Source organism: Ictidomys tridecemlineatus, chromosome 3 (genome assembly GCF_052094955.1).
Source record: "Ictidomys tridecemlineatus isolate mIctTri1 chromosome 3, mIctTri1.hap1, whole genome shotgun sequence".
Classification (NCBI taxonomy): Eukaryota; Metazoa; Chordata; class Mammalia; order Rodentia; family Sciuridae; genus Ictidomys; species Ictidomys tridecemlineatus.
In genome coordinates, this window is record NC_135479.1 from 157,896,731 (window position 1) to 158,040,909 (window position 144,179).

At 36.1% G+C, this 144,179-nt stretch overlaps 1 protein-coding gene across 5 annotated transcripts; it reads left to right on the plus strand.

Annotated features, from left to right (window-relative positions):
- The first annotated feature begins 3,290 nt into the window (after positions 1-3,290).
- Positions 3,291-86,226, plus strand: Myh15 (myosin heavy chain 15). 5 transcript variants are annotated; one of them, XR_013436896.1, is made up of 7 exons: positions 3,293-3,451; positions 9,880-9,998; positions 26,184-26,317; positions 38,186-40,059; positions 41,198-41,725; positions 52,198-53,671; positions 84,352-86,226. XR_013436896.1 is itself a non-coding variant. In XM_078044276.1 (7 exons), the coding sequence occupies exons 3-5, from the start codon at positions 26,192-26,194 to the stop codon at positions 39,961-39,963; spliced, it is 411 nt and encodes a 136-aa protein (XP_077900402.1). In that variant the 5' UTR covers positions 3,294-3,451; positions 9,880-9,998; positions 26,184-26,191; the 3' UTR covers positions 39,964-40,059; positions 41,198-41,725; positions 52,198-62,133. The 5 variants fall into 5 exon arrangements, 1 of the variants encoding a protein (XP_077900402.1); XR_013436897.1 differs by lacking the exon at positions 84,352-86,226 and adding an exon at positions 59,264-62,133; XR_013436898.1 differs by lacking the exon at positions 84,352-86,226 and having other exon boundaries at positions 38,186-38,292; positions 39,850-40,059; positions 52,198-62,133.
- The last annotated feature ends 57,953 nt before the right edge of the window (positions 86,227-144,179 follow it).

Sequence of the window (144,179 nt, forward strand, 5' to 3'; positions counted from 1 at the left end):
TATTTATATGAGAAACCATTACCAAAATCAAAATAATTCACATATCGATAGAAAAGTTTCTTCAGGATCTTTTACAATCCCTCCCTTTTGTCCCTCCTCACTTATTGGAGCTCTCCCCTCCATTCCCAATCCCTAGGCAACTACTGTTATGCTTTTTGTCATTACAGACTAGAGTGTACATTCTAGAATTTTATAATGCAGAATTATATAGTATATACTCTTTTTATCTGGTTGATTTCTACCAGCATAATTATTTTGACATTCTTCCATGTTGCAGCAATTTTTTTTGTTTGTTTGCTGAATAACAATCCGATGTGTGGATATTACAGCAGTTGTTAATTCATTCAGCTGCTATAGATATTTGGCTTGTTTCCAAATAGCATTCCTGTAGCCTGATTTCTTGTTTCTGAGATTGAGGTTCAGGATAACAGATCTTCACTTCAGTGAGTGATAAATAGGAAAATATGACCAGCTCAAAAAAACTTCCTCAGGAGCAAGTGTTTCTTGGTGAGGCTGGAGTGATTCTGCCAAGTCACTGACAGCCTGCCTTGGCTTTGACCTGTATCATGTTTCCTGATGAAGTGAATCACATCTGGAGTCAGGCATGTCAGTGTTAAACACAGTAGCTGATTTATGGATCCCTTGAAAGTCAGACTTAGCCTCCTAAGAGTGAGAATGTGATGTGACAGGCTACACTGCTGATGATCCTTGGGTGCTGACCCCAGGGTCTGGCTGCTTCCTAGCCTTTGAAGCTCAGGTCTGTTCTACTTATAATTTTACAAAACTTTTTTTTGTTGTTGTTCTCTGGCCCTCAGCCATGATTTTAGCTCAAATTCCTGTTTTTACCTGCTTCCCCCCCCCCCAATACCAATTCAAGCTGCTGTTGCAATTGAATTTTTGGATTTGGCTAGCCTTGTCTTCTGTTGGGAAGCATTAACACATGACTGACGAGAGACAAAAATTGATTAAAGAGAACATGTATTTTATATGGCTTATTTAGAAGCATGCTATAAGCTATAAGAATAAGCTGTGAATATTGTTCAACAATTTTCTCAGGCCTTCTGGATTTCTCTAAAATGGGTTTCCCTACTATAGTCATATTACTGCTGTCTGCAAATCCCTCTGACTTTCATATTTGTTCCTGTGCAGTAGTTGCCCGAATGGAGAGCCCGAATGGTGCTGAAGACTTGCTGGCCACAGAAGTAAGGTTTGTTAATTGTCAAAGCACACTCTGTTGATGACAATGAGGAATGATAGAAAGCAGCTTAGTGCTCCATTCTTCTTAAAGGACTTGCCGAAGTGGCCTTGGTGGGAGAGGGCTGCTTCTGTCCAAAGCTTACTGATTAAAAGTGCACATTGTCAGTGAAGTAACTTTGGAACTATGGAAAAAGATTTCAACTGAATGGCAAGTACCTCTTTCATTTGGTGTATATCTTTATACTATTTATTCTAATTTGGGTTACTTTTGTGTGGTCATTATGGTTTTTTTTTTTGTTTGCTTTTCAACAGAAGTTTATCATCACACTGCCTATATATTATTTGGTTTATAGAGTTTGTCTTTTTAATTTCATCTTATAAGCATTCCAAATGTTGTTATAAATTATTTAGAAACATTTAAATTAATATCAATATTTTATCAGAGATTTGTTCTATTGTTTATTGTGATGGTCTCCTGTTGATGGACTCAAGTCTTTTTTGCCCCATACCCTACTTTGGTGAGTCTTTGTAGGTAAATGCTTTTTCTGCATATCATATTCATCTTATGCTAGACTTCTAGATGTGAAATTACTAGGCAAGGAATATGAATTTTTTTATAGTCTCATGATGCATATTCTAAATTAACCATTAAAAAGATTTTAGTAAACTTCTCCCTCCTGGAGTATATAAGAATGCACATCATATTGTCTGTTGCAGCCCACATAGCAAGTAAACAGTTAACTAAATGCAGACTGTGAGCCGACTTGAGAAAATAAAAGTCAAAAATAATTATATTAAGAACTAAAGACGAAGGATATGAAAATCCAGTGGGTGATCCAAGCTCTGATAGAGACTAGATCTAACAATGGAACAAAAGCCTGAGCATTTATTATATAGGTATGAGCATTAAAGAGTTTCAGTGTAAAAAACTTCTTGAGGTAAACAGGGTGAAGTTTTTAATGCCCACAAGTTTTTAAAGTCCCCACCAAGTTGGGGAAGACAACTTGGTGGGGGCTTAGCAGTTACATCCATCTCTTCTACCTCTGGGTAGCTGGGATTTGACATCAATGTTTTTGAACTAGGGAATTCCATGACAAGCATGGAATAATTTTCCTTATCCACAGGGGTCACCTTCAAATGGGTGTTCCCCTAGCACTCTTAACACCACAGCATTCCCAGAAGCAGTGTCTTACTGTCCGGGGTTTACATAGTGCAAAGTAATGATTTATATACTGCTCATGACATCATATGATATACAGTGTCTTCTTAGGATACAATTCTGTGATGATGTGGCTTTTCTTAAACACTTCCTTTTGCCAGTCCTTGAAATGAGTTCTGCTCTGGAAGAATATATGGGATCAAAGAATGAGCAACCCAATAGATATATAGCGCTTGCTGCCATAATTGTGAAAGGCAAAATAATTAATTTTATATAGCAAGTTAGTGATTTATTGCTAGAAGGAAGAGGAGAGGAACATGGTACTGATGGGTTATTTTTGTATCAGAGATTGAACCCAGGGGTGCTTAACCACTGAGCCACATTTTTCACCTTTTTTAGTTTGAGATAGGGTCTTGCTAAGTTACCTAAGGCCTTGCTAAATTGCTGAGGATGGCTTTGAATTTGTGATTCTTCTGCCTCAGCCTCCTGAGTCACTGAGATTACAGGCATGTACCATTGCACCTGGCTCTCATGGAAAAATTCTAAAATTACTGAAAATGAAATAAGCCAAGTCTTGTGCCTTCCTAAGTCTCTTTTAAAGGGGTTGAGAAGCCAGGCATAAAGGATCACAAGGTTAAGGCCAGCCTTTCCAATGTAGGAAGACTCTCGGCAACCAAGCAATATTTTGCCTCAAAAGTAAATAATAAGAAGGACTGAGATGTAGCTCCTTGGCAAAGTACCAAGTCAAAAAAAAAAGGGATGAGGAGATTGCTGGTAATCAATTGTCAACAGGGCCTATTTGCATTTCTTTGAACATAGCTTTCAATCCTGGGGTCTGTGGTGTCTCATTCCTGCCATTTTATATCCTAGTAGGGGAGGTGAGACACACCGTAGGGTAGGTGCTTACTGCAGCCATTAGGAAAAAGAAGATGGATCATCTGTTTCTCTTTTTACAGCAAGGCATGGACATCTTGTGCTTTCTTCCACATGAGAAGTATGGATGCTACAGACTCCCGGGAGCCATCATGCATTTTGGAAACATGAAATATAAACAGAAACCCAGAAAGAAGCAACTGGAAGCAGATGGCACAGAAAGTAAGAATTACTTTGGCTTAACCTCTATTCAAATTCCTGACTCTAAGCCCACTCCTTTTTATCTGTAGTTAAGCTCACTTGTTTTCTGGAAAAAGTTGAAGATAACCAATACTATCATCCTCAATTTTGTTCCTAAAATTTATTCTTTTAATCACTATTCTGATGGAGTATCTGCCTATTGAAGAATAAGAAGCGTTCCTCAATTAATAATTGATGATACCCATGAATTTCCTATACCTATGTGAAATAGGATTGATTTAGACTCTGCCTTTAGCATATAAACTGTGGGAAATCAGAGAAGGGAGCAAATTACCATAAAATACTTTAAATGACTTGGAGAGGTGAACAAAGACTGTTGGAATTCTAAAGACAAAATAACTAATTCAAAAGGGTAAAAACATAAGATATCATTTTCTGTTTTCACATTTTAACAATCTATACTCTTGCCTGCTTACCAAAAAGATTTGAGGCATATTCAGTGATCTGTATTGAATGATAATTAAACTAGAAAAACCGGTTATTAGAAGGAAGTGTATCTACTGCAATTATTACATTTAATATTAAAATTCTTTTGCATTCATTCATATTTTGCAACAAATAGTTGTTTTATGTTTTTAATTGTGGCAAAATATGCATAACAAAATTTATCATTTTAGCCATTTAAAAATATATAGCTCAGTGGCATTAACTACATTTACATTGTTATATAACCATTATCAATGTTCATTTCCAATATTCTTTCATCATCCCAAATTGAAAGAGCTCTTTCCCACTTCCCCCAGCCTCAGGAAAGCACTGTTTTACTTTTTCATTTTATGAGAGAAGGCTTTTCTTATGAGATAACTCAAGAAGTCACCTTCATAAAGTGAGAAGTAAGCCATGAAAATACCTAGGAAAATCGTTCCAGACAGAGAGAGGATTAGAGAAAAAATTCCTGCAAAGAAATGTTCTCTTTCTCAAAAAAGAGCCAAGTAGCCATGGGCCTAAGTGGAGAGGAGTGAGAGAATAGGGAATGGCAGTAAATGAGATTAGAGAGAGATTTGGAAAGGTATTAAGAGGACAAGGAGGCTATTACAGGGCTTGGGTTGTATTTAGAGTAAGGTGGGAGACACTGTTAGGTATAGAGGAGAGACATGTGGTCTGATTTATACTGTGAAAAAACTGGCACTGGCTTCTATGTGCACAAGAACCTACCATAGATGAGAGTAGAGGCAGGGAGACCAATAATGAGACTATTGCAATAATTTGTCAAGAAATTGTGTCTCAGGCTAGGTGGTGGAAATAGACATGGTCATGGGGAGAAACTATAAGCCCTGGATATATGGCCTTCTCTGACCAACCTACTACCTCCCCAATATCATCCCTTTTCCTTGAATTCTTTTATTTGTGATTCCTACAGCCATATATGTATATATATATATATATATTTTTTTTTAAATTACCTGTCCTACCTAACCTCTACCTACATCAATTCCCACCAGATGTAAGCTCCATAAGAGCATGGATCTAATCAATATGTTCACTGCTATATTCCAGGGTTTAAAATATTCCTGGCACATAGTGGTAGATAATTGTTTAATGAATCCTATCTGCTCAAAAACAATCATTTAATGCCATATGACCTCTTTCATCTTTTTCTGGTTGAACATAATGCATGTAGACTCTTTTAAATAAAAATATTCAACCATAATCTTAATGTTGTTTTATATTTATCTTTTCATTATGTTTCAACTTCATCTTTCCTGCATTATCATTTATGTGGCTAAAATATTTCAGTTTTATGTAACAAAATAATTTAAATATCTCATTGAATATTTATTTACATTATTAAAAATTTTTGGTGAAAATCCTTATAGATTTTAAGATATATATATATATATATATATATATATATATATATATATATAAATTTCTTAGAATAAGTATCCAAAAGTAAGTTTCTTTCTCAAATTGCTCTGTTTTATCATATTCCTATCAGCAGCATGAGAGTAATTCTTTTATTATCTTCACTATTACTCATACTTTTTTTTTCTATTTTTAGTTGATAGGTTGTATTTTAATTTACATTTCAATCTTTTTTATATTGTCATCATTTTGTACTGTTTCTTCATGAATTTTTGTTTGTAACCCATTTTAGAAATTAAGGTGCTGAGTTTTTTTTTAAATTGATGTCTCAGGGCTTTCAATTTATTAAGCTTTTGTGATTTTTCTTTTAGAATTAATCATTTAGGATAAAATTGAAGGAGCTGGACAGATGGTGTTATGGTTTGGATATGAATTATCCCCCCAAAGCTTCTGTTTAATGCAGGAATGCTCAGATAAAAATGACTAGATTATGAGAGTTGTAACCTAATCAATGATTTAATCCATTTGTTGGATTAATAATTTGAATGGACTAACTGGGTGGTAACTATGGGCAGGTGGGATGGCTGGAGGAAGTAAGTCACTGGGAGTGTGTGCTTAGGGTTTATATTTAGTACCCTGATGTTTTCTCCTCCTCTCTTTCTGCTTTTGGGCTTTTGAGCAGCTTCCCTCCACCATACTCTTCTCTTAGGATGTTCTTTTGGACTGGAGCAGTGGAGTTGGCTCACCTTGGACTGAGCCTATGAAACAATGAGCCAAAACAAACTTTTCTTCCTCTAGATTATTCTTGTCAGGTATTTTGTTCATAAACATGAAAAGTTGACTAAAACCAATAAAGAAGTAAGTGGAAAGGGGAGGGCACTCAAACCTAAAAGGGCATCCTAGCCTTTACCTCTTTCTTGACTTCCTACTCCACATAAACTTTCTACTGTATATTATCTGGTATCCTAAATTCTCCATGGCTAAAATTTAGGGCATCATATTCTCCCCAACTGTTATCTTCCTATTGGCTTCTATTTATATTCATGATACTGCTCTTCTCTGTACTTCACAGACTGGAAATATGTTAGCTATGTTTCTAGATCTCTTATTCCTGTTCCTATTACTTGTTTAGACCTTCCCATCTTGCACTTGGGCATCTTGCACTGTCTCTGTACTTTCAGACTCTTCCCATTCTGATCTACCTTGCACACTTCCATAAAATTAATTGTCCCATAGTGTAATGTGAAGTATGCCATTTTTCTGCTCAAAGTTCCTTTAACATTTTCTCCATTGTTTGATTAATACTTGAAAATGGCATCAGATGTCTTAAATAAACCACAAATCACTGACTTCTCAGTTTATCACGGTCTAGTTTGTCTGCACTAAATACTAAGACCATAATTTGAACTTGTTCACCTATGTTGTTTTAAGTTGTATTATTCTATGTCTCAAAATTTATTACTTTCTGGCTCATTCTCACATCAAATATTGTTTATTTTTTGAACTTCCATCTTCATAGAGTTATTTGTCTATTGCTGATTTTCATGATGCTTAATTTCTGTGTTTCTTATGTAGTTATTTTACTTACAGGCAACTTATAACTGTGTTTTATTTACTCTTATGACTGATAAACTCTTTGATGCCAGGGAATTTTGTCTGGCTTATCTATCTTTTACTACAGCATTTAGTAGCAAGGTTTGCACATTGTAAGTAGCCAGTAAAATTTTGTTCAATAAAATAATAAGATGCAAACAGTTTAGAAATCACTAATCCTTCATGAAAGACTTAATTTAATGTCATTGCCATAACCCCTCCTCAAATTTGTCATATTTTATATTGACAAAAGTCATTTTTGTTTCTTTCTTTTATATCTGGTTATTACAGATGGGACTGCACTGGTATAGAATTGTAAAGTTGAAAATTTCAGACTTCTCTACTTCATTATCTGATTTTAGGTAAAGTTGTACTTTTTTAGTCAGCTTTGCATCAAAGGTGAGAAAAAATTTATTTTTGGCTTAAGATTTCAGAGATTCTGCTGTCCTTCCTTTTCCCCCTTCAGGAAGGACAGCAGAATAAAATAGACATTATTATTGCTGTGTGTATATAAGTGACTGCATGACCAATGTGATTCTGCAGCCTGTACACTCAGAAAAATGAGAAATTATATCCAATCTGATTCAAATGTATGATATGTCAAGATTATTGTACTGTCATGTGTAACTAATTAAAACAAATAAAAAATTATAGAAAAAAGATTTCAGAGATTCAGTCCATGTCTGGCTGACTCCATAACTCTGAGCCTGAGGTGAGATAGAAATTCATGTTGGAATAGCATGGCAGATGAAATCTGTTCATCTCACGACAGCCTGGAATTAGAGAGAGAAAGAGAGACTGAGGTACCAGGGACAAAATATAAACCCCAAAGTCATGTCCCCAAGACCTACTTCCTACAGCTATACCCTTCTTGCCTAGAGTTACCAGTTAATTCATTCAAGTGCAAATTAATCCACTGATTAGTTTACAGCTCTTCCATTGTATCGTTTTACCTCTGAATATTCTTGTACTGTCTCACACAGGAGCTTTTGGCAGACAACTCATATCCAAACCATAACATGTATTTATTCTCTCCATCTTCTTGACTTAATAAATGTGCTTACTAAATCTTTCTACCATTTTCTAGATGTTGCTTTGCAAACTTAGTGGTGTACCAGAATCCACCTGAAGGATTTTTAAATTCCTGAAGTAAGAGTCTTGCCCAGATGAAAGAAAACAGATCTTTGGGAGTGGGATGAAGTATTTGTTTTTACCGTTGCAGGTTATCCCAGTCTGCTGGCAAGGTTGAAAACCACTTTAATAAAGACTTTTTCTTTGGAAATTTCCGAGTATCAGAATGACCTAAGTAACATGATAAACTTAGAGTGGCTTAGACCCTAAACCATTTCAATATACCTAGTCCTTAGGTCCTTTATTAGGTTTTCAGGCTCTTCTGATGATGCAGAAAAACTGGTATATCTCAGGACTCATTTAAAATTGAAGGCATAGCAGGAAGAATTTTCAGATGAGTAGAATATTTTTTTCAGTAACTGAAATAATCAACAATTTGAAATGTGTTTATAACTTTTTGCCTGGGGTATTCTTTTTTTTTATTACTGTCATATCTTAACCCTTAATAGAATAAAGGCTTATTTATATTTTCTTCTGGCAGCACTTATTCTTCTCTACTTCTTTCTTCAGAAAATTAAAGTTCTGTTTTATAAAACTAGTTTTGTGGGGTGTATATATTCCTGTTGGGCATTAGAGGGCACTATGGAGTAAACAAATTTCTCAGGAAAAGGAAAAGTTTCTGATAGATACTGGAAAGGTATCCAGACTTGTGTCAATCGGTGATTGCCTTGATGATCAAATTCCATAGCCAACTGAAAAAAATCTACAAGCATATGTCTTCATAGAAGGGGGAAATAAGGGACTGTGGTTGTGGCTCAGTGGTAGAGTGCTCTCCTAGCATGCACGAGGCACTGGGTTTGATCCTCTGCACCACATAAATGTAAATTAAAGACATTATGTCCACCTAAAACTTAAAAATAAACATTTTAAAAATAAGAATTGGGAAATAAATGACTATTTTCATAGAAGGAGAATGTAAATAATAAAGGTGAGATTCTCCATGTCCTATACACGGTTCTTTTTAAAAGAGGACAATAAAGAAATAGATTCTTTTAAAAATTGAAATATAATTCACATACCACAACATTTACCCATTTAAAGTATATAGTTCAATATATTCACAGTATTATACAATCTTTACCACTAAGTGAATTCAAAATATTCCATCTTCCCCAAAGAAACCCTGTACCAATTAGTAATTATTCCCTATTCTCTCCTCTCTCCAGCCCTTTACTGGTGGGATTGGTTCATTCTGGACAGTTTATATAATATGTGGTCTTTTGTTTCTTCTTTCATTTAGTGTAATGTTTTCAAATTGCAGCCACATCATAACATACATGATTTACTTTTTCCTGTTTATAGAAAAGTAATATTCCATTGTATGAATATACCACATATTGTTTATTCACCAGCTGATTTGCATTTTTCCACTTTTTGGTTGTTATAAATAATGTGCTAGGAATACTATGTATAATTTTTTTGTCTGTAAATATGTTTTCATTTTTCCAGGGTACATGCCTAAGAATGAAATTGTTAGGTCCTATAGTAACTCTATGCTTAACTACTGAGTAATGATCAAACTATTGTGGCCACAGCACACAAGAGGGTTCTAAATTTCTTCATCCTCACCAACACTTCTTACTGTCTATGGCTTTTTAAATTATAGCCACTCTTTGTTGTTGTTCTTTTTAGATATTATAGCCATTCTAAGTTTTTCAGTGCAGCTTTGATTTGCATCCTCAAAACAATAGCTTCTTTTATACTTTCAAACTTAGTCATTTATTTCAAAGATGTAATCTATATTGACACATATATCTATCCTTCAGTTCTTTGGGTAGTGTGCTGGCTATACTGTAATGAAGTTTTACACTGTTTTCCTCCTCCTCACTCATATTCTTTTCTTCCTTTCTGGTGACCAGGTGCTGACAAAACTGCATTCCTCATGGGCACTGATTCTTTGGAGTTCGTGAAGGGCTCTGTCCATCCTAAAATCAAAGTTGGTAATGGATATATTTCCAGAAGTCAAAATATAGAACAGGTAGGATGATATTTCAAGGGCATTATAATTACATCATCTTGTTATAATTGTATACACATTGTACTTGCATATTTTGCAACTACTGGGAATGACTGCAGTAAGGGCTTCTATAAAAAGAACAAAAGAACTACTTTGATGAGTATTCCAAATATTTTTATGTATAATGAAAATCATATAAAAAAACTCTTCAATTAAGAGCCTTTCTATTCTGCAATATGTTTTGACAGTTTTCCCTTATGTAACAAGTTTCTTTGTAGATGCAGACAAACCCATCATGTATTGCAATCAACATCTTAGTTGTCCAGTTAAGAATCTTTCATAAGTATCGATTTCTGACATGAATTAAATTGATAAATTGGCATCCCTTAACTATTTGGCATATTGATTTATTTAGAGTAACAGACACATGGTGGCACATTAGTTGAGAAAAGGTTTCAGTACATATGTTGAAGTTAGTATTTGAAGGGACAGGGAATTGAACAGATAGGAGAGGTGGAAGGTAATGTAAGTTTTACTTAGGGAAAGAATAACAAATAGTTTGAGGACTGTTGAACTTGGGCCTTGTTTATGCAATAAATATTCCCAAGGGTGTTGGATAATATGATCAATTATATATACTGAAATATTTCAAAATAATAATTTACATCTGCTATATGTATTAGTCAGTATAATATAAGCCACACTGCAGTTAATATACACTAAAATCTCAATGACAACAAAAGATTTATTTTTACTCAACCAAGTCCAATATATATTGCAAAGCTTTCATCCATTCTGTACTTATGCCAACTGGTACATATGGTCTCCAAAGTTGCTGCACAAGGGGGAAAGATAACCTGTGGAGGAAGCATAGCCATCTCAACTGTGTCAGGGTAGAGGGAATATCGCTTTCATTAAAATGCCAATGGTAAGAATTGGTCAACTTATCTTCTGAAAGAGAGAATGGTACAGTGAAGTAGCAATTGCTTTTGAAATCTGTAACATGTATAAAGCATTCACAGGTATGTTTATTCTTCTATTCTTACAACACTCAGAAGTAAGTAGAGCAGGAATACTATATTTTTCCAGTTGAGGAGACTGAAGCTAAGGAAATATAGTTAATATTCCAAAGAAAGCTCAGCTAGTTGTCATGTTGAAGCCAGATTTAAAGTTAGGTAGTCAGTGTAGTTAGGTCGGGTCTAATATCGAGTGAAATCTAAAATGGAGGCCATGCTGGGAATGACTCAGGGAAAACAGGACAACTCATGGAATGTTAATGAAGTCCGAAAAGGCCCTAGGCCAAAGTCCACCTCAAAGAAGTGTTAACCAACAGCCCCAACAGATTTGGAGATAGCCCATCCCAGAGAAGTGATAATCCCATCCCAAAAGGTGATAATTAGGTCCACCTGTGTCCTAACCCTTCCCCCTTGCATTCCATCACCAAAACTATAAAAAGGGGAAACAACCGCACTTCCACGGATTCCACCTCTTGGGTCCCCTTCTTCCTCAGGGAGAAGCCTTTTCTGCTGTCCTTTAATAAACTTCTAATTTCTACTCTGACCTTGCCTCGGTGTGCTTCTTTGGTGTTATTCTTCAACATCGGGGAAGCAAGAACTCGTCACCGGTCAACAGCGGTAACAATGTGACACTCAAAATTGTATTACATTTTAAATCTGAAAAGGAGATTGACAAATGATGAAGTTTGGAATAGAAGACAATTATTTTGACTTCATTGAACTGTTTCCCTTGTTATATTGAGGTATCTAATTTGTCTGTTATTTAAAACATTAAGACAACTAAACAAAATCAGTTTTATAGCTTAGCTTACTTTATAAACCAGTAATTCAACCTCTATTGTAATATTAATTATACTCCTTATAATTTTGTCCTTCCTGGTGACCTAAGCACTTTGAGGCCATAGACTGTGTCTGATTCATCCTAGTATCCCAGCATCTAGCATAGTTCCCTGAAACTCGTAATTGCTCCCCAAATGTTAAAATACACTGAATTGAGTGGAAATTGAATCATGTTCAGCAGGACAATAATTGAGCTATTTTTTTTCCTTTGGGGTTAGAGGAGTTTGGCAGTTTCATGCTTTCTTAGACATTCACTGCAACATGCATATGTATGACATTCAGGATTATAGAACAGGGCCTTTCTCTTTATAAAACTAATGAGCCCATAAGAGGTCTAAAATCAAACCTTTGCCCCTTTAGTATTGTGTTCTAGGGGAGTGAGTTACCACTCCAGTCTCTACTATCACACTAAGTAATTTAATAAATTATTACTCAACATAGAATGTGAACTTCATTTTCTTTCTCTTTCCTGGAGACAGAGTAAGAAAGAATACTAAAAGGATTTTTAGAAAGTTTGCTGACTTTATAGAGATAATTACCACTGCTAAGAATAGAAACGTGTATGCTTTGTTAATGGCATTTGCAAAAGATGGGGAAAATTTCTGCAGCATTAATAATCTATACAAAGTTTAGCTCTAACTTTAATACTACTTCACTTTAATATCTTCATTTCTCTGAGCTCTGCAGTGAAGAGGTTGAATGATTTTTTTGTTTCTCAATGGAGAGGTATTTGGCATCTAATAAGATGGGACGATTTTTATGGATTACAGTGTCCTATACTTTGTAAATGTTTTGACCCCCATATACTAAATATCAGAAGCATTTTTAGTCACTATGACAGCCAAAAGATGCCCCCCATCTTCCAAATGCATTTCTCCCAAGTTGAAAACCTCTATACCTAATTACCAAGAACTAAGGTCTACAGGTCTAATATTTTATGATTCCATGAATTATAACTCTATTAGAAATAAGTAAATATAATTTTAAAAAGATTAATAACGATGGCAAAACAATAACAATTATCAATAAGCACTGACTACTTACTATAAATGCTGGCTAAAGGATTTGTATGAAGTACCTAATTCAATCTAATAATAAGCCAGAAAAGTAGCCCTAATAAATATTTCCAATGTATAAAGATAGTGACTCTTAGAAATATTGACTACTCAAGGTGACACAGCTAGTAAATACTTAGGTGAGCATGAAGAAGGGATAATGAATGATAAAGGGATGGAAAGGGGAAACTAATATTTATTGGAAACTAACTCCAAGTGTTATGCTAAAGAAATTTACATTCTCTCATTCATTAGATCTTTCACAACACCCTTGAGAAATGTATATTTTTGTTGTTTTCTTACAGATGAAAGTTAATATCAAAATGGTTGAATTTTGACTATTTAATTCCATTTCATTTTTATATGTTTTTTGTTTTCTATCATGCATTAGTGCCCTACAATAATCAAAGTCTTCTATGAAGTTTTGTTTAAAAGAGCTAAGTAAGCCTGGCATGGTGACATGTATCCATTTACTCCTGAAATGTAGAAGTATATTTTTAGCTCCTTTTTTCCTTCTTCATTGGACAGAAAATGATGAAAATTATTAGAATTATAACTTATCCAGCAGTATATTGGTCTATAAGTTTCATTAATTAACTCAGTAGACATCATTCTGAATCTCTGGGCTAGTTTTTCATTGCTGTGATCAAAATACCTTACCAGAATAACTTAGAGGAGGGAAAGTATATTTTGGCCCACAGTTTTAGAGGTTTGCAGTCCATACTTGGTCAGCATCATTGGTCTAGGACTAGGATAAAATAGAACATCATGTTGGAGGGATAACTGCAGAAGAAATCTGTTCACTTCTGTTTTCTAAGAGAGAAAGGGGCTCAGGGAAGATACACCTTTCTAGTCACATTACCAGTGACCGGTCTCCTTCAGCTATACCCCACCTGCCTACAGGTTCCAGCCAATCATCCAAACTAGGATGGACAGATTAGGTTATACCACTCATGAGATAATGATTTCACTTCTGAATATTCCTGCATTAACACAGGAGCTTTGGAGGAGACTTCATATTCAAATCATAACAGTCTCTTTCTGCTTACCTCTCCAGACTTTCTTCCTGTGTTTCTCTACTACTCCCCACTCCTGTCCAAACCACTTCTTGACTATTTAGAGAATAAAAAGGGATAAGTAAGTTAGTCCTTTTTTTTTTTTTTAAAGTTTGAAACTGACCACTGCAGACAGGGTAATTTCCTTGATGTTAACAGAAGATAAAAATCTTCCTGATATTTTCTTTGTATACTGGGCTCTTAACTCTCATAATTAAGAACTGATGTCATCCAACTTATGGATTCCTGTGACAATGACTCAAGATAACTGATTAGAGAGGTGACTTACAACTAAATCACCACCAGACACTAACTGACCTTGCTGTGTGTTTTCTCCTGGGCAGAAGGAGGCATGTGATAGACCTGTTTTGCAAGTTACACTTTGGGGACACATTTTGTTTCCTGGTTTGGAGAGTGTGCAGATAAAAGCCACTCCTATTTGGATTCTGTCAGAAACCTGCTATTACAATAGCACTTTTTCATTGTGGAAGCAGGATCTGTATTTCTATGGCATCATCCAGGCACAGAGATTGGATCTGTCCCCTGTAGGTTGCATGAAAGCCTTTGCTACAGCCCTCCAGGGAAGGGATATGCAGCCTCACTTTGACAGTAAGAGAATCTGAGCCAGAATGATGCTAAAAATTGTCATTCTCCATTTAGGGAGATGAGGTTCACACTGGGAACTAATATAATGAAGATTTGGAAGCAAGGACCAGAAAAGAACCTTCAACTCCATCATTTGCAAGACGGTGCTGCATTCTAGAGAGAGTCAGTCACTTGCCAAAAGTTATACAAATTGTAAGCGGCAGCAACAGTAGCAACAGAACAAAGTTTAGGGGTTACAGATTTCTAATTAACTATAAAAATACTTTTCAAATCTAATTGTGTATAGTGTTAAAAAAGGTAAGGAAAATTTCATTAAGGACTTGCAATAAGGGCGAGACATTGAACCTAACTCCAAATACAACCAGGCCAAATGAGGATTTGTGGGCAAATAACAGTGGGAAGAGGTCAGTGCATAGAAAATTACTAAAGGAGACCTCAAGGATAGGAGTATTCTCGATGATCTGACCTAACAGGTTTATTGCTGAAGACAGGCTAAGACTTTGCACATAAAATTTGGACTTTGAGGAACATGATATCAAGGTTGGGGAAAATTTCCCTAAAGTGATTCTTGCTGCAACTTGGCTAGACAGACTAAAGACAGAGCAAGTAAGATAAGGTTGCCTAACTAAAGTTGGCTAAGGAGAGCATAGGCATTATCTAGGAATAGTATTAGAGTTCTGAATCTGATTCATTATGTCTGGGATTGGGACTAAGAGTTTACATCTTGCACAAGCTCCCAAATAATGTGATGTTTCTGGTCTTTGGATCACACTGAATAGGAAGGCTTTAAGAGCACATTGTCACACCCTATCCCCAGTAGTTAGTTCTTTATTAATAGAAATCTGATTTCTCTGGTCTGTGCTTTTGGTAGGAAGCTAGCTCACTATTTTCTTCTGCCCTTATTTCCTCCTTTTTCCTCTTCTCCCTCCTTTCTTGTTCTTTTCTTTGTTCTTATTGTATTCCACAGAAAGGTAAAACCACAGGTCAATAAATAAATCATGATTTGACTAGATGGTATTTCCTGAGAGCTACCCGGGATTAAAATGAACACTGTTGTGAGATAAAGTGAAAACACTTTCAATATCACTTATAGGTAACCTGTGTTGTTGGTTCCTTGTCCAAGTCAATATGTGAAAGGATGCTTAAGTGGCTGGTGACGTGTATTGACAGGTCCTGGATGCTAAACTGTCAAAGCAGTTCTTCATTAGCATGCTTGACATTACTGGTTTTGAAATCCTTGATGGCAGTATATATACTAAGAATTAAATCAATGAATATTTAATATAGATTAGAAAATGTCACTTGAACATGGGAAAATATGGCCAAAGCATGATAAGAATTATTATGTACAAACCTTAAAGGCTCTATTGCATGGAAAAGAGCTACAATCAATATTAATAATAATTAATATTACTAGAATTAGTGCAAGAATTTAATGTCTTATTTAAGCCTTACATAAAGGTAAACAGAAGTGAAAAAATCTTCTGTGATTTTAAATTACAATTATATTATATATTATTTTATTGTAATAATCTTTAGTTTGTAGATATATTTGAAAAGGGAAGACTTTATTTTAGCATTTTTTGCTGTCTAGGTCTATTTGCCATCATATGATAGTGGGTATGATTTTCTCTTTAATGTGTATTCTTATAATTAGAACTCTATATTATTTTTATCTCTTCTTACCTATTCATATCTTTGAAGTATAATAGCCTTGAGCAACTTTGCATTAATTTTACCAGGGAAAAATGACAACAGTTCTTCAATCAGCATACGTTTATTTTGATGCAAGAAGAATACAGGAAAGAGAGCATTGACTGGGTATTCATTGACTTTGTTCTGGTTTTACAAGTATGCATAGATCTCATTGAGAAGGGAATATATATATTTTTCCCCATCCATTTTCATTTAAGAATTGTCTCTGCTTGACATGTTGATCCATGCCAGGCATAAGCCTCTGCCAGAGAATAGGAAATAGGGCCAGAAAGTACTGCACATTTTCTTTAATGATCCTTGTGTGCAGCACTCATGGCATTCTAACTAAACTCTCACAGCAGTTCCTCTTACTCCATCATTTCTAATGCAGACTATGGCTATATATTTGCAGCTTGTGCATTACTTTTACCATTAATATGTGAGGAGATTTGTTGAGATTAAAAATGGCCACATTCTTGATTGGGAAAAAAAAATAAAAACAGAGCTATGAGCACTGTAGAGTGTGGCTGATTAACATAAAGTGAATGTGTAGACTCAAAGATGCTTAACAAACTTTGGCAAATTAACATGCAAACAAATAACTGCCATAAATCTCAAGGCTACTACCTTGCAGAATGTAGTTTGTTCATTTAATTGGACAAGTACCAGTTAGTTTAAGTAATTTATGACAGTACTTCATCATTTATTAGTAAATTAGCTGCAGTGTATGGTTTCTGAATTTAGTTTGTCCCTGGACTCTAAAAATTTCCCCGTGCTCTGGAAAAGATTAAGGAGATTTGTTACTGGAGTTCTGATGGTCTTTTCTGTGACTTTATCCACATGAACAAGCACAGTGGCATACTTGCAGCTACATGCCCCTTGTTTCCTGCTGTAATCAAGAACTGCAATGAATTTTGGAGACAGACCTGGGCAGTCCAAAGCCTTTGACCTTCTGAAAGTTCTCTAGCTATGTTGTTATATTTAGTTCTCAATGACCCTGTCAAGAAAGATCTGGGATGACTGACCTCTCATTTTCCTTTTTAGATCTCAGATTTTATCAATCAGTACCCTATCAGTTTTATTTATTATGCTTTAGAGAAGATTAAATCGTCCTTTAAAATAATATATTCCTAACAGAGGTGGACACACATTGATTTTGTTTATTTTCTAATGAGTAAATTTAGTGGGGGGGAGGACAGGCACAATTGAAAAACAAATGATAATGGATTTACTATACGCTCATTAAAAATAGTAGTGAACCGACCAATATCTGGTAGATGTTTTGTGGCATTATAAAACTGTAGTTTTCTGACTAGCAATTAAACAAAAAAACTGGAGGTCCTCAGAGGGACAGATTTAATTTCTGGAAATTTAATTGCTACCAGTGACATCTGCTTACTTTCATTATGACAAGACACTATTTTCAAGCAGAAAGATGGGATATAGTGTTTGTTCAGATTGTGATATGTCTGAGAATGTTATTTACTTTTAGTTGACCTGAAGGTTTTTGACTCATTTTTGCTAGCCAATATGGATGTAATTTCCTGTTGTATTTTCTACTGATATGATAAAATGAAGAAAAAAAAATACTGAACAGATAGTAGAAAGCAAAGATAAGTCTTTGGTTTTCTATGAACAATTTCAAAGAATTCAGTTTAGGTCAGGAATATTAATAGCAAAACCTATCTTGCAAAGATCCTATAATTTGAAAAGATTCATTATGCTGATTAGAGGTCTATGAAGAAAGCTTGTAGCTAATATTAATGGTCTAGATACTTAGTTCTTGCAAAAGAATAAATAATGGGGAGTTTTAAAATACAAAATAACTAAAATACATACATAAGTCCAAAGTGTCTTATAGCATGTCTATTCTGTGTATAAGGAAAAGAAATTTTCAAACATAAAAGTTTATATTTTTAAGTTTACAAAAATGTTTATCTTATACAGAATTAAAATATATTTTAACACCAATTTTAATTTTTAATCTGGTCTTCAAGCTTATAGTGACCTCCTTTCATATATAAGTAAATATATATTTATTTTGTTACTTTAAATATTCTAGTTTGTTTAGAACTTTTGTCAATGATTTACATATTAACGTGATTACATATTTACATTTATATATGATTATCCCTATTATTTCTTAACAAATACAACAAAAATTATACATTTAAAATCTTATTATTCTTGTAGTATAGCAACTTTGAAAGAATATATCCTTCTTCCAATAATTCAACTTTTTGGGAAATACTCTTATAGGATTGAGTTTAAGAGTTTAGAATTATACAATACTTAAAAGAAAATTCATTTCAGTATTTATCATCTTACTAGTTTTTGAGTCCATACTATCTTATTTGCCTTTTTTGACTAATTTGGCCTGAAAACTTTTGATAATTTTTATACAGTGATATGCAATCAGGCAGCAGGAATTTTCCATGTCAGTAGTCAATGGTGTAAACTATTACAAATCAAGTTCTAAAATACTTAAACCCTGGTAGCATCTTGGAATTATATAAATGTTGTCTCCCAAAAGGAGATCTTTGGATGTGCTAATTTTGATACACACACACACACACACACACACACACACACACACACACACATATACTTTGTTGTTGTTGTTTGTTTGTTTGTTTTGTGGTACTGAGGATTGAACGTAGAGGCTCTCTATTACCCACCTATGTCCCAGCCCTTTTTATTTATTTATTTTTAGGTTGCAACAAGGTCTCATTAAGTTGCTAAAGCGAGCCTTGAACTTCTGACTATCCTCCTGCCTCAGCCTCCCTGGTCAGTGGGATAACAGGCACGTGCTATTGTTCCTATCTGAGCATGTTTCCGTGTTTACCTGTCAATCAATCCCTCAGGTGAAATTTGCTGAAGCGCTCCAATTTAGTCACTTCAGTACCTACTGTGCTAAAGGTTTGGAGGAATGCAAACCCAGAAGGCATCATCCTGGCACTCAAGGAACTGCTGATATAATTGGAAAGATGTCTAAAAACCAAGACATTTATGATTTGTTTGTTTTCATTGAAAGAATAAGTAAATTTGTTTAGCAACAAACAGTTACCTGCTTCCTCCTCACTCCACTTGGCTTAGGGTTATGGGGATGCCTGAACATATGACATCCAACACTGGATGGATGATATCAGCATCTTATTAGTCACAAATGTTCACATCCCCAGAGAGGTAGATATCCCACACCAGGGCCATACAAGTGTTATATTCAGAATAGTGAATGAGCAGGGACTCTGGGAGGTTGGCTTTATAGCAATCATATGGTGAGTGAGACGCTATGTTCAAACAAAAGAATGGGTTGCTTGCTTGCATAATTCCACAGGCTGAGAAGGAATCAAAACCTGTTTCTCAGGGATAAGGAGAAAATACTGTTCCTAGAAATCTGTCATAAGTAGGACTGTTTGCTGGGGGACCTAACCTGGGGACCATGATGGGAAAGAAACTTGTGATTAGGTCACTTGAGCTACTTTTAATTTTCCCCAAATGTCAAGGCAAACATAATATTGGGCCTTAATTATAGCACACTACTCTGTAAAAGACTTTGAATTAAATGCTATAGAAATGTAACATTTGTTATAAGCAGTGCTTGCCTGTCGCGACCCCTTGCCCGCAAGGAAGACGCAACTTGGGAATCTTCTTTCAGCAGTTTATTCAGGCCCTTGATATTTCTTCTACTAATCCCTCGGATGCCCCTCCCAGCCTTAATAAAGCATCTCAAGCCCCAATGCGAAGCTGCCACGTGGAACTTTCTCATAGGGTGCTGAAAAACCATGCACCAACTCTCCCAAATAAGGAGTTGTTTGTCACATACCACAGCGGAGCCAGCGCCATCTTGTAATGGCGACCATAATCTGCATAAGCGGCAGAGGCGGCTCACCACACTTGCCTTTAGGAAATATGCAATCAAGTAAGTCTAATAAATGAAGAAATGCATTTAAAATTGTTAAATGTAATATAAATACAATAAAAGGCATAGACAAAGAAAGGACTAGAGATGAGCAGGCATCCTCATAACCCTAAGCCAAGAATCATTCTACCAGTGGGGTGAGGAGGAAGCAGGTAACTGTTTGTTGCTAAACAAATTTACTTATTCCTTCAATGAAAACAAATTCCTGCTTATAGGAATCTAGAGAGGCCTGGTAGAGAGAAGTGCTAAATTTAGGTTAGATATTAAAGAATGATATAATTTTAGCAGGTAAAGATAGGAAGATGGTATGAAGGTTGGGGGCAAGTCAGAGCAAAGGCATAGAGACAGGAAAGCAAAGAATATGTTCTGAAATGTTAGGTAATCTAGTTGGAGCACAGTACATGCAGAAGGAAGTACCTATAAGAAAAATGGAAGGTCAGATTCTAAAGGAATTTTAATTAACTTATACCCGATTTTAAGGCAATGGGAGTCAAAGAGGGGTCTGAGCTAGGTAATGGAGAAGTCAGAGTTGCTTGTGTTTAATCTGGTACGTTTGTACATGATGTCTGGGATGGGAAGACAGGATTATCATAAGCAGGTAGGAAGCTGGTATAGTAGTATGGGTAAGAAATCAAGAGTTGTCTTGACCCAGGACAGCAGAAGTGCAAGTTGTGAGAAAGTGACAAAGATAAAGACAGTAAGAAAGAAAATTGATAATATTTGAAGAGGGAGAGGACATAGGCAACTGACTGAAATAATTTACTGTATAATATAGGACAATTGATGCTATGGGGCAGAAAATAATTACTTTTTTGCCAATGTATTTGGAAATGAATTTGCTGGGAAGCCCCATATTTATTAGAAGCTACACCTGTGTCAGCTTGAGAAATAGATAAGAACTTGAAGAAGTTGTTTTTGTCTTTTCAATGTTGCTATTATTGTTACATTTTAAAATATGAAATACGCTTGCTTCATAAAAAACCTCCATCCATCCCAAAATTGTCTTGACTGAGGGCCAGGAAAACAGAAATTCCCATGTGTGTGAAATGACTTTGCTTGAGATGGGAATGGTTGCTTCTTGTGAGGTTTTGCCACAACCCTTTTGTTAACAGGAACATTCCTAGACGCTTAAATTTTAAAATTATTCATTCTACCTTATGCTGGAGGATGCAGATCTGTAGCAAAATACATGGTGTCAGATGGACTCCAAACCTCTAAAAGCATTTTTTTCAAAGAATATTAAACAATATTCTAGCAATAGTGGTTGAAGAGTTCTGAGCACCATACTTCCTGCCAAGCATCCAAGTGGGGAATGATGAAGAAAGCAAGTAGGTGAACCATTGTAAATGAAGACAGAGTACTCTAAACGAAATCAACATTATCCTGATCCTGACAACACTGACCTTGTGAGTTTTTGGCAAAAAAGAAGAGAGAATGGAAGGAGAAGGAAGAACAGGAAAAAGAGGAGAGGAGAAGGGAAATAAGGACTCCCATAAATTAAACAGCTGATGCACTGGTGTGAGCTCTTAGAAGCTAGGAGTCCATATTGTACCATATATTTTGTCTACAAGAAAATACAAAAGCAGTAGAAAGCCATGGTACATACACATATTAGAGTGATAGACTCAGGTGGATAGAAAACATGATTTTGAAATATTTGATGAACCACCACATAGAAGAATTAGACCCATTTATATATATAGTGGAATAATTTAGATAAAAGAATTTTAACCTCTAAACAAATTTTGTTTTATTATATCACCCATTCAGGGCCTTGATTCTGAGTCAGTGTGTTTCTTTCCAGGAAGATATTCAAGCATATGCTAACCAGTCTTTTGGAAGGGAATTGAAGGGAATTCAAGGCTCTATTAGGAAAATTCAATCACACCTTTAGTGTCTCTTCTGAACCTGGCTGTCTTTGGTTCTTAAGTACAAAGAGTTGGTAGAAAATCATGAAATATATGTTATGGAGTAAGGGGTCATGTTCTGTCTTGCTTGTTATACCTTGAAATGCTTATGACATTTTATCTGTACCTCTGTTTTGTTTGTTTTGCTGTCTTACTTATCTTCTTAGCTAGATGCTCTGGAACCAAAACCCATATGTGATTCATTCTGATATAAACTAAAGTATTCAGTACAGTGATTTGGTTATAAAAAGGCACTTCCAAATATTTGTGGAGTAGATAAGTGAATCTATAGATATAAAAATTCATGCACAACTATAAGATTCCTTGATACTTCCTTGTCCCCAAAGCCTGTTTTCTGCATGTGTCTCCTTTTGTATTTGTATGTATATATTGGTTAATGGAAGTATTCATTATCCAATTGTTCAGGCCAAGAACTTCTTTTTATTACACTTAACATTCTATCCATCAGGAAGTTGTGAAAGCTCTACCTTCAACATACATCACATTTCTGATGAGTTCTAACACTTTGACTAGTCTAGGTTAGGAGTCAGCAAACTATAACTTTGTGGGTCAAATATAGCCTGCTATCTGTTTTGGTAAATACAGTTTTATTGGAACATTGTCACTCATTTATTTTACATGTTAACTGCTGCTTTCAGTGCCACAATTACTGAGTGGATGTAATGGTATGAAAGAGAATCAGTGACCCTTTAGAGAAGAATTTGCTTAAGACAGTCATAGGGTTTTCTGTCAACATTCTTTTTTGTTTTTACAATCCTTTAAAAATATAAAAAATCAATGTTAGCTCATGATTTCCCCATCGACTTCGCCCATTCCTGTTCTAAATCAATGGTTCTTTTCGAGGATAAATCAAATCATGTCACTTCATGTTAAAAGTCTCCAAAGGCTTCTCATTACATGTAAAGTCCAAATGTCTTACCATAGTTTATAAATTCTTTGGGATCCAGCTGCACTTAACTCTACCTTGCTAGCCGTTTTCTGTCCCTATTTGGGACACTTGTCAAGTGTGTTTCTGCCTTAGGGCCTTTGTGCTCTTCATTTTTCTTCCAGGAATACCTGTGCCCAGATTTTTTCAAGTTATTTTTTTCACTCAAGTCAGAGAGGTCTTCTCTGATCACTCCCATCTAAAGTAGATTTTCCTCAGCCTGCTCCCTTCTGTATTGTCTCCCTTTACTTTGCATCTTCAGGGCAGTTATATGAGACTAAGTTATTTATTTTTTCTTGTTATATCTTTGTTTACTTGACTGTGATCTGTCTGTGCCACCAGAATGTAAGCATCCTGAGGAGAGTCTGTGGTCACTGCAGCATCAGCAGCTGCTGCAGGTATCACTATTGAATTGTAAGTATTTAATTTTTGTTGAAAGGATGATTGGCTAGTTACATGCAGTGAATATTCTCTTCTTTTTCATTATTAGGGAATGGATGCATACTGATCCCATTGGATACACTGTTCCTAGAGTTTTAAAAAATGTGCTGTCTTTGTATATGTCCAACAGCCCATGGGCCTCCTCTCCATCCTCAAAGAAGAATGCATGTTTTCAAAGGCTACAGACACGGCTTTCAAGAACAAACTATTTGATGACTATTTTGGAGAGTTTTTTTTTTATTGTTGGTTGTTCAAAACATTACATAGTTCTTGATATATCATATTTCACATTTTGATTCAAGTGGGTTATGAACTCCCATTTTACCCCATATACAGCTTGCAGAATCACATCAGTTACACTTCCATTGATTTACATATTGATATACTCATGTCTGTTGTATTCTGCTGCCTTTCCTATCCTCTACTATCCCCCCTCCCCTCCCCTCCTCTCCCCTCTTCTCTCTCTACCCCCACTACTGTAATTCATTCCTCCCCCTTGTATTATTTTTCCCTTTCCCCTCACTTCCTCTTGTATGTAATTTTGTATAACCCTGAGTGAGAGTCTCCTTCCATTTCCATGCAATTTCCCTTCTCTCTCCCTTTCCCTCCCACCTCTCCTCCTTGTTTAATGATGGTCTTCTTCTCGTGCCCTTCTTCCCTAGTCTGTTCTTAGTTACTCTCCTTATATCAAAGAAGACATTTGGCATTTGTTTTTTAGGGCTTGGCTAGCTTCGCTTAGCATAATCTGCTCTAATGCCATCCATTTCCCTCCAAATTCTATGATTTTGTCATTTCTTAATGCAGAGTAATACTCCATTGTGTATAAATGCCACATTTGTTTTATCCATTTGTCTATTGAAGGGCATCTAGGTTGGTTCCACAGTCTTGCTATTGTGAATTGTGCTGCTATGAACATCGATGTAGCAGTGTCCCTGTAGCATGCTCTTTTTAGGTCTTTAGGGAATCTCTCTTTTGACAATGTAAATGATAAAGCTTGAAAATCTCTGAGCTGCACAATGGACTTACGGAGAATTATTCAGTACTGTTAAATATTATTACATCACTCTGATTTAAAATTGAAGCACCCACACAACTTCGGATTACCTTCAAGTCATGTGCAATTTCCTATGTTAATTTATACACTTCCTCCTTTTTTGTTGAAATGTATGTCTTTCCAAAACTGCCTTTTCAGTGGTTGGCTTGAAAAGAACAAAGACCTTGATAATGCACTCAGCCAAAATCTTCAGCTGATATTTAAAATTTAGGTTGAATTTAAAGAAAAATAAAGTATATTTCAGTTCCACAGGAAAGGTAGTATAGACTTTTAGCACTTAAGAAATGAAATAGCCTTCCTACAAGAGCCTCCCATGTGCACAGAGATCAAAGATCTCAAAATGGACTCTGTTACCCCAACTCAAAACAAGACTGCAACAGAAAGGCATGGATTTTTTTCCCCCTTATTTGTGCTTTGTTAAAGTCAACATTGTGTGAATGAGTGATTTAAATTGATCTTTTTAACAAATGCCAAATGTCTTCTTTGATATAATGAGAGCAACTAAGAACAGAGCAGGGAGGAAGAGCAGGAGGAAAAGATTAACATTCAACAGAGACATGAGGTGGGAGGGAAAGGGAGAGAAAAGGGAAATTGCATGGAAATAGAAGGAGACCGTCATTGTTATACAAAATTACATATAAGAGGTTGTGAGGGGAATGGGGAAAAAAAAAACAAGGAGAGAAATGAATTGCAGTAGATGGGATACAGAGAGAAGATGGGAGGGGAGGGGAGGGGGGATAATAGAGGATAGGAAAGGTAGCAGAATACAACAGTTACTAATATGGCATTTTGTAAAAATGTAGATGTATAACCGATGTGATTCTGCAATCTGTATTTGGGGTAAAAATGGGAGTTCATAACCCACTTGAATCTAATGTATGAAATATGATATGTCAAGAGCTTTGTAATGTTTTGTACAACCAATAAAAATAAATAAATAAATAAATAAAAATGAAAAAAAATTGATCTTTTTATTGAAGAGTTTTTTTTTTTTTCCCATAAAGAAATAGTCAGTATGAAGTAGTTATCTCCAAACTATGGCCAACAAAGGTTTCCAATGACCCTCACTGCCTCTTCTCATTTTTCCACTAATATGAAACCCCATTTTTCTACTTCTGGCCAGTGATTCTTGGTGAAACAGAAAGAGAACTGATTAAGAATAAAATAATGCTTCGAACTAAAAATGGCCTGCAAACTGTCCTAGATGTGCTCATAGTTCTCCTCATTGATATCCTGAAATATTAATTGTGACGACATTTACAGTAAAATGCCATTATAATTGCTAATTTATCTGAGTAATCACTATATATCAAGGATGGTTGGATCATTTAGTCTTTCTATGAAGGACTGATGATGTGAATTGTTTATGGTGGAAATAACATTTAATTCTTCCCTCTCTGTCCTTTTCCTTCTCTTTTCTACCTTGTCCCCCTCTCTCTCTCTCCCATTACTTATCCTCTGTTTCCTCTCTTTTTCTTTTTGTTTCTTTTTGTTTAACAATGTAAATGGTAAAGACTGAAAATCTTTAGGTATCCCATGGAATTCTGGGGCATTATTCAGTACTGTTATATCAAACTAATTTAAAATTAAAGTATAAAATTGGTGATTTTTAAAAAAAAATTAATGTATAATTTCCCAAGTTAATTCATGCATTTTCCCCTTTTGTTAGTGAAATACATGCTTTCCAGAGGTGGTTGGCTTAAAAAGGACAAAGACCTTCTTCATGAAATGGTGTACTATTTCAGAAGTCTTCCAATAGACTCCTGGCAAGCCTTTTTGAAAATGGCATCAGTGCCGAGAATGGTGAGTCAATCTCTCTTGTGTTTTCAGTGTCAGGGTAGAACTCAAATGTGCCTCAACTTTCACAAAAAAATTCATCTACTTGTTAGAAAAGTGGGTTGCAGTCTTTATATATCAAATAAATTATAGTTCACAACTATGGAGAAATCTTTAAACCAAACTTAAGATGTATGGAACAGTCAAATTATATATGTATTTGTATATGTTCCTCAAGAACCTTGTAATTCTTTTCACAGAACTCTGTACACTTGAGGTTATTGTAAGCTCAGGGACTATGTTTTATTTGTTCAACTGTAGCCTCTAGCATGTAGCAAATGCCTTTTTAGGAGGCATTCCATAAACATTTATTGACCACTGACAACTAATCTTGTTTAGTAGTTTGTCATTCACAATATACGTTCAGATACATTATCTTATTTGTTGAATGGACCTTTTCAGATATATACAGAGAAGACTCTCCCCTAGTCTTACAGGAACAAGGACTGAAGAGATGAGTAGCATCTTCAATTTTATGAGTCTACTAAATGGCAAAGTCTAAGTAGAAAGCAAGACTTCTGTTTCTTAATCTGTGTCTATTCCATTCTCACTGTTGTTACTGGGTTGCAACAGTACATGTGGGGATGGGGTGGGAAGGAAGAGGCTAGGTTGTAACATTCATTGCTTCAGAAATATTCATAGTAAAAATGGTAAAAAAATGTTTTATTCAAAGTCGGTTTTTAAGGAAGGTAGTGGGAACTTGTTGATTTGAATATCACGTCTTTGAAATCCCAGAGGGTGAGCAGAACTTTTTTTTTAATACCTTTATTTTATTTATTTTTATGTGGTGCTGAGGATCAAACCCAGTGCCTCATATGAGCTAGGCAAGTGCTTTACCACTGAGCTATGACCCCAGCCCTTAAGCAGAACTTTTAAAGGAGAAGTAGGGGAGAAGAGACACAGGCAGGAAATGCACATATGCAAATTTAATTGGCTTGTGCTACACAGGCCTGTGGAGGGGGCATTCTCTGCTGCCAGCTTCTTGACATCCTTGGGGCCTTGGAGGGATAGCACTTCAGTTTCTATTCTCAGTAGGATGTTGCTCCAAGTTCAGGGGAAGTATCTCAAATTTTGGCTGCTTCTCTGTGTCCCAGAAACAAAGAGAACAGAGAGATGAACAGGTCACAAGCGTTTATGATTCAAGGAACATGTCTGCATAATTATACAATGGATTTGAAATACTGAGCCCAAATTAACCTTGCAGCTGGACTATCACTAACTACAGAAGGAAGCTCTACAAAGGTCACAGATTGATAGCTTCTGAGCAGAACCTGTCCTTCCAGCATGTTTTGTTTGACCCACACAGCTTAAAAACTCAAAAGATTTGACATGTACCTGTGGATTCCCCTTCCCTGTTTTTAAAATGGAAATTCTGGGATAATAGAACTTCTGGCTAGCCTGGTTTCAGATTCCCTCATGGCAGTGGGGCAGGGTGCACCAGCTATTCTTTAAATGGGGCTCATACTCTCACTTCCTAATGTCCTCAGTCTCCTATTATCATACACCCAGCTTCCTGTGAACTCCTGGTCTCTATAAGGCTGATTTGGGACTCTTGACTGCCGGTGGTCAGGGAAAGGAGAAAGGAGTTAGAGCACATGACGACACAATTCAGGAGCATGCTTAAACTCCTCTGGGCCTGCTTCAGGAGGTGTTTGAAAAATGGAAGCTCTTGTGTTTGGATTCTGCTAGTCATCAGGCAGTAGAACATTTGCCGGATTCTAATAGCTTCTCAAGTACCCCTGAGAAGTCTGTTAGGTAGAGGCCACATAAGCTTATGGCTTCCAGTTGAGTAGTTTTCTGATCATAAGAGGTCAGAGAATGGTTGGACTCGGTGGCACATACCTGTAATCCCAGAGGCTTGGGACGCTAAACCCAGGAGGATCGCGAGTTCAAAGCCAGCCTCAACATTGGTGAGGCATGTGCTGTGTTCTATTAAACTAGAAGAGAAGATATTCTCCAGAATATCCTTTTTCTTTTATGTTATTCTTTAAGCAATATAAATATTTACCTTTGAGTTTCTAACTCAGTCACACATTTAATTGCTCACATAACCATGTTTTCTCCTGAAGAATCCAAGTACTTTAAATTAAATTTATAGTTTTTTTAAACTTTAATGGAAAGTGATATTATTATTTGTTTGTAGATGGAGAAACTATAGTACAAAGAGGTTAAGCGATTGATTTAGAAGACTTGGGACCTCTACAAAGGAAATTAGCAATTATATGTACTTCAGAATATATCTCATGCTCAGAGAATAATTTTTTAGTTTTTCATGTTCATAGCAGGCCCATTTTCTCCAGGTTACCTATGGATCTATCATTACTGTTGTTATACATATTAGTGAGTTAGTAGTACACAAATGTTTGTAGGACAGTTTGGCATACAATAGTTTTTTTTGTTTCAAAACAAAAATAAAAATAAACTTATTTATTAATAATTCATGCAAGTAATTCATAGATATTACCAAAAACATAGATGATATAAAAAACTAAAAAGAAGAACACAAGTATTACCTATAATTTCACATAGGTAGTACTGTTAACATTTTGGTAAATAGGTCTCCCTATTTAGATTTTTTTTAATGTTTGCTCACGTAATCATATTTTCTCCTGAATAATCCAAGTAATTTAAACTAAATTTATAGTTTTTTTAAACTTCAATGGAAAGTGATATTATTATTTGTTTGCAGATGGAGAAACTACAGTTCAAAGAGGTTAAGCAATTGACTTAGAAGACCACTCATGATACAACTATGCTTAAAAACACATATATATCCTCACAAAAATAATGTATAAAATGCAGGTTTTGTAACCTACTTTTTCTCTTAAGTCCTGAAATTCTTTTTATATTAATTATATGAAACCACATCATAATTTTAAAAGTTAGAGTGTATCATTGTATGCACATTCTTAAAATTTTAACTAGCCAAACTTCTACTGATGAACACTTGTTTATTAATTTTTGCTTCATTTTTTGTTGTTGCAGTGACTAAATAGTGATTCAGTGAGTATCTTTGCACAGTTATGTGTTTAAGGAACAATGCCATAGATAGACATTTTGTTTTGAAACAAATATTTTTGAAGATTATACTGCCATTAATTTCTAGAACTTTGATCAATTTGTTTCCATCAACAAGGTCTGACACTGTGAAAATAAAAGAGTTTTTAAAAAAATGTTTTCTTCAATTTTTTTTAAGCTATAGAATTTGGGGAAAAGAAACACAAGAAAGGAGCTTCATTCCAATTGATTAAACCTCTGCATAAAATAAATTTTAATTGTATCTACTTATATATTAACTGCTTCACAATCTGTGTATGTTATTACTCATTTGAAATTTCACAACTGTGATTAGGATAAAGTATCTGAATTTGACCAAGTTTGAAAACCTGAAGATTTATTAGTATTATTAAAGGCTTTAGAAGAACGCTGTTGGTGCCCTATCTTGGTCACCTTTATCAGCCAGTACCCATCTTCCAGCTGATATTAATATTGGCTCATAATATATCTGAATTGCCAGGATTGCCCTTGGCCAAATGGGAAGCTAAGCTGTATTCTTGCCCTGTGACAGACTTTGGCCTCTGCCTCACCTCAAAAATGAACCATTTGAGTGCAATTGGTGCATTTGTACTCACGGGTCCTGCAGGGATAAGCCTAAAGCTGAGTCCGTACCATTGCCTTTTCAGTTACCCTGCTGTACCCTGCATCCCTCACTCTCCAAATAAATCTCTCAAATCAGAATCCTGAGATTCTGCTTCTAAGTTGTAAAAGTTTTCTAAACATAGAAAACTTGAGAAGTGCATTTTTCCAAGCCATTTTGTTGTTCTGTCATAAATTATTGCCATCAACTTCTTCCCAGTACTAATATCTTCTCTTTCCCTAATAATATCTATTTCTTTAGTTACGAACTTTTGAGCTATAGTTACTTTTTGATGAATTAGTTGTGGTAGGATAATGAAGTAATAGGTAATTGATGGTGGATATATGTTTTTTAATTTTCAAAACAAAAAGTTTTTACTGACAGTAACTACATGGATCACTTACTTACATCGGATTTGAAGATTCTCAGCCTTCTCTTTGGAAGTTTAGTTCTCTGTGGCTTATCTGATAAACACTTATGTCTTCAGAGCACTAACCACCCCTGGAATGAGTGGCCAGATGTTGATTCTGGTTTCTGAGGTTCCATGGTATATTTTAACAATATTTACATATTTTAACAAATGCAAACCTTCATGTTCACTCATGGTTGTATGTTTTTTGCCCTATTGTTTCTTACCTGTTGTATTCTAGGTTTTTTTGTTTTGTTTGTTTTTGCATGCATGACCTCAGGTATACTAGATAAGTACTCTACCAGTGAGTTATACCCCCAGCCTGCACCTAAATTTCTGAGTGAATCTAGGGATGCACTCCTTCCATCTAGTAATAAATTTAATTTGCTACCTCAATTTTGGAGCAATTCTATTAACTACTGCCTTCTATAAGTTGGCTCTGATTTCAACCGGTTTTTATGAAAAGCTTCTTGATTTAACAAAACACTTGTTTATATGTACTTAAAGGGGATGGATGTGTTTGATCTTAAGGAACCTTACCCACTTGTTATAGATCAACTGTTTCTGTCTATGAAAGGGATTAGGGTACAGGTGTACAGTGTACAGCTTACGTTTACTATAATCCTAGTCACAGGCATCACAGCAGGCCTTTGTGTCAGGAGTGTTCTTTGTCCTATCCCCAAGACTTGATAAAAGGTTTTTCAAAGGATTCTATCAGAGATTGCAGGGATGGCTCTAATAGGTTGTGTGTGTGTGTGTTTTTTTTTTTTTTTTTTTTGGTAGATGGACACAACACAATGCTCTTAATTTTATGTGGTGCTGAAAATCGAACCCAGGTCCATGCCTGTCCTAGGCAAGCGCTCTACCGCTGAGCCACAATAGCCCAAATAGGGCTTCTTTTAATGAGAAAGAGGTGATAAGAGGATGCTTCAACTTTAGAATAAAACTTAGGCACTGTCAACATAATAAAGGGACAATGAAGACCAGGATGTGTCCAAGTTCTTTCTCGGAGAAATTGTAAACAGAATTCTAAGGTTTTACCCATATTCTCCTTTTTTCCATCTCCCCCTTTTGTAGCCACCTTCCCCTCCTACTTGGAAGCTTTCCTTTTTGTTCCTATTGCCCTCTCTAACTCATTTTTGGTTGGCAAATGGATAATGAAAGCAAATGAAAGAGAATACAAAGATAAAAAGAAAGGGAGGCAGACCTCAACAGATCAGCAATGCTTTACTAAGTAAAGAAGGGGCACATTTTCAAGGAGAAAATTGCAGTGGGCTACAATAAGGATGTGAGTTTTTTTTAAATATTTATTCTTAAGTTTTAAGTGGACACAATATTTTTATTTTACATTTATGTGAGCTAAGGATCAAACCCAGTGCCTGGTGCATGCTAGGTGAGTACTCTACCACTGAGCCACAGCCCCAACCCCAGGGTCTGAGTTTTATAAGGTGTAGCAGGGACAAAGAAAGGGAGGAAGTTTGTTGGTCACTGATGGTGGACTCTTTTAAGGCAGGACAGGAAGGCAGGTAGGGGAGCAGTTGTAGATAACGGAAGTTCTCTGTGGCCTATTGTTCTCCCTTTCTCCGTGGGGGTTGTTATTTTCTATATCCTTCAGATAAGATACTAGCTTTTTACATCATAGCAGAAAACATATCTTTTCCCATCATGTAGGAGTATTTGCTAATAAAATCTTATCTAACTCTGAAGTCAAGGATTTGTTCCATGTTATAGGAATTTTAGGTAAATCATATTTAGACTTCTAGATATTAGGATGGGTAGTGTGAGCACCATCAGGCTGTAAGTGATCTCCTATGACCTATCACGTAGAGCATATCAAATTCATATACTCTTTAACCCAAGACAAAATTAGGACAAAATCGGGGTAACAATTTTGAGGAATTTACCCAATTTGACCCTTTTTTTCCAGGTGTAATCAACTCTTTCTTGATTCTACAGCACCTGTACTACAATGGTGTCTTGCAAGGGATTAAGATGTGCTGTGTGGGCTCAGTTGTGGCTCAGTGGTAGAGCACTTGCCTAGCATGTGTGCGTGCGGCAGGGTTCAATTCTCAGCACTGCATATAAATAAAATAAAGGTTCACCAACAATTAAAAATAAATAACAATAATAAAAAGATGTGTTGTGAAAGTTTTCCAAACCAGACTGTTACCTGGTTATTTTAAAGAAAAGTATAAATATATTCTACAATATCCAAGAAGCCTGAGGCATCCATTCTGTTTTCCACATGTTTAGGCACTATTGTTTGTTTGATGGCCTCCAGACTAGAGATAGATATTTGAATGGTGGTAAGATATATCATGACAAAGTTCCATTATTATTTCTCCTTAAATCTGATGTCCATGTAGCTGTAACATTCTCAAAATGTTATTAATGGATAATGTTCCCACACTGAGAAGCAATATATGTAGAAGAAAGATACAGAGCCTGAATTTAATCTCTGAATGTTATTCAGATTTAATGGTAGCCACTATCTAAGCAGACCATTGCAGGAGAGCATCTTTCCTTTCTATTTGCTGAATTCTGAAAGTGTAAATTATAGTTCATCAACCCAATTTGAGAAAAGTATGGTAGATAAAGTATCTATCTAGGAAATAAAAGGCATTTTTCTTCTTCTCTACCAACTCATCACAGGGTAAGGAAATTTTGGAAAAGACACTTAGTGTCTCTGCTTTTAAGTTTCCTTATCCATATGATAGAGACATTTATGTTTGCTTCCCTCTCTCTTTCCTTTCAATCCTTTTCTTCTTAATCAGCATACAATCAGATGATGTTGAACTCAAAGCACTATGAAAAATATAAACCATTTTCTCAAGGGAAGGGGATCATTGCTTGAACCTTCATTTTTTGTTACCATGAGTTTATGAAAATTGAACATATTGGTAGTAGACATAGACATCTATATCTCCTTTCTTCTCACTTGACCAGATGAATTTTCATTTGAATAATACAATCCCCTGATCTTGTTTCCAATTAAATACTGCATTCTGAATTCAAGGACCTTTTCAATGAGAAAGTTTCTGAAGAGCAGAAAAGCAACCAAAGAACTTCTTGGCTCCTTGTAGACCACACCCAGTACCAACTTGGAATCACTAAGGTCACTAGAAAATTGCAAAGAATGCATTTGAAAAAGAGTAGGAGGGGGAAAATGTGCATCTTAAAATATCTTTGAATATTCAGTTATAAGGCATTTTTAGCCTATTATAATACTATAAAATATAAGGTACTCAATTATAATATAAGGCATTCTGTAATAGAAGTAGAGCACAGTTCAAAGCTTCAGTGCTATTTAAGACAGAAAATTCAATGCTTCTTAAACCTCAGTCTTGACAACATTTTTTTTCATAATTTGCTATTTAAGCAATTTGTGCCAAGTTATGATATTGAATCAACCTTACAGTGGTAGAAAGTATGTGTACAAATCAAAGCAAGAGAAAGGTGAGCCAGATTTCTAGAGTTAATTGCTTGTCTCTATGAACTGATTCATCTACTATATTCCTTTAGGGAATACATTTTTGAATACTGTCTGAATAATTTAACAACTTTAATGTCAACCCCACTATTTAAAAATAAAGTTGACCTAAACCAACTTCCTTAAATATGCTGCTCTAAAATCTACTTCATTTAAGAGAACTACATATTTGGGAAACCTTTGACTAATAGATTCAGTCTTATCTTGTAGTCAATATCAAGTTACTCCTAATGACAACCATATAAGGAATAAATTGTTTGAAGGAGAATAGTAGGTTCCAGGTTGAAGTACTCCCAGAAAAAGAATACTGTAGGATATATTTAAAAACTGTTATTTTACTCTTAACATTGGGAACCAACGGTTGGGAATTGGGGATATGGCTCAGTGGTAAAGCATCTGTGGGTTCAATCCTTGGTGAAAGAAAAAAAAAGACAGAATTTTTATAGAATGGGAGAAAATACTTTTAAATTCTAGAAATTCTTCACCCAACTAGGGATTCATATTCACAATATAAAAGGAACTAAAAAAATTGAACACACACACACACACACACACACACACACAAACATTTTGAAAATGGGCTGAAGAAGTAAATATACACTCTTCAAATAAAGACATTCAAATGGTCAACAAGTATATGAAAAAAGTGCTCAATTTCACTAATCATCAGAGAAATGCAAATAAAAATCACAATAAGTTATCTTACTCCAGTTAGAATAGCTATCACCAAAGGACAAATAATAGCAAGTGTTGGTGAGAAGGGAAATCTTACACACTGTTGATGAGAATGTAAATTAGTACAACCATTATGGAAAACAGTATGGAGATTCCTCAAAAAACTCTAAAAGTAAAAAGAACTACCAGATGACCTAACAATTCTACTCCTGCATACATATTCAAAGGAAATGAAATCATTGTACCAAAAATATTTGAACTCCCATGATTATTGTAGCACTGTTCACAATAACCAAAACATAAATTAACTCAGATGCCCTTCGGTAGCTAAATGGATTAAAAAACTGGCATATTTAGGCATATTTATGCAATGGAATATTATTCAGCCATGAAAAGAATGAAATTTTGTTATTTACAACAACATGAATGGAAATGAGGTCATTATGTTAAGTGAAATATATGCCAGAAAGAAGATAAATTCCTCATGTTCCCATTCATTTGTGGATACTAATAAATCAATCTTGTAGGAGAATGGAATGGAAGTGTTCACTAGAGGCTGGGAAGGGAAGGTGCAAAGGAGTAAGGGAGGAGAGGCAAAAGTAAATTCAATAAGGGATACCAAAACACACAGTGGAGAAATTATTTCTTGTTCTTCTTTAGCTCAGTAGGGTAACTATTGCTTAAATAAATCTTTGTATTTTAATTTCATTTTTACTTTCCTCACTTTAACTCAGCTATCATCATTTTTAATTTGTTTTAATCTCTGTCTCTGTTTTTTGTTTTGAGGTCAGTAGAATAGGGGAAGGAGAAAGGATGGGAAAAGGGAGGAACTACAGAATAAAAATAGCCACGTTGCCAGTAATCCCAGTGGCTCAAGTGGTGAGAGAGGAGGATCGCCAGTTCAAAGCCAGCCTCAGAAATGGTGAGGTTCTCAGCAACTCAGTAAGAACCTGTCTCTAAGTAAAATACAAAAAAAAAAAAACAAAACAAAAAAACAAAACAAAACAGGCTAAGTATGTGGTTCAGTGGTTGAGTGCCTCTGAGTTTAATCCCTGGTACCCAGTAAATAAATAAAGAAATAGTATATCTGTGTTGAATTACCATATGTCTCCATAAAGGTGCACTAATATTATGTCTCAATAAAGACAAAACAGTAATAGCAGCAAAATGGAATTTCTCTTCTTATCCCTTTTGTCTTCCTCTGTTTTTTGTCTTTCTCTGACTTTTTATTGTAACCTTTAAGATTTTGTAACTTGTTTAGAGTTGACCAAATAAGAGGGACAGTGAAGTCTAAATGTGAGATAAGTTCAGGTTAAAGCTGGAAGTATATTGAATGTTGGACTCACAAAAAAAAAAAAAAGAGTGTTGAATGAATAGCTTTGGGTTTCTGGCTTTTGTTTGAGTACATGGGTTGTCACTATACATATTCTTGATAGGTGTTTGGAAAAGATGAAATAGGTGACCTAATTAATGTAATGGAACAGTGTAAGATGAAATGGTAATGAGTTCCCTTAGCATTCAATTTTGAAGATTGTGTTTCAGCTCAACAAAGTGAAAAATGATACTCTAGGTCACAGTTCAAAGAATTTCAGCATTTTAAAAATGTGTATTTTCATGAAGTGGTAACTTTATTGTAAAATATTTTCTTTAAATGGATCTATGTATATTTGAAACTTCACATATGATAAAGGTGGCATTTCAGATTAGTGGTGATGGGATAGAATCGTCAATAAATGGTGTTGGGATTCATTTCTTGAGGTAAAAATTAAATTCTCACTTCACACTATTTATGCATACAAAATCCAGTTGTAATAAAGAATTTAATGTAAAACCAAAACCATACCACCATTAGAAAACATAACATTATTTATTATCAACACCCAAGATATGGAAATAACCTAAGTGTCCATTGGTGCATGAAAGCACAAAGAAGGTGTGTTATATACATAAAATGGAATATTACTGTCCTTAAAAAAGAAATGCTGCCATACATGACAACATGAATCAACCTAGATGACATTATGCTAAGTGAAATAGCCAGTCACACAATGATAATACTACATGATTATATTAATATGAGGTATTTGAAATGACCAGACTCATAGAATGGTGGTTTCCAGAGGCTGGGAGGAGGGGGAAATAGGGGCTGTGGTTCAATAGATATAAAGCTATAGTTATGAAGTTTAATTTCTAGAGCTCTTTTGAACAATATTGTACCTATAGTTAACAATACTGTATTTTGAACTTAAAAAAATTGTTAAGGATACATCTCATATTTATTGTTTTTATTACAGTTAAATAATAGAGAAAATATAGGTGATAAGTCTAAGGAAATTGAGAGTTGATCAGTTCTCCTCAAAGCCCAAAGAAACTGGTTGTTAAATTTGAATACATCAAATTTTTAAACATTTATGTGGCAAAAGCCAACATAAATAAATCAGGGACAAATTATAAAATGAGGAAACTATTTGCAGCAAATTATCAAAAACAAATATTATGAATATTAAAAGAACTGGGCTTGGCGGTTCATTCCTCTCATTCCAGTGACTTGAGAAACTGAGGCAGGAGGATTGAAAGTTTGGGCCAGCCTCAGCAACTTAGTAAGGCCCTCAGCAACTTAAAGAGACCTTGTTTCAAAATAAAAATTAAAAAGACTGGGGATGTAGCTCAGTGGTCAAAAGTGCCCTTAGGTTTAATCACCAGTGCTCAATAGCAGCAACAACAACAACAAATCAATTAACAGTTTGTCTGTAGTTGAGTAACTAGCTGAACAATCTGGTAGAATAAATGGGCAAAGTATAAACAGGCAGTTTCTTTGGTTTCTTGGCCTTTTGAAAAGACTAATAGTTGAAAAGATGCCTTCATCACCTGTTAGTGAAGATATTCAGAATAAAGCAATAAAATATTAATCTATTCTCTAATAAAAATTAGAAATATGCTAATATTTAGAGAAAATGGAGAGAAGTAATAACCTTACATTGCTATTAGAGATCAAAGGGCAAGGTTACTATATGTTTTTAAGCATGTACCTATACACAACCCAGCAATTCTCTGCCTGGTATCTACTCCAGAGAAACATTCTCAAGGGAGCATGTATACGAGCAGTGTTAATTCTCAAAGCAAAATAATGGGAAAAGCCTAAGTACTTTTAATAGGGAAGTTCACAAAATCAACTACAGGATGTAATGAAATACTATGTTATGGTTAATTGTTACATGAAGTAGCTTTGTAGGAACCTGTATAGAAACAACCCCAATACACTACTGTGCTAAGTACAAGTTACAGATCTGTACAAATGTATGAAACATTAAAACTTTCACAATAAAGAAAATGAAACTATTTCTACAAGTACATATACATGCATAAACACAAACATATGTTGGTAGTTAGAAAAATGTCTGAAAAGATTCACATCAAATGAATAATAGTTTTTCCCTCTTGGAATAATAGTTTTTCCCTATTACACAATGATTGGGTGTAATAGCCAAGAGAGCATCAGATGTAGATTTTATGTTGAATTTTTACAAAAGATCAAATTATGGATTGTTTTTTATACATTAAGAAATACTTAAACAAAATGTTTTTCATCCTGAATAATTCTAATTAGTATCTTTTTCCGAATAGCAAAGTGAAATGGGTCAGATGAATTCAGAGGTGGAGAATGAGAAAAGCCTGATGACTCAGCTTTGGAAGATGGTTAAAGAGCTTCAGATGATCATTTATCAAATACCGTGTGTACCTGAATTTAAACCCTTGGATGATGATAGGTATTTCAATGACAAATTATCTGCCAAGGTATCCATACCCTTAGCCAATTATAGACAGAAAATACCAATGATTAAGAAAGTAAATTGCATTCCACAGTTGTGTGACCTTAGAGAAAATTACTTTTTAAGCTTAAATTTCATTATTATGAAGACAATAGGAATAAGTAACTTCTTTGTTCAATGTTTGCTGTGAACAAGGCATTGTGCTAAAATTCTGGACATGTGTTTTTTTCTCATTAATCCTGAAAACTTTTGAATTAATATTATAAAACACAAGAGTTCTTTTAAGTGGTAAGCACATTGCATGACTGACAGTTTGCATTCATTGTTAGCAGTATAATTTTTATGATTATTCTTTGTGATTAGAAGGCAGTTATGCTGAAAATCAGTGTTTTTTTTAGCTACAGTGGACTGAAAACACTATTTGAAAATGGATAGCTATTTATAAGTTTTAGGCCATGTGGCTATTTTATATTACATCACATGTTATACAATAATTAAAGATATGTAAAGTAATTGCACACATACACACACATGCACATATTTATCCAGATGAGTGGTTTTCCTTTGGAACTTATTTATACCTTAGTAATGTAGACATTACTCAAAATAGTTTTGGAAACCTTTTTAATATTTCTGAAACATTTTGAGCCAAATGAGAAAACCAGTCTCATTGTTGTCACACGTGATCTAGAGAATTGATAGTATACTTAGTTGGTGTGATCTAGATATTATCTTTCTTTAAGTCATAATATTATTATTTAATAGAACATTATAAACTAGACTATCCTTTTTTTCCCTATTGTAACCTAGCCTAATTACTTAAGGTAATGTCAATAAACATCAGTGGCTTCACTGTACTATAATACAATGATGTTATCAAGATTTGTAGAGCTGTTTGCTCCTACATTAAAATAATTAGGGGCTCTTATCTCTAGTTTTATTTTTCCCTAATCATCCTAATTCTAGTAGTATCAGACATCTATTCATTTTAGTATTCATGATTCCTCCATCAATTCTAATTTTTCACTGCAAATCTCTCACTACTTGAAATCTCTTGTAGACTGGGAAACCAAGTAACCAAACTTGTTAGAAGTGTGAGTAAAATTAAACCCATGCTGTTTCATAAGAATAAGTTACTTGAACTTGATGTTCATTCTGTTGATCAAATTTTTGTAGAGCTCCTGATAATTGAGATTGTCAGGTAAGTGAATTCCAGATGAGTATGATTTTATTTGTAAAATTCATCATTTTTTTAAAAAGTAAATTGTCTTTAAAATTTTTTTCTAGTTATATGAAAGATAGTTTATATTCCTTTGGAACATAATCTTTACCAAGGTTTTTTTTTTATCCACATATATAATTTAATGATGTTGCCTATCATTATGGGCTAAGAGACCTGGAAGAACTACAAGTTCTAATTGTAAGGACAAAGGAAAATAAATATTTTAAAGCTCTTGAATATAGATATAGAATGTACCAAAAGAATCTGCTATAAGCCCAAATTATTTATTGCTCCAGAGTCATATACAGGATTTGAAAGAGGAACTGGAAGATGAGAACTCAAGTCAAGGTGCAAAGAGAGAGAGTGAGCTGACTTCACCTAAGACCTGGAAGACCTACATGAGAATCTAGAGGAGTAAGGAGAGGTTCCTTTGACTTAGTTGGACATGACCAAGAGACAGGAAACAAGGTTTCTTTCTGAAGGAGGAGGCCACACTGCATTATGAGGTAACTTCTGCTTTGGAAAATGAGATATGCATATAGCTGGCTGAGCTCTGAAGCCAGACAGAAAACCTACAGAATATCAAACAGAAACAAGAGTGATTTGCAACTAGAAGTGAATGACCTCCTGGCCCGTGTTGAGTCGATGGCTAGAGCTAAATTAGACTTAAATTCTCTTGTGGATTTTGGAACATAGAAATAGGTAGGAGAAGTGAAGGAAAAGAAAGTCAGAATGATGACTAGAGGTATTGGATAATGAATGCTATAGTTCTTGAGACTGACTAGATCAGGCCTAACCTTATTGGTCATTGTTAATATCAAACAGGATCACCTGAATGTGACCTGAAATGGTATCTGATGTTATAGGGATTCTAGTACATGCTTTTTATGGATCCTTCTGGTGATGGTATAAATAAATTTGATAGAAAAGCGAAGGCACTCTGTATCTTTCTTGAAGAATGACTTTGTGTTGAGAGCACTTCTTACAGGTGACCCAGATAATTCCAGAGCTTTTCTGAAGGAATGATAGATACAAACATCTTACTGAAAGGAGGAATTTTTTTTTTATGTCCTCTGGCATCTCTTTAATCAACTAGAACTAGAAGAAAGTTTTGTCACATGTTCTTTCTTAGCTGAGTCTATACGATGTAAGCTTCCATTTTAAATGGGTACTAACATCACAGATAATGCAATCCTAACTTCCTGCATTTGAAAGGAGCTTTGCTTTGTGTTAAGCAAAACAAAAAGCTTGTTGCTACAACTTCTACTGCTTGTGAACCAGATTTATAAAGTTATCTGAAAAAGACATTACATAATAAGAAAAAGCTTGATCTCCATGGACTGTGGTCAGAAAAGATGTAGACTAGCTTCAGAGATATATAAAGGTTTCTAAAAGATTCAATATTAATTTCTTTTAAAGTCCTTATTGAGTAGAAAGAAATCATCACACATACTAATCATGATTTGGAAAAAAATTACTTAACTTTTATATATTCTATTTTTTAAAATTATAAACTGGAAACCAAACATGTCATGTTAGCTTTTTGAATTGTAAGGACAAAGAAAACCATAAATATTATAAATCTTTTTAATATAGAGTATACTACAAGAATCTGTTATAAGCCCTAATTATTTATTGTTCCAGAGTCATATACAGAATTTGAAAGAGGAACTGGAAGATGAGAACTCAAGTCAAGATGGAAAGAGAGAGAGCACCAAAATTCAACATATGAATTTTGTGGGAACACTTTGAGATCATACCATTTTACCCCTGATACTATCAAAATTCATGTTCTCATAAGCCAGACTTATTCATTCCATCCAAACAGCCCTAAAAGTTTTATTTTATTATAGTCTTAATTCCAGCCTTAAGCACAGAGTCTCATTTAAATAATATTTGAGATCAGATATGAACTGTATACTCAAACTACAGTTCTTCCTGAAGCAAGTTTTCTTTCTAGCTGTGAGCCTGTGAAATCACAAAAGTTATGTCCTTCCCAAATGCAATGGTGAGACAGGCATAGAACAAACATTTCCATTTGAAAGGAAGAAATAGGAAAGATGAAAGGTGTGATAGTCAAAAATAAATCCCAAACTTAAAACAAACAACATTAAATCTTGAAAATTGGAAATTATCTTTCAATTCCATGTTCTGCCTTCTGGACACACTAAGGTGAGTATTGGAAGCAGTTCTCAAAATCTGGTTTTGCTGAGTACAACCCATGCAGTCGCTCTCAGGGATGGGAGTTGGTTGGCTGTGGCTCTTCCAGTCTGGCATTGAATACTGATGGTTCAACAGGTCTAGGGTTGTGGGTGGGTCCTGCTTATTGCCCTAATGGGAATTCTCTGAGGCAGCCCAGCTCCTGTGGTCTGAGGGGATCTCATGTCTCTCCTAGGCATCCTTTGAAATCTAAGTGGTTATAACTATGCCTCTACAGCTCTTGTACTCCATGCATCTACAGAGTTACCACCATGTGGATGCTATCAAGGTTTACAACTGCTTTCTAGAGTAGCTTTGTAAGCCACAGCTGGGATGGCTAGGGCGTGCCGCACTGGGTGCCTAGAGGGAGCAGAAACTTGAGATATCCCTGGAAAGGGAAGTACCAAAACTTTGAAGTACCAGGAGCAATCTGGGCCTTTTAAAATTGTTTTGCCCTCCAGGCCCTGGCATTCTGGATCTGTGTTAGGGCAGCTACAAATATCTCAGAAATGAATTTGGGGATTATTTGTCCATTGTCTTATTAAATAGCATCTAGCTTCTTTGTATTCATACTAATATTATTGAATGCTTGCTTGGTCATATCATTGATGTTTTTCACAGTATAATTACCATTTATAATCTGTCCAGACTGAGAATTCTTTTTTCAATCTGTAAATTCTCCTCCTCCTCCTCCTCCTCCTCCTCCTCCTCCTCCTCCTCCTCCTCCTCCTTTCCTTCTCCTTCTCCTTCTTCTTCTCCCAGACTGCTTAACTCTTCAACTAAACCCCTAGCCCTTTTAAAATTTTATTTTGAAACAGGGTCTTGCTAAGTTGCCCTGCCTGGCCTTGAACTGGCATCATCATTCCTCATCTTCCTGAGTGACTGGGATTGCAAATTTGCTTCCCTTTGGACTATAAATATTGTCTTTAATTCATTTCTCTTCTCACGTTTAACAATAAGATGTACGGAGAAACCAGGCAGCACCCTTAATACTTTGCTTGAAGATATCTTAGTTCATTGCTCTTAGGTTCTGCCTTACACAAGTATTAGGACAGGGATATATTTGGCCAAAATCTTTGCCCTTTTATAACAAGGATGGTCTTCAGTTTACTAAAAGGTGTGCCTTAATTCCATTTAGACATCACTGAAGTGGCCTTTACTCTTCTTATTTTTACCGGCATTCCGGTCATGTCCACATAAGTAATCTGTAAGATTAATTCTCTCTCTGCCGTCCTTCTCTTTTATGAACCTTCACCAGAATCACCATTCATAGCAATATAGGCTTTTTCTAGTATGTACTTCTAAACTTTTATTCAGCCTTTGCCCATTACCCTGTTTCTAAGCCACTTTCACATTCGTAGGTGTTTGTTCATGAGAACCCCACTGTGGTATCAATTTGTACCTTAGTCTGATTGTGTTGCTAAAACAAAATACCTAAGACTGAGTCATTATAAACAAGAAAAAGTTCTTTCTGATAGTTCTGGATTCTGGGAAGTCCAGGATCAGATCATGGCAGCTCTGGTGTCTAGAGAGGGATCCCTGCTTTAAAGATGATGCTTCTTACTGTATGTATTATTGCATGGCAAAAGGGCAAAATGTGAAAATGAATAAATGCTCTTTTGTGTCCCTTTTATAAGGTCACTAATCCCATTCATGAGAGCTTCCCATTCATGACTGAGTCATATCCTAAAGGTCCATCTCTTTTTTTTTGTTGTCATTAGCTCTTTCCATATTGACTAGTTTTCTTGAATAATAAAAGTCATGATGGTGAAAACAGGGAACACAGGAAATTATCTTAAAGTCCACTCTTAATATCACATTGTCAATTAAGTCTCAACAAATAAATTTTGGGGAAACATTCAGAACACAACACCCTATCAATTAGTTTAATTAGAATATAAATCTAGTGAGAATGGAGACCTTTCTTTATACTGTATCTTCTATATTCTGTATTTCCTAAGGATTCTGTCTTTCTCTGGGCACTGAAAATTTTTTTGCTCCTCTAGGCTTCATGTGTATCATATCTCACCCCAAGTAAAGCCCGAGAAGTCTCCACTCTCGCCAAACTCTACCTGCTTCTCATTCATCCTTAAGGACTTTTCTGTTCTGCAAATATTAGTAGGAAGTAATAAAATTCCCAAACTGTTGATAGCTCCTTTATACATTCAACCAATCATGTATGAATTCCAACATCCTCTAGACTTTTCTTGCTGCTCAAAAAATTCTTTATTCTTCCAATTTACTTCATCTTTTATTTTATACAATATCTGCCATAGTTTGAGCATGGATAGTATCCTGTAAAGGTCCCTGTGTTAAAGGCTTAGTTCCCAGGTTGACACTACTGGGATGCTATGGACCCTTAGGAGATAGGGAAGTCCTGTTGGCATGCCCTTGAAAGGGGATTATGGAGAGCCTACTTGACCTCTCTCTCTCCCTGATTCTTGGTTTGTGATATGTCCACATGTGCTCCCTGTCATTGCCATTTAGCCCCATCTCTATCAGAAACCCAAAGAGGGGCTGGGGCTGGGGCTCAGCGGTAGTGCACTTGCCTGGCATGTGTGAGGCACTGGGTTTGATTCTCAGCACCACATATAAATAAATAAATAAAATAAAGATCTATCAACAAGTTAAAAAAATTAAAAAAAAGAAACCCAAAGAAATGAAACTTCCTATTATTGGATCGGAACTTTTAGAAGTATGAACTAAAGGAAACTTTCCTCTTTATTAAATTGCCTTGATATTTCATTATAATAATGTGAAGCCACATTATTATACTTCCTCTTATTCTAACCTTGTTTTTCTCAATCCTTTTGTTTCATAAAAAACAAAAACAACAAAAAACCTTGTAAAACATCAAAACCATTCAGTATAATTTCTCTTTACCTTATACATTTTCTTATCCCTTCATTTTTTTATCTCATAGAATAAAATATTCTTATATATAATCATTATTCACCAATCCTAATAAACAGTATCAAAACAAAGGCATATCCTTAGAAACTGGTGTCTTGAGAGCAAAGCAAAATCTACAGTGTTCCATTTATCTCTTTCTGTATAAAAAAATCATCTAAGAACCTTGTCACTTAAAATAAAAATGTACTAAAATCCCTCTTGACTTTGAGGGTTAATAGAATCAGTGTGTATGGTTGCAATTAGATGTCAGTTGAGACTGGAGTTATTTGAAAGTTTCTCCATGTATGGCTCCTGGGCTGGGTAGATAGGTTACAGCATAACAGCCAGTGGGGAGCTGGATTCCTTAAATGGAAGTTCCGGGCAAGTATTCCAAAGACCTTGGCAGAAGTTGCAAAACTTTTTGTGACTTAGGCAATGATATAGAATGACTATGTTATTTCTGCTATTTATATATGACAGAGAGAGGGGTCTACCAAGAATATGAATATCAGAAGGTGTGGCTTATTGGGGGACTATTTTTGGAGGTTTTTTTTTACTACAAATAGGTTTATAGACCACCATCTGCTTACTCTTTAATCCCTATAATGTCCTTATTTCTTCCACTGTTTTTGAAATTGTCCTCTTAAATTGTTCTCTCAAAGATCAGTAATACTTTATTTCCCCAAATCAGCATATATAAAACCAAATCAACTGCCTTCTCCTGAAGCTGACATTTCCTGAATGTATCTGTCAATGGTACTGGTTATTCCCCTCACCCTGGCTCCAAGCCTCAGTTACTTGTTTCCTCTCTCATTCTTTGCAGTAGGCCAATTCTTCACTGTCTCTCAACTCCCATTCCCCTGAAGGTTTTAGCTAGACTGTAACAGTGGTTTACTAAATTATCTCTTTTTGCTTACTTTGTTCCAATCCATCCTATATAGTATCTGGATTGATTTTCCAAAAGCATAGCTTTATTGAATTATGTTCCTGCTTAAAAATGAAGTCTGAACTTCAGCTTTAAACATATCCTATGGCTGTGATCAGGCTCAACCTGCCTTGTCAGTTTTAGATTTCGTACTTTGATGCATGGACCTTCATTTCATCTAAGCTAAAATGCTTGCCTTCGACTGAATATTCATTTTTCATCAATGTGTCCTTTCCAAATTAATTCTCTACTCTTGAATGCTCATATTAAAATTTTACCTATTCCTGATTTCTTCTAGCACTTTGGAGTCCCTCTTGCACTGTTGCATTGTAGCCTTTAAGCATTAGTTAAATTGATAGCATTTCTATGGCAGAAACTAGGTGTCATTTATTCATGCTGACAGTGCTTTGTACATTTTGTGCACTCAATTATATGCAAAAGCATTAACTTTTACATATACCTCTTAGAGCTCATGTGTTCAATCACTTGTCCAAGGTCACATAATTATATGAAAGAGATGGTCCTCAAATTCAAATTCTGTGTGTTTCTTTTTGTGCCTATATTCTGCTGCTGTCTTACATATTTTTGGTGGAGAAATTAATTCTGTTCACTCTCATAAGCATATACACTGTTTTCTTCTGTTTAAATTATTTACTTTATCTTTTTCCAAATTATAATAGCAAGAATGCCAATACTCAGTGGTATAGTGGAAACTAAAGCATTTTCAAGAACATGTTATGCTGAAGAGAGACCCAGGGCAATTTAGAAGTGATAGGAAATCTCATAGTTAGTTTGATTATTTTGAATTCCCATTAGTTCCTGCATTTCTGGGAGGCAGCATTTTTATGCATCATTTTAAGAAGAATCTTTAAGATAAATATATATTATTCCATTATGTTGCTCTTCTTTGGTGTCAAATTTACTGTTTTTGTATGCTTAGGTTTGAAATTCTTTTGCATGCTATAGGCCACCTTAAGATACATATCTGCATTATCTTTTGTAAATCCTGCTTATTAAAATTATTTATAAATTGAAAAAACAAAACTGCATTAGTGGTTAGCATTACCTGTGAATACCCACCATGTGAAGGTATATCTAAGGCTAGTCCCACCCCTCCTTTGCAGAGTCATGCCTCAGGGCAAATGCCTTTTCTGCCTTCAGAGGTGAGCTGACCACTCATAGATATGCAGAGCCCAGTGGGCCATCACAACTGCAAACTCTCCCCCAAAATGGGGACTCTTATTCCTTTTCTTGCCATTTACACACACCATTGACCATGTTGCTCTATGCCTTTTGATCTTTATAAACAGGTACATAGCACAGCATATTCAGGGTTTTAAACAGAAGTCCCATTTTCACACCTAGATATACTTCTCTTGGCTCCATTAAAGAGTCACTTATTATTGGTGACTTAAAATAAAGATGATTCACATAGTCATATTTTTATTTAATAACTCAAATTTGTGACAATTTGAGTCAATGGATACATCAGATCTTTCACATTTTCTTTGTTATCGCTATTTCATATGATACTTAAGAATCTAATATTTGCTTCTTTAAGATTTATTTCCTTTCCTTTAAAAATATTGCATCTTCATAGTTTTAGCTCAAATCCCAATTCTGACACTTACTAGCTTTCTGAATTTGGGCAATAGTCTTTGATGCTGTTTTCTCATAAAATAAAGTTAATCATAACTTTTGAGGGATATTGTGGGGGAAAAATAGGTGTGCAAACTTCGATTGCCAAAATCACTTTCAGAAGTGTGAGCAAATATGGTTAACGTTCAAAATATAATTAGAAACTGCCAACAACCTAAAAACTATTACATTTATCACTACTATAGCTTTCTTCTAGTTTTGTGTATAAGTTGTGGCCCACTGAGAATTCCTGGCATTTAACATTAATACTCTTTAACTTTCTTTTTTTTTTTTTTTTAAATTTTTAATGTTTAATTCTCGGCAGACACAACATCTTTGTTGGTATGTGGTGCTGAGGATCGAACCCGGGCCGCACGCATGTCAGGCGAGTGCACTACCGCTTGAGCCACATCCCCAGCCCTCATGGTGGCAAAAGTTTTATACGAGAACTTGGTCATTGACTCTTTATCATTTCTTCGTTCACAACCACCAGCAAGCCTATGTGCACTACAGAACATCTGCAACCTGAAACTACATAGTTTCCTTCTCAGCCTCCAGTGTGCACTTGCCTGAATGGATCTTTATTATTTTTTAATCAGTGGGTATCCTGACTAAGTTATAAAACAAATTTGGGTACTGCAGTTTCTGAGGAAAGTTTGAACACAACCTCAGTAAACCTGTCAGCTTAGTGAAGACATGTTTGTCAACATCTCATGAAGTGAATAACTTGATTGTCCTATATGCCTATTATATGTCAAGCACTATATTAGAGATATAGGAAAATGTAAGGCAGTAGTCTTTTTGTAGGGCATTTAGAGCACTCACTAGTATAAGCTTAAAGAGGACAGTCTTCAGTGCCACATGGGCTTCAACTAGAGATGGCTAAGATCTTTGCTGACTTAGAAATTTCTCTGAATACTAAATTTAGCATCACCTGTATTTAGATTGTTACTTTGTGGCAAGTAGGTTAACAGCTAGGCTCAATACCAGCTTTCACCCTTTCACCACATTTCACTATTTTCTCAAGTTGCTACTGTTGTATTACTTTCTTTTTAGCCTTATTCTTTTATTTCCGTAGCAATTTTCCCTTCTAGAGACAAAGACTTCATAGAACTGTTGTATGAATTGAGATTTAACACATATAAAGATCCTAGAAGGGTGCTGAGTATGTAATAAACCCCTAATAAATGTTAAGCACTATTATCATCATGGGGCAGATGAGACATTCAGAGATAATTTATAGATGAGTTCTACAAAAACTCCTGTATAAAATCAGTTGAACCATGGAAATCCATCAATGTCATTTTGCCATTTTTTTTTTTTGGTACTGTGAATTGAGCCCAAGTGTACTTAACCACTGAGCCATATGCTCAGCCCTTTTATTTTTTATTTTGAGGCAGCATCTCACTAAGTTGTATAAGGCCTCTCTAAGTTTCTGAAACTGACCTCAAACTTGTAATCCTCCTGTCTCAGGTTCCCAAGCTGCTGGGATGACAAGCATGAGCCACTGTATCTGAGCATATAAATAATAATACCAACTATAGCTAATTTCTAGGTAAATGGGGACCTGACCATCTTGCATTTATCAGTTGTTAGTCATGTCTAAGGACCTCAATCTCAAAATCACTTGCATGAGTTTCCAGAATATGACAAAGATCTAGTCATTTGGTTAACTTAATCAGGCAAGTAAACGGCGTATCCTTTTTCTTCAAGCATGAAACAACAGTTCTGAGAAGTTGAAATTTGAGATCCAAGTGTTGGTATAAGAGGGATATCTTGAGATGTCAGCTTAATTGATCAAATGGGTGCTATTGCTTTGATAGCTCAAATTTCTATTAGGGTATTGCTGTTTAGATCCTTCTGCTTTCTCCTCTCCTGCTTGGCCAACTCTTTAGGTTTCCTTACTTCTTCTTCCTTTCCCTCCCTATGTACCTCCCTGCTTATTCATTGAGCTTCTATTATAATGTAGAAACTGTTCTAGGCACTGAGGATCTGTAATCAAGCAGAATTTCTACCCCCATGAAGTTTATATTCTAATGGGAGAGAAAAAGACAGTTAAATATACAATATAATGTCAAGAAATCATCATTAGTGTTTGATGTGTTTCCTTCTCCAGAAGAGCAGAGAATTCTATAGAGGTTCCTAATACCCAGGGAATTGGATTTTTTTTTCCACTGAAATCTATAGTTTGAGAAGTTTATGTCTCTTAAGGGTACAGACCTTAGTTTATTTACTTGCTTACATTATAAGATGTGATTCTTTACAACTTCTACATTGAATGTGCACTGTTGCTAATTTTTAGTAAAGAACCTACATTATTTTTACACTCGATGAAAATCAGAATCTGTACAATAGCCTACATAGGCATACATGACTAGACTCCCGTTATCTCTCTGGCCTCTACTACTGCCTGCAGCTTCTCTAATTCTGCCTTAGCCACACTGATCTCTTTGCTATGCCTTGAACACACCAGGCTCACTCCCACCCTGAAATCTGGGTCTAGCAGTTTCTTGAGTCTGTTTAGTCTAGGTGTTTAGTCTGTCTGGCATGCCTTATTAATTATGGAAAGGCTTGGAGCTGAGGGTTAATCAAGTGGATATTTGGGGAACATCAGAATAGACTTTTTGAGAAGTGGCATTTGAGCCTTGTCAACCCATTTTCAGGATGTACTTATGTGTTTTCTTTCATATTTATTATCCTTCACACAAAATTCCTACTTAATAAATATGTTTGTCTCCATCTATCAGAATATAAGTTCCATGATGGCAGGAAGTTTTGTTTTGTTCACTGATACATTGCAATCATCTAGTATTTTACCTGGTACTTATTGGTACTCTACAAACATTTGACAAATAAATTAAAAATACAAAAATACTTTGCATACATTGCTATTGATTTAAAACAAAATTTGCAACCTTTTATATTGTAGTAGTCTATTTGAGGTTTTTCTTTTTTTAATTTATCATAAACTTTTTTGGTATCTTGCATACTTAAGTAATTTATAATGACTGCTCCTAATCCATCAGTAAATGAACTGTACTTTACTTAAGCCCTGCTTTATAACTTGACCTCTCTCTGTGATTAGCATGTGGGTGTATGTTTGTCTATAATTAGTATTTCAGTGATATATTTCCATAGATAGAATTCTGTTTACTGAAGTTTGAGGGTCAATTGTGGATCATTTGTTTGCTTCTTGGTTCTTAGGTGTAAAGTCTAATATTAGGACAGTTACCCTGATGGTACAGAAACAGAGGTACAGCAAGGCAGCAGGGGTAATTAGAGCAGGTTTATTACAAGGTGAGGGGAAGGCAAGAGAAAATGAGATATACCCAGAGAGGGGTGGGCAGATTGGCCAAAGACCTGAATGGCCAGAAATGTTTAGGCTTTTGTTAGGATATGGGTAGGAACTTGCTACTGAGCTATGCTCCCTTCCCATGTATCTTGTGGTTAATTACATGCCTACACATGGATATCTGCCACATGCTATTAAAAAGCTAGATAGTGTTTCATAATAAGGATGACTAACACTTATTTAATTAGACCCTATTCATTTTAGATCTGATTATTCATAGTTATAAATAATTCTGTATTATACATTTATATTCATATATTTGTGCACATGTAAAAATATTCAGTAGGATAGATCCCTAGAAAAAAAATTGCTGAGTTGAAGGAATAAGTTTTAAAATTTTGATATACTGCCAAGCAGCAATTCAAAGAGGCTGTCAACTTACTCAAGCACCAACAGTGATGTACATGACAACCTTGAGATGCTCTGGAAGCAAGTTCATTACCATTGGAATCATAAATAAAACTTGCGCTCTCTATTGACCTCCACAGTCCATGATCAGGTCACTGACTAGGCATGTGAGGGGTGCTAAAACAGTGGATAGAAAACTTTAGCTACATTCAAACTTGAACGGTTTGTTGAAAAAGATGGCTGGGAACCCCCTCAGAGTTTCTGATTCAATAGGTCTGGAGTGGGAACTGTTAATTTGCATTCTAACAAGTTCCTTGGTGAGGTCTATGCCAGCTGGTCTGGGAACCACACTTGGTTTGGGTGGTACTTGAGGTTTGGAATTTTCTGAAAAGTCATGCAGGTGATTCTACAATGTAGTCAGAGTTAGGAAAACTTCTTTGAGTTTTCTCTAGAGAACCCCTCTTTGGGAAGTGTCTATTTAAGAAGGATTATAATTCACAAGATAATTCTCACTTAATATGTCTGTATAATTGTTTAAAATTCTTAAAAATTATGGTCCTGGATCTCAGAAGCACAGGAACAGGTAAGCTGTGAGTTTCTTCCACTGCCTCTAGACTGAGTAGTCTCTTGCCTCGATACCATACCTCTTAAGTATGTATAAAGAGGCCGAGCCAACAATGAAAATACAGTATCAGATGGCAGAGGTTTTGTGACTTCCGGAAGCTTCTGTCACAGGCTATGTTTATAAAAGGATAGTCAAAACTGTCAGGTGCTTGAGTTGAAGTCGCTGTGTTCCCTGAGCTTCTTGTGTACATCTAGCCTATCGGAGGCCATTCTTTGGCTGCTGGCAGATAGTGACCTACCTTATGCTTTAAGGTCTTGTCCTAGTGTTAAGTGGTGACTTACACTATGTTGACATCTAAGCACTTCCTACTAGAAGTGTGGGATTCCAGGTCTGTGTCTGAGAGTACTTCCAGGTAGACTATGAAATGGCTCTAACAAGCAGAACCACCATGTAGGGTGCATAGGTTGTCCAATGTGCAAAACTCTAAGATATATCATCTTCCCCAGTTGTTGACAGCTTCCTGGAAGACTGCAAAAGAATATGTAGACAAAGGGATGCCTTTTTCTAATTGTAACAGAGATCCCCTGTGACTTAATGGTGGCTCTGCTATCAGTTTCCAAAGGACTGCATGAACATGGTCCTAGCAGGCCTCTAGGATTATTCTGATGTGCTTGATATCATGACTGAGCCTTCTCACTAGCTTTGCTATTCTTTCTTCTCTCCAGAATAGATTTCTAGACTGACAGACAATCCAGCACAGAAAAAGGACTTTAACCAAAATGGAAAAGGCCAAGAAACTGATTAGATAAGAGAAGACTGAAGCCCAGGTGACACTGGAAGAAACAGAGATATGATCTCCAGGAAAAGGAGGTTTTCCCCATTGGGTGAAGGAGAAAATCTGCAACCATATCCTGAAACTGGCTTAACTGATTACTACATGCTGGACACCATGCTAAATGCTTAATATGCATGATTTTAGATAATCACTCCTGAAAATTGTTGTCCCCATTTTATAAAGGAGGAAATTGAGGCCCAGAGATCAGGATGAACAGTAGTAAACACAAATCTCCTGATTCTAATGACTAGAGCAACTGTTGCTATCTTGTTCAACAGTTTATCCCCAGTGCCCATACCCTCACTACTCAGAATGTGGCCTATGAACTACCTGCATGGGCACCATCCAAGAGCTTGTTGGAAATTCAGAATCTCAGGCTTCTCCCCAATTCAACTGAATCAGAATCTGCATTTTAACTAGATCCTTGATGTTTTCTATGCAGGTTAACATTGGGGAAGCACTGGCCTGGAACCCTGCTGGCCTATAGGAAGAGCCCAACAAGTATTTATCCAAAATTGAAAGAATAAATATCCTCATAGCTATACCCTCTTTAGAGTAAGCCAAAAACACTGTTTTTCCCAAATAGTAATAGGTAGTTTTTCAAATGAAATTCCAAGTGATGTGCTTCTGAGAGCTCATCTATACACAGATTGTTTGACAGGAATAATTTTAATGTTATGGACTCAAAGTTCAGCAGAAGTCTCTGGCTTTATCCCTAAGGACCACTAAGAAGATCTTTTGCCAAGAAAGAGTGAACCAAAAAAGATGTCCTGTCACAGTCATTAGGTGGTGATAAAGTCCTACAGAGCTTCTTTTTGTTCTTAGCTGAGTTTCATCAGTTTGACTCAACTTTTGAATAAGTGCGGAAAGTCATTCAAATATAGCTTGCACCTATGCACTTGCCAATAGAAAAATTTTTGGAGGGTGTGGCAGTCAGTTTTATACAGGGAACTTTTGGAAGGTTTGGTAATGGAAAATTGCTAACAGCCACAGACAAGTAATATGATGCATGGCATTTTTGATTGAAAGGTGACGCCACCTAGCCATTGAGATGATATGATTATGTTAAAATTTGCATTCATATGGATATTGGACTCATGCTGTTCACCTCGGCCTGCTATAGGACTCCTGGAGAGTTCCCATTAGTTGGGGAAGTGCAATAGGAGGGAATTCCTGGGGAGGAACTTCCTCTGGGATTCCCAGAGAACGCTGCGTGTGTGGATCGGCAATCTTCCCAGGCGCGTATGGGGCATTGGCGGCAGTTTCAAAAATAACGTTTGTTCCTGCTTGAGTGGCTCGTGATTTTGTGCCCAGCCAGACTACGGCAATTGGCGGCCCGTACGGGGAACGCCTGAAGCTTGGAGGTGAGTAAAATTGCTCGCCCCTGAGGGAAGGCAAAAGAATGGGTGACCATTTAAAAAAAAAATGTGTTCTTGTTTTGATTTATTTTGTTTTTGTTTCAAGCTGCCTGTCCCTAGAATTTTCTCAGGCAAACTGGGAAAAATGGTTGGCTCAAGGTTTGAAGATTTTTGGCCCTGAGAAAGAGAAAATTGATACAACTATTTTTTGTTCCATTTTTGTTTCATTCTGTTTCGGTTTTGTTTTATGCTATCTTATTGGGTTGAGTTACCTTTATAGTAGATTAAAAACTAGTAACTAGTAAAAAACAAACCGAAAGACTGTTAAGTAAATTGTTAGAGGTCCAAACTATGGTAGAAAACATGTTAGGTCAAACAAAAGAGAAGGTCTCTCAAGCTAGTCAGACAGAGGAAAATTTGAAGAAAGAAAGCTTAGAGGAAAAACAACCATCAGGTGGGGAATTACAACAGAAGGCTGCCACTAACTCCGTTCTATCACCAGAGGGCATAATTCAACCAACAGCTCCATCTACAGCTGAGCGGCCCTTAACTCCCATAGTTGATGGATGGAATCCTGAGGCAGGACCCCAAAGATTAGCATACCCTGTACTTGAGCAGGCAGGAGGGCAATGAATTCACCATGCTTTAGATTTCAAAACAGTGAAGCAATTAAAGGAGGCTGTAACAACCTATGGGCTGCAAGCACCCTTCACTGTGAGCAGGGTCGAATCCATTACCAACTTAGACATGACGCCAGCAGATTGGGCTAACATGTGTCGATCTGTGCTAAATGGAGGACAATATTTGTTATGAAAGGTTGCCAATGAGGAATTTTGCATGGAGACAGTTAGGCAAAATGCTGCAGCCGGTTACCCTCAAAGAAATCTAGATATGTTATTAGGAAAAGGACCTTATGAGGGTCAATGTCAACAAATTGAATATGATCCTGGCGTATATGCACAAATTGTTGTAGATGCGGTTAGGGCATGGAGATTTACAAGGACAATTATCTAAGGTAGTACAAGAAACTAATGAACCTTACGCTGAATTTGTAGATAGGCTTATTCAAACAGCTTCTAGAATATTTGGAGATACAAAACAGGCAATGCCATTTATAAAACAACTGGCTTATGACCAAGCAAATCGTTGCTGCAGAGAGGTTATTAGACCATGGAGACATGAAGATTTAAACATATATATTAAATTATGTAGAGACATTAATGAACAAGGGCAAGTCTTGGCAGCGGTACAACAGGCTTTAGATGCCAGGCCTAAAACATGCTATAATTGTGATCAAACAGGACATTTTAAAAGGAGTTGCCCCATAGGAGGAGGGTTTAACAAAGCTAGGTATCAAAGGAATAGAATTCCAGGTATTTGCCCACGATGCCGTAGAGGGAGACATTGGGCTAATGAATGCCATTCTCAAACCACCATAGAGGGTATTCCATTATCAAAAAACGGACAAGGACCAAGTGTTTACCCACGATATTGTGGAGAAAGGCATCAGGCTCCATTGCCAAAAAACGGACTGGAGGGCCCAATGCTCTGGGGCCCAAAACTATAAATATATGGGGCAATGGAGGAACCCAGCAGCACCATCAAGGTAGTGCCCAGGACACATTATCCATTAAATCCCCCATCAGACAAACTAGAGGGAGTGCAGAGTTAGACATCTGCGCCTCCGCCAGAGCAGTACTAACTTCAGAGATGGGAGTTCAAATCATTCCCACAGGAGTAAAAGGACCTCTTCCCCAAGGAACTGTAGGCTTATTATTGGGATGCAGTTCTTCTACACTAAAAGGACTTATGATAAGTCCTAGGGTAATTGATCCTGATTATTAAGGTGAAATAAAAATTATAGCTAGTTCTCCAAGAGGTATATCAGTAATTTCACCAGGAGGTAGAATAGCAGGGTTAATAATAATAACCAGCCTACATGATAAATTTTCCAGTCGTACTGTAGAAAGAGGTTCCAGGGGATTAGGCTCCACAGGTGTAGATTGGGCTATGCTGTCTTTAAGTTTAGATTCTCGCCCCATGCTAAAACTAAATATTCAAGGACATGAATTTAATGGGCTACTGGACACAGGTGCTGAACTTAGCATCATATCTCGTCAAGAATGGCCAAAACATTGGCCATTACAACAAGCCACTCAAACGCTTCGAGGCCTAAGAGTGGCAACTAATCCTCATAGAAGTACAATGGTATTAGATTGGAAGGATCCTGAAAGATGTGAAGGAACTATACAGCCCTATGTATTGGATCATCTTCCTATAAATTTATGGGGACGAGATGTCCTAGATCAATTAGGTTTGACATTAACAAATAACATCAATCCTAATGCGCCCACTACTAGGGCTAGACAAGGCTTTAGTAAAGAAAAAAGATTAAGAAAACAAGAACAAGGTATAGCAGCACCAATTAAAATAGATCAAGGAATAAATAGACATGGATTGGATTTTCAGAAAGGGCCACTGAGACAATCAAAATTACTTGGAAATCAGAAAGACCAGTGTGGGTTCCTCAGTGGCCCCTAACTAAAGAAAAGATACAAGTAGCCCATGACCTGGTCAAACAATAATTAGCAGAGGGACATATACAACCTTCTGTATCTCCCCATAATACTCCCATTTTTGTCATTAAAAAGAAATCTGGTAAATGGAGATTATTGCAAGATTTCAGAGCCATTAATAATGAGATGGTTATTATGGGACCTGCTCGATCAGGGATTCCCCAATTGTCTGCTTTACCAAAAACCTGGTATGTTTTAGCTATAGATATTAAAGATTGTTTTTTTTTTCAATTCCAATTCATCCTGAGGATAGTCCACATTTTGCATTTACTATCCCTGCACTAAATCATGAAGGTCCCGATGAATGGAAAGTACTCCCTCAAGGGATGGCTAACAGCCCAACTATGTGTCAAATTTATGTTAACAAAGCAATCCAGCCACTTAGAAATCAAAATCCTGAACTACAAATATTTCACTATATGGATGATGTGTTATTGGCACATAAAGATAAAAACACATTGCTAGAATGTTATGCCACACTTACAAATTTATTAAAAAATTATAATCTAGAGATAGCAATAGATAAAGTACAATTAAATCTTCCAATTAATTATTTAGGAGTTCTGTTATCCTCAACCATGGTCCGTCCACCAAAAATTCAAATACGAGTAGATCAACTCAAATCACTTAATGACTTTCAAAAGTTATTGGGAGACATAAATTGGATAAGGCCTTATCTAGGCATACCAACAGGAGAGCTAGGATCTTTATTTGATATCCTAAAAGGTCCATCAGATCCAAATTCACCCCACATGTTAATGCCTGAAGCAAGAAAGGCATTAAAAATCATTGAAACATATATGTAAAATACACATTTGGATAGAATTGATATAAGTTTGCCTTTATTATTTATTGTACTACCAACAAAAAATATTCCTACAGGAGTATTTTGGCAAGAAGGTCCATTATTGTGGATACATTTATCTTATTCTCCTAACACTATTCTTACTAGATATCCTGAGGCTATAGGACAATTAATACTCAAAGGAATAAAAGAAGCAAAGGCAGTGTTTGGAATTTCTCCCAATAAAATTATTACTCCATATACTATGGACCAAATTGATGAGTTAGCTAATAAGTTAAATACTTGGGCAATAATCATGTGTAAATCTAATGTTTCATTTGATAATCGCTTACCATCTAATCCTTTGTTGTCTTTTTGGTCTAAGCATCCTGTAGTTTTTCCAAAAATGACAAGAAAAACACCTATCATGAATGCTCCAAATATATTCACTGATGGATCAAATAATGGTACAGCAGCAGTAGTTACCCCTGATCAAACTTTTACATTTTTAGTACCCAAACAATCAGCTCAAAAGGTAGAGCTTAATGTAGTATTACAAGCTTTTATGATGTTTAAAGATTCTGTATTTAATTTATTTTCTGATAGTCAGTACGTAGTTAATGCTATAGTATCCCTTGAAGATGCTGGTAGGATTTCCCCTTCTTCTACTGTTTTCTCTTTGTTTTCCACTATACAAAGTCTTATCTGGGACAGAAAAGAGATCCATTCTTTATAGGACATATCAGGGCACATACAGGATTGCCTGGAGCCCTTAGTTTGGGCAATAAATTAGCAGATAAATCTACACATGACATACATATTTTCTCCACAATAGAAGAACCTATAAATTTTCATAAAAGGTTCTATGTCAATGCTAATACTTTACAAAAGCGTTTTAAAATAACTAAAAAACAAGCCAGACATATAATAAAACAATGTCAAAATTGTGTGATAGTTTTACCACAAGCTAATCTTGGAGTCAATCCTAGAGGACTAATACCTAACCATATTTGGCAGATGGATGTCACACACTTGCCAGAATTTGGAAAATTAAAATATTTGCATGTTATACTTGATACTTCTTCCGGATTTTTGATGGGTCCCTTCATTCTGGAGAAAAAACTAAAGATGTTATAGCTCATTGCTTACAATATTTTGCCACTGTGGGAGTTCCAAAACAGTTAAAAACAGATAATGGTCCTGGTTATGCTTCTACCTCTTTTAAACAATTTTGCTCATCATTTGGCATTACTCACATAAGAGAAATTCCATACAATCCACAGGGACAAGGCATAGTTGAAAGAGCTCATCAAACTATTAAAATGTATTTATTAAAACAAAAGGAGGGAATTGGAAAAGGGTATATATCCCCCAAAGATAAACTTAAAATAACCCTTTTTACTCTAAACTTTTTAAATTTGGATTCATCAGGGCTTAGTGCTGCGGAAAGACATTTGTATCCAAAAAATGTAAATAAGCCCAAGGTACTTTGGAAGGATATTCTAACAGGACAATGCAAAGGTCCTGACCCAGTGATTATCTGGAGTCGGGGCTCTGTTTGTGTTTTTCCACAGGGAGAACAGCAGCCGATTTGGATTCCATAGAGATTAACCAAAACAATTTCTACAGACCAAAAAGAAGTTGATTTGACTCAAATCCATAACAGCTAATATCCAGAACTCCAGCTTGGCTATTCTTACATCTGCAACAGTGATTAACCAGGATGCTTTTTTTCAATATCTATTTTATTATTGCTTTTTCCCACATCATAAATTTCTATTTTATTTTTGAGCTCATACAGACCTAGGTTAATGTTTTTCTGATCAGTTTTATTTTTTGACTATGGAGTTTTTAAACAGTGAAATGGAGATTTCACCTAGGTAAAGCTACAAGGCCTTTACTATTGTCTTATGTGTTGTATGTTACGTGTGCACACTTCTGTTTTGTATTGTATGTCTGTATGTGCATATGTCCATACATCATATATGAGGAGCGCTCATGAAGAAATATATCCGAATTTTTTTTATTATTCACGTGATTTTAATGGTTTAATTTAAATTGGGTAAACAGCTGTTGAGGATTTTTTTAATATGTGTACAAATAAGCAGGTTAACAGATCTGTTTGTTTACTTTCACCTTTTCTTTTCATTATATTTAATAATTCTGTTCAGGATAATGTAAATTGTTCAAAAAATTGTTTTCTTAGTGCCTGTTGAAATGTTACATAATTTTTTTTAGCATCATTGTCAGAATTCCTATCTTCATCCCAGTGCCGGTGAAGACAAGATGAAACCAAACTACAGTTTCTTCGATAGTTTTCACAACAAACTGTATAAACTGATGCATCAATGAATAATAGCTCAACAAGTAATGCTCAATCACTGAGTCGATTTATTTTGGGAGGAAATAGACATATTGATAGATTCCTCCGCTTTGAACTGCTTACAAAACTTGCCTGGAATATGTATCACTTGTATGCATTGTGCTCTATCTGTTGATGCAGCGAATTATGGTAGTGCTGGCATATCTTTGCTGATGTGTCACCAATGATGCAATTTTTCCTAAAGAGCCATCAATTGACTTGGTGTTGTGGCATTTCTGTATCCTCCTCCCTTCTACTAGTGATGGTCTAATTTTGGGGGCCAAGAGAGGTGAGGCAAAGAACCTCACCCCCCCACTGGTGCATAGGCCTATCCACAAGTATGGTTATATACTGGACCGGTAGTCAGTTTCGAGTATGATCCAATTTAAGTGGTATCAACTTAAGACAGGAGGCTGATGTCTAGAGGTCAGTTTTCCGATGACGGGTAAGAACCATATGTTGAATTGGACAAATCTAACAGGCATGGTCCCTAGCCACATTGCTTGTTGCTTAATTAAACAGAAGGGGGGAGATGCTAAGAGCCACAGCAAAGTAATATGATGCATGGCATTTTTGGTTGAAAGGTGAGGCCAGCTAGCCATTGAGGTGATATGTTTATGTTAAGATTTGCATTCATATGGATATTGGACTCCTGCTGTTCACCTCGGTCTACTACAGGACTCCTGGAGAGTTCTCATTAGTTGGGGAAGTGCAATAGGAGGGAATTCCGGAGGAGGAACTTCCTCTGGGGTTCCTGGAGAACGCCGCATGTGTGGATCAGCAATCTTCCCAGGCGCGTACGGGTCATTGGCGGCAGTTTCAAAAATAACGTTTGTTCCTGCTTGAGTGGCTCGTGATTTTGTGCCCAGCCAGACTACGGCAGAAAATTAGACATTAATAACTGCTCTGGACAAATGTAGTCTAAATCCACCTCACTATTACAACTCTATGAGAAAGCTACAAAGCAGAAGATAAGTTGATATTAATCTTTATGAAGAGTTTTCAAGAGCATGGTTCTTGACATAGCTCTTGCTATTTTATGCATAAATGTTTCCCGCAGTCCTCTAAATTTTATATAGAATCCATTTAAGTGGCTGGGTAGTATTTGATAGCAAGTCTGTTTCTTATACAGTTTATGCATTTACTTTCATTTAGTTGTTGCCTTTGGCTCTCTGGTCATCCTGGCTAGGGACTTTTTAAACATATCGTCTTAACTTAAAAAGTAACTTTTGTGGTATAAATTTAAACAATTTTAGCAATACAATGAGAAATATTATTGGAAGGGGTAATTTTGGTCCTATATAATGTATAGGCATCATTGTATGTTGAATCAACCAACGCTGAAAAATCAATATTGACCATAGCATTCATACCATTTAGTACCACTAGATGGCAATATGTGCTATCAGACTTTTCTCAAGGTGTTTATGTATTCAGCCACCTCATAAATTTTTCATTAACTTAGACATGCATTTGTGGATTTGGATTATTTCTTTTCCTAGTTGAACCTTTTGAGAAATTATCATTAAAAATCTATGAAACTCAAACTCTCCCAGGTCACCTCTGAAGATTTAATTTTTTAAGTGCATTCCAGTGGATTAGAGGTGAATGTTTCCCTGGCAGTAAATACATACACTATTCCCTTTGAGGAAATTGTTCTCAAAGTATTTATTTTGGTTTATTTTATATTGATGGTAGTGTTAAAAGAACAGAACAACAATGGAGATCTTATTAAAATTTCCAATATCTTATTTTTATTTAAAATTATAAGTTTTATTTTTGACTTTTGCTGGTATTTATTATGTGTTCCTTATAAGAGGCTATAAAAAATTACCCCTGCCCTCAGAACTTTCTAGTTAACTGACCATTAGATTACATCACACTTATGCCCTTGTATCATCAATATCCTCCAAGTGTTCTTTTAGAATTTTCTATTTTATTTTTATTTTTGGAATAGGCTTTTTATCTTTGGGATAGGCTTTAAAGATTTCATTAAACTTACACTTTGTAATATTCATGGCAGTAATTTCCTGGCCCATATTTAAATACCCAGAAGCTCAAGAGATCTCTCTACCTGTCAAAGCAATCCATTTGTAGTAATAGTACTATTTAAGCTAATACTGCCTCACACTTAGTGTTATGTAGCAAGTACTTATAAATTCTTTATTTGTTCTTCTTATGAAAATATTTGGGCACTATCCTGTTGCTTGCTCTCTAAATGCATTCAGCTTTTCTTCTTTCCTTTTGTGACGTCCAGAATTAAATAAAAGATTCCAAGTAGGAGTTATACCTTCCTTGTTCTAGCTTTGATATTTTTATTAATTCATCTCCCCAAATGAAATATCTTAGGAAGTCAAGAATAATAAATATGAAGTTTTAAATATAATCACAGACAAGATTGATATGTTCTGTTCTAAAAATGCCTTAGAATTCTGTTTCTTGAGCTACAAAGACTGTTGAAGCTGTAGGTGAAAAGACAAATGTAAGCACTCATCTTTCATTCTGTTCAAATTTTAGAGAACTTAGTTGAACCTAGATTTCTTCCAGAAACTCGAAGAAGAGCTACATCAGTTATATATATTTTGAGGAGAAAAATGTAAATCTTTCTTGTATAAAAGGGAACTTCAGTTAGTGTTTTTATTTATTCCAGGGAGATCTTTTTGACTTGAACTCTTGGACGCTAAAGCAAAACTTGAAAGAAAACTTTCAGAGAAAGATAAATAAACAGAAAACTTTAGGATTTTAAGATTATTTTGATGAGCAACAGTTATTTATTTCAGAATCCTTGACTGAAAGGAATCTGTGTGTTTAGTTGCTTTCATGTCATCTGTTAGAATATTGCCAAAGAAAATTAGTCTAACTCTAGACTAGAATTTTCTATTAAGTGTACCACTATTACTATAAAGGGATACCTATACCAAATTACTGCCAGTTTTTATGATTTTCTTATAATTAAACATCTTCTACTTTCTTTTTTTTTAAGAGAGAGTGAGAGAGAGAGAGAAAGAGAATTTTTTAATATTCGTTTTTTAGTTTTCGGTGGGCACAACATCTTTGTTTGTATTTTCGGTGGGCACAACATTTTTGTATGTGGTGCTGAGGATCGAACCCGGGCCGCACGCATGCCAGGCTAGCGCGCTACCACTTGAGCCACATCCCCAGCCCAAACATCTTCTACTTTCATATGTAATTCAAAAAATTATGTGTATAAGGACCAGAAGGACCATGTATACTATCTGAGTCCCCTGGGTCAAGTCTCTTCCTTGGGCACTCAAGAAACTGACTGAAAATGCTGAACCATGGAGGAAAGGACTAAAAAGTCAGGTGCTGTATGTTAAGTAACATCAGAGCAGAGTGAGGTTTTCCCATACCCCTGCCTATACACTTAGCCATTGTTTGGTGAGGACAGAGGCTAGAGCTAAGAAGCTTATTGAATCTCCATTGAAACATCTGAATCTTATTGGAAACTGAATTAGATGGGACGATGGCTTTGCTGGATCTTTCCTTAACTTCTTCAAAACAACTGATGACTTTAGCCATTTCTTAGCTTCTTGTGGAAGTTAAGGAATAAAGAAGACCCCACACAATCCACAAGGTGGTAAGGAAGATCAGCAACCTGGTATGGCAAAGCATTTCATACATTACGATCAAAATCACAATTATATACACATAGAATTAATGATGATCATATTATCTATCTGATTGTTCCTTAAGTCAAAGTCATATGTCAGCAAAGAAAATTATTAGAGTCAGAAGTTCACATGACAATTTTCTTTCAATATATTTGCTAAATAATTAAAAAACAAAAACAAAACCTGTTAACATATCCAGTTGAAGTGTTCTCTTTCCCACAGCCTGTTTTCAGCCAAAAACTCCCATGGGGTCCATAGTTAAGGAGGATGTCAGGCCAAATTGGGCCCTTTGTAATATTTGATTTATCTTTTCTCCATTCACTGGCATTCTTCTTTATGGAACTGTGGTGAGGAATTCTCTACTACTTTAGAGGCTCTGAGTTGGTGTCTAAAAGTATTTCTTTTTTAGATGAAGGCAAAATCATTGAGCCTTTATGTTTGTCCTACTTTCTTCCACAAGGAGCAAAAATGAATGTGTCCTTGTGCAGTTAAAAACAAATATACAGAACACCTGATTTCAGGTAACATCAAATCTGTGACTATAAATAAACTCAGCTGAGGAAGAAATAAGTCCTCAGAGAGTTTGTGTCTCATCAAGCACATCTGAATGCCAGAGAGCAGTTCACCAATTATAATAATTTTAGTGCATTGGAAGCTACAGATCCACAGAGCTAACATTAAGAAAAGAAAGAACTGAAGAGGGCATGAACGGTGAAGGGGCTGGAAAGAGGTGGCCAGCTGGAGGCATGAGCTCTTCATAAGTTTTAGTTAATGATTCATAGTAAATGTGATAAGTACATCTAGCATTCAGAAAGGAAAGATAAACATATTTTTTTACCATCCATACCATTTCTGCTCTGTGTGAGTTCAGATTCTATCAAAATGCCTTGCTTTAATCTGACATCAGGGCTAGGAGGAATCTGAGTAGACTTCCAGGGCTAAATATGCACAAGCATCAACTTCCAAGCAATCAAAGATAAGCTGGTAAGTTATAGAATGCAAGGAAAAACTTTCCTGAGGGAAGAAGAGGTTCAAGGTCCTATATCCACATAAACCATCAGCCTCCAACTGAGCAATCTATTAAGACAGGACCCAGGGAGTTGAAGGGACCAGGAAAGCAGAGGAGAGACCCACAGAAAAAGGCCAGACCCTGGCGGCGCAGCTGACTGTGAGGCCCTCAGCTCTGCTGCTGCTGAGCTGCTCTTAGTCCGGTGAGGACTAATCCTGAGTGAGCCATCCCGGAGGCCTGCTGGTGGTGTGTGTGTGATATAGGTCACTTATTTGCAAATATTGGAGCTCTGAATGTTGGCAGGATACTGGGCTTAATATTCTATTCAGCACTTCTTACACTTTTATGGATGATACAGCTATTTCATGTTTTATTTCTATAAATATTACTATTGGCATAGCTAGAGGGAGGGAGGTGACAGTGCAGTCATTGATGGAAGAACTTGGAGCTTTGGTGACTTTGATCCTCCATCCTAGACATAAGGGAGGAGGCCAGCTTAAAGGCCAGCTGGTGTCCATCATTGCTGTGTAGGTCAACCCCAACCATTACAACTAGGCTGTGAACAGGGTGGTCAAGTATATTCTGAATATTCAGAGTCCAACTATAGTCCTGTCCCAACGTTTCCCTGAAATGCTGAAATGGGTGAGAGTCATCCCACTGGCCCAGAATTATGACACCTGGTCCACATTCTACTCTCCACAGTACACCCAGGGAGGTTCTTTGGGGAATGAGACACTGAAAATTCTTATTTCATCAAAATACATTTATTTTTATACACTCACCTATAAAAGAGTAAGGCAAACTTTTTCTATAATGGGTCAAATAGTAAATATTTTTGACTCTATGGGCCATTTAGTTTCTGCCAATCGCTCAACTTTGAAGTTGTAGTTGAAAGACAGTGGAACGAATCTGAAACAATTTTCTTATGTACATACATGAATATACCATAGTGAATCCCACACCATAGTGACTCCCACCATCATGTACATCCGTAAAAATGGGGTCCTAACTAGAATAAGATATATTCCATGCTTGTACAATTTTATCAAAATTAATTCTATTGTCATGTATAAGAACCAAAAAAAAAAAAAAAAAAGGACAAAAGCAGTCCTTGGCAATAGGAAATCAAATTAGCACCATAGGATTTCCTTACAGTCCATGATTCTTCCAACTTAGTTTAGGTATCTAGTGGTGCTCCAGCCTCATTTCCTTCTGATATATGTACCATCTGATTTTTTTTTCTGAGTCTCTGTCAGAAGAATATGTTTAAATTTCTTCCAATTTCTAAGTAAAATACTTTTTTATGCCTTTGGAAAGTAGGGTCTCAAACTCTGACATGATATTTAGTTTTCAAAAATACCTTATTTATCATTTAACACTGTATTAGGATTAAGGAAAATCTCATATTTTTGGAATATAAATGAGCAATATTGAAAACTTTTCCAAGTATTATTTTTATCCTGATTTTTTAAAATCTGATTTTCTTTTCTCAACTTGTATTTCTTATTTCAGAGAGGGAAAGAGAGAAACAAAATTAGAACTTCTTACTATTTTACCCTTGGTAATGCTTAAATTTTCTTTTAAAAAAATGTACTTAAGGGAGTTTTCATTTTAAAGATTTCTTTGCCCTGTGTGAAATGTGTTAATTGTTTAGCAGTCATTCTCGAGACCTGAATATATTTCCATTCTTCTTAAACTATAGGACTTTTTACTTATCCATAGCACTCATGAAATTTCATAGAAGATTGAGGAAAAACTAGTTTTTAAAGCATTGTTTGTATACTACAGAATATATTTCTGTACAGATGATTTTGACACAAGGCCAGGGATGTTTTTTGCTGTGTAGAGATATCAGCTCTGGCAAAAATCAGAGTTTTGCAATGCAAGTCAGAAATATGTCTTAAAGCTCATAGAGATGTTTAGCGTGAGTGTCCCTATATTAGTTTCCTAGGGCTATATCACAAAATATGTAGATCACATGGCTTATACAACACAAATCTATTTTCTTACAGTTTTGGAGACTGAATCTGAGATCAAGGTGGTGGCAAGTTTGGTTTTTCCTGAGATTTCTGTCCTTGACCTACAGGCAGATGATTACCTTCTTGCTATGTCCATATATGATATTTTCTATATGTACATCATCTCTTAAGTCTTTTCCTCTTCCTATAAGGACAACAGTCCTATTGGATTAAAACCACAACCTATTGGTCTCATTTAATCTTAATTACCTCTTTAAATTCCCTGTCTCCAGATTCAGTCATATTCTGAGGTACTTGGGTTTAGAACTTCAACGTATGATTTTTGAGGAGACACAGTTGAGCCTATAACAGCCTATAACTTACATATGTCAACTCTTTAAGATTCCGACTGAGGGACTGAATAAAAGCTCAGGACCCATGGAGAGGCATGAAGAATTGACTTTGGCTTGTGGTAGCCAGAGAGATGGGACTAGCAGAGGAATGATGCTAACTCTGGGCAATAAAGCCAGAAAGAGTCATTTCCCATGTACTTGTACATAAGAGAATGGTGGTCATTAAAATTGGGACTCTCATCTTTTATTCAATTGCAAACACTGACCATTTTTTAACTTCCTTACCAGCTGTATGCCTTCCTGATCAGCCTCAGAGGTCAGGAAACAAGCTCTCTGACCATTCAACATGGAATTTAATTCTGACCCCAGATGAATACACTTTTTATGTTTGTTCTAAATGATTCTATGAGAAAGAAAGATAGAAGGGCTCTTCCTCTCTCTCTTCCATCTTTCTGTCCAGCACTAGGGCCCTATTTCAAAGTTTAAACTTAACAAAACTTGTGTTAGTGATAGCAGTTAAACGGTCCTCATCAACAACCACCAAATCTTGTTGTCTTTAAACAATAGAAATTTAGTTTTGCCCACAACGGAGTCCAGGGCAGGGCAGGATACTTTTCAGTCGTTCCAGAAGCCAGGTACCTTCCATCTTGTGATGCCTCAGATGGGGAAGAGTGATTTGCCAGCTCACACAAGTAAACATTTTTATGGTTAAGATTTTTAGTGGTACACTTCATTATGGCCCTAGCCCATTAGTTAGAATTTAGTCGTATGATACTCAACTATCTCCTGGAGTTGAAAATTAAAAACTCCATGGGTTCCCTTACTTTTTTCATTGCCTTCTTGAACACATAGCTGTTTTTGTCAGATTCTGTCACTTTGAACATATGGTTTCCCATAGGATTTTTGTTGTTATGAAGGAATATTAAAGTCATTTAGTGTCACATTGCAATTGTTTTTCTTAGAAAATCTTCATTCTCTCAACATCCTAGAGAGATAGAACCACACTATTGTAGGAGAGTTGTTGTTTATAGGACATTGGAGGAATATTGGTGGACTCTGGAATTATTTTAACCTTAGTAGCTCTTTCTTGCCCTGTTCAGATATTTTTTTTTTATCATTGAAAGTAGTTAAAATATTATCGCTATCTATAATAGCAACCCTAGGAAAGACTTAGAGTAGGTCTTTCTATAGAGAATCCCAGATAAGGCTAATATAGCCCAATGGAACCTTGAAAAGATTCTGGTACTTCCTTGATTATTTGCATAAATCGGGCTGGAAACCTTACTTAGTTTATTAGGATGGACATAGACTCACTAACCTAATCCCTGACCTTCTCCATTTATAAAATAAAAACCCTTTACACTTACTTTGCTAATTTTTTGAATTTTAATCTTTTTTTTCCATTTCTTAAACTGTCATGAACATAGCAAGTAACTTTTCTTAATTTGGGTATGTGATGTTTTCTTCTGAATGTTATTCTAAGATTAGGAGGAAACAGCAGTATGCTGTTGACTCCCTGCAGTCTAGTCTGAATTCTGAAACTAGGAACAGAATTGAGGCTACCTGACTGAAGAAGAAGCTGGAAGGAGACCTCAAGGAAATGGTACTCCATCTTTTCAGTGCTAACCTGCAGGTATCTGGGATAACCGAATCCCAGGGCACCTTCAAAATTAAAGGTATTTTTAAACTGTAATCTGGGCTGGGGTTAGGAATGCTTTTGCTTGCAGAAATAGTAGATTGTTTTGACCAATAAAAGTGAGACCAACAAATCTCATTCTTCAAGAGAGTGGGAATATGCTTACCTTAAAATAGGTGAAGTTCTGCTCAGAGCTTGTATGCAGGGGTTCACATACCACATTGAACAGAGGGATATGTGCTTCAGGATTGTGTTTCCTTTTGCAGAAACTTCAAGTACAGCTGGATGACAGCACACACCTAAACAATGATCTGAAGGAGCAGATGGCTATAGCTAAGTGGTACAATTCTCTTCTTCAGTCATTATTAGAGGAACTAAGGTAATTGCAAGAACAGAGCGAGCATGGACTCAGGCTAGCAGAAAAAGAACTCCTGGAAGCCACAAAAGAATCAATCTTTTCCATATTCAGGTGGGGCCCATTAACTCTCCCATTAGCTAGTTTAGTTGGTTGAAGGCAGCAGTTCCTATTCTTGAGTCAGCCTTAGGCCATGCATAATTGCCATGTCCTGGGTATAGCATGAGAGGTACAGGGAGAACCTGTGTAGCAGAGCAGTGATCACATTCTTCATTCCCAAGAATATCATATTCTTAGGGCTACTATAATAAATCACCACAAACTGGGTGACTTTAAACAATGGAACTTTATTCTCTCAAGTCCTGGATACTGAACATCCAAAACAAAGTGTCTACAGGACCATGTTCCTGCTGCAACCTGTAGAAGAACCCTTCCTTGCCTCTTCTTATCTTCTGTGGTTTACCAGTGATCTTTGGCATTCCTTGGCTTATTGATGCATTACTCTAATCCCTCACCTTCATATGGCATTCTTTATTTGTGCATTTTCTATCTGTGAGTATCTGTTCCTGTCCAAAATTCCCCTTTCTATAAGGACATCAGTCATTTTGTATTAAGGCCTAACCTAATTACCTAATTTTAACTTCATTATCTCTTTCAAGGCCCTATTTCCAAATACAGTCACATTCTGAGAAATTGGGCATTAGGATTTTAACATACCTTTTTTGGGGTAGCCAGATACAATTCAAATAAGAGCATTAAGCTTTCTGCTGGAAGAATGAACTTCAGTGAATCCACAACCAGGATGATGAGGAGGGAGAGATGAATGTTTCCTCATGTTAAAGAACCACTTGCCTGGTTCTCTTGCTCCAAGCTGCTTACTCCCTCACTATCCCAGGATTAAAAAAAAAAAATCTATTCAAGGTCACAAGGTTCTAACAATTCTGAATGACTACTGACAGATATGATGAGCTGCCAGTATTCTGGCTTCTCATGTAGTTAGGAAACTGACACAGCAAAATTCATAAATCCTGCACATTTCTCCTGGAATCAGGAGAGGCAAGGGTAGCTAGGACAAATGTTTGTAGTAAATGCGTCATCACCTGGATAAGTAAGCCTGGTGTAGACACAAAATGTCTCCACTGTCTCCTAAAACTAAAGGCTAAAATAAACAATTATAGTACACTGCTGTGTGTAGATAGAGGCAGCACACTCCTATAGGCCTTTTCGGACAATTCTATACTCACTAGGTAAGTGCATGCTACTGTTATATTTGAGTCATCAAACATGAACATCAGCCAGGTAGAGAGAAAAGTCAGGGAGAATGCACTGGGGGAGAGGGAATTCAGGATTTTAAGGGAATTCACATACTAGAGTACAGGATGGATAGGACAGATGAGTGAAAATGATACGAAGACACAGGCAAGGACAGGTTAACCGGGAACTTGAGTCTGAGACTGATGGAGTTTGAATTTTATCTGCACATAATGAGGTTCTACTGAAGAATTTTGAGTAGCTGACAGTGAGATTTTCAGACTTACATTTTCATAAGTTTATTCTGCTGAATGGTGTGAAGGATTGAAGCAGTTGGGAACAGACAGCCCTGCTCTTGGGATATTTAGAAACATCTGTGGGGTCATTTTTATTGCTACAGTGACTAAGAAGTGTTACTGCCTTTCAGAGGACAGGGTCCAGAGATACTAAAACTCCTTCAAGATGCTAGATAACTGACATAACAAAAAAATTATACTTCCCAGAATGCCAGTTGTACCCAGATTGAGAAATACTGAATCAAAGAACAGGTAAACCAGAAATGTGTCTACCGAAAGGTATTGTATTAGTTTGTGCCTACAGTTGAATATTTCTGTCCATGAGCATGACACAATCTCATTTAAGTTGGGTTGGGGTTTAGAACAGATAGTTAGGCTGTAGGTTATACATAATTCTCAGCAGGCCAACTCTAACATTTTCTTAAGTGGGGCTATAGATCAGGAGTGGAGCACTTGTCTAGCATGTATGAGGCCCTTTGGAGGTTTTCCAGTTCCAAAGGGGGGAAAACCATTTTATTTCTCCTTGAATAAATTTTATCTTAATATAATGTGTTGGATTCTTGTAAAGTGGAATGTTTTTTTTTAAGTAAATTGTTCACTGTCTACAGTATTTAATAACTATTGGTGACAAATCACTTGATATGTGTGGCATAACTGATACTGCATTGTATCCCAAAGTGATTAAAAAAAAAGCAAACAGAGAGAATGAGAGGATTTTGATGGGAAAAAAAGTAGGCACTGAAGACCTGGTCTGTAGGGAAGAATTTCTGAAAATTAAAGTGTGTAAAAGTCACTAACACAAAAGTGCCTGTTCTCAGATCTTTCTGCAGATCTACTGAATCCAGAAGTTTTTCATAGAGACCCAGGAATCAAACACATTCTCAGATGCAGCTCCTGGTTCCAAGACTACTCTTTGACCAGCATGGCTACAGGGAATATTATCCTGTTCTCAAGGACCTTTTGCTTAGAAAAAATGTGGGAGTCTAATCATTGGCAGATGGCACATATCATGACAATACAGATGACCCTCCTGCATAATACTCCCTAACCTCCTTCCTCCTAAAAGAGAACCAGAGTCATCCTACTTGTAAAGGTTTAAGCATCTCCCTAGATAATCTTAAATCATTCAATGTACCAAAAAAAAAATTAGTGTTTTTTTCATGTGCCTTCTTTTACAAGAGGGTTTCTATGGAGTTATGTGCAGTAAGCATCCAGAAAACCCTCTGGGAAAATACACTTACCCTGTCTCTGCCATGCCCATGGTGATGGAAATCCTGGATGCACAGGGGTGGTGGTTCTCAGGACAGAGGGGGCAGTCTTGATGATGCTTCCTGCCATGCAGGAGGCAGGCAGAACCTGTGTGGCTGGAATGTCTATTTGCAAGCCTTAATCCTGCCACTGAGAGAGGCTTAGGTAGAGGAAAGTAAATGGAAGAAATGAAAGGAGAACTGAAAAATTGAGAGCCTGTGCCTTTTGTATACACTCTGTATATTAAGGTTTCACACCCTCAAAAAGCTGTGCCTCAAACGAAGAACAGAAGCAACAAGGGGAGATTTGGCCTCCAGTGTCACAACTCAGGCAGGAAAGAATTAGGGCAGCACCAGCTGCAGAGCACAAAGCTTCCTCCCTTTAATGGGGGTTCCTAAGGGCTGGGGACTGAGACTTTTGAGAACTACTTTTTCCTCCTCCTCCTCACTGTAGAGAAGAATAGGAAGGCAGATAGATAAGGAGGATGTTCTTCTTCCTGGATAAAATGGTATCATGGGAACTGTGATTTTTATTATCTAACCTCCTGATTCCCAGATATCTGTAGGAGACCCTGATTTCACTCTTGGTTGTTTGTTTTTATCACATTGAAAAGCAAAAGGCAGAAAAACATTCCACAGCAAGTTGTCAACCAAACCCATGTTATCCAGGATCCATTTTTACCTTCTGATTGAGGCTGCCATCTCTAATCTTGAAACTCTACATGGATGAAATCCCTTCAAGTGTGCCTGGGATGGCAAATCACTGGGGCTGGAGGTCTTGCTTAGCTGTGTGCGGATGACTATGATAAAATTTGCTCCTGGTCTGAGCTGCCTCCCACTGCATGTCCTGAACAGAACAGCTTGCATTTGCCTTGGGGGTTTCAGCTTGCCAACAGGAATGCTGCTTTTCCTCAGAATACAAGCCTCCCCAGCCAGAAGAAGAATCTGGAGGCTGATGTTTCAGAAAGAAGGAGAAGAGATGATGCAGATGTGTCAAAATGCAAAAGAGAAGACCAGGAAGGCAGCCACGGAGGTGGGCCTATTACCTGTCTGCTCAGTCCTGTAATCCAGAGTTCACTGGAGAGGAGTCCAGAGGCAAGGGCCATGTGCAGCCCAGAAAGATTCCATTGATTCCCCACAGAGTCAGGAGGAGGTTAGCTAACCCTCTATAACTCTGTGCTTAGTTTGAACACTATTAGCTCCTCTTTTCTGACCTACCCTGACAATGAAAAGGAGCAGTTGAATTGCTATAAGAAAAATTATGTGAAAGCAAGGGGTTTTTTTTAAGTTTAGCCATTTTCCACTTGTGAATCAATATATCTGGTTTCTAGAAACAGTTCTTCCTGTGTTTCCTTACAAATGGCTAATTTTCTAGAGCCTATAATTATTTTATGAAGGCAGTGTTTCCATCACTTACTTTTTACACAACTGCTCAAGTAGCAAAAATCAGTTTGGTAAAGAAGAATTTGAGGGCTGTTGACCTTCTTTATTTGCAAATTTAAAGTTGGTGGTAGTATTATTGTTCTTAAATGACATTAAACTCAGATTTGTCTACTGACCTCAATGCACTAAAGGCCACTCTCTGCCCCTATTGGCAGATACAGCATTTCTTAAAGGAGATGGAAAGTGGAGAGCAAAATATATTAATGGGGAAAGGATGGATGATGATGCTTTTTTTTGGGGGGGGGGGACACTCAGCATTGTCAGTTTCAGAGCTTGCTAAAATAGGGATTAGACTTAATTATAATCTCTAATCATCCCTTGCCCATCAAGGTCTTTTGCTCACTGTATCAAGTGTGCAGCATCCCTGAGTCTACTTTATGAAGAGAAGCTAATCTCCTTGCTTAAAGGAGTATGAAAACTGGAGAGACAGGACCTTTAATTAGGTTTTACATTCGTCATTTTAAAATTCAAAAAAGGTGAAGGACTTCTGTCTGTATTTGCTAAGGTTATTTATAATCTGGGGCACTAAACATAATCTTGATAGCAAATACCAGCCAGCTGGTCACTATAGAACCCAGACTTCTTCTGGAATGGAGAAGCTTACCTATCACTCAGTCATTTTTCATCAAGGTAGATACTACTACTCTATGATGGAAATAAAGTATGTGAAAGCTTGAATATATTTGATGACCAAGGGAAAAACTAATATGCATAACATTTATGAAAATCCACATAGGTAAAAGGAAATAATAAGAGCTTCTACTCCCATTTGGTCAATTTCTGCAGTCAAGTATTATGGTAGTCATCTTTCTATCACTGTGACAAAATACCTGATATAATTGAGTAGAAGATTTACTTTGGCCCATAGTTTCAAGACTTTTTAGTTCATGGTTGACTGGTTCCATTGCTTTTAGGCCTGTGGCAAGGTAGAACATCATGGCTGGAAGCCCGTGGTAGGGAAAAATTGCTTACCTCATGGAGGCCAGGAAGCAGAGAGAGCTGATTTTTGTAATACAATTCCTCCTCCCAAAATTAAGCCATCAATTTTGTAAGTGGACTAATTTATTGACAGGGCATAACTCCAATCACTTCCCAAAGGCCCCACCTCTGAATACTACTGCATTGAGGATCAAGCCTCACCACATGGTCTTTTGGGAAACGTTTTATACCCAAACTATAACACACATTATGAAGGCACTATCTGCTTAATCTTGCCTTTATAAGATTTTCTTGACCTCTTCCCCACCCTCCAGTTCTCCAACAATATAGCTCTAAGTCCTAACTCTCCTGTTCCCTTTGTGATGTTGTGGTGAGATTGCAATAAGTCACTGAGTAGATCTTAAAGCAGGAGACGGAACCGTCATTATTCACTAGCTGGTGGGCCAAGGGGCAGGCTGCAAGTCTCCACCCTTTGACCTGCTCCAGGGGTTTGAGCACACCTTTCACACCATGAGTAAAGCACATAGTAAGTGGCTGTTGCTATGGTTCAAAACCATAAACAATCATGAAGTCTAAAATCGTAAGCAGAAGGGGAAGTGGGTCAAAATGACCCTAATTGAGTACAAGTTAAAGAATGGTTACTAACATCTAGACAATCATTCTCTGACAGGGTACATTGTCCAAAAACAATGGGAACCAAAACGAGAAAAATTTTACATTGTATAAGAATTGCTATCTTTGTTAAGAAACTATTGATGGGGACAGAGGTGGGGTATTCCCATGGGAATAGCATTTTTTTTACATGATATGGAGTCTCAGGATAAAATGGAGTCTATTTGGTTATTACCCATAGAGCCTGGCCCATAACAGTAATTTATTGTTTAATTCTTATCATAAGTGGAAATCTCACACAAATTCTACAGAAAAATTGGTGTCTTAGTTCATTTTTTGTTTCTATAATGAAATATTTGAATCTGGATAACTTTAAAAAGAGAAGAGGTTTGTTAACTCAGAATTCTGGAGATTCAAAGGCATAGTAGTATACCTGAGTCCACTTAAACCAGTGCCATAGCCTTGGAGTGTTTCCTCAGTTGAATGTAGGGAAATGAATCTTAAAGGGTCTCGAGGAGCAATTCATGGACTGTGTACAGGGGGTTCCATGAAATAATTCTGTCTCCAGGCCAAAATATTCTAAAAGTACCTGAAGCCCTTTTCCTCATCATTTTGCCAATTAGCACATGACTCCCTTTTATTCATGCAAATTTCTTTAGCAAGCATCCCTAGGCTGTACCCTCCAGTCTTCAACATGATTTTTAGTTCTTTCCCTGACCAGTCTGGGAATTTGGCAAATCATTCTTTTCTCTTGGGTCTCCTGGTAAATCTGACTAAAAGTGGCCAATCATATTCATCCTGAAGGCTTGCTTAGAAATCTAATTTACCAGCTAAATTAGTCCATCATTCATCTGTTTAGCTTTCCACAAAGTCTTAGGGTATGGACATAATGCATTCAGATTCTTCACTGTGGTGTAGCAAATTGACCTAAAGACCTCCCATTAGGCTCCACCTTTTAAAGCTCTCCCTCCCCCAAATCACCATATGGAGGACCAATCTCCTAAATATCAGCCTTTGCATCAGCTGGCAGTCTGAAGGGCAGGGAAACAGCCCAATGAACATCACCGCAGAGGAGCCATTCAGCTAGATGTTGCTGGGGCTGCTGTGAGCCAATCATCAGCCGGCAGCTGGAAGTTTGCTGGCAGCTGGAAGTTTGCTGGGGCCCCTTTGGCTGTGGCTCTCAACATCTCCCCATCTCTGTTTAAACAACAAGCATGTGGCTTAGGAACCGTGCCTGCCTTAGGTTTTCCAATACCAAATATGGTCCTTACCCGTCTTCGGATGAGCTGACCTCAGGGCGTCAGCCTCCTGTTTTAGGTTGGTACCATTGTAATTGGATCTTACCCGTCATTGACTACCGGTCCAGTATGCAGCCACACCTGTGGAGAGGTACCAGCGGGGGGTGAGGTTCTTTGCCTCACCTCTGTTGGCCCCCAAATTTTAGCTGAACGATCATGACAAGCAGAAGGGAGGAAGATATACCAAGCCAATTGACGGCTCCTTTTGGGAAAATTGTACCACCCATTACATCGTCAGCAAAAATACCCCAACATTACCACAAGTCGCTGCACCAACAGATAGTTCACAATGCATACAAGTGAGTTCACAATGCATACAAGTGACACATAGTTTAGGCAAGTTCTGTAAGCAGTTCAGTGATGGCTATTGCAGAAACTGTAGATTAGTTTCATCTTTGTCTTCACCGGCACAGGGATAAAGATAGGAATTCTGGCAATAATGGTTAAAGAAAAAATTATGTAACATTCCAGAAGGTACTAAAAGAAAACAATTTTCTTAACAATTTACATTGTCTTCACTGGTACTGGGATGAAGATAGGAATTCTGGCAATAATGACTAAAGAAAAAATTGTGTAACATTCCAGAAGGCACTAAAAGAAAACAATTTTCTTAACAATTTACATTATCTTGAAGAGAATTATTAAATATAATGAAAAGGAAAGGTGAAAGTAAACAAACAGATCTGTTAACCTCCTTTTTTGTTTACATATTAAAACAATTCTTAACAGTTATTTACCCAATTTAAATTAAACCATTTAAATCACGTGAATAAAAAAAAATTTGGATCCATTTTTTCATGAGTGCTCATCATATATGATATATGGACATATGTACATTCAAACATATAACACAAAACACAAGTGTGCACACATAATATAATACATACAACACATAACATAATAGTAAAGGCCTTATAACTTTTTACAGGTGAAATCTCCATTGCAATGTTTAAAAACTCTATAGTCAAAAAAATAGAACTGATCAGCAAAACATTAACCTAGGTCTGTATGAGCTCAAAAAACAAAATAGAACTTCATGATATGGGAAAGGGCAATAATAAAACAGATATTGAAAAAAGCATCCTGGTTCTGTCACAGATGTAAAGATAGCCAAATTGGAGTTTTGGATATCAGCTGTTATGGATTTGAGCCAAATCATCTTCTTTTTGGTCTGTAGAAATCGCTTTAGTTAATCTCTCTGGAATCCAAATCGGCTGCTGTTCTCCCTGTGGAAACACACAAACAGGCCCCCGAATCCAGACAATCACTGGGTCAGGACCTTGGTTAATCTCTCTGGAATCCAAATCGGCTGCTGTTCTTCCTGTGGAAACACACAAACAGACCCCCGATTCCAGACAATTACTGGGTCAGGACCTTTCCATTGTCCTGTTAGAATATCTTTCCAAAGTACCTTGGGCTTATGTACATTTTTTGGACACATATGCCTTTCTGCAGCACTAAGTCCTGATGAATCCAAATTTAAAAAGTTTAGAGTAAAAAGGGTTATTTTAAGTTTATCTTTGGGGAATATATACCCCTTCCCAATTCCATCTTTTTGCTTTAATAAGTACATTTTAATAGTTTGATCAGCTCTTTCAACTATGCCTTGTCCCTGTGGATTGTATGGGATTCCTGTTATATGAGTCATGCCAAATGATGAGCAAAATTGTTTAAAAGAGGTAGAAGTATAACCAGGGGCATTATCTGTTTTTAACTGTTTTGGAACGCCCACAGTGGCAAAAGTTTGTAAGCAATGAGCTACAACATCTTTAGTTTTTTCTCTGGCATGAAGGGAGCCCATCAAAAATTCAGAAGAAGTATCAAGTGTAACATGCAAATATTTTAATTTTCCAAATTCTGGCAAGTGTGTGATGTCCATCTGCCAAATGTGGTTAGGTATCAATCCTCTAGGATTGACTCCAAGATTAACTTGTGGAAAAAAGGTCACACAATTTTGACATTGTTTTATTATTTGTCTAGCTTGTTCCTTAGTTATTTTAAAATGCTTTTGTAAAGTATTAGCATTGACATAGAACCTTTTATGAAAATTTATAGCTTCTTCTAGTGTAGAGAAAATATGTATGTCATGTGTAGTTTTATCTGCTAAATCATTGCCCAAACTAAGGGCTCCAGGCAATCCTGTATGTGCCCTGATATATCCTATAAAGAATGGATCTTTTCTGTCCCAGATTAAACTTTGTATAGTGGAAAACAAAGAGAAAACAGTAGAAGAAGAGGAAATCCTACCAGCATCTTCAAGGGATACTATAGCATTAACTACGTACTGACTATCAGAAAATAAATTAAATATAGAATCTTTAAACATCACAAAAGCTTGTAATACTGCATTAAGCTCTACCTTTTGAGCTGATTGTTTGGGTACTAAAAATGTAAAAGTTTGATCAGGGGTAACTATTGCTGCTGTACCATTATTTGACCCATCAGTGAATATATTTGGAGCATTCATGATAGGTGTTTTTCTTGTCATTTTTGGAAAAATTACAGGATGCAATGACCAAAAAGACAATAAAGGATTAGATGGTAAGTGGTTATCAAATGAAACATTAGATTTGCACATGATTATTGCCCAAGTATTTAACTCATTAGCTAACTCATCAATTTGATTCATAGTATATGGAGTAATAATTTTATTGGGAGAAATTCCAAACACTGCCTTTGCTGTTTTTATTCCTTTGAGTATTAATTGTCCTACAGCCTCAGGATACCTAGTAAGAATAGTGTTAGGAGAATAAGATAAATGTATTCATAATAATGAACCTTCTTGCCAAAGTACTCCTGTAGGAATATTTTTTGTTGGTAGTAAAATAAATAATAAAAGCAAACTTATATCAATTCTATCCAAATGCATATTTTCCATATATGTTTCAATGATTTTTAATGCCTTTCTTGCTTCAGGTGTTAACATTCGGGGTGAATTTGGATCTGATGGACCTTTTAGGATATGAAATAAAGGTCCCAATTCTCCTGTTGGAATACCTAGATAAGGCCTTATCCAATTTATGTCTCCTAATAACTTTTGAAAGTCGTTAAGTGATTTGAGTTGATCTACTCGTATTTGAATTTTTGGTGGGCGGACCATGGTTGAGGATAATAGAACTCCTAAATAATTAATTGGAAAATTTAATTGTACTTTATCTATTGCTATCTCTAGATTATAATTTTTTAATAAATTTGTAAGTGTGGCATAACATTCTAGCAATGTGTTTTTAGCTTTGTGTGCTAATAATACATCATCCATATAATGAAATATTTGTAGTTCAGGATTTTGATTTCTAAGTGGCTGGATTACTTTGTTAACATAAATTTGACACAGAGTTGGGCTGTTAGCTATCCCTTGAGGGAGTACTTTCCATTCATATCTCTGATCAGGACCTTCATGATTTAGTGCAGGGTACTAAAAATGTGGACTATCCTCAGGATGAATTGTAATTGAAAAAAAAACAATCTTTAATATCTATAACTAAAACATACCAAGTTTTTGGCAAAGCAGACAATTGAGGAATCCGTGATTGAGCAGGTCCCATAATGACCATTTCATTATTAATGGCTCTTAAATCTTGCAATAATCTCCATTTACCAGATTTCTTTTTGATGACAAAAATGGGAGTATTATGGGGGAGATACAGAAGGTTGTATATGTTCTTCCACTAATTGTTGTTTGACCAGATCATGGGCTACTTGTATCTTTTCTTTAGTCAAGGGCCACTAAGGAACCCACACTGGTCTTTCTGATTTCCATGTAATTTTTATTGTCTCAGTGGCCCTTTGTGAAAATCCAACCCATGTCTGTCTGTTCCTTGATCTATTTGTATTGGTGCTGCTATACCTTGTTCTTGTTTTTCTAATCTTTTTCCTTTCCTAAAACCTTGTCTAGCCATAATAGTGGGTGCATTTTGATTGATGTTATTTGTTAATGTCAAACCTAATTGATCTAGGACATCTCGTCCCCATAAATTTACGGGAAGATGATAAAATACATATGGCTGTGTAGTTCCTTCACATCCTTCAGGATCCTTCCAATCTAATACCATTGCACTTCTATCGGGATTAGTCGCCACTCCTAGGCCTCGAAGCGTTTGAGTGGCTTGTTGTAATGGCCAATGTTTTGGCCATTCTTGACGAGATATGATGCTAAGGTCTGCACCTGTATCCAGTAGCCCATTAAATTCATGTCCTTGAATATTTAGTTTTAGCATGGGGCGAGAATCTAAATTTAAATAAAGCATAGCCCAATCTACACCTGTGGAGCCTAATCCCTTGGAACCTCTTTCTATAGCATGACTGGAAAATTTATCATGTAGGCTTGGTATTATTAGTAACTGTGCTATTCTATCTCCTGGTGAAATTACTGATATACCCTTTGGAGAACTGGCTATACTTTTTATTTCACCTTCATAATCGGGATCAATTACCCCAGGACTTATCAAAAGTCCTTTTAGTGTAGAAGAACTGCATCCCAATAATAAGCCTACTGTTCCTTTGGGAAGAGGTCCTTTTACCCCTGTGGGAATGATTTGAACTCCCATCTCTGGAGTTAGTACTGATCTGGCGGAGGCGCAGATGTCCAACCCTGCACTCCCTCTGGTTTGTCTGATGAGGGATCTGATAGACAATGTGTCCTGGTCACTACCCTGATGGGGTTGCTGGGTTCCTCCAGTGCTCCGTATATTTGTGGTTTGGGGCCCCGGAGCATTGGGGCCCCCTGTCCATTTTTTGGCAATGGAGCCCGATGCCTGTCTCCACAATATCGTGGATAAACATGATTGGCTCACAGCGGCCCCAGCAACATCTAGCTGATTGGCTCCTCTGCTGTGATGTTCATTGGGCTGTTTCCCTGCCCTTCAGACTGCCAGTTGATGATTGGCTCACAGTGGCCCCAGCAACATCTAGCTGATTGGCTCCTCCACGGAGCTGCTCATTGGGGGACTTCTTTGGCTCCGCTCACACAACCCAGCCAATCGGCCTCAAGAGCAGGAGGATTGTGGGAGGTGGAGAGGCTGGTGTGGGGGTGAAAGGCTTGTGGAAGCTGGTGGTGGCAGTTGGGCTCTGAGGGTTTTTTCCTGAGGAGCTGTTTTGTTTGGCATTTGTAGTTCTAAAAATAAAGTTAGTTTCTTTTGACAAGTGGCTCCTGAATTGTGCCCAGACTGCGGCACATTTGTGGCACAAATTCAGATCATATCCAAACCATAGTACTTGATAACCTGATAGAAATGGTTTGTCTGGAAGGCCATTTGAAGAGGATGTGGAGCTGACAATCAAAGACTTGCAAAAAAAGTCTGGATGAAGCTGAATAGACTGCTGTGATAGGGAGCAGAAAGCAAATCCAGAAACTGGAATCCAGTGTAAGAGTTTGCCTGGGTAATCATGGGGACTTGACAGCCCAAATTCAAGACTTTATTGTCCTGGAATATTGTACCAGATATGTCCCCTACTATCCTCATTACTTTTACTTTTAGCACTTTCAGATTTTTGTATTTTAGCCAGAAAATATGAGTTTTCTTGGATGGGATGAAATGTCACTTTCCTCTTAGTGCTAGGTAAGAATGTATTTCCTCTTACTTGCCACACCAAGTCTAGTGTCCCCATAGAGAGAGTGACCCACTGTACTCCAATACACCATTGTAGTCTTGCTTCTCTATGCTTTTGCCTCTGATATCTTCTCTGCAGAAAACCTCTATTTCTGAACAGCCAGAAAAAGGAGAGAGAAACAACTAAATTCATGATCCAGAAAGTTTCAATGCAAATATTGTAAGGAATGACAGAAATGAAGTAGTATCTGCTTTCAGAAAGCTTAAAAACACCTCATGAGACATATCTTGAAAACAGGACTTTTGAAATTATTGAATCAATTTCAAATGGCCATGAAAAGTACATATGATAAATGTTACAAAGATTGAAAGAATATTCTGCTGGTATTTAATTGTTCAAAGGGCCTCTGAAAAATATGCCCATTTATGTTACATTCATACAGTGGAATTCCAATTCATATTTATGATATACCCATACACTTATATTGATTGAAATTAAATGAAGAAGAGCTCAGGAATATGTTCTGGAGATCATGCCTAGTAGTATGATAATAGAACTGAAGACAATGTGGAGAGTAATACTATTTTGTGCAAGAAAAAGGGGAAATATAAAGACATGTACACTTTTGCTTATGTTATCAAAAATGGTGATAGCATAATTAAAAACTAATAAAAATGACTACCTTTAGAAAGATGTGTTTTCAGCTTTCCATAGCTGTGACAAAAATACCTGAAAAAGTAATGATTTATTTCATGGTTTCCAAGGTTTTGGTTCATGATTGGCTAGCTCCATTTACTCTGTACTGAGGCAGTACATCATGGTTGAAGGACATGGCAGAGAAAAGCTGCTCACCTCATGGTGGCAGGGAAGCAGAAATACAGGATAGGGTCAGGGCCAAGATACAGTCCCCAAGGGAATGCTCCAAAGGATCTACTATGTCCAACTAGCTTCCACTTTCTATACTTTCCACCACCTTCCAATAAAACCATAAAATTATTAATCTACTAATGAGATCTGAGCCTTCATGATCCAATCACTCTCTGAAAGCCCCACCTCTGGCCATTGCCTCATTTGGACCAAACCTTCAACACATGAGCCTTTGGGGGATATTCCAGATCTAAACCATAATAGAGAATACATAGATGAAAGTTAGACTTTTTGTACCTTTTAAAAGGCTGTTTTAATTGCAAAATCATATAAATAATTTACGTGCTCCAGAATTAAAAAAAAAAACAAGTTTAAATCAAATGGGAAAAAATAGCTGTCCTGAAAATTTTAGCCCCAGTAGAAATAAATAAACCTATCTATGTATCAAGTTGGGTGTAAAACATATAAAAAATGAATTTTCCCCAGTGACTCTTGAACATTTTAAACAATGTTTTTCTCTACAATCCTCATGAAATATATCTTCAGGACAACAACAACAACAAAAATAAAACTTCATTTATTATACCAAAATAATATCTTACTTCTACTAGCAATAAGATCTATCAATATTTTTATGAATCAATAATTTTAGCAAGAAAAAAAGCACATAGGTTTAAAATCAAAGAACTTTTAATATGCATGTTTTTATCTAGCTGAAAAGTATACGAATAATACAAGTATTTCCTACTCTAATTTAAGATTGCAGTATTTTATATCCAGTTACTTTTTGTCTCCTGTTATAGCCTAAAACCAATGACAACTCAGTAGCAGTGAGATACTAAATATCAGATGATACTAAAGAATTATGGCTAATTCTCTTAAAATTTAACCACGGTACCATTGTTTTAGTAATATTCTTTTGCTATAACAAACTGTCTGAGACTAGGTAATTTATAAAGAATAGAAGTTAGTTGAACTTATGATTTTAGAGGCTCAGAAGTCCAAGAGCATCGTGCTAGCATCTGCGGAGGGCCATCTTGGTACATCATAACGTGACAGAGGGCATTGCATGGCGAGAGAGAAGGCATGGCTAGCCCAGGTCTTTCTTCTTCTTAAGCCACTGATGCCATTCTGGAGACTTCACCCTCATGACCTCAGCTAATCTTGGTTACTTCCAAAAGGCTTGACCTCCACATATCACTAGCATATGAATTTTTTGAATCAAGTTTTTAGCACATGAATTTCAGGGGGACACATTTAAATCACAGCCACCATAATCACCTGTCAGAATTACACAACAAAAGTATTTACAAAGGAAATGATATGATATCTAGGATCTGCTGTACTTACAGAAGTTTTTCACCTTGAGGTATCTTAATCACTTTAAACACAAAATCCCTTATCAAGTCTTTAAAAAAGTAGAGTACCTTTAGATCACATTTTAACAAACAGAAGGATATAATAAGTTCCTAGGAAGAACAGGAGTCCCTAAAGATTTTGTATCGATGGACTTTTTCCACAAAAATCCTGCACAGCTGCTGACCCTCACTCCTTTCCTTCCTCTTTGTACCCATCTGAGCAGGAACAAGGAGATCAGTGTGGCTCCACTGGCAAGAAAGAGGTAAAGGACATGATGAGGAACTTCATACCCCAGGGTTTTCAGCTTTGCAGACGGTGATCAGGGAGGCCGCCTGCAGAATGGAGCATTTGAGTTAAGGAGTGCACAGGGAAAGAGGCATGGACATTTGAGAGAGGAGCCCCTCAGCAGAAGAAACCCATGCTCTTCTCCCACCAACTCCTCCCTCTCCGCTTTGTTTTTTTCCTCCTTATTTTTCTCCATAGCTCTTGATACCATCAAACATATATTCTGTAGTTTACTTTAGTTTTCCTACACCTCCTCATGAGACTGTATACTTATACAGGGAAAAGATTTCTGTTTTGTTCTCCGCTCTGTCCTTGGCATGGTGTGTAGTGTGTGGTAGATACCTTATTGAATGGATGTTAGGCTAATCTGTTTTGTATACTGTTTAAGGAAACAGGCAGTTCTGTTCTGTCGCTCTCCCACAGAGCAGGGCTTTAGGGGTATGTGTGACCTGGATGTGACATGAGTATGATGGAGACTAGGGGTCTGATTTCTTTAGTCTTAGCTGAATATGGAGAAAGAAGCTTAAGGCCAGGGAGTTTATTGGCTGAGTCCTCAGAGGCTGCTACATACAACTCACTACCTTTTATGCATACATATGTGGATGGTGTGAGTGTGATTTTGTAATGTAAGAAGGGAGGCTTCTCCCTTCTCTAGCCTTTCACTTCCTTTAGAGTCTTAACAGTCCTTTATGAGCTCAGATGGTTCAACCAGCTCATGTTTGGCAGGGGAGTCTTCCCAGGGTGGTTGCCCTGTTTAATCCCTACCAGAAAGAGCAGACATCATTCCTTGACTATTTCAAATGATCCTCCTATTGGCAAACACTGTACCAGCCTTGCTGCCAGCATGTGATCTGAGGTTATGGTTTGGTTGCAGGTTCCTGAACAGAAAGGTGAACTGGAGGCCAGCTCCATCACAATGCGGAGGCCCACGGGGAAGCTCACGGACTGGAGCAGTGCATCAGAGAGCTGACCTCTCAGGTACTGCAGGAAACCATTCCCTGTGTGTGTGGTTGGCCTCTACCCTGAAGAAATGTGCTCCTTCCAGCCTGAAAAAATCCTTCTGGGACCCCTGTAGTTCTCTCTGAATCTTTGATCTCCCTCGGAAGCAGACACTGACTCACTTCTCATGGCTCTCTTGTGCTATCCATGGTTTTAGATCCAGGCTTTGACAGAGCTTGCAGAGAACAAAATGTTATCCACAAGTTGTAATTAGACGTCAACAGCTATTTGTAATATCCTTGTTTTTCATACATATTTGCAGCACTTTCAGGAGGATATCTTCCTGTGAGAGGCTGAGTGAAAACAACGTGTAAATAGATAACTGGTAGAGGTTTGGAATGACCACCTGGCTAGCAGTTTTCATAGAGCGTTCAGTAATTGGAGCATGGATATTTCTACTCCTATATTCTGGTTGCACAAATCATTCAAGTCCACTAAAACAGGAAACAGGCCTCTTTAAGGCTTTGTGTGTCTAAGCTGTTGACTGATTTGTACTCAGGCAAATAATTGAAAAGAAATGAGCAGTTTTCTTACAAGTAATTAAGGCACTTGTAATGATATAATTTTTTCATCTACATTTTCACTTTGTTTTTTTTCCCCTTTTCTTTCTAATGGAATTGTCAAATTCCCTGATAGCAAGGTCCTTTTCAGGGCCTGACATCCTTTTGGCATATAGCCAATGCACATACACTCATTCATCAATTAAGGACAAGTATTCCCTCTGAGAAATGCATCTTTAGGCAGTTGCATCATGGCATAAATATCATAGAGTGTGTGTACACAAACCTAGCTCCCACAACCTATTACATACCTGGGATATATGGTATATTCCTAAACAAAAACATTACAGCATGTTACTATACCAATATGTTAGGCAACTGTAGCACATGGCAAATGTTTGTGTATCTATACATATCATAAATATAGAAAGGCACAGTTAAAATATAATATAAAAGATAAGAAAGTTACATTTAATTCTTTAGGGTCAATACCTAGGGGTTCTATAGTAATACATACATACCCATGTTTATAGTACCACAATTCACAATAGCTAAACTATAGAACCAGCCTAGGTGCCCATCAATGGATGAATGGATAAAGAAAATGTGGTATATACACAATGGAATTTTATTTAGCCATAAAAAATGAAATTATGTCATTTGCAAGAAAATAGATGGAACCTCATACCATTACGTTAAGTGAAATAAGCTAAACTCTGAAGGTCAAGTGCTTCATGTTTTCTCTCATATGTGGAAGCTACAGAGAAAAAAGAAAAGAAAGGTAGGAGGGCGAATCTCATAAAAAGCAAAAGTGGAACAGTGGAAGAGGGGAAGGGACCAGGAAGCAGAGGAAGTGCTGGAGAATGATATTGGCTAAGTTATGTATTTTTATTGTGTGCATGTATGAATATGTAACAACAAATCCCACCATTATGTACAATTATAATAGACAAATAAGATATATGGAGGAAAAAAATGGTACATTTGTATAGGATACTTACCATGAATGGGGTTTGCAGGGCTGGAAGTTGCTCTAGATGAGTGATGAGTGATGAGTAAATGTAAAGATCTAGTACATTACTGTACACGACTGTAGATTTCATAACATTGTACATATAGGCTGCACTAAATTTAAAAAACACTATTTTTCTTTATTGGATAATAAACTACCCTTAGTGTCAATTTTACTTCATAAAGTTTTCAGTATTTTTTAACCTTTTTACTCTTTTAGAATAATACTGGATTTAAAACACCCCTTGTACAATTGTACAGAAATATTTTCCTTTTATATTTTTATTTCATAAGAATTTTCCATTGTAAATATTTTTTCTTTAATTTTTTTGTTAAATATTAAAGTATAAATACTCATATTACCCTAGGCCTAACCATGATAAGGATCCTTATTATCTTTGTCTTCTACCACTATCTCTCTCTCTCTCTCTCTCTCTCTCTCTATATATATATATATATATATATATATATATATATATATATATATATATATGCCTAGAGCTATTGTTTCCCATGATAGCAATGCCTTGTGAAGTTACTCGACACTACTTGAGGAAATACCACTATTTTGAGAAATATGTCACATCACTATATTGAGAAATATGTTCATGATACTTTTCTTGGTTTATTTTTCATTGTAGATTTGCTTACAAGCAGATAATGCACCATGAACATTCCTCTCAATTCAAAAATGTTTTCATTTTCAGATCCATATTTTCAAATTTTTTTAAAGGAGCTTGTCAATGTCTGCAAAGGCTTCTGCTAAGCTTTTCACTGAATTGCCTTGGGGATTCTTTTTCTTCTACTTCAATAACCTTTTCTCTTCCTCTTTTAGAGCTATGCATTTACTAGGCAATAGAATTTTTCAGCTCCATTATAATCTTACAGGACCACAAACATATGCAATGCATCTTCAGCACATCAGTGCAAGACAGGCATGGTGACACACCCCTGTAATACCATTGACCCAGGAGATGACACATGGGGATCACAAGTTCAAAGCCAGCCTCAGCAATTGAATAAGCCCTAAGTAACTCAGTGAGACCCTGTCTTAAAATAAAAAATAAAAAGGACTGGGGATGTGGCTTAGAGTGCAGTGGTTAAGTTTCCCTGGGTTCAATCTGTGGTACCAAAACCAAAACAAAACTAACAAAAAAAGTTCATTTGTTGAACACAGATGTCAAAAGTTCCTTTCATCTCTCTCACACTGTGCAATATAACTAATTCTAATTAAAAGTCCAACTCATTTTAGGTACCCATTTTCTTCAGTTTCTGAGAGCTGTGGGTTCTAATTCTAGTTCCTGAGGTTGAATTTAATTAGAGATGTTAAGATTATCAGGCAGGTGTTTTGTGATAGTCCATTCATAGGTGCCTACAGAAAATTGTCATGTTGAACACAAATGTGGATTTCTTTTCCTAGTAAAAATTATCTGGGAAGATTCCACAACTGTATACTGGAAGGGAGATTAAATGTAACTTCACTTTATAAAAGAACTATGGTTTGTCCTCATTTCACATTTATCTTTTCCTTTATGTCCCTATGGCATTGGCTATAAAGCAAGACATAAAATCTGGAATTTTAATTGTTATAGACAGTACAGATAGATGCTGTGTCTCCTCCTCTCCACTCAGCTGCTCCATATTACCTTTGAATGCCTCCTATATTCAGGATGTAGATATTATTTATGCCTTCTAGATATAATGAAAATTATAGTATCTTTATATTTAGAAATCAGAAAACAAATTTGATTAAGTCACTGTGTTGAGTGGGTTCTCCAAGAGTTAGATGCCAACATGGCTTTAGAAGTAAAGAAAAATTATTAGAGGTAACACATGCGAGAGACAAAGGGCAACACAAGCAGGATTCAGCAGAGAAAGCCTTCAGAGTGCAACGTTTGGCTGACACCTATAAAAGGAACTATTGAGGAGGACTTGGGGAAAAAAAGCCTTAGGAAAAAAAGCCTTAAACTTAGTGTTTCTCTTAGCAAGTTTGCAGAAATGTCCCAGAAAGGAGCCCCTTGGGGGCATAAATAGCAATACACTAGTAATTCCACTATGCCCAGTTATTCTTCATGCCCAGTCATTGCCTAGAAACCATATAGCAATGCTATACCACATCCCAAAGGCACTCTGGTCAGAAACTGTCAATTGCACATCTCACAGCTGAGTGGTCAGTTCTTTTCTGGAACAGACACCTAGTGTACCATCCTGGCTACCATAGATGAACTTAATGCCTCAGAGATGAGGCATGAACCTGGGCCTGACATCAAAGGCCTTGCCTTCCCATGTGGGAGGAATATCATTAACATTGTAACCACTTGTATGGATTTTCACTTTACTTGTGCATAATTTCATTCAGTACCTCTCCTCAATAAATTGGTTAGTAGTAATTAGCCCTGTGTTGATTTTTGAATTTATGATAAACTCTTAAAACTGTGAATCTTCAGATTTCATAAGCCTAATATTTAGAAATCTAGACAGATGAAACAGACAAGGGATTTTATTTATAACATAAGCTCGTTATAGCTCTCCAGGTTGAGTCCTATACGTTCCTCTTTGCCTCAGTAAGCTTAAAATTAGCCATTAATAGTCTATGTCAGACTGTTTTGGGGTGGGTTAAGGGCTTCCACTTGGAAACAATTTAGCTAAATCTACAGATGAGAGAATAGTAGGAAGCCATGGAGAAATAGAGGAAGAAGAGTCTGGATGTAGTGGGTTTGTGCAGGACAGTGGAAGATAATGGAAAGGACCATGGAAGTCATTGTATTAAATTAGCTTTCCATCACTATAACAAAGTACCTGAGTTAATGAAATTGAAAGAGAAAAGATATATTTTCTCAGTTTCCAATTTGGGAGGTTCTAGTTCATGATTGGTCCTGTTGCTTTTGGTCCTGAGTTGAGGCAAAACATCACAGTAGGAGTATGTGGCAGAGTGAAAATGTTCACCTAATGTCTAATCTAGACATGACCTGGGCCAAAAGAAAAAAAGGAAAAGGTGAAGGGCCCTGGGTTTCATCCCTTTCAGGATCACCCCCCCCAAAAAAACATTCTAAAGGCCTTTCACTAGGCTCCATCTCTTACAGTTTCAACCACCTTCCCATGGTATCACTCTGGGAACCTGAGCCTTTAACATATGCCTTTGGAGGACTTTAAATATTCAAACTATAGCTGTCACCAAAGGAGTTGATACTTGATGGAAGAGGTAAAATGAAGCCAATAATTTTTTTTAAGCAACAGGGCATGTCTTGATTAAATCAACCTCTTATTTTTTTTTTCCACCAGGTTGAGATTTTTTTTTCAGTGGAGTTCAACAACTCTGAATTAGAAATACTTCAGTTAATGGGGCACAGAAAAAGGTGAGGGGCTTAAAGAGTCCTATCTACCCTGCCTACCCCCCTCTCCCCTTCTTTGAATAGGAAAGGCTTCGTGGAACACAGTTAAGGAAACACTGTCTTACCAGTTCTCCTTTATCCACCCCAAGCCTGGACTATAACTGAGGCAATAAGAATAGGCACACCAAGGTCCCCACAACTTGTGGAATTTTACTCATTAATTTTGCTGATGCTCATGCCAGAATTTAGAAAACTTACCTGGTATGTGTTCCAGTGCCCAAAGCACTAGGGCTAATTTCAAAGTTCAAGAGATGAGTTGTTTGGATTGAGGGGTATTTGGTGTCCTGTTTTGAATATATAGTTTTTATGATAATTACCTTCATTTCTACTGAGGAACTTTAGGCAGATGTAGTTTGGTTGGGATGCAGGAGCTGAATACTAAATTGAACAGAATGACTTTAACTTCCACTTCAGCAAAGCCTGGGAGGTGTTGTGGGTGGATCAAGGGGGTTCTGTCATTGCTCAGAACTGTGTTTGTTAAATTCTCAAAACTCAGAATGAGTAGAGTTAAGTCTATTGTATAAAATGCAACTCTCAGAGATGGTGTTTAATAAAATTTCAAAGTCCTATTACTTTATATAAAGTTACACCCAGTGTAAACTGCTAGATCTTTCAAATCACCTTCACATACACACCGATCCATTTCAGGCAGAGGAAGACAAAAAACAGCCTGCTTAAAAAGAAAAGAAACAAAAAGGATGTTAAGAGACCATGAACAGAGTTTTCAAGAACTATTGGATAACATAAAAAGGTCAAATATAAGATTTACTGGGATAGATGAAGGCTCTGAAATACACACCAAAGGAATACACACTCTTTTCAATGAAATAATATCCAAAAATTTCCCAAACCTTAAGAATGAAACAAAATGTCAAATACAGGAGGCATACAGGACCAGGACCCCAAATATACAAAATTACAACAGACCCATGCCAAGGCACATTATGATGAAAATGTATAATATACATAGTAACAATAGAATTTTAAAGGTTCCTAGAGAAAAATGATAGGTCATATTTAGAGGGAAACTGATCTGGATATCATCCAATTTCTCAACTGAGACCCTAAAAGCTAGGAAGTCTTGAAATAACATAAACCAAGCTCTGAGAGCAAAGGGATGCCAATCAAGAATACTATATTCAGAAAAATAAAGCTTCAGGATTGATGATGAAATAAAAACCTTACATGATAAGCAAAAGTTTAAAGAATTCACAACTAGAACACCTGCAATATAAAACATATTCAAAATATTTCATGAAGAAAAAATGAAAACCATCAGAAGGAGGAACTACATTGGAAAAATAGTCAATCAAAGGAGAAAATAATACAAATTAAAACTAGAAATAAATCAAAATGACAGAGAAAAAATCATTTCTCAATAACAACATTGAATGCAAATGGTCCAAACTCATGAATCAAAAAAGAAAGGCTGGCAAATTGGATTAAAAATTAAGACCCAACAATATGCTCTCTCCAGGAGACTCACCTCGGAGACTGAAGGTGAAAGGATAGAAACAAAACAAAACAAAACAAAACACATCATTCATGTGGATCTCATAAACAAGCATGGGTTTCTATTTTCATATAAGATAAAGTGGACTTCAAACCAAAGTTAATCAGAAGAAACAAAAAGGTCATTTTGTACCCTTAAGGGAATTTTATATACAAGAATAAGAAATATCAGTTGTAAATATTTATCCCACAACAATGGAGCATATATGTACATTAAGCAAACCCTTCTAAACTTCAAACATCAAATACATCACAACACCATAATACTGGGTGGTATGCCTCTCTGATCACTGGATAAATCTTCCAAAACTAAATAAAGAAGCTATAGAACTGAAAAAATACAATTAATAATTTAGACTTAACAGACATATATAGAATATTTCATTCATCAATGACTGAATACACTTCTTCTCAGCAGTACATGAATCATTTGCAAAAATAAACTATCTTAGAAATAAACTATCAAAGCAATTCTTAACAAATACAAAAAAAAGAAAGAAAGAAAAATAGAGATAATATTTTGCATTATACCAGACCATAATGAAATGAAGTTAGAAATAAATAATAAGATAACAAATAGAAGCTACTCTAACACCTGGAGCCTAAATAATTCACTATGGGATGATGAATAGACATCAGAGTAAATCAGGAAAGAAATTTAAAAAAATATTTAGAAGTAAATGAGAATTGTGATACAACATATCAAAACCTCTGGAACATTATGAAGGCAGTTCTAAGAGGACTGTTCTGCCAGGCCTTTAAAGTTGATAGCATTGAGCTTATTCATTAAAAGAATGGTAAGAGAACAAATAATTAATCTTATATCTCCAGGCCCTAGAAAAAGATGAAAATAATCAACATCAGAAGCAATGGAAGACAGCAAATCATTAAAATCAGAGACAAAATCAATGAAATTAAAATGAAAAGATTTAAAGAATCAAAGAAAAAGTTACTGCTTTGACAAAAAAATTGATAAACCCTTACTGAAGTTAACAAAAAGAAATAGGGAAAATCTCAAATTATTTAAATCCATGATGACAAAGGAAATATGACCACAAACACTGATGAAATACAGATGATAATCAGAAATTATTTTTGAGAATTTATACTTCAATAAATTAGGAAACCTTAAAGACATCAACAAATTTCTAGAGACATGACTTACCCAATTTGAACCAGGAGGATAAAGAAAATTTAGACAGATCAATTTCAAGTAGTAAAATTTAAGACTTTATCAAAAGCCTACTAAAAAAGAAAAGGCAAGAACTGGATGGATTCTCAACCATGTTCTGCTTGGTCTTTAAAAAGAAGAACTAACATAAATCCTCCTCAAAATATTCCATGAAATAGAAAAGGAGGGAACCCTTCCAAACTCACTCTATGAAGCTGACACCCAAACCAGACCTAGACACATCAAGGAAAGAAAACTCAGTGAACATAGGTACAAAAATTTATAATAAAATACTGACAAATGCATACAAAAATACTAAAAAGATAGTGCACTATGATCAGATGGGCTTCATCTCAGTGATCCAAGGTTGGTTCAACATATAGAAAATAATAAATATAATTCACCATATTAATAAAGACCAGAATCACAGGATTATCAAAATAGATGCAGAAAAAGCATTTGACAAAATACAGCATCCATTCACATTCAGAAAAATATGTGAATCTTTGTTAGAAAATCCCTATGTCTTATACTAAAGTAAGATATTGTCTTCAATCCTCTGAAGTTTATATTCCTATCATATTTGAAGTTTCCCTCAGTAGAACAGAAAATGTTATGTAGGTATGAAAATTTCTTTTCTGTATTTTTTATTTTTACAGAAGGAACAAGCCAATCAATATCTCTCTGAATATAAGAAGCAGCAGCATGAGCTCAATGAAGTGAAGGAAAGGGCAGAGATAGCAGAATCTCGTCAATAAATTCAAATTAAATTCAGGTTAAAGCAAAAGATTCTAGAACATAGGTAAACAGATAAACAATTCTCTTACAGCATGATGGGTAGGGTCCATCCACTGCATGAATGAGTATAACAAGAATTTTCTTGTTTTCTCTTTAAATACTATTAAAAACAACAAAACATAAGTTCAAAAAGTCTTCCCATATTTACTAAATTCTTCTTGTCCAGGTAATATAGAAGTACCTAAGCGTTTGAGTGGAAAGTACATTCTATTTATACATCTCAAGTGTTCAATTCCAGGTTAACTTCAGCCTCTGAGTTTTAGAACTACAACTTATTTGTGCAGAATATTCAGAACTCCATGGAACAGGGATGATTTTAAAAGCACAAATAATCTACTGGGAATTCTGAGTGAATTCTCTCTGTGATTGACAAGCATACGATTTTGTGCCATATCAATATGGAGACTTAGGTGGAAGATGTCTAAGATTGAGGCAATAAAGGAGATTAGATACCACAGTCCTGCCTTTTTTAGGTCTCTGCTTTTTATTCCTGATTCTATCCCCCAAATTCAGAGACTCTTTCTATGTATCTTTGGTTCATTGAAAGGCTATTATGGTCCAATGATAGAATCCAATGACCTAAATTTATGGGCCAAATGGCAGAGTGGCAAAAACTCTGAATTGAATGTTTGACAGGAACAGGCATGCTTCAAATTTCTTATTTAGAGAATGTAGTTTTCAAATGTGGTCTAGCTTTAGAAATGAGTTAAAAAAGGTTGGACAGTGTAATAGTAGCTACCCTTCACAGAATGCCTATAAAGCCCTTAGCCCAGTTCCCAGTACAGACAGGCAACATCCTTTTATGTTTTAAAATTTGGTGCATGCCTGAACCTCTCTTATTTATGATAAATGAATCACTAGTAACTCTACAAGATAAATTGATAGGGTTGCCAATAATAAAAACTACCTTAAAGGAGGTAAAAAAAGAAAAAGATCCCTTTGGAAGAAAGGACTAAAAGTTGGCGACGTCCAATACTTAGTTCTAAATATATGAGAAGCCCGAGTCATTAACAGCTCCAGAAATTTCTTACATATTCCCAAATATCTATCCCAAGAAGAAGTTCTCTATGGAGGGATACAATTAAGTAGTTTAAACTCTGGCCTCAATTTGAGAACTATATACCACTGGATTTAGGGTCTTCTGTGCAGAGCTGGCCCAGTGACCCTATATAACAGAATTGTTAAGAGAGATGACTCACATGTGTTCTAATTGCACTCAGCTGCAGGAGCTCAACGGGTGTTCAAAACAGATGCCATGCATTCATCTTTGTCACAGTTATTTCTAACAAAGAATAAAATGAGTGAAGCAAAAATTGCTTCTGGGAGGCCAGAGACGAATAGAAAAACCTTCCTTGACACTACAGTGACTAATTGTTTCTCGTTCACAGAAGAAAAGTCTGAAAAAATTCTCAAATGTTACATAAGAAAATGGAAAAGTTTTCCTGAAATTGTGTGTCAGGACTGTGGAGCAAACTGATGATGTGGCTGCAGGATTTTTTTTTCCCTTATAGGATAATGGGGATAGAAAATTGAGAGTAAGCATGCCCTTGGAGTAAATTACAGAAAACTGTCTCAATTCCCTGCTTTCTTTTGAAGGAAATGAAGAGCTGGCTAAGGCCTGCTTATCTCTGAAAGGATGATCTGGGCATTTGCTTCACTGATGAAAGTTAATGGAACGTCACAGAAAACAACAACAACAACAACAACAACAACATTGTTTTTAAGGTGCATGAAAAATAAGCAGTTTCTTCTTATAAAGGACAACTACTGGAGAAGAAAAAGGAGGGGGCCATTTTTATGGCCAAAAAATCATGTTGCATTTGAGTGGAACATTTAAAAATTATATTCATGTGGTATGAAAAGCAGTTTAAACAAGACATTTAGAAAAATAGAAAAATTAAATGGAATAGCATTGCTTCTAATGTTAAAGGAAAATTCTTTTAGATTGCCAAATTCAAGAAAACTACCTTTTAACATTTCACATGAAAGATTAAATAGATTAAAGATTAAAAAGATTAAATAGATGCAAGAATCTTAAATTCTGATGTTAAAAATTATGAATGAGTACTTGCTTTTTGTCTATATTACCCCTAATGTGTACAATTCAGAAGATATCCTTACACCAATTATGCTCCATGGAGATTACAGCATGTTGGTGAATGATTATTACTGAAGTTAGCTAACTTTGCTTTGTTCATCCCTACATCTATGAATCCCTATTTTTAGCCACTAATGGGGAGAGTTGGTAAAAATCTCCTCTTAACACTATTATGGATATAGCCAGTTAGCCACTTTTAACTTGCAGGAAAACCTTCCGAATCAACACACATTTAGGTTATATGCCAGTGTGAACTTTAAAAACTGAGGAAATGTGTCACACAAGATCTTTAATGCCAGGTGGTATATGTGGGCTTTGTATCGTGACAATGTAGCAAAACAGGAAGGACAATCCCAAATTCCTCTCTTCATGGTCTGGATTGGAGTTGGTAAATCAGGGATATCTGTAACATATTTAGTAAGTAAAAATGAAGGAGCATCTGTTTATTTCATACTTATGTATGCCAATAGATAGTCCCAGGCACTATAACAGCTCGAAAATATTACCCCCATCCAAAAAAGTGAACTAGCAGAGCTCAGTGACTGATATCTGGACCCATCACTCTCCCAGTCTCCTTCAATTTTGCAGGGTACTTGCCAGGCCTGTATATAGCACCAAGGCAACCAGCACCAGTTTCTCCTGTGGAGCATCCAGGGCACTGCTGTGGAGTTTGTGAATGACAGTTTTTCCTTACAGATCTCCCTATATCCTCAGTCTCCTTCCTCTATGACCACTGGTGCAGCTGACCTATATTCACTCCCACCCTCCCACCATGAATGTAAGGATGAATCCCTATAATGACCTATATCCACTCCCACCATGAATGTAAGGATGAATCCCTATATTAAGTCTCATTTCTGTCACTCTCAATGGTTCTAGCTTTGTGATCCAACCCTAAATTTTATAGGAGGCTCTAAGATTAACTCAGGGGCTCAGCAATATCAAGATTTTTACTTGTCTGTTGTTCTCCATGTGATGGTTTTGGTCTTTAAGTTTATCCCCTTCAGTTGTCAGAGGACTATAGTGGTAGTAGCATTCTCTTCTCACATTGTATCTGTGTCTCTGAAATCAAGAAATACCCTCCTAGAAGCCCCAGGGAATACTTTTCGTCTTGTCATATTGACCAGATTTCTTAATGTGTCTGTGCTGAGCCACTGTTGTGGCAAGAAGATGGCAATGGCCAGGGTTGGCTCACACAGATCAAGGCTAATCCTCCTGAATGTCAGGAGCTAAAATAGAATTTTGAATTTTGTGGGGAAGGGGGACAAAACTGTCACTGAGTGTACTGTTAAAAGCAGTTAACTCCTACCATTGATCTCAATCCAATGAGAAAATGCTTAGAACTTTTAACATGTGGCTATTCTAATATTTTTCTGTAATAATAATTTTAAAAAGCTTCTTTAAGAAAAGGCTTAGATTTACCCTTTGGTAAGCCAATATTTCCATGTAAGAAGCATCTCTATGTCCTAATAAACCTGTTAGGAGTTTGTTGTTGTCACAGTGCCATTACTGATCTAAATGTTGTTATTTTCCATACTCCATACACTACTCAGTAAAATCAGAGTGTCCGAAAATTTCAGCTTGTATCACAATCCAGTTTTAAGTTATTAATAAATTATTAATTTAATTTATTAAAATTATATTATTCATTTGGACATAATTTAAGTAAAAGGAACCAAGATAACTAGGAGTCAAGAGATAACAGGTACTTAAACATCTCACTGAAGTTTTTTTTTTTCAATAATAGTGTCTAATACTTTACTACTTATGAACATCTGTCACAACATTGTAGCAAACACTTAGTAGTTATGTACAAAGTATGGAACAGCTGATAGAGAAAATTGGACCAAGTGGCAGTCATACCACACTTCTGAGTTTGTTTTCTCCTGTGAACTGTAGGGTGGAAACCTCAACTGACTAAGTCACAAAGAGCCTGGTTATAATGAAGAATTCATAACCATAAACATTAGACTACTTCTTTCATATAAATTTATGACCAAAATTATGGGGAGTAAATTATTAAGTCAGCTGAAATATCCATTTGGAAATTTATATGGAAATCTGTATCAGTTAACTAACAATATGACAACTGAGATAGAAGAGCTCACCACCAGGCTGAAGTCACTAGGCTGTGTATGTCCGGTGGTTCTGACTGGAACCCAACTCTAGATGTGTGAATTCTTGAGTTGATTGGGCCTAAAAAAGTCTTGAAGATACTGACATTTTTACTCTTTGGGGTCCCTAAGACCACATTAAATCTAGTTGGTTATGCTGAAATAGCCATTTATATAATACTAGGGTATATCGTATCAAATCTATTTTCTTGGTTCTAGGTCCTGACTTTTCACCTTTTCACTAAGGTGATTTCTGAACCTACTTGCTCTCACCCATTAGCAGTTGACCATTTTTTTTAAAATTGATTTTTTAAATTTATATATGACAGCAAAATGTGTTACAATTCTTATTACATAGCACAATTTTTCATATCTCTGGTGGTATACAAAGTATATTCACACCAATTCATGTCTTTATACTGCTTTCCATATTGGCTGCACCAGCAGTGGGACTGCAAATAGCTGCCATTTTGACTGGAGTGAGATGAAATCTTAGAGTAGTTTTGATTTGCATTTCTCTAATTGCTAGCTAGCAATGATGAACATTTTTTTCATATATTTGTTGATAGATTGTATATCCTCTTCTGAGAAGTGTCTTTTCAGGTCCTTGGCCCATTTATTGATTGGGTTATTTGTTATTTTTGGTGTTTAGCTTTTTGAGTTCTTCATATACCCCAGAGATTAGTGCTCTATCTGATGTGTGAGGGGTCAAGATTTGTTCCCAAGATGTAGGTTCTCTATTCACCTCACAGATTGTTTCTTTTGCTGAGAAGAAACTTTTTAGTTTGAGTCCATCCCATTTATTGATTCCTGATCTTCCAGGAAGATATTTCTTGCCTTGGATCTAAATAAAATAAAGAAAAAAGTCTGTGAACTGAAAGAATAATTACCAAATAAGAAAACAGAAAGTGTGAGTAGGTGGATAATGGTAGAGTAAACTTACTATTTTTTTAAAGTTTTTTAAATGTTGAGGAACTTTTATTTTATTCATTTATTGAACCCAGTGCCTCACATAGGCTAGGTAAGTGCTCTACCACTAAGCCATACCCAGCCACTATGATTACTATTTTTAAAACTATTTATTTTAAAATCCCAGATGAGAGGCATAATTCAGAAGAAAAAAAATGTATAATGAAAAGTCCCTTTAAAGATCAAGCCAGGAGTCCATGCTCCACAGAGTTTCCCATGAGCAGTTTCTTTCAGTCTCAGTGTGCCTATTTAGAAAAACTTGCACTGTAGTATTAACCAACTTGGGACTGGATAGAGGTGAAAGTCAGGAGAGAAGAAAACTTGAGAGGTACTGAGTCTCTCATGCATCTTCTATTGTTTTGTATTATACTAAGGAAAGTAACACATTTTTACAAAGATATAATTATGACTGCAAACCAGCTTTAGCCCAGCTTTATCCTTTGACCATGAGAGAAGGGTTTAGTATACCCTTAGCTTGGAGAAGACAGTGTCCTAGGGGAAAAGCCATAAGAAGTTCAAGGTAATGAGAGAAGTGACAGGTGACCACTGGGTTAATAGTCCTTGAAGCTCCTCAGAATAACGAGAGGAGCCTGAACTTCTAATATTCTGGTATGGACTAGAATTGTAATAAGTATTAAGGGAAGGGTAAGCTCCTGGAGGCAGAAATAGGTACTAAAGTCAGAACTCTGTTAATCTTGTGATCTATAATCTATCAACTAGTAGGAAGTATTACAGCTCAAAGGATAATTTAGGGTGAAAATGTTTATAGGTTATTCTTTAAAATCATTAACTCTACATAAAAGGCATCAATTTTTATAAATACACTCAATTATTACTTAATAATGTTTTTTTTACATGCAATAAAATATCCACTTATTTGATTCATTTGAAATTCTACACTCTTGTAAAGAAGGAAGGATTAAGTAAAAAATGTTGAGTTTCTAAAGTATTTTCATATGCAATTTTTCCCAAAGAAAAGCATAGCTACTTCTCACTTTATCTGTGATCCTCAGTTACTGCCCCCCCCCATATAGAGATATCCTAAGGTCATATATTAATTCAGCAGCAATTTTATCTGGTTCAGTGCAACTTTTTTTGACCAGTCTAGACTCTTGGAATCCTAAGTGTCTCCAAATCTGCGCCTTATTTCCATATGTTGTGGCATCTCCCAAGCAAGACAGCAATGGAAAATTACAATTCAGAAGAGAATATCAAGTTTGATTGAAACGCTGATGCATAGGGTTACCATAATTGTTTTACCCTGTTCTCTGCTCTGTTTGGGTGGTAGTAGTTCCTGCTACAGGCTTTTTTTTTGTGTTTGTGTGCCAAGGATTAAACTCAGGAGCATTCAACCACTGAGCCATATTCCCAGCCCTATTTTGTATTTTTTATTTAGAGACAGTTCCCACTGAGTTGCTTAACACCTTGCTTTTGCTGAGGCTGGCTTTGAATTTGTGATTCTCCTGCTTCAGCCTCCTGAGCTGCTGAGATTATATGTGTGCACCACTGTGCCTGGTTACGGGCTTCTTCATGAGGAGTTTTGGCATAGATCTTTCACCAGACCCCACTGGTCAAGGTTTATTTGTAATGAAAGTCTCTGAAATACACTTTTTCTTTGTCAGAGATGGAATGGACCTGATTTTTCACTCTGTGTGAACTTGAAATTAGATCTCTGATTAGAAAGATGAGCCATGGTTTCTTCCCGATTTTTTTTTTTAAAAATATTTATCTATTTTTTAATTATAGGTGGACACATATCTTTATTTTTATGTGGTGCTGAGGATTGAAGCCAGTGCCTCACACATGCTAGGCAAGTGCTGTACCTCTGAGGACCCCTGATTTTGTTTTCTATGATCCAAAATGAATCCAACGTGAGACAATAGTTTTAAAATAGAATGCAGCTATTATATATATAGTACTTTGAAGTGAAATACTGAGTTTGCTCATGGCAGGAGATAACTAAAAATCTTGTCCAGTCTCTTTGATGATTGAGAGGCTCCATACCCCTGATATATCTATTTATAGTTCACAGGTGGCAATTTTTGCTATTTCATAACATCATAAAGGCTATATATGAAAAACTCAAAGACAACATCATAGTAAATGGGGAAAAATCTATAGCATTTCCTTTAAAATCTGGAACAGAACAAAGATGCCCACTCTTACTACTCCTATTTAATATAATATTAAGAATTTTAGTCAGAAAAATTAGGCAACAGAAGAAAATAAAAGGTATAAAAATAGGAAAGGAAGAAGTCAAATTATCACTGTTTGCAAATGATCTGGTCCTATACTTAGAAGATCCAAAACCTCTACCAAAAGACTGCTACAGCTAATAAATTCAGCAAAGTAAAAAGTCACAATATCAATATATAGAAATCAATAGCTTTCCTATTTACCAATAATGAATCTGCTGATAAAGAATTCAGAAAAACACTGCAATTCACAATAGCTTAAAAAAATCCTAGAACAAATCCTCACCAACTTATTGTTGTTTGTATGCATAATAGCTGCCATTCTGACTGGAGTGAGGTGAAATCTTAGAGTGGTTTTGATATGCATTTCTCTAATTTCTAGAGATGATGAACATTTTTTCATATATTTGTTGATTGATTATATATGCTCTTCTGAGAAGTGTCTGTTCAGGTCCTTGGCCCATTTATTGATTGGGTTATTTATTTTTTTGGTGCTTAGCTTTTTGAGTTCTTTATATATCCTAGAGATTAGTGCTCTATCTGATGTGTGAGGGGTAAAGATTTGCTCCCAAAATATAGACTCTCTATTCACCTTTTGATTATTTCTTTTGTTGAGAAGAAACTTTTTAGTTTGAGTCCATCCCATTTGTTGATTCTTGATTTTAATTCTTGAACCACAGGAGTCTTATTAAGGAAGTTGTGGCCTAATCCCACATGATGAAGATTAGGGACTACTTTTTATTCTATTAGTTGCAAGTTCTCTGGTTTAATTCCCAAGTCCTTGCTCCATTTTGCGTTGAGTTTTGTGCATGGTGAGAGATAGGGGTTTAATTTCATTTTGTTGCATGTGGATTTCCAGTTTTCCCAGAACCATTTGTTGAAGAGGTTATCTTTTCTCCAATACATGCTCTTGGCACCTTTGTCTAATATAAGATAATTATAGTTTTCTGGGTTAGTCTCTATGTCCTCAATTCTGTACCATTGATCTACCAGTCTGTTATGGTGCCAATACCATGCTGTTTTTGTTACTATTGCTCTGTAGTATAGTTTAAGATCTGGTATAATGATGCCATCTGCTTCACTCTTCCTGCTAAGTATTGCTTTGGCTATTCTGGGTCTCTTTATCCCTCAAATCTTTACCCCTCACAGATCAGATAGAGAATTTTCCAGATGAATTTCATGATTGCTTTTTCTACTTCTATGAGGAATGTTATTGGAATTTTGATTGGAATTGCATTAAATCTGTATAGTGCTTCTGGAAGTATGGTCATTTATTAATTCTGCCTAACCAAGAGTGAGGTATATCTTTCCATCGTCTAAGGTCTACTCTGATTTCTTTCTTTAGGTTCTGTAATTTTCATTATATAGATCTTTCACCTCTTTCATTGATTTCCAAGTATTTTATTTTAGTTTTTTGAGGCTACTGAGAATGGGGTAGTTTTCCTTGTTTCCCTTTCTGAGGCTTTGTCACTGATATACAGAAATGCCTTTGATTTATGGATGTTGATTTTATATCCTGCTATTTTGCTAAACTCATTTACTAGTTCTATTAGTTTTCTGGTGAAACTTTAGGGTCTTCTAGGTATAGAATCACATCATCAATAAATAGTTCCAATTTGAGTTCTTCTTTTCCTATGTGTATCCCTTTAATTTCTTTCATCTGTCTAATTGCTCTGGCCACTGTTTCAAGAACTATATTAAATATAAGTGGTAAAAGAGGGCAAACCTGTCTTGTTCCAGTTTTTAGAGGAAATGCCTTCAATTTTTCTCCATTTAGAATGATGTTGGCCTGGTGCTCAGCATAGATAGATTTTATGATGTTATGTTCCTATTATACCTAGTTTTTCTAGTGTTTTGATCATAAAGGGGTGCTGTATTTTGTCAAATGCTTTTTCGGCATCTGTTGAGGTGATCATATGATTCTTATTTTTAAGTCTATTGATGTGATGAATTACATTTATTGATTTCCATATGTTGAACCAAACTTGCATCCCTGGGATGAATTCCACTTGATCATATTGCATCTTTTTGATATGTTTTGTATTAGATTTGCCAGAATTTTATTGAGAATTTTTGCACCTATGTTCATTAGAGACATTGATCTGAAGTTTTCTTTCTTTGATGTGACTTTGCCTGGTTTGGAGATCAGGGTGATACTGGCCTCTCAGGAAACAGAAAAAGAGGCAGCACTTCCAAACTCAATTTCCTGAAATAAATTGGAGAGTATTGGTATTAGTTCTTCTTTAAAGGTCTTGTAGCACTCGGCTGTGTATCTGACCGGTCCTGGGTGTTTCTTGGTTGATAGACTTTTGATGGCGTCTGCTATCTCGTCATTTGAAATTGATCTGTTAAAATTGTGTATATCATCCTGATTCAATTTGGGGCAAATTATATGACTCTAGAAATTTGTTGTTGCTTTTAATATTTTCTATTTTATTGGAGTACAGGTTTTCAAAATAATTTCTAATTATATCTGTATTTCTTTGATGTCTGTTTCCATATTTCCTTTTTCATCACGTACGTTAGTGATTTGAGTTTTCTCTTTCATAACATGGTCTGTCAATTTTATTTATTTTTTCGAAGAACCAACTTTTTGTTTTTTCAATTTTTTCTTTTGTTTCATTGATCTGTTTTATTTTCTTTCATTGATTTCAGCTCTGATTTTAATTATTTCCTGTCTTCTGCTGCTTTTGAAGTTGATTTGTTCTTACTTTTCTAGGGCTTTGAGATGTAGTTTTAAGGTATTTATTTGTTGACTTTTTCTTCTTTTATGAAATGAACTCCATGCAATGAACTTTCCTCTTAAATCTACTTTCATAGTGTCCTAGACATTTCAATATGTTATATATGTGTTTTCATTCATCTCTAAAGACTTTTTAATCTCCACCTTGATGTCTTCTGTAGCCCATTGTTCATTCAGAAGCATATTATTTAGTCCCCAGGTGTTGGAGTGGATTTTAGTTTTTATTTTATTATTGATTTCCAATTTTATGATCTGAAAGAATGCAGGGTAGTATCTCTAATGTTTTATATTTGCTAAGAATTGCTTTGTGGCATAATATATGGTCTATTTTAGAGAAGGATCCATGTGCTTCTGAGAAGAAAGAATATTCTCTCGTTGAAGGTTGGAATATTCTATATATGTCAGTTAAGTCTAAGTTATTGATTGTATTATTGAGTTCTATAGTTTCTTTATTCAGCGTTTGTTTGAAAGATCTATCTAGTGATGAAAGAGGTGTGTTAAAGTCACCCAAAATTATTGTGTTGTGGTCAATTTGACTCTTGAACTTGAGAAGAGTTTGTTTGATGAACAAAGCTGCTCCATTGTTTGGGGCATATATATTTATAATTGTTAAGTCTTGTTAGTGTATGTTTCCCTTGAGAAGTATGTAGTGTCCTTCTTTATCCTTTTTGATTAACTTTAGTTTGTAGTCTACTTTATTTGATATGAGGATGGAAATCCCTGCTAGCTTCCGCAGATCATGTGAGTGGTACAATTTTTCCCAACATTTCACCTTCTGTGAATGTCTTTTCCTATGAGATGAGTCTCTTGGAGGCAGCATATTGTTGGGTCTTTTTTTTTGGGGGGGGGGAGGGGATCCAATCTGCTAGCTTCTGTCTTTTGATTGGTGAGTTTAGGCCATTAACATTCAGGGTTATTATTGAACATGATTTGTATTCCTAGCCATTTTTGTTAATTTTTGGTATTTAATGAGACTTGATTTCTCCTACGATTAGACTTTCCTTTAGTGTCATCCCCCCTTTGCTGATTTTAATCATTATTTTTCATTTCTTCTACTTGGAATATTTTGCTGAGGATGTTCTGTAGTCCAGGCTTTCTAGTTGTAAATTCTTTTAACTTTTGTTTATCATGGAAGGTTTTTTTTTTTCATCATCAAATCTAAAGCTTAGTTTTGCTGGATATAAGCATCCATTTTCTATTAGGGCTTGGTATATGTTGTTCCATGATCTCCTGGCTTTGAGGGTCTGGGTTGAAAAATCTGCTGAGATACGAATTGGTCTCTCCCTATATGTAATCTGATTCCTCTCTCTTGTGGCTTTTAAGATTCTATCCTAATTCTGTATGCTAGGCATTTTCATTATAATATGCCTTGGTGTAGATCTGTTGTAATTTGTACACTTGGTGTCCTATAAGCCTCTTGTTTTTTTTTTTTCCAATTTGTTCTTCATGCTTGGGAAATTTCCTGATATTATCTCATTGAAGAGATTGTGCATTCCTTTGGTTTGAAACTCTGTGCCTTCCTCTATCCCAATAACTCTTAGATTTGGTCTTTTGATGTTATCGCATAATTCTTGAATGTTCTGTTCATGGTTTCTAACTTTCTTCAATATGTGATCAACTTTATTTTCCAGATTGTATATTTTGTCTTCATTATCTGATATTCTTTCTTCCAAGTGATCTAGTCTGTTGATCATGCTTTCTATTGAAATACTCTTTTACTACCTGTATTTGCTCTCTTATCTCATTGTTGGAGTGATCAATTTTTGCTTGTATTTGCTCATTTAGGTCATTCTTTAATTCGGAGATCATTTTAATTATGAGCTCTGAACTTCTTCTCTGACATTTCAACAACTTCGCTGTCCATGGGTTCTGTTATTATAGTGTCCTGGTTTGTTTGGGGCATTTTCCTCCCTTGTTTTTTCATGGTGTCTATGTGTCTTCCTTTCTTGCAGTGTGTATCTGAGATATTATGGTTTCTTCTCTATATTCTTGTAGTACCCGAGCAGATTGTCTGTACCTCACCTTGGTGTTGGGTGCTACTACATCCTGGATCTGGGACCTACATAAATTGGAGTGGGTGGATCTGGGCTGCTGGGCTTGACCTCCCATAGTAGTCTGCGGTCATTAGGGATGGTCCTGCACCAAAGGCTAGGCTCTGGTGGTGTCTGCCCTGCTGCGATGGGTGAACCAGGCCTACTGAGATCCTGGAACCTGCATGGGCTGCACTGGGTGGTCTGGGCTGGATCTTGGCTCCTGTGGTAGTCCACTGATCAGAAGATGTAATCCTACTCCAGAGACTAGGCTCTGGCAAGTATCTGCCCCACCAGAAAAGGGGTAGACGCAGCCCGCTATGTGTCTGGGCCTCACAGAGGCCAGTATCAGTGGATTTGGGTGACTGGGCTTGACATTCTGTGGTAGTCTTCTCTCTCCATAGTCTTATGTGGATTATTTTTCCTGGCTCAGGACTCACCTACTTTCCACCCCACCTATGAAAGCAAGCTTCCATAACAAAATGCTAATTTAAAATTACTGATGCTTCAATTCCTTCTATCATATGTCCAGGACTCATTTCAATCCCTTTCAAAAGGTATAGAATATCTTTAATCTGTTTTTTGCCTCCCTCTCCATGTTTACCTCTTCATCCTCTAGTTTTATCCTCAACAACTTTTCACAAATCCAGGCAACTTCATTCCCTTGCTATTTTATACACAATCTTCATTTCAGTATGTTGGTAAGAATTTTAAGAATCTGAAACCCTGGAAGAGCAGAAGTTGAGAAGAACAACTAATTTCAACTTTTCCTACACAAGGGAGATTTACAGAAAATTTTTGCTTTGTTACTAATAAGATATAAAAAATAATTTCCTTGAAATTGGATATGGAAGAATCAAATTATTTTGCTTAAATAATAGGCTATAGACATAAAGAATGATAACTTGTGTTTGTTCAAATAAGTGAGAATAAGGGTTAAAAACTGATCATGCTGTGATAGGGGTTTGATAAAGTTTAATGAACTAATACTTTGTAAAGTGACAAAACTACAAGTGATAATAGTTTATTTTTTCAGTTAGTTGGTACATTGGGAAGGATTGGAGGTTGTGACTTGCAAAGAGACAAGTATTCCTTCCTTCTCTTTCACACTGAAGTGCAATGCAGGCAGAAAATCCTGTCTGGAGGATGAACTATTGACAAATATAGCCATAGTCATGGATAGATTTGCTACATTCCATTTACACGTTTTCCTTTAACCCACAAATACCTAGCAAAGTAAGAATTAACTGCATTTTTTAAAAAATATTTATTTTTAGGTGTATATGGACACAACACAATGCCTTTATTTTTATGTGGTGCTGAGGATTGAACCTGGGTCCCGCCCATGCTAGGCAGGCGCTCTACCGCTGAGCCACAATCCCAGCCCTTAACTGCATTTTATTAATGAGAAATTAATGCTCAGAGTGCAAAGCATGTAAGAATTAGCACTGCCATGAATGAATTTTCTTTCTTGACTTCATTTTCTTGTAAAATCAGTTCCTAGTACCTCCCAAACAGTGACACAACATTTTCCACAAAGAATGTTTCACAGTACCTACCTTCCAGGGTCCATTGTCCTGTCCATGTTTGATTCAGTAGTGAATTTTCAATGATACACTCATAAGATGAATTTGATCCTCTGATATTGAATGAACTGATAACATAAAGAGGACCAAAATACCCATTTTTTTCTGTATTGCTTTCAGAGACAGATGCATTGTCCATTCTCCATGTGATACGAGAAGGAGGATAGACACTTAACACACTGCATACCAGGAAGCTGGTCATGTTCCTCTTTTCAGGCTTTATCACAGGCATGAGGAAAGCTCTTCAGAAGAAGGGCACATGAAGAACTCTCACTTATAGACCATCTATGCACAATACATTTTAATATTTTTGAAATGCTAAGGTAGTTTTTATGAGCAGTTACTAAAAGGAAAATCAAAACTCTGTAGAACCTTAAGATACAAAGTCCTTATCCAGAAAGAATGAAAATTAGTACACATAGGTACAAAGCAAATGGCAATCTTTATTTTCTAGCATCATAGCTGACAAATAAATCTGAAGGTCTCATTGAGCAAGGAAAATGTGGGCATCAAAGTCTATAAACTGGAGTTAATGCAGAACTCTGACAGAACTCTGAATCTTCAGATACTGACTTAGCCTATTTTACTCTGTTTACACATAATTCTTAGATTTCCAGATTGAATTGTAAAGTAGCTAAATGAATAAACAATCTACTGGAAAATATACCTTAAGTGTGTGTGTGTGTGTGTGTGTGTGTGTGTGTGTGTGTGGTGTGTGTGTGTGTGAGAGAGAGAGAGAGGGAGGGAGAGGGAGAGAGAGAGAGAGAGAGAGAGAGAGAGAGAGAGAGAGAGAGAGAGAGAGAGAGACTATACATTATTGTACCATATACTATATTAATTGTGTTCCATATATATGTATATATGGAATACTGTATTAATTATTAGCAGGCTAGTCATCAATATGCCTCCTCATCATCAAGAATCCTTGATAATCTGTATTAGAAATAAGCCAAGAAGTCCTGTGCTTAAATTTCTTAAATTTTAATTGAATGGATATTTGAGTCAACATAAATTTGAGAATTGGCAATAGTCAATATATTAAATACAGTAACTATATTAAGTGTATTAATTGTATATAATTACAGTTGTAAGTATACATAGAAATATCTAATAAATATATGAATATCTAATAAATTAATATATATATATATCGTTAATATGGGGAGGAAGAAAACATATGATATAAAAATCAACTTCATGTAATATAGAAAATGCAATTAAAATCAACCATTCAATATTTTTTCAGTTATAATATTGGCAAAAATTTTACAATTGATAATACTGTGTGCCAGTAAGATTCACAGGAAAATACACTGCTGGTGTCATTAATATATCAAAATCTTCTGATAGTTTTTTTAAAATAACTTTCAGTATTAGGTGTCATTTTAATGTAAAATACCCAAAATTACTAAATATCCATAAATAGGAATAGTTGTATCAATTGTAATGTATTTATACACCGAGATACTATACATAAAAATAACAAAGTTGAAGGAACCTATAGTATATTAAGAGAAAGATGTTTCAGAGTATCATTGAGTGATGGTATTGTTATGCTTTATGAAACATTTTATACACAGCTACTTCCAATATTTACTAGGTGATTTTTTCAGCTTTTCCCACATAGACATAAATTCTTTCATCCAGAAACAAAATACAGTCTTCTGAAAAAGAGGCATTCCATTGTGAATCTCACTATGGGAGAAGCATGTCCTGTTTGCACATTTTGAATCTTATTTTTTCCAAATGGTCATTGCCTTTGTAGTAATAGTGAACAGTGAAGTTATCTTGATTTTTCCAGTGAAGTATGACTTTGGCCAGCTCTCAAATCAGTGTGGGAGAATTATATCTTCATGATAGCTTCTGATGACAAGTTTCTCATTCATAATACTATTCATATTACTGATGTAACTGTAGAAGACTGAAAATAATGAATCTAAAAATAAGAGCAGAGACATTATAAAGAAAATTAGTGATGGGTGCTTTCCAATAATTCCTATCAGGACTATCTAGAAGAATCTTTCTAGTTCAGCAACATGATTATTAATAGGCCACATCATCAAGAATACCTACTGTTTAATTATTAGAAAAGAATCCATGAGGCTTGGTGCTTGAGTTTTTTTCAATTTTGATTCAATGTGACTGAGAATTGACAGTAGCCCATAGAAACATTGGTTTGCTGCCCAATTGATCAATAGTCTTCTCTCTCCTCCAATACAATACTGCCCACTTCTCTGGGGCTCATTTTGGGCTCCATTTCAGGCCCCATTTCAGGCATGTTTTCATCCTGCTGTTTTTCACCCTGCTGTTTTTCATGAGCAATATCTATTATCACAAAGACAAAAAGTAACAAATGCTGTTGAGGATTCCCAATAAGAGAAAACTGTTGGTGGCAATGCTTATTGGTATAGCCATTATGGAAAAGAGTATGAAGCTTCCTTATAAAATAGATCTACCATATGATCCAGCAGTTTCACTGCTGGGTATGTATACACTGAAATGTTTATTGCAGCACTTTACCGTAGCTAAGATATGAAATCAACCTATCAACCTGGGTGTCCATCAGTGGATATAAAGATAAATCTCTGTCTGTCTGTGTCTCTTACACACACACACACACACACACACACACACACACACACACACACATACAAAGGAATGTTATTCAGCCATCATAAACTACAAAAATTTGTCATTTGCAGCAATATGGGTGCAACTGGAGAACATTTTATTAAGTGAAATAAGTCAGGCACAGAAGGACAAATATAGCATGTTCTTTCTTGTTTGTGGAAACTAAAAAGTGGATTGCATAGAAGTAGAGAATAGAATAGTGGTTACCAGAGCTTGAGAAGTGTACAGGGATAGCAGATGATGATTAACATGTGCAGAGATGCGGTTGGATAGAAAGAATAACTTCTAATGTTCTGTAGTATATTAGGGTCAGTATGGTTGACAGATATGATCATAACACATTGTATACATGTATTAAAATTCACACTTTATGTAATAAACATGTACCAAAAAATTACTGCATCAATTAAAAATAAAAATGTATTTCAAAAGAGGTGGTACAGAAATATGTAGCAAAGCCAAACTCAATTGTCAGTCACCAAAGAAATGAAGTTCAGAAATCAAGATAAAATTTCTTTGAAAGCATTATGCAAGTCATATTAAAAATTTCTTGACTATAGCAACTTGAATTTTGTATTAATTTTTAGAAACATACTATAAAATTTACCTAAAGCTAAGAAGAAACACTAATTTTTTACTCCATTAATTTGTAACTTTTGATTATTTTATTGGTAGAGTCTATTTTACTTCATAAATAAAAAAAGACTTCTTTCTTAAAAGGGGACATGTAAATCACATTGTAGGGAACATTTTTATTTTAGGTAAGGCAACATGCTAGTTGTAAGCATTATTAAAAGCATATATATCTATATCTACCTAAAATAAGAAATTATGCAGGACCTGTTTGAAAATTGGCAGGTTAAATATGTAAGTTATAAGGAAAAAAACTAACTCAAAACTTATTAAGGATTGATTTTAAAAGTAGTAAAAAAAAGCTTAATTTTAAAACTCAATATTTTTTCTATTGGTTGTGATTGTTTGAAAGTCATGCATTGGAGGTCACCACTCCTTAAAAGAACAAAAATGACAGATCTGTAACTTCAATTCCTGCCTCTCTAGTGGCACTAATATCTGCAACTACTATACAAGAAAAACAGCATGTGACAAACACATAGTCTCTGCCAAAGAGGTCTATCATAAAAGCAATGGAATAATACCAATCCTTTCTATTAATTAAAAGGATCCTTCAAATATTTTTCCTTTTTTTAAATATAAATGACCTACACATTCAAATATATAATATCATTTTCTTTTGTGTGTGTTTGGGGTGTTAGGAATCAAACACAGGGCTTCAAAATGCTAGGCAAGTGCTCTACTACTAAACTACACCTCTATTCCCCAAGCCATTTTCTTTTATATTAAGTTTATAATCCAAACTTTCCATTAACTCATATGCTTTCTATCCTCTTAATTATTCTCATTTCAATTGTGTTTTCTCATTTTTGGAGTTATCAGTACATTTACTTGGCCCTAAATTGGAAGAACCAAACTACAAGCATTTTCCAAGTTATTTATGTAAAATTCTTGACATAAGCTTACAAAAAGAAGATTGACTTGCCCATTTGTATCATATAAATTAGTTCAAGTAATTCTGATGCAGCCATGATAGCCAAACCTGAAATCACAAGAGAGCCATGTGCTGGTACACATGCTGCAAAACAAATGAAATCTTATATTAGAAATGCATATGAAATACTTGAACCTTTTAAAGGAGTAAATAATAATGGTAATAATGTCTAGTGTTAAGAAGATCAATTCTTATTTTAATGATCAAGAAATTAAAACCATCCACATAGATTCATTATTATTACTCAGGCAGTGAAGTAACTCCAAAAGTGAAAAGCCCTCATTTGCATAATATAACTTATCATATTCAGACTAGTGGGGAATTCTGTATAAAGTCTAAGACTCAATCAGCTGGAGTCTGATTATATAAAAAATTCTTTACAGATGTAGGCATAGTAGTTGGGCTGCCAGAAAATTTAGCCAATGAGCCATATACAGAAAATATTCTCATATCATTAAAGGAAGCATTATACAACAGGGAAAAATAGGAATTAATAAAAAAGTTCTGATGACATCAAATGCTGTCATTCATTGGTGTTGGCAATGTTCACTCAAATGTGCAGCCATTTTTATATAGAGAGCTTGGCAATTTATTACAAAACTAAACATACCCTTAACATACAATCCAGGAATTGCATTCCTTGGTATTTATCCAAATAGAATTTGGTGAACTTATGTTCACAGAAGAGCATGCACATGGATTTTTACAAAAGCTTTATTTATAGTTACAAAAAACTGAAAGCAACAAAGGTGTCTCTCAATAGATGAATGCATAAATAAACTCTGGTACAGCCACACAATGGAATATTCTTGTAACAAGGTATCAAGTCATGAGAATACATGGTGGAAACTTAAGATGCCTATTTATAAGTGAAAGAAGCCCATATGAAAAAGCTACATACTCTTCCATACGAAATTCTAGAAAATGCAAAACAAGATAATAAAAAAGATCAAGCTTGCCAGGGATTTGGGAGAGGGAGGAATAAATGGTTGGAGCACAGAAGATTTTTAGGGCAGTTAAACTATTTTCTATGATACTATAGTTGGGGATATATTTCATCATACAATTATCATGGCCATGGAATGCACAACATCAAGAGTTAATGGCAACATAAGCTATTAACTTTGGGTGATAATGACGCATCAACATTGGTTCACAGATAGTAACAAACGTTCCACTCTGGTGGGAATGTTGAGGGAAGCTGTGATTGGGTGGGGTATATGGAAGGGATGGGAGTATATAGGACCTCTGTACTTCCCCTATTTTGATGGAAACCTAAATCTACCCTGAAAATTCAATTCTACACACTTTAAAAGTATTTTTATCAGTGCATTATAGTTATACATAAAATTAGGGTTCATTTTGACATCATCAGACATGTATGGAATAAAATTTGTTCCTCTTAAGGTCCCAGTACTTCCTCTTTCCCTTCCTCTTTTCTCCTCCCTTCTCTTGTTCTGCTTCCTCATTCTTCTGGTCTTTTTATTTATAGTTGTTCTTTTTAAATTGAGGCTCCTGTTTGTGTGTGTGTGTGTGTGTGTGTGTGTGTATGTGTGTGTGTGTATGTGTGTGTGTGTATATGTGTGTGTGTGTGTGTGTGTGTGTATGTGTGTGTAAAGATGAAATTCACTGTTGTACATCATATGTGTACATAGCATAATTTGGTCAATTTTATTCTGGTGGTTCCTCTCTTTTCCTGTCCCTCCTCCTTCCCCTTATATCTCCTTCTTCTACTCCACTGATTTCCCTTTTATTTTCATCAGACACGCACTCACTCCTCCCCCTTTTTCACCTTATTTTTCTCTAGCTTCTACATCTGAGAGAAAACATTCAACCCTTCTCTTTCCAAATCTGGCTTGTTTCATTTAGCCTGGTGTTCTACAGTTCCACCCATTACCAGCAAATTCCACCGTCTCATTCTTTATTATGGCTGAATAGAACTCCATTGTTTATACACACTACATTTTCTTTATCAATTCATCCATTGACGGGCAAATATATACTTTTTAAAGAAAGAAATAGAGTTCTGTCCAAGAGAAATCCAAATCATGATTGCACAGGAATATGATTCGTACCAGAGATAGAAAGAAGTTGTCCAAACACAGCAAGTATGTAGCCTGCCAAGTCTATGATTATTAATATGAAAATGACCAGGATGGATTTTACAGGCACTGAAATAAGGAAAAGAATATAACAGAAGCATGTTGACATATTGATGAAGCAAGTATTTCTACTTATATTTGGTAAGATCCTATGGCCAAAGACTGACTGTAGTTTATTGTTAGGTGGTAAACCCTTTTCCAGAGACTAACCCTTTCACACCAGTGTTAGCCCCAGATTCACACACAGTCTTTTACTGTCACAGTCAACTGTTTTTTTTACTCAAAATCTTATAACAATGCTGCTTTGGCCACACTTTTGGGCTTTACTTCATGAATGGATATAGTGGCTTCTCCACAATGCACACAATATTTCTTTGATGGAGAGGCCAAACATGCAAATGTGAGTATTAACATCATTATCTTTATCTTGTATATCTAGAAGTTCCCTGGTTTTACCATGTATGCAGCAAGCCATAGAGATCTAAGACCCAATGTTAAAAGTGGCTCTTTAATAATTATAACAAACATATGCTAGTGATTTACTTTTAAAATGCAGAGAAAATATTTTATGCTGATTATTGTTAGGGTATCCATTACGTCTTCTAAGACTATAGTGTCAAGGTTTGGTAATAATTAAAAAAAAAAAAGAAATGTTTTCACTATTCATGATTATAATCATCTTGCAACACTAGTTTTTAATGTAGAGATTAACAAAGAATTATTATATTGAATATCTACTTACAACTATAAAAAACTGCAATTAGAATGTGAAGATAATTTGTATTAAGTAGCATAATTTAAAATTATACTAACTGGCATCAAATCTGATACCTGATGTTCAGTTTCAGATTTTGGAGCATATTTGATTTTGCATTTTCTAATTAAGATGTTCAACAAGTCACATGTATTCAAGTATTCCAAAATCTGAAAAACTCTGAAATCTAAAACACTTCTGGTCTAAAGCATGTCACACAAAAGATAACCAGTACATTTCAAAATCATTTTTTATAAAATTATTTAATGCTTTGAAGACTTAAGATAACTTAAAATTGATATGTGTGGAAAAATCTCACCAAGAATATTTTAATAAACCAACTTTTATTAAACTGTAAAAAATATACAAGTATATTTTCAACAAAATTGCTATTTCTTAAAAGATAGGAAAAAATCATGCTGATATATTAAATACTCACCTAGTCTCAACTTATAGCCAGAAAGTAATATTAATATCCCTAAAGGATTTACAAGGAAATAAAGTCCATTAGCTTTTGTTTTTGAATATTCACCTGTGAAGAAATAAAAATATATAAAATATTGTCCTATATACTTCTTACTGTTTGGTAAGTTAAAGTACTTAATTTATTAAATGTATTACTCTCAGTACTACTCTTAAAACTATATAAGATTTTTAAAAATATCTTTTTCAAGAGTTCACACAAAATGAGTGATCACTTTTCAATCATTTAAGACAAAACTTAAGAATCTAAATTTCAAAATTTAAATCTATATGAATTGACTCTATCTCCTCAACTACCTTTCAGAATTCCAAATGTGAAAATTTGCAGTCATCTCTTGTCATTCCCTCCTTTTGCCATATTCCATCTGTCCCAAAGTCAAATCCACTGCTGTTTCAGGCTATTTTCTGAACTTATCTCCTTCTCCCCATGCCCTCAGTACCTCTGTAAGTAAATACAGGTGCTGATTTATGTTTTTAAACATCACACCTACACTACCATCTCCTGTAGAAACCACAATAGTGTGCTGAATCCACCACGTGGAGTCCCAGCCTGTCTCTGCTTTTCTTCATGTGCTCCCTGCCCTTCTTTCCCACTCCCACTCCCATCCCCCCACACACAACTGCCACTTTAGACAGACATGGTTCCCACGTTCTTTCCCATTTCTACATCTTGATCAATATGAGATGTCTCCATGGTTGTCTATTTCCACTCCCAGTCCCTAGAACCTGTGAACATCCCCTTATATGGCAAAAGAGCAAGTGACACTATATGGCCAAAGTTAAAGATCTTGAAGGAGCTTATCTTGAATTATAAGGGTGGACCAAGATTCCAATGACAAGTGTCCTTGATAGAGTGTGAGGGAGGGAGGTTTGACACAGACACATAGAGCAGAGGACAGAGGAGAGGAGGTGGCCCTGCAACCACGGAGGAGGACACAAGCTAAGGAATGCCAAGCACTGCCAGCAAATGTAGAAGCTGGAAGAGGCAGGAAATGGACTCTCCCCTAGAGCCCGGGGAGGGAATACAGCCCCAATGACACCCGGACTTATGTCCTCCAGAGTGGTGAACATATCTCTCTTATAGTCCTAAGTAGATGTTGGACATTCTCTTTCTTTGTAATCTTCCACATTAATACAACTTTTGTTTGAAGCCACTCCACTTGCCATAATCTGCTACAAAAGCCCCAGGAAACATACACTCCACCTGGTATGATCTCCTTACATCCACCCTGCATAGCTACTGTACATCTTACCTGGGGTGAAGAGAAAGCCTCCAACAACAGTAAATCCAGTGACCATTAATCCAAAAATAAATATAATCACATTCTTCTTTATCATAACAGAGATTGTAGTTTCATATGCTAAAAAACAGAAACAGAATTGTGAATTCAATCATAAGGGAAGTCGTTTCTAGAAAGTATAAGGTGCAGAGACAAACTGATACTTTATTGTAATTGAACCTCTGAGGAATAACTCCTTCATATCATTATGTCACGTCACATCATTTCAAAAGCCAATGGCTAAATAGGGTAATGGCAGTATACTGGTGGATGTGTAATACACAGGTTACACTTTATTCCCTGCATTTTAAAGAATAACGTTACACCTGCACCATCATGGCCCAGAGTTCTGGAGGCAGAGCCACCTGCATCCATGCAGAAAGCCAACCTGTGTTGGATTTCCTTATTCAACAAAGCATGGCTCCACAGCCTAACATCAGGAAACATACAGGCTTGAGGCTGCCACCAATACAAAACTGGTATATCACTCCTTCTATCAAAAGACAACAATAAGGACCTGGTAAGATGTCACCAAGGTCCCTGTGACCTGGCTGCAACAGAGGTTTCTCTACTAGAGGTGCTAACAGTTATCCTATTGTTGAGGTAACAGGGAGTCTTACATAGGGTTGCCTATCTCTTGTTTCTCCTAACAGCCAAGTTCCTATGACTATCCTCTCACTAGTCATATAATCTAATACATCCATATTCTCACATCCTACCTCATAAACATCACTGCCAACCCCCTTGCTCCCCCTTCTACCATCAGAAACTGTGAACCATTATGCAAACCTATTTATTATATAGTTGAAGATAACTGAGCTCATCATTTCTGTTTATAGTGCCAAAACCATAAATGTAAAAATAGAAGCTAACTGATATATGGCTGAACATTTGGTACATTGAGTGCTATAATATTGATCTCTCCCTTGAAAGAAAGTATTAGTAACTTGTAGGCACACTATTAGACAGTAGGGCAGAAGCTATAATAACTCAGATCTACACTGCAAAAGAGGAAGACTCCTAGACATCATGAAAAAACAAGGGAGCAAAGTACCCCAAACAAACCAAAACACTACAACAATAGAATACATAGATAGTGAAGTAGGTAAAATGTTAGAGAAGGAGTTCAGAATATACACAACTAAAATGATTTTGGAATTAAAAAATAACCTAATTGATCAAATACAGGCAAAAATTGATCACTCCAACAAAGAGATGAGAGAATAAATTCAGGTGACCATCAATCACACTGACAAAGAGATAAGAGAACAAATACAGGTTGCAAGAGATTACTTCAAGAACACGATAGAGATACTGAAAAAACAAAACAAAACAAAAAAACTAAGCAAAAAATAACAACAACAACAACAAAAACCAAGCAGAAATCCTCAAAATGAAAGAAACAATAAGCCAATTAAAAATTCAATAGATAGCATCACCAACAGATTAAATTACTTGGAAGAAGAACCTCAGACAATGAAGACAAATATACATTCTTGAAAATAAAGTTGACCTCACAGTGAAGATGGTAAGAAACCACAAATAGAATACCCAAGAATTATGGGATACCATCAAAAGACCACATTTAAGATTTATTGGAATAGAGGAAGTTTCAGAAATTCAAACCAAAGGAATTTACTATCTCTTCAATGAAATAATAGCAGAAAATTTTCCAAGAATGAAGAATGAATTGGAAAAATCAAATACAAGAGGCCTATAGGACATCAAATGTACAAAATCACAACAGATTTAAACCAAGACACATTATAATAAAAATGCCTAGCTTACAGAATAAGAATAAAATTTTAAAGGCCACAGGAGAGAAAAATCAGATTACCAATAAGGGAAGACCAATTAGAATCTCAGCAGGTTTTTCAACCCAGACTCTCAAAGCTAGGAGATCCTGGAACAATATATACCAAGCTCAAAAAAATAGGAGATACTAACCAAGAATCTTATATCGAGCAATATTAAGCTTCAAATTTGATAATGAAATAAAAACTTTCCATGATAAACAAAAGCTAAAAGAATTTACAGCAAGAAAGCCTGCCACTACAGAACATTCTTGGCAAAATATTCCACGAGGAGGAAATGAAAAACAACAATGAAAATCTGCAAAGGGAAGAACTACAATAAAAGAAAAGCCAACCAAACAAGAAACCAAGTTAAGCTAAATACCAAAAAATAAACAAAAATGACTGGTAATACAAATCATATCTCAATAATAACCCTAAATGTTAATGGCTTAAACTCACCAATCAAAAGACATAGGCTGGTAGATGATTGGATTAAAAAAGACTCAATAATATGCTGCCTTCAAGAGAATCATCTCATAGGAAAAGACACCCATAAATTGAAGGTGAAAGGTTAAGATAAAATATACTATTCACATGGTCTACATAAGCAAGCAGGGGTTTCAATCCTTATATCAAATAAAGTAGACTTCCAGCCAAATTTAATCAAAATGGATAAAGATGGACATTTCATACCTTAATGGAGTCATATACCAACAAGATATAACAGTTATAAATATATTTGCCCCAAACAATGAAACATCTACGTTCATCAGTCAAACTTTTCTCAAGTTCAAGAGTCAAATAGATCACAACACAATAATTCTGGGTGACTTTAACACAACTCTTTCACCAATAAATAAATCTACCAAACAAGAGCTAAACAAAGAACTCAATAATGCAATCAATGACTTAGACTTAGCTGAAATATATAGAGTATATTAACCATCAATGAGTGAATACACTTTCTTCTCAGCAGCACATGGATCCTTCTCTAAAATAGACCATATGTTATGCCACAAAACAAATCTTAGTAAATTCAGAAAAATAGATATACTTCCCTGCATTCTATCAGACCATAATGGAATGAAATTAGAAATTAATGAAAAAATAAAAAAAAAAATAAAGGCTACTCCAACACCTGGAGACTAAATAATACACTATTTAGTGAACAATGAGTTGCAAAAGATATCAGAGAGGAGATTAAAATTTGTTAGAAGTAAATGAGAACACCAATACAACATATTGAAATCTCTGGGACACTCTGAAGGCAGTGCTAAGAGGAAAGTTCCTTGCGTGAAGTTCATTCTTTCAAAGAAGAAAAAGTCAACAAATAAATAACCTAACATTACATCTCAAAGCCCTAGAGGGATAAGAACAAATCAACCCCAAAAAGCAGTAGAAGACAGGAAATAATTAAAATTAGAGCTGAAATCAATGAAATTGAAACAAAAAAAACTATTTAAAAAATTGACAAAACAAAAGTTGATTCTTTGAAAAAATAAATAAAATTGATAAACCATTAGTATGTTAATGAAGAGGAGAGAGAAAACTCAAATTACTAACATATGTGATGAAAAAGGAAATATCCCAACAGACACTACCAGAATACAGAAGATAATTAGAAAGTATTTTGAAAATTTGTACTTCAATAGAAAATATCAAAGACACCTACAAATTTCTAGAGGCATATGATAAGTCACAACTAAATCAGGATGATATGCACAATTTAAACAGATCAATTTCAAGCAAGGAAATAAAGGATGCCATCAGAAGTCTACCAACCGAGAAAAGCCAAGGACTAGATGGATATCCAACTGAGTTTTACAAGACCTTTAAAGAACTAACACCAATACTTCTCAAACTATTTCATGAAATAGAAAAAGAGGAAACATTTTCAAATTCATTCTATGAAGCCAATATCACCCTGTACCAAAACAAGACAAAAAACATCAAAGAAAAAAAACTTTAGACCAATATCTCTAATGAACACAGATGCAAAAATTCTCAATAAAATTCTGGCAAATCTAATACAAAAACATATCAAAAAGATAGGGCATCACGATCAAGTAGGGTTCATCCCAGGAATGCAGGATTGGTTCAACATATGGAAATCAATAAATGTAATTCATCACCTCAATAGACTCTAAGATAAAAATCATATGATCAACTCAATAAATGCTGAGAAAGCATTTGATGAAATACAGTATACCTTCATGTTCAAAATGCTTAAAAAACTAGGGATAACAGGAATGTACCTCAACATTGTAAAGACTATCTATGCTAAGCCACAGGGCAACATCATTCTAAATGGAGAAAAATTAAAAGCATTCCCTCTAAAAACTGGAACAACACAGGGATGCCTTCTTTCACCACCTCTATTCAAAGTAGTTCTTGAAACTCTAGCCAGAACAATCAGACAGATGAAAGAAATTAAAGGGATACAGATAGGAAAAGAAGAACTCAAACCATCACTATTTTCAGACAATGTGATTCTATACCTAGAAGACCCAAAACATTTCACCAGAAATCTCCTAGAACTAATAAATGAATTCATCAAATAACTGGATATAAAACCAACACCCATAAATCAAAGCTATTTCTGTATATCAGTGATAAATCCACTGAAATTGAAACTATGAAAACCACCCCATTTACAATAGCCCCCCCCCCAAAAAATATTTGGGAATAAATTTCATGAAAGAGATGAAAGACTTCTACAATGAAAACAACAATATGCTTAAGAAAAAAAAATAAAGACCTTAGAAGATGGAAATATTTACCTTGTTCTTGAATAGGCAGAATTAATATTGTCAAAATGACCATACTACCAAAAGCACTATACAGATTCAATGCAATCCCAATCAAAATCCCAGTGGCATTTCTTACAGAAATAGAGAAAGCAATTATGAAATTCATCTGGAAAAATAAGAGACCCAGAATAGCGAAAGCAATCCTTAGCAAGAAGAATGAAGCTGGTGGCATTACTATTCCAGCCAATCATGAACTGAAACTCTGGAACCATGAGCTAAAATAAATCTTTCCTTCTCTAAGCTGTTTTTTTCAGGAATTTGTTACAGTGAAAAAGAGGTGACTAACAGATAAATTAGATCAGCATTATTTACTCCTTGCTTGTATAAATGTTTACTGGCATTCAATGATCATTTCAGAGTGCTCTAGAGATGAGAAATAAATCTTACATCTAAAATTTAAGAAGTTTAGAATGTCACCTCAGAACTTCATTAATTTAATAAATTTCCCTTACCTAACTGGTGCGGCCATATTGTTGAATGTGAATGTTAACCATAATGCATTTAATCTATTTACCTTGTAGTGAAAGTTCTAGACTGTTGATGCTGAATCTGACACAGCATTAAGATTTGCCCTGAGGTTTGGTTACATGACTATCACAATAAAATGAGATCAAAGAATACGGCTTTCCCGTGGCTGCTTCCTTAAGGGCTATGAGGCTGCAAGTTGAAGGTGACAATACATGGTTCAGTGGGGATTCCCCATGGTGAACATGTGTCCACAGAGAAGTTCAAACTGGGAAATGAAGAGAGGGGAATCCTAAGGCTCCAGAGGATCACATCATGCTGTCTCAACACTACTGTAGCCTGTGACCATCTGTTTATCAAATAAAATGTAGGTAAATATTCTGTAAATATAAAAATGCTACATGATTTAAGGTATTGTTATAGTTAAAGCTTTGTCCCAGGGTTTCATAAACTGACCTCCAGACCACTCACGTATAATTGAATCAAGCCTTTATTGAAGCACACTGGTGGCGGCTGACAAGAACATAAAACTGTTCCCCTGATGAGCCCCCAACAATTGCAAGAGCACTCCTTATAAGCCTGAAAACTGCAAAAGGGATGTTCAGGGGGTCTAACCAATGCAAGCAAGCCATGTTACAGATGCTGTACAGTGTAGTCAAGTGGAGGGAAGCCTAACCAATCACAGTTAGCCCAGTCACCCCAGTTACAGAAACAGAGACCCCTTACCCTAGTTACAGAAACAATACCCCATTAGGTAGTTCTGTGTTCTTAAAGGTTTCTATAGCAAAAGGAAAAGAACATCTTGCCCCTGTCATGACTCTTCTACTTGGCATGGTTGTTTTACAGGATGAAGTCATAAAACAAAATGGAGTCACATTTGCTCCTACTATCACAGTATGGTGATTACTAGTTGTCCCACTTAAAAAAAAAAGAAAGAAAGAAAGAAAAAAATAGCACCTTCTAGCAGGGCATGGTGGTGCATGCCTGTAATCCCAATAACTCAAGAGGCTGAAACAAGAGGACCAGAAATTCAAAGCCAGCCTCAGAAATTTAGAACCTAAGTAACTCAGCATGACCCTATCACAAAATAAAAAAATAAGAAGGGCTGGGAATGTAATTCAGTGGTGAAGTGCCCCTGAGTTCAACCCCCAATACCAAAAATGAATGAGTTAATAGTAAATAGATAAATAAATAACAGAGCACTTTCTTGGGAATTAAAAGTTAACTGTAGCAAAAATGGGGGGCAATATATACTTCCAAGAGATAATTAGTTTTCAAACTACATATTTTTTTCATCACAATAACATTCTTCCTAAGAAAACTTAAATATTTCAACAATATTGCCTCCTAGAAATGATAATTTTATCACTAAAATATAAGTGAAAAATAGAAATAAATACTTACTTAAAAGAATAAACTGTCCCCAGAACACAAGGATGTTCAAAACTGAGAAACTAGTGATGAGATTATGTTCTTCATGCCTAAACCATGAAACTAAGGAGAAAGAAAACAAAAATCATCATTAATAACCATTTTAAACCCAGCTAATGGGCTTAAATAATATATCGCTTCTCTGTAGGTATATGATAAAAATAACTAAAAATAGCCTATGGCCTTAATTCACACACACACACACACACACACACACACACACACACACACACGCATGCATGAAGAAAATTTTATATATATAGTTTATTTGTTATTACAGATTTTGTTAAGGAAACAAAACCCACAGCAGTTTAAGGGTCTCTGGCCACACTTTCCCCAGCCTGAGCTCTATGGAAGGAGGCAGCCCAGCAGAGCAGCTGAGCACAGAGCCACACTGCTGGGGTTTGAAACCCAAATCTGACAATCTGTAACCTTAGACAAGTGTCTCAACCAATGCCTCTGGTTCAGCATGCTTGAATGTTACACAGGTAACAGGACCTATTCCTTGAAGGACTGCTGTGACTATTAACAAAGTTAATATAGATGAAATACAGATGATGGACTTAAAGCAGTGGTTGGCATTTATCAAGTGCTCAGCAAACATTAACTGCTACTCTCAAGTGTTGGATCCCTGTATGCATAAAGAGCCTAGAATTTACCTTCAAGCAACACTGAAATCCTTCTGTACAGACTAGCTCAGGTGACCCAGGTGAGGGAGCTGGCTCTACAACTATGTCCCTGTCCTCATACTAACTGTGGGACAGAATACTAATTCATGGATGACTGGACTTCAGAAGGATCATTTTTTATGTGTATGTGAGGGGCTTTAAGGAAGCTTTTAGGAAGTAGCTTATGTATTACTTATATGGTGACTATATATTCATTCATCTTATATAAAGAGAAGATATTAAGACTTCAAATAAAATTTGTTGAGAACTTTTTTTATATTTTCAATTTATGATGAATTTATTGGGACATAAGTTTAAGTCTGTAAGCATCTGTAGACCCATACATACACACACACACACACACACGTTAACTAAATTATATACATAAAGTAAATCATATCCACAAACATACTGTATAAACACATTTGAAATTTTATATACACACTTAAAATTTTGTACATCTTAAATACATATAAATATATTTTCATACATATACATATAAAATAGTTGAAGCTATTCTGCTTATATGTTGATATTTTAAAAATTGTCATGGATGTCTTTCTTTTTTTTAGTCTACTTATTTATTTTAGATACACGGCAGTGGAATGCATTACAATTCTTATTACACATATGGAGTACAATTTTTCATATCTTTGTATATAGTGTATGTTCACGCCAATTCATGCCTTTATATATATACTTTTTTTTGCATTACACTTCTTATTACACATATATACCACAATTATTCATATCTCTGTTTGTATATAAAGTGTGTTGACACCCCATTTGAGTCTTCATACATGTACTTTGGATAATGATATCCATCAGATTCCACCATCCTGGCTAATCCCCTACCCCTCCTTTTCCCTCCCACTCCTCTTTCATATCTAGAATTCATTTAATCCTCCCACACTCACCTTCTCAACCGCACTATAAGTCAGCCTCCTAATATCAGAGAAAACATTTGGCATTTGCTTTTTTGGGATTGGCTAACTTGACTTCTCCAATGCCATTCATTTACCTGCAAATGCCATGATTTTATTTTCTTTTAATGCTGGATAAGAATCCATTGTGTATATATGACACATTTTTTTTTATCCATTCATCCACTGAAGGGCATCTAGGTTGGCTCCACAGTTTAGCTATTGTGAATTGTGCTCCTATAAACATTGATGTGGCTGTGTCCCTGTAGTATATTGTTTTTAAATCCTTTGGGTATAGACTGAGGAGAGGGATAGCTGGGTCAAATGGTGGTTCCATTCCCAGCTTTCCAAGGAATCTCTATACTGCTTTCCTTACTGACTGTACCAATTTGCAGTCCACCAGCAATGTATGAGTGTGCCTTTTCTCCGACATCCTCGTTAACACTTTTTGCTGTTTATCTTCATGATAGCTGCCATTGTAACTGGAGTGAGATGATATCTTAGTGTAGTTTTGATTTGCATTTCTCTTATTGAAGCCAGATTTAAAATTAGGTAGTCAGTGTAGTTAGGTAAATCGGGTCTAATACCGAGTGAAATCTAAAATGGAGGCCATGCTGAGAATGATTCCGGGAAATGCAGGACAACTCATGGAATGTTAATGAAGTCTGAAAAGGCCCTAGGCCAAAGTCCATCCCAAAGAAGTGATAATGAAGTCCTTCCTGCCCGTTTGGCCCATCTGTGTCCTAACCCTTCCAACCTACATTCCATCACCAAAAGTATAAAAAGGGGAAACAACCGCACTTCCACGGATTCCACCTCTTGGGTCCCCTTCTTCCTCCGGGAGAAGTCTTTTCTGCTGTCCTTTAATAACCTTCTAATTTCTACTCTGACCTTGCCTCGGTGTGCTTCTTTGGTGTTATTCTTCAACATGGGGGAAGCAAGGACTCGTCACCGATCAACAGCGGTAACATTATTACTATAGATGATTAGTGTTTTTTTTCATATATATGTTGATTGATTGTAAATCCTCTTCTGAGAAGTGTCTGTTCAGGTCCTTGGCCCATTTGTTGATTGGGTTATTTGTTTTTTCACTGATTAGCTTTTTGAGTTCTTTATATATCCTAGAGATTAGTGCTCTATCTGATGTGTGAGGGGTCAAGATTTGCTTCTAATGTATAGGCTCTCTATTTACCTCATAGATTCTTTCTTTTGCTGAGAAGAAACTTTTAGTTTAATTTCATCCCATTTATTGATTCTTGGTTTTAATTCTTGTGCTATAGGTGTCTTATTAAGGAAGTTGGGACCTTATCCCACATGATGAAGATTAGGGCCTACTTTTTCTTCTATTAGAAGCAAAGTCTCTGGTTTAATTCCTAGGTCTTTGATCCATTTTTGAGTTAAGTTTTGTGCATGGTGAGAGATAGGGTTTTAAATTCATTTTGTTGCATATGGATTTCCAGTTTTCCCAGCACCACTTGTTGAAGATGCTATCTTTTCTCCAGTGCATGTTTTTGGTACCTTTGTCTAATATAAGATAATTGTAATTTTGTGGGTTAGTCTCTGTGTCCTCTATTCTGTATCATTGGTCTTCTAGTCTGTTTTGGTGCCAATACCATGCTGGTTTTGTTACTATTGCTCTGTAATATAGTTTAAGATCTGGTATAGTGACGCCAGCTGCTTAACTCTTCCTGCTAAGGATTGCTTTAGCTATTCTGGGTCTCTTATTTTTCCCGATGAATTTTATGATTGCTTTTTCTATTTCTATGAGAAATGCCATTGAGATTTTGATTGAAATTACATTGAATCTGTAGAGTGCTTTTGATAGTATAATCATTTTGATAATATTAATTCTGCCTATACAAGAGCAAGGTAGATCTTTCCATCTTCTAAGCTCTTCTTTGATTCTCTCTTTAAGGTTCTGTAGTTTTTATTGTATAGATCTTTCACCTCTTTCATTAAGTTGATTCCCAAGTACCATTTTTTTTTTGAGGTTATTGTGAATGGGGTAGTTTTCCTCATTTCCTTCTCAAAGGCTTTGTCACTGATATACAGAGATGTCTTTGATTTATGGATGTTGATTTTATGTCCTGCTACTTTGCTGAATTCATTTACTAGTTCTAGAAGTTTTCTGGTGGAGTTTTTTGGGTCTTCTAGGTATAGAATCATATCAGCAAATAGTACTTATTTTTTTCCTATACATATCCTTTGATTTCTTTCATCTGTCTAATTGTTCTGGCCAGTGTTTCAAGAACTATGTTGAATAGAAGTGGTTAAGGCATCGTTTCAGTTCTTAGAGGGAGTGTCTTCAATTTTTCTCCATTTAGAATGATGTTGGCCTGAGGCTTAGTGTAGATAGCCTTTATGATGTTGAGATATGTTCCTGGTTTTTCTAGTTTTTCTAGCGTTTTGAACAAAAAGGGTTCTGTGTTTTGTGAAATGCTTTTTCTGCATCTATTGAGGTGATCATATGATTCTTATCTTTAAGTCTATTAATGTGATGAATTACATTTATTGATTTCCATATGTTGAACTAACCTTGCATCCCTGGGATGAATCCCACTGGATCATGGTGCACAATCTTTTTGATATGTTTTATATTAGATTTTCCAGAATTTTATTGAGAACTTTTGCATTTATGTTCATTAGAAATATTGGTCTGAAGTTTTCTTTCTTTGATGTGTCTTTGCCTGGTTTTGGGATCACGGTGATATTGACCGCATAGAATGAGTCTGGAAGTGCTCCTCTTTTTCTATTTCCTGAAATAAATTGAAGAGTATTGGTATTAGTTCTTCTTTAAAGGTCTTGTAGAACTCAGCTGTGTATCCTTCTGGTCCTGGGCTTTTCTTGATTGGTAAGTTTCTGATAATGTCTTCTATTTCCTCTCTTGATATTTGTCTGTTTAAATTGTGTATATCTTCCTAACTCAATCTGGGCAAATCATATAACTTAAGAAATTTATCAATGCCTTCAATGTCTTCTATTTATTGAAGTATAAGATTTCAAAATAATTTCTAATTATCCTCTGTATTTCTATAGTGTCTGTTGTGATATTACCTTTTTCATCACGTATGCTGGTAATTTGAGTTTTCTCTCTTTTTCTCTTCATTAGTGTAACAAGGGTATGTCCACTTGATGCAGAATAAAATATTGTATATATGTCATTCATTGTATTATTGAGATCTATAATTTTTTATTCAACTTTGGTTTGGAAGATCTATCCAGTGGTGAGAGAGGTGTGTGTTAAAGTCCTCCAAGATTATTGTGTTGTGGTGAATATGACTCTTGAAACTTGAGAAGCGTTTGTTTGATGAACATAGCTACTCCATTGTTTGGGGTATTTATATTTATGGTTATCATGTCTTGTTGGTGTATGTTTCCCTTGAGCAGAAAGTATGTCCATCTTTATCCTTTTTGATTAAATTTGGCTTGAAGTCTACTTTATTTGATATGAGGATGGAAACCCCTCCTTGCTTCCATAGTCCATGTGAGTGGTAAGACTTTTCTCAACCTTTCACCTTCAGTCTGTGCATGTCTTTTTCTGTCAGATGAGTCTCCGGAGGCAGCATGTTGTTGAGTCTTTTTTTAAATCCAATCTGCTAGCCAATATAACTTTCTGGGTTATTATTGAAACATGGTTCATATTGCCATATTTTGTTATGTAACTTGACTTGATTTTCTTCTTTGATTAGTTTTTCCTGTAGGGTATTACCTCTCTCTGCTAATTTTCATTGTTGTTTTTTGTTTCTTCTTCATGGAATATTTTTCCAAGGATTGTTTTTTAGTGATGGTTTTCTAGCTATAAATTCTTTTAACTTTTGTTTATCATGGAAGGTTTTTATTTCATCTTTAAATATAAAGTTTAATTTTGCTGGATACAAGATTCTTCATTGGCATCCACTTTCTTTCAGAGATTGATATATGTTTTTCCAGGATTTCTAGCTTTCAAGGTCTGTGTTGAAAAATCTGCCATTATCCTAATTGGTTTTCTGCTATATGTAATCTGATTCCTTTCTCTAGTGGCTTTTAAAATTCTCTCCTTATTCTATATTATGTGCCTTGATGCATATCTGTTGTGATTTTGTACATTCAGCATCCTGCAGACTTCTCGAATTTGGATTTTCAATTCATTCTTCATGTTTGGAAAGGTTTCTGATATTATTTCATTGAATAGGTTGTTCAGTCCTTTGGTTTGGATCTCTATGCCTTCCTTTATCCCAATAACTCTTAAATTTGGTCTTTTTATGCTATCCTATATTTCTGGAATGTTCTTCTCATGGTTTCTTACCATTATCACTGTGTGGTCTACATTCTTTTCAAGATGATATATTTTATCTTCATTTCTGATATCCTATCTTCCAAGTGGTCTATTCTGTTGGTGATGCTTTCATTTGTGCTTTTAATTTGGTTTATTGTTCCTTTCATTTCAAGGATTTCTTTTCTTTTCTTTTCTTTAGGACCTCTATCTCCCCGTTGAGGTCTTCCTTTGCTTCTTGTGTTTGTTTATGTAGCTCCTTGTTGAAATGATCTTTCACTTTCTGTATTTGCTTTCTTATAGCTTCCTTGAGTTCACAGAATATTTTAATCCTGTACATCCTGAACTCATTCTCTATAATTTCTTCTGCTGTGGCTGCCAAGGATTCTAATAATGTGGTGTCTTGATTTGTTTGGGGCACTTTCTTCCCTTGTCTTTTCATGTTGCTCATGTGATTTCCCTTACACCTCTGTGGGTCTGGGTGTTATTGTTTTTACTCTGTATGTTTGTAGTGCTCTTGTAGGTTTCCAAAACCTCTCATTGTGGGGAAGGACAATGTTAACAAATCCCAATATCAACAATATACCACCTATAGAGATTTCATTTTTATTAAAATGCTTACAGTTTGGTCTCAATGTACAGAAATGTTGGATTTGATTATTATCTATAATATAATCAGTAATTTTGTAAAAGGGTTTACGATTTCTGATGGTGGACAATGAACTCTGGGTAGGTATAGGACGATATGCTGAGGAGGTAGGATGTGAGGATATAGAGTTAATATACCTTAGGAAGTGTGAAAGAGAAATCTAATGAAGAGGGTTAGTAGCAAGAGAAAAGACAAAGTAACTTAGGTAGGCAAATACATGGGAAAACAGAGTACATAAAACAAAAACATGTATGTATTTAAAAAAATAAAGGATGTTAAAATAGTAAAAATTGGAGGGAAAATAAAAAATGAAAAAAGTAAAAAAGAAAAAAGGGCATATACAACATCTCCATATTATATTATTCAGATGACTGAGTCCTCAAAATCCTATTTCATGCAAAGTTCTTGGTTTCACATATGTTGGGGATGTGAAGGCAGGAGGATAGAGGGGTAGAAGAGAAAAAAAATACTCAAAGGAAGAAACTAGGATTGTTGCTAGTTTTAGAGATCTGTATCTTTCTTGCTTGTCTTCTTATCCAATAGGTGGGGTTGTCTGTTGCAAGCTGGTGTCTCTGTCTTCAGGATGGTGGAGGTAACCAGATGGGAAGCCTGGTCCTGGTGTAGGGCACCTGGAAGCAGGGAGTGGCACCCGCCAGTTCCTGCAGGAAGACTGCATCTCAAGGGTCCCTTTTGGGGTATTCTCATATGACTTGAGCACCTGGTACAATCTCCCTGTCTTTCCTGGAGATTTCCCAGTTCCTGGTGTCTCTGTTAGGCTCCAAACTTTAGCCACGTCTCCCTCTCCCTTAGCAGTTCCAATTAAGGGACTTCTCACACCAGGGCTCTCGTGGGCAATGTTCTGGTTGCACTGCACACCCATCCAACAGAGAGGGTTTTTTTTTTTTGTTGTTGTTGGGCAGCTACTATGTTGGGTTACTGCCACTGGGGAGAGGGGGAAGTAGGCAACCTGGTATCTGGATAGTTGGAGTTCCCATATGGGAGCTGCCACCAAATATGGTGAGGAAGTTGAGCCAAGATGGAGGCAGTCTATTTCCAGTGCCAGGGTGTCAGGTGGGGTAAGAGGAGCTGGATGATGGCATTGTGTGGGTAGATAGCAGCTGAGTGACCTGCGTGGGAGCAGAGTGAAGTCTGGGAGTTCTGCAGAGGTGCTGATAGGTAATTCTGCTGAGTCGTTTGCCAGCCCTGCATTGGCTAGAAACTCAGGGGGTTGGGTGTCGGGAGCTGGGAGACCTGCTTAAATGCTGAGACCTGAAGCCCTGCGTGGGATCACAGCGCTGATGAGTTCTGCATGAGAGTAGCTGTATAAGGGTCCTCTAACACTCTCAGAGATGCAGTACTTCGACTAGGTGAGATCTGAATCATGAAGCGACATAGAATGCTGCCTCCCTCTCGCCTGCCATCTTCCTCCCTATAGACCATTTTTTAAATTGGATTTGTGCATGTATTTCCTATTAAGTTGCTTGAGATTCTTATTTATTCTAGATATGAACCTCTTATCAGAGGTGTAGTTTGCAAATATTATCTGTCATTTTTTAAAAGTTTTATCTTAACTCTGCTGTTTTCTGTGCTGATGTTTTTAGTTTGATGTAATCCAATTTGTCTATTCATGTTTTTATTGCCTGTGCTTTTGGTATCTTACCCCAAAAGTCTTTGCCCATTCTAATGGCCCATGTTTTCCTCTAGTAGTTTCACAGTTTACTGGTTTTAACATTAGTATTTAATCTATTTTTAGTTCATTTTAAGTATATAATGAAAGGGTTCTAGTTTCTTTTTCTACATGTAGATATCCAATTATCCCAGAATATTTACTGAAGAAACTATCCTTTCCAAAATGTACTAGAACAAGAAAAAGATGTCCACTTTTACATTTTAGCCATCATAAAATTAGATATCCTAGCAGAGATTTCAGTAAATAGAAGTATATGGCATCCAATTGAAAAACAACCAAGTCAAATTGTCACTATTTGCAGATGATATAATCTTATATATAGAAAACCCCAAAAACTTCACCAAAAATTATTATACTTAACAAGTAAATTCAGGAAAATTGCAATATAGAAAATCCAACATTTGAAAAGCATTAGTATTTCTATAGCTAATAGGGAATTAGCTAAGAAAGCAACCAAGAAAGCAAACCGATCTACAAGGCTAAACAAGCAAACAAACGCGCACACACACACAATTCCTAAGATAGATTTAATAGGGAGGTGGAAGAGTTCTACAATAAAAGGTACAAAATATTGATGAAAGTATATGAAGATGACACACAAAAAGGAAAGACATCCTAGGTTCATGGATTGGAAAAATCAATATTGTTAAAAGGCCCATACCACCAAATATGATCTTTATGAAATCCCTATCAAATACTAATGATATTCTTCACAGAACTAGGAAAAAAAAACCCTAAAATTTGTATGGAACCATAAAAATCTCCTGAATAGCCTAAGCTATTGAACACAAGGAGTCATTATACTTTCTGACTTTAAATAAACTACAAAGACATAATAATCAAAACAGTAATTTAAAGAAAGGTAATTTAAAAATTCTTGGCTGTTGTCATTCTTAGGAGATAGGAGACATGACCAACAAACCCTGTCCTGAGTTCAGTTTTACTCATCACATTTAAAGATGTAACAGAACTGATCCAAACAAAGGTGAAATAGAATGGGGATTCTGAAACCATCAGTAATGCCTAAAGGAATCGGGGATCTTAACTTCAGTAAGAATAAGCTTGGGAGAAATGCCAAAGCCTTCCCAGTGAGTGAGAACTTATAAGGGACCAAGTTCTTGCCAGACTCAGGGAAGAACAGGAACTATCTGATAATAGCCCAAGATCACTGGAAAACAACGGTGCTTCATCATTCCACAGCTCTAGGTAACAAGTCAGCATGGCTGACTGCCTGTATGGAACAGAAGTAACTTGTGAATTAGTTGCTGAGACAGACAAGTCAATCCTTTGATGATGCCAAGATTCTATGCAGAAATAATGTGAAAAATAAGAAGACATTTCAATGATAGTGACATGACAGAACAAAAGTTACTAGTATCTAAGTGACTCAACTAGAGCTCATCAGAATCAACTAAGGGGTTACTCTCAGCCTCATATACTATCCCCTCTCACTATCACCCCAAGACAGTTAGTGGGAGTGGCAGAATGCTTGTGATTTTCTTATTTTTAAATCACAGCTGCAGATTTCTACTGCACTTTATCTTTTGTCCCTGAAAGGAATGTATTCTCTTTCTCCCTGATTTGTTAAAGTGGAAACAATTTGAGAATCGCTAAATTAGACATAAAAGAACCAATTGAGATCTTGGGGAAAAAAGCCAAATGTTTCATATAAAATCACTCATGTGCTCATTAAACTATTGATTTGTTGTGGAAGTGCTCTCAGATGACAGTAAGTCATTTCTCAAGGGGAGAGTGAGATAAAATACTTCTCTAAGATATTTTTCAACCCTAAATTTCTATGACACTAATTAAATATATTAAGCTTAAAGTAGACCAAGAACAATACATATATTTTTTCCATCTGGGGATTAGGAAAGATAATTCAAGGGCATTCATAACCTTATTCCACCCAAGAAATGACTGGCATGTCTGTCCATCACATTCCCCTAAGCTCTTATTCCAGGTCAGGAAGAGTGGCTTCCAGAAAAATGAACCTAGTGGAAGACAAAGAAATGATGTTTAGGTGGTGGGGTCTATGGATGAGTGTTTAATTTTTTGCTTCCAAGCCTAAGTATAATTAAAACTCAGGATTTCATTTCTTTTATCTCTGTGTACAAAGATAGGACAACTAAAAAAGTGGAACCAGGAGGGACCATTCTGATTGTGTGTCTCTTTCAAATACATACATACATGTAAACCTCCACAAACACAGAGAACACCAGTTTCCACACAAAAAAATGATAAAATTTACAACACTAAAATTCAAACTAAGTTTGTACATGGTTTTTCAGAACTCTATGGATTTTTTTGGTGTGTCAACTCGGCTGGGCTATTGTTCCCAATTGTTTGATCCAACTCAAAATCCCTGCCCACTCCCAACATACACACTTTGTGTACTTCCTTCCTCTTGTGTATGAGTAAGACTTGAATATGTTCATTTCCATGACTATGTATGTCACCTGGGAAAGAGAGTTTGTTTATCTAATTAAGGTCCCTAATCAGCTGATGTTAAGAAAGGGAGATTATCCTTGAGGGACAGAAGGCTGGCCTAATCAAGTGGTTACTTAAAAGGGCCTAGGCTCTTTCTAGAATAATAAATTCAGCATGTGAGAGGCATTCAACAAGAAGAAGAGTATGCTTCCCTGGCTTTAAATATGCAAGGGGCCATATGACAGGGGAATGGGACCAACCTTCAGGAGCTGGGAGAAGTCCCTAGTGAATATCCAGTAAAGTATATAGCATGAAAAGAACAAAGAAACTAACTGATGCAGTTGAACTGTTATGATCCCATCCAGAGCAGAGGCTCTTAAAGTAGGGTCAATCTCAAGATTAGCAATATGCCTGGTGATGCTAAATAGAGTTCTCAAAATAAAGTCACAATATCCTTGTATGTGGTTGAAGACCAGCTAGCACAGAAAAAAAAAAAAAAGGAAAGAAAGGAGACTTTACTTCTGTTATTTTCACTGCCTCAACAACTTACCAACTCAAGTTTTCTATGAGGGAACAATCTGTAACTAAGCCTAAATTTAATTTGATTAAGTTGGATCCCTGCTCTCCTACATCTTGGCCAAGGAAAATAACACCAAAGTAAGGCTTAGCACAGAAAACCTCAAGGAATCATCCATTATAACCTGACTTTAATCTCTCGATTCTCCTTCTAATCCATTCTTTCTAGGGAGCATGGCTGAGACTTGCCAACCCTTAGTCCAAGTGTAAGGTTACAAAAAGTAAAAATCTAAATAATTGGAAAGATGTTTATAAATTAATCACGCGAAAGTAGTACTTCTAATGACAGCAAAGACAAAGGCATTGTAGATGACCTTCGGACCAGTCATTCAAATAGTAAAGTGCTCAGGCCATGATGTAAAAATTAACAGTCAATGAGTTTTATCATAATCAGTAGAGGAACCAATAAGGTAAAACTCATGATCTAAAAGCAGCTAAATATTACATCAACCTTTACTATTAATAGCCTGATTTTGAATTCAGTGGAGTTTATAGTCCTTTTTTCCTTCTTTCTAATAGTATCAGTTGTAGCAGGACAAATAAAAAGGAATCTTTTAAGGAAGTGTGACTGTGTTAGTCTACTTTCTGTTGCTAGAAAAGAATACCCAGGTGTAAATGATTTATAAATAACAGAGGTTTATTTTTATTGGCTCTTAGGTCTGAAGGTAGAGAAGACCAAGAGCATGGCATCAGCGTCTGCTCAGCTTCTAGTGAGGCCCCTTTGCAGCATCATGACATGGTGGAAGGATGGAATGGGAAGAGAGCATTTGTGAGAACAATCCTAGGGGGAGGACTTGCTCTGTCATCACCCACTCTCTGGATGACTAAGCCACTCCCTCAAGAAAGGCCTTAATCCCTCTCAATGACCTAATTATCTCTTAGAGGCCCCATTATTCAGTACCACCACAATGGCCATTAAGTTTTAACACAAGTTTCAAAGTGAATAAACCATATTGGAACCACAGCACTTACCAACACGATATTTTAGTTCTATTTTTGTTTCACCTTTTTTGATATATTCTGTTACTTCACATGTGTAGTTTCCTATAACGGCATCCCTCTTATCCAACTGCAAAGAGGCATTTCCTTTTAATAATTCTGAGGCATCAATTTTGGCACTTGGAAAGTCACTATCTGCAATGGATGTTTGTTTCGCTCCGTCAAAGCTTAAAATATTTTTTTCATTAAGTTTCCACTTTACATACATTTCAGCAATGTCTTCTGTCTCCACATTTGTGACCAAACATGGGATGACAATATTTTTACTGCAAAAAGTAAATTCTGCTGATTTTATTTCCTTAAATAAAAGCCGAGTTGAACCTAGAAAAGAAGAACACAAATACTTCATTTAATAATAGAAATAAAAAAAATCTTTTATAGATGTCTGACTGTATTAGTCTGTTTTCTGTTGCTATGAAAGAAGAGCTGAGATTGGATGATTTATAAATTATAGAGTTCTAGTTTTTTGGCTCATGGATCTAAAGATTGAGAAGACCAAGAGCATGGCATCAGCGTCTGCTCAGCTTCTAGTGAGGCCCCTTTGCAGCATCATGACATGGTGGAAGGATGGAATGGGAAGAGAGCATTTGTGAGAACAATCCTAGGGGAGGACTTGCTCTGTCATCACCCACTCTCTGGACGACTAAGCTACTCCCTCAAGAAAGGCCTTAATCCCTCTCAATGACCTAATTACCTTTTAGAGGCCCTATTCAACACCACCACAATGGCCAGTGAGTTTCAACACATGCTTCAAGGGGAATAAACCATATTCAATCTACAGCACTTACCACTGTATTTTAGTTCTACGGTTATTTCACCTTCTCTGGTTAATTCTGTTACTTCACATGTATAGTTTCCTATAATGGCATCCCTCTTATCCAACTGTAAAGAGGCATTTCCTTTTAGTACTTCTGAGGCATCAATTTTTGCACTTGGAAAGTCAATGTCTACAGCAGATGTTTGGTCACCTCCATTGAAGACTAAAATGCTTTTTCCTTTAAATTTCCACTTTACATACATTTCAGCAATGTCTTCCGCCTCTGCATTTGAAACGAGGCATGGGATGAGAAGAGTTTCATTGTGGACATTAAATTCTACTGATTTGATTTTCTTAAATAAAAGCTGAGTTGAACCTAGAAAAGAAAAACACAAATATTTCATTTAATTATAGAGTGTTATACAATATTCAATTGCTCACTTAAGCAAACAATGTAGAATAAAGAAGAGCAGTAGGTAAAAAACAATCAAATTATTTTAATATTAACTTACACAGCTAGTAGTAAATACTATACCTTTTCTTTATTTATTCTCAATAATACAAAATACACATTACCACACATTTGGAAATAAATCCAGCAACCAGGTTAGAAATCAGGTACAGTATCTGGCTTTGGAAGCTTTGAAGTAATCATTTTTTTTGCCTACTGATATATGTAGATAAATAGTGTTCTTACAATGGGAAATTTTTGAACAGAAAATCAAGCCAAATATATTCACTTTCAGCTTCTATACATTTCTTCTAAATAGAACTTGCTAAACTGATAAGAAATTTATCTCTAGCTCACGCTGCATTTCCAAAAAGTGACAGGTTCTACTATACTTTAATAGACATAGTAAATAGGAAAAGTAAGTCATATCTTTCCAGTTGGATGGAAAGTTAGAATATGAAAGAGTAAAAATCATTCTCTAAGGCTATTTTTCTCATTGGAAAATATAGGACAGCAACCTTGTATGCAAATATTACAAAAGATTATATACAATTAAGTGGCATTTTCTGGCCATGTATTTCATTGAAGCTATAGAACAATTTCCAAATACATATTACAGGTACTTCTTTCTCCAAGAAATGATAAACCACTCAAAAAGCCAAGAAAAAAGTTGAAACCAAGAGCAGATAATTCTAATCAGTAGGATATATTCCATCAACTCTTCTCAATGTCATAAACTATCAGCAGCTGCATAAGGGAATTTGGGAGAGAATGCAAGGACTCACCATTCAACTAAAATGTACAAGAATGTGGAGAAACTGATAATTGTCTTCCATGTTCTTCAATCACTCATCAACTCTTTTATCTAAGTGGTTGGTTCTTCCCTTAAAAAATAAAAGCACTGGGCTGGGGTTGTGGCTCAGTGTTAGAGTGCTTGCCTAGCATGTGTGAGGCACTGGGTTCAATCCTCAGTACCACATAAAAATAAATAAATAAAATAAAGGTCTATCAACAACTAAAACAAAAATTAATAAAAAGGGCACTAACAATTAAAACATCAACCTTGTTAAGAAAAGATTTCTTTCTTCTATATAAACTGAAATCAATATTGGGGTATTCGATGTTATTATTTTAAAAATATATCTATTATTCAATAATTGCCCATTAAATCAAATACAAGGATACATAGTACAATACATCATGGATGATATTAAAAAGACCTGAGTGCAAACTCTGTCTTCCACTTTTTGGTATGAGACATTAAGCAACTCACGTTTTTATGCCCTGGTGCATTCTTTAAGTAAGAAGATTAAAAATGAACAATGGGCTACTTCACAGAATTGTTGTGATCATCAAAGGAGAACATATACTGGCAAATGTTCCCTAGACAATACTGCACCATAAAATTACAGGGTAAAACTATATATAAGACTAGATAATATTCCCTTTTGATGTAATGATTTGGATCTTCTCTGACTAGTCCAAATTGCTGTATGTTAGTGAATTTTTAGTCTGAATTGGTCTAATGGGCATACATAGCACAATTCCTCTCAGTTCTCTACACTTTTAACCACCCAAATAATTTCATCAGGGAAAACCTAAAAAACCTGAATTTGCATTCTTCAAAAACATTGAAATTGTAAAATATTTCCTCTGAAAGAAAAGCACTGAAGAAGAGAACCTATAGTGTAGAAAGAAAGAGAAAAGGGGTGATGACAATGGAATTAGGAAGTCAAGTACCAGAAAATGTGGTGAACAATTTTGAATAGACAAAAATATCACTGGGTATCCTTTAAGCAGAGTGGTGAACATTGTCTAACAGATTCTTTGGAATCATCTTATTCTATAGGGAACACTGTGGTTCCATTGGTTTGGGATTATTTTACAATTTTGTAAGTTGTCAAAAACTGATGATAATGAAAGTGATTTGTTTCTTTTATCTTTTGTAGGAGGGGGGTGGGGTAGGGGATTGAACTCAGGGGCACTGGATCATTGAGCCACATCCCCAGCCCTGTTTTGTATTTTATTTAGAGACAGGATCTCACTGAGTTGCTTAGTGCCTCGCTTTTGCTGAGACTAGTGCTGAACTTGTGGTCCTCCTTTTTTAGCCTCCAGAACTGCTGGGATTACCCTGGCGTGTGCCTCTATGTCTGCTGAAAATGATTAGTTTATCAAGACACTCAAATAAATTGTTTGTAAGTGATTTCCTCCTGATAGAAATTCAAAAAATGTTCATTTTACTGTCCTGAAGTTATTGTTCAATTCCATACCTACTATCAAATTCTTTCAGTACTCCTGCTCTCCTGTAAATGTGTCTATTCTTCCAACTTTCCTTTTAAAAGAATTTTGCATTCTTACTGCTCCATTCCTTAGTTAATAGTTGAAGTAAAGTCTTTGATACATTCCTTTTATATTTATATGGGTCATTTAAAATTTTTATGTTTACAATTTTAAAAATCATTCTTTAATAACAGATATGCAACTGAAGACTTGTCATCCTATCAAACTTTTTGAGAAGGATCTAGGTAAGTAAGAAATGTTTAGCAAACATTCCATAGTTCTATAATGTATGTTTAGAAAATAAATTTTCTAAAGAATCCAGTGCTGAGAGCCACAGTTTAGTCGGAATGAGGCCTGGCATTTAGCTAGAGGGAATGGTTGAAAGGTGACCCTGCTCCAAGATTAGGGTGGCTCCGGGATTAGGGCAGATCCTGCTAGGATTAGGGTGGATTCTGCTGCCTCAGGCACCAGCTACTTTGGAGTTCCCATTGAGTTCTCTCAGGGGTTCCAGGAGAATTGGCGCGGAGCCGGTGAAGGGAGTGTGTTCCCGGGAAGTGTGTATACAGTGCTGGTGAGAATTCGGGAATAAAGAGTTGCTGTTTGAACCTACAAAACTTTTTGGCGGCTTGGTTATTTTGTGCCCAGCCAGACTGCAGCAATCCAGAAAGCAATAATTACATATATTATTTGTTTTAATAAAAACACTTTATGGAAATTTAATTAGAATAAATACCATTAGTAAAATTTAATGACCTGGATAAACCATAGTTTGAATGATTTTACACTAATTATAAATAAGGGCAGTTCAAGAGTATCACTGTAGTTGTTAACTTCATCCTTTATAAACATGTATTTAAAAAGTATTTTGTAATAAAATTATCTGATTTAAGTTTTCCTCTTTTGTTTACTGCCTTCTAGTAGAAGAGCAAAGAAAAGTAAAGCTTTAAAATATAGAGATCAAATAAAGGAGCTTTGGTAATTAACACAAAAACGAAAAGTCTGAATAAACAGGTTATGCTTATAGAAGTCTAAATCAGATAGAAGTAGATAAATTTTATCAAGAGTGATGCCAGAGTTGTAGATAACTTAGCAAATATAAAGGGGAAGTTATTTTATATCAAATGCCAACAGCACTGGACCTTACAACTTCCATGAATATAGTACACCAACACAAACCACAGTCCTGAGAGCAGCTATGTAGCTATAGAGGTCCAATACATAGTAGTCAGAGCACATAAGTCCAGCTCAGAAATTTCAAAAATGCAACCAACATTTTTTGAGAATTATTTGATAGGATCATTATTTTAGTCAGTTTATTTTCTTCTCACAGTGACTAAAATTTGAAACAAGAATAATTTTAGAGAAGAAAAAGTTTATTTTGGGGCTCCCAGATTCAGGGGTCTCAGTCCAAAGTTGGCTGACTTCATTCTTCAGGGTTTGTTATGAGGCAGAACATCATGGTGAAAGGGTGTGGCAGAGGAAAGCAGTTGGTAACATGCCATCAAGAAGCAGTGCAAGAAGGACTCAACAAGGCAAAATATAAAGCTCAAAGGCATGCCCCAGGAACCCACCTCCTCCATTCACATCCTACCAGCCTACAGTTACCATGAAATTAATCCCTATCAGGGAATTAATGCAGCCATTAGGTTAAACCTTTTATAACCAATAATACTGTCTTTAAACTTTCTTGTATTGTCTCACTATGAGCTTTTTTTGGGGAGGGAAGGACACAGTAATATCTAAACTATAACAATCATTGTGATAGGATGGTGGTTACAATGATTAAAATAATGTAGAAATTTTATCTGAAGGCAGGCCCATAGGTGAAAACCTATAATCCCAGTGGTTCTAGAGGCTGAAAAAGGAGGATCAAGAGTTCAAAGCCAGCCTCAGCAAAAGCAAGGTCTTAGCAACTCAGTGAGACCTTGTCTCTAAATAAAATACAAAATAGGGCTGGGATGTGGCTCAGTGGTTAAGTGCCCTCGAGTTCAATCCCAAGTACCAAAAAAAAAAAAAAAAGATAAAAGAAACTATATCTGTTGGTAGCTTACAATTCTTATATGATGAATTATAAATTCTTTCTATACTGCAAGGTCATAAATATTGCCCTTTCTTTATGATGAGGAATCTGTTTTAGACTTCTAAGAAAATTTGTAGTACAAAAAAACATTCTCTCTCTCTTTTTCTTTTTTTTTCTTTTAAGAAAAAGGAATGAAGTGCAGGATGCAGGAGGGAGGGAAGAAAACAGAAAGAAAATTAGTGTTGCAACTAGATATCAGCAAAAGATTGTCTTGCTCCCTACCCATCTGGACCCTTGATCTTTTACCATTTCTCATGTTTTGTGTTCTCTCCTTCTTAACATTTCTTAAACTCTCCTCCTTTTGCTCTCAAGCTACACTCTCCAAAGGAACCCTCTTTCCCTGCTTGATTCAAATTTAGTCTTTCAGAGGGGAAGCCAGAAGTTTCCACAAGTCACTATCTATAAACTTACCTGCAACCCCAACTACCCATGCCTCTCCTCCCCCTGTTTTCTACTTTTCTGAAAATGAATTCCTTCACCTGAGAGCTGGCTACCACTTCTGCCTCCAACCCATCTATCTCAAAGACTTTGACAAAGTTATTATCAGCCTCCCCCAACCCCCTACTCCATTTACAAGGTACATATGTTTTTTTAAATGCTTGAATATTCACAAACTTTACAAAAATGCTACATGCTTGCTTTTCTTTTATAACATCCTAAAATAATAATCTGTGCACATTTTGTCACCTCCAGCAACTCCCTAAGTCTCTGTCACCTGCCTCCACAACTACTACACCCTATTGCTTCACCACACCAGCTTTCACCAAAATCACCACTGCATGAAAAGGCAATCCTGAATGAAAAGTCAAATGTGCACAGTTCCCTTCTGGTCTTGACTTCACAGTTCTTCAGCCAGTGGGCAATCCTTGTCTTGTCCTCTCTTGTATATCTTAATTGGGAATTTCCTCCTACTTGTTCACCTCATCTTAGCATTCTCTCTAGAAATCTATTACATGGCTCCCACAAATGTCAGTGTTCCTAAGGGACAGCACCCCTTCACCAAGTATCATCCCTCACTACTATGGATTTATCTACCTGAGCACTTTTTCTTCTGAGTCAGGCTCCATATTTCTTAAACTGCAGACATTGGACAGTCAACTATCTGTTGTACATTTCCACTTGGATATACTACAGTAACTCCAAAGTCAGCATGCCCACCAACGTACTTCTCCCTGCCCTTCCCCTTTCTCCCCTCCTCCCAAATTCTCACCTCCCTAAAGTATTTTCTGTTTTCTACCAGTCAACTAGACTTGGACCTAGGAATCATGCTAGATTACTCCCTGTCTTTAATTGTGGAGAATTCTTGGTAGGCTCAATCTATTTGATAGTTCCTAAATCTAATATCTGTTAAACAAATGAATTAAGACACTCATCTTTTCTCCCTTGAATTAATACCATACTCTCCTAACTGGTTCCCTCTTTCTACCATCAACATTTCTCCTTCCCAGCCCCAAAGTATTTTCCTGAGTTCCCCAAATAATTGTTCTAAATGCAAATGTACACTCCTTTACCTAATATACTTTAACAACACCTCCTTCCCCCTAAGATAAGTTTTCACTACATTTTCATAAAATACAAGCAAGGTCCTCTAAGATCTTTCCTGCCTAACCTGTATTCTCTCACTTCCAATCTAAGTTGAAATCATCATGGCTTCCTTGCAATCCCATGAATATGCCCATGCACTCTCATCTCCAGGCCTTAGCAAGTGCTGCTCTCCAGTCTGTGGAGGTGATTTTCCTCCCTTGGGTGTAGAGTATGTAGCAGAAACCACAAAATTAGAAGTCAGATCTTGTGTCATGATTCAGCTCAAACACTTCACAATTGTGGAAACTCTGCACCTTGTATCTTAGCGTCCTCATCTATAAAATGAAAACAGGGATAGTATCTATCTCATCAAGATTTTTTTTTTAAATTAGATAATGAAATTTTGGTAGTACCCTTCACATATATAGCAAGTGCGCAAGAAATGGCAGCTATTAGTTAACTTATTTTTCTGCTAAAGCCCCATTGAGATATTCACTCCTGTCCCCCTTTTCTTCTAACACTCAATTTCTTTTATATATTAGATTATTCCTGTCACTTTCTCAGTTGGGCTCTAGAAAACGAAACTAAAATAATGGTTAAATTATAAAAGCTTTCTTGAATGTTATTCTAAAAAGTGGAGACTTGATCATATAGACTACAACTAACCACTCAGAAATATTTTTTATTTTTACAAATTATACTGATAGAAATATAAAGGCTGGATTGAGGACAGAAAGGGAGAGGAGGAAAGAGAGATCCATTAAGAGCCTACTATAATAGTCCAGGTAAATGACAACTAGAGAGAGTGCTTTAAAATGCCAGCAAAAATCAAAGAAGTCAACAAAAATTATAAATTCTTAACAAAGTAGTATTTGTAAATAATTATATATTAACCATAGAGAAAAGAGGCTTGGGGGGAGAATATTCTTTCAACGTTTAATAGTCTGAGTATTATAGTACCTGTGGTACCATGAAGTGGAGAGATCCAGCGATCCATCTCTAGGTATCTGAATCTGTATTTAAGGAAAGAGTTTAGAGCTACAGAAACTTGGGAATCCCAAGAATATAGCTGGTAGTTGAAATCCTAAGCAAAGACAAGATTTCCCAGAGTACTTATGAAGCAAATAGAGCAAAAGGCAGAGAATAAAATCCTGGGGAACACTAGTATTTGCGGAGCTAAGATTCAAAAGTAAACAAGCCAAGGAAGTGAAGGAAAGAAGAGAAGAAAAAAACAGAAGAGGCAAAAATAGCACAGACTTTTTCATGTGCCTCCACTTAAATAGCCAATATGTCAGAGAAATGAATTTTAATTTTTCCCTAGCAGTTTTATGTTAAAAGCTGATCTTCTAGTGGCTGTGGAGAGAACTAAGTTGTAAGAAGAGGAAAATAAGCTTCTGAAGAGGAAGGAATCTCTGTTCATCTTGAAACAGTATTTGCAGTGAGATAATTTTCTTTATTTCTTCATGTATTTATTTTCTAGGTCCCAAGTACATTTTAAAGACTGCCAGTGCCCACTGATATAAATGTCTTATCCAAATTTAGTGCTAAAATAAATAAGATTTGGGAGTTTAAATGATCCCCAAAATATTTAAGCAAGTCACCAGAGTCCCAGAGTATGGCAGGAGGTGGGAGGTGGGGTGGGGGGGAGGGAGAATGGCAATCTTGCCATGTCCTCAAATTACTGAGAGTCCATACTGTAAATAAATGTTATCTGAGTAATTTGGTTAAAAACGAAATATGTAAAAACAGAAACTAAAAACACAAAACATAACAAAAAACAACAAAATCCCCAAAACAAATGTATACACTGAAGAACACAGTTTGTTCCTATCAGGAAGGATGAGAGCCTCCCAAACAAAAGGGAGGCCCCTCTTACACAGGAGGTCTCATCAACCAAGGGAAGTCTCTTGTAAACACAAGGGGCAAGGCTCCTCATAAAACATACCTCAAATAAAAGTGTGGGGCTAAGACCAAAGGAATTGAAACTTCTGTCTGAGAGAGATGGGCATTAGAAAAGGTGACATGTGGAATCAGAGGAATCAGACTTTGCCATGGCCATTAATCTCTCTGAGTCTGTTGCAGACTGCACTTCTGACACTACATAAATTTAGTGAAAACACAAAGACAAATCTCCAGTAATGGGGCTTTGATTGGGATAAACAGAAATTAGATGGTAATCCAGGACACACATGCCCAGCCTCTGCTGTGTCAGAAGAACCAAGAAAAGGTTGGGGTTTATTGGAAAAGGAAAGTTACTTGAGATGATTTAAAAGAAAGCTCAGGCAGTGGAGCTTATGGTGCTGAGAGAGCCAGTGTTTTGAGGGCTTAGTGAGTGGCTGTAGTTACTAAGTCAATCTAGTATTAAAGTGCTGGTTGGCTGTTTCATCAGTTGCTAAATAAAATTATTTCTAAAGTTGTTGCAGTTTCCTTGGAGTGGTCTTAGGAGATAATTCCTAGAACAGGGATCTATGATGAAAATGGCAAATGGTCCTCGTTTTCAGATGAACTTATCAGGGTACCATACCATGAGAACTACCTTAATCGCCTGTCTTGGGGATAGCTTAAACCTGGGGGTGGATAGCGTTTGCATAAGTTTTCCAGTCTTCCTCCGTGTGTGTATTTGGAGGTGCAGACAGAGTGCAGGAGAGGAGTCCTCCTCCCACCCAGCGGGCAGAGAAGAGCTAGGGAAGAAGGAGACCTTACCCCCAGGTCTCAGGTCCGAACTACCAGCACAGGGTCAGTTTATGACTCCACCCAGCCACCCCCTTCCAGGGGATGCCCTCTACTGCGCAGAGACTCCAGCTCAGGCCTGGGAAACACTGAAGCAAAAGAAACCCGGCAGAAGGACTGCCACCAAGGCCCACATCTCAGCACCTCAGCGGGTTGCCACCTCCCCTGGTGGCAGGTCTCCTGAATGGCAGGTGTCTTGAAAGCCTTTGCCGCCAAGGCAGCGGTTCCTGGCAGTTCCAACCACCACAAGGGCTTC

What these genes read in the sequence shown, in the direction of transcription:
- Myh15 (XM_078044276.1), top strand. Translation starts at nt 26,192, where the DNA reads ATGCTTTCCAGAGGTGGTTGGCTTAAAAAGGACAAAGACCTTCTTCAT. An exon ending in TGGCATCAGTGCCGAGAATG is followed by an intron (nt 26,318 to 38,185) that starts GTGAGTCAATCT and finishes TTTTCCGAATAG; the next exon opens with CAAAGTGAAATGGGTCAGAT. An exon ending in ATGACAAATTATCTGCCAAG is followed by an intron (nt 38,357 to 39,849) that starts GTATCCATACCC and finishes TTATTGCTCCAG; the next exon opens with AGTCATATACAGGATTTGAA.